The following is a 143,439-nucleotide window of genomic DNA, read 5'->3' as shown; positions in this document are numbered from 1 at the left end:
CTGATTGGCCGTGTCGGGTGGTGGAGGGTTACGACACATTTATAAATAACGCCATCTAAACCCAAAAACGTTGATTATGAATAATATTGGTCGCGAAAGCCTGCTACGTGTTAAACAGGGGAGAAGTGTCTGTTTTCACAGGGGGTGGAGGTGGAGAAGGCAGGGATTCGGTGGGGGTGGTCACGCAGAAGCCACGTGGTTTACTGGAGGTGTGAGCTGGTTTAGACGGAGAGAGGTCGAGATCTATAGATGAGAGGGGATGGGTTCAGAGTGGAGGTGGCCATACGGAACCCACGTGGTTTACTGGAGGCTTGAGCTGGTTTAGACGGAGAGATCTATAGATGAGAGGGGGTGGGTTCAGAATGGGGGTGGTCACATACAAATCACGTAATCTACAGGAGGCTTACGTTGATTCAATCAGACTGATGTCAACAATCCACAAATCTGAAAAAACTAATCCGAATTTTTTTTTGTTTAATCCGCAACCCATTCCGAGTGCATGGATTTGTGTTCCTTCCACTGTTGCCACGTTAAAGAACATCGTGAAATTTCTCTGAAAAAGTTAACGACATTCAAATTATTTTCCCCCGGTGGCATTTGTTGTTGGTTTTCGGAAATCTGCCACTTGTAAATACAAAGTAAATAGGAAGTAAATTCACCACTCAATTAAATCGAATAGCTTCTCGCCCAGCCCATCGCAGGTAGCATCATAATTACGGGTAAAGTGGTTGTCTGCACACAGTGATGCGTTTAAGAGTATTTGGCCACGATAAATGTCCACATGATAACCCACTTTCGTTGAGCTATCATTTGTGGCCAGGTCGCTTCTGATAAAAGAGCTGCATAGCTCAGTGGGGCCTTACCTGGTTAAATAAAATAATAGTAAATCGTTTAGTAGTTATCCAGTCGACTGATTGCGCCCATTAAAATATACAACGTGTCACGTTCAAACGTTGATGAACAATGACAAACGCCACGGTTCGAAGAAATTAACCTGCTTGACCTCTTGTCCCAGCTTGTGTGCATACCCCCTTTATACCTACAGATGCAGTGGGTAATTAAGAAAAGTAATTGCTGAAAATTATATTAATCTATAGTGACCATTACCGTATTCTCCGAATTGTAAGACGCTTCGGAAAGTAAGACGCACCCCGCAAAAACAAACCTGTGTCCGGTGTCAATAAATTAACTCAGATCCGGTTACACATACACAAGGTAAATATCCCCCGTATAGCCTTCACAGACTTCTGGGGCAAGTGCTGTTAGCGAGTAACACCTATGAAGGTGGGCGTGGCACACGAGGGGGTGGGTGGTCAGCATCACGCCCGGCCGCCTTTGTCTCCCCAGTGGCAATGTTTAAACACCGCACCAGGTACTCATTTGAGGCTGAGTCCACCTAGGTGAGACCCAGGACCGGTTCAGGAAATCGATCTCGAGTCGCTTGGTTCGTGGCACACACACACGTGCAACCTCCTAACTTTTGCTTCAACATTCCTGGGGAGGTGGGAGGGTGCGGAGGTAGGATGGGGGGTGGGACGAAGCGCCTCATCATGCTGAGAATACGGTAATAATTAAAGAGATCATGCCCTTCGTGCTACCAAAGAATAAACCCAAGGACCAAAAGTTTTGACGTGAGAAAAACCACTATGTATAATTACAATCGGTGCAGACGGAATACAATTGCGCTGCACTGTGCCCCCGCGTGAAAGGCCATAAACGTTCGCAATTATCCCAAAAATTACATTGGTGCTGATGAACGTTTGGCCAGGGCTCATGGGGCCTATCTTCCTCAAACCCCTTCAAAGGCCTGGCCTCCTCAAACATCTTCACCAGCCCTGGCGTTATCCTCACGCGGTGCTTGCCCAGTGAAACCTCGGCCCGGTAACTCGCCCGAGACAGCTCGAGGTGACCGCTTTAGTAAGTAGCCAGAGCACGTGGCAAGTCCCGACGCCACAGGTGAACGCCCGTGTACGATTTAATTTATTGAGACGAGTCAGTATCCAAAAACTATAGAGTTGAGTGCGTGTGTGTGTTTAAGGTCACAAGGCGCTCGCTAAGGGCACTTGCCCCAACAGTCTGTTAAGGCCATACGGGGGATCTTTGTCTTTTTGCAAGCAGAGCCTGAACCCGTGGTCTAAACAAAAGTCTATTTGTTTAGACCAGGGATCGGCAACCAAAATAACAAGAAGAGCCATTTTTTTTAAATTCGAATTCTGTAAAAGAACAGACAACAACAAAAAAAACCTAAACATTTCAAGAGCTGCTCAGTGCACGCGGTGACAACGAGACGGCGTGGTCCTTAATAAATAAACGTCTCGAAGCAGTCCTTTAAAGAGCCGCATGATGCGTTTTCGGTGCCGCATGTGCCGTCTCCTGGTTTTAGACCAGGGGTGGGGAACATTTTTTTCTATTTTTTAGGTTTTTTTCGGTAAAGTCACGTAGGTAAAAAAATTTAATTAATAAAAGTAAAATAAAAATAAAATAAAAATCACGACGTTTCGGAGGCAACACGAGCTTCCGTCTTCAGGTGGAACCATCACAGCACGATAGCTGTATCAAGTAAGTCATCTTACTCAAGTAAGTCCTCTTACTTGATGCAGCAACTCCATCTTATCGGCTGTGGTCGGGTGGTGGAGGGTTACAGGAAACAAACATTGACGTCTACCCACACGACTCGCCGATCCAACACAGGGGTCGTGCAACCTTCGACTCACGAACCGCGTGCGGATCTTTGGATGTCCCCTTGCAGCCATTTGGCTGCCTCCATTGCGGGAAGCCGTTGTTTTCCTTCTTCTTCATTTAAAACGTGAATCTTAAACGTAACTTAACGTAAAGATAATGTTGTTAAATGTGGCAGGGGAATGGGGTGACTAATGGAATGCCTTGGTGACGACAAAATGTACAGCAGTCAAACCCTAGTGTTGAAGATTAAGGAGGGGGAAATCTAAATAGACGCAGTTTATTCCATCGCCTATTTTTTTTTAACTTGAATCATAATGTGTCGCCTACTGAATATCTGCTTTGTGTGTGTGTGTACAAGTAGCTCCTCGCGTGGTTGGGCTCTGGAACTATTTGGGTAAAAAAAAAACAAATTTCTCTTCTTCTTTTCAAGGTCGCCGACCCCCTGATCTGACCCAACAGAAACCGAATCGGAATGACGCACACACACGCACGCACACACACGCACGCACAAATATCCCCCGTGTAGCCTGAACAGACTGTAGGGGCAAGTGCTGTTAGCGAGTACCTATGAAGGCCGGCACGGCACACGAGGGGGGTGGGTGGCCAACACCACGCCCCACCGCCTTTGTCTCCCCAGTGGCGATGTTTACACATCGTACCAGCTACTCATTTGAGGCTGAGTCGACCTAGGGGAGGCCCAGCACCGGTTCAGATGATCGTCACTGGGTGTTGGCCGTGAGCGGGAATCGAACTCGGGTCGCCAGGTTCATAGCGCAGCGCGCTAACCGCTACACTACCGCTCCCCACACACACGCACACACACACGCACACACACACGCACACGCACACACACACGCACACACACACGCACACGCACACACACACGCACACACACACCCGTGAGGGTCAGGTGTAAGGGTGGTGATGTTTCCCCAAGCGCTCGATGGGGCCCACTCCGCAGAGGTCGCAACCGGGTACCCGATACCCGTACCCTACCCGATACCCAGCTACCCGTACCCGGCCGGGTACGGGTACCCGTTTGCGACCCTGGTGCGGCCGGGTACGGGTACGGGTAGGCCGTGAGTCACTGGTGAGTAGCCGTTTGTCACTCATTTCGGGTAGGGTTACGGGTAGCGAACGGTTACCAGTACCCGACCGGGTACGGGTACCCATTTGCGACCCTGGTGCGGCCGGGTACGGGTACGGGTACGGAATCAAAACCCGTTTGCGACCTCTGCCACTCCGTGCGCCGCTCGACGATGTTGCATCTGCTCGTGCGTTGGTCCATCCCTGATGTCGGCATTCTCAATTGCCCAACATTCTCCAGGCACTCTTCCGTGCCGGACTGCAGTTTGTTTGTTTTTGGTTCGCTTTTAAGTGGCGCTGTTGCTGCTGCTGTTGCTGCCGGTGGCGATGTGGGTGAGTATGTTGAACTTCTTTCGCACCGTACGTAGCCAACCGTGCTAATTGGTGGCGGTGGTGGTGATGGCGGTAGGAGCCGACTGTGTTCTCGTTTGGCTCTGCCCCTTCTGTATTGCTTCCGTGGGTAAGCGGCGAACGCGTTGATCCGCGCGATGAACAGTCGGGCAAATCGGTGCCCGCGCTGACGCAAAAGCCAGACGCGTGATCCCTCGCCAGACGCGTGAATCTTAAACGCAAACACACGTGTGGTTAAATAATGGGCGTTCAGTTTGGAGATTGGCAGCAGATCGCGCTTTGCGGGAGTTAAAGAGAGTGCGAGCGTGTATGCGGAAGAGGGGAGGGAGCTCTCGATAAACCTCGCAGAAGAACCCTTCTGCTAGCAGCGGTGTCAGCGGAGCAATTGCAGGTGCTGCGCTTCGCACCTTACCCGGATGTGCTCCGGCAGAGTGGGTGAACACGCGTTCGTCTCGGTAGCAGTGTGACGTGCGGTCGTACCTCTGACGCCCGTGGCTGTAGGTGTTTCTGGAAGGTCCCGAGCACAGGAACGTATGCATGGGTTTGAAACTCCGAAACCCTGGGCCCCATGATGAAACCAGACCGTACTCTTAGTTCTTTCAGTAAAGTCACGTAGGTAAAAAATGAAATTAAAATTAATAAAAATTAAAAATTAAAAAATTAAAAATCACGACGATTCGGAGGCAACACAAGCTTCCGTCTTCAGGTGAAAAGATACAGATATTTTGCTGTGACAGTTTCACCTGAAGATGGAAGCTTGTGTTGTCTCCGAAACGTCGTGATTTATTTATTTTTTTATTAATTTTAATTTAATTTTTTACCTACGTGACTTTACCGAAAGAACTAAGAGTATGAATCCTTGCAGTCACGAAAGCTTCAAATCTAGAAGAAACCAGACCGCTTACCGAGATGTGTATATATATGATATATATTCCCACTGAAATATATATTGCCACCTCCACCTCCTCAAATATCACGAACGGCGTTTTCAAAAAAATAAGATGAAAACCAAAAAATAAATATGTGTGTACGTAAAAATGGAATACAATAGCAAAATGACTTTCAGAGACTACTTTAAACGAATACTTTTGAAAAGTATCCACAGGGGCAGTTGTTTTTTTCTTCGTTCAAAGATACGGCAAGAGAGACGTGATTTGGATGCTTTTGCTCTGCTGCCCGGGTAAAAATCGTATTTTTATTTTATTTACGCGTTATTCTTTGAACGTCCTCACTTTCTCTGCTTTAATAAACCAACAGACATGGACCTCGTTGAATAGAAATAATAATGATAAAAAAAACCAAACCATTTTTTAATAAAAAAAAAATATCAGAATACCAAAACAGCATTGCCTCCAAGGTATGGCTTTATACATAGCAAAGGTCTCTCACCAGCGAGCAGCAAAAACCGACTCGGCACTTCAAGCGGGGGTGGTAGGCTTTGAAGTTGAACGAGAATTCTAGCAATTCGTGGGAGACAAGAGCAGCATACATTTTGTTTTATTCGGTAATGTCGCGTAGGTAAAAAAATAAAATAAATTATTTATTCACTACAGCAATTTTGCTGTGACGGTTCCACCTGAAGACGGAGGCTTGTGTTGCTTCAGAAACGTTTTCATTTTTATTTATTTTATTTTATTTTTTACCCACGTGACTTTACCGAAAAAAACAAAAAGTATGGATCCTTGCAGTCGCGAAAACTTCAAATCTAGAAAGAGCAGCATAACCTCATCTTCACCCCCCCCCCCACACACACACAAATGGTACGTTCCACCAACTAGCATTGCCCCAGCAGTTGGTACAGCTCATAGCGGAACAAACCATTTTGCAAGAAATAGGGGGGTGGGAGGGGGGGGGGTGCCTCTTTGCTGTTTCTTAATTTCGGCCGGTCAATTTCCTTACTCATGACCTCTGCGCTGTTCGGGTTGAGCCGTTGGCTTGACCTTGGGTCGGACATGCGGCGCTGGGCACCACATCCATTGATACATTTCCTCAAATGATGGGAGGTTGAGATGAGCTCCCGGACTGGTGAGAGACCCCGCGTGTCAAACCTCCAACAGATCTAACCTCATTAATCCCTTTGCGATATCGTCCGATGCGAAGACTTAAGGCGAGCGACTTCACGTTCTCCCTCGATTTGATTTTTGTTTTTGTATTTTTCTTCGCGTGTGGTTTTTAACGCGGATATTACCCTCTCTCGTCTTGCAGTCGTTCGGTATCATCAGTACGGTGCTTGCGCGCGCGTGTGTGAATATTGAATATAAATTAGTGGTTAGATTTACCGTTTCAAACTGGTCTCGCTTTATTTAAATACAGTAATAATTGTTCAATAATGATAATAACGACGATGATTAATAAGTTACGTGGGGAATGAAATGTGTAATAGTGTACAATACCGCGTGATAACAGAACAAACAAAAACACAAAGACAAAACAACCCTTACACAAACCAAACTTTGAACGTTTTCGGGATTCGCGTTCTCGTCCATTGTGTTGTTGTCGTTATAAAGGGGGCAACGATTCTCGGATGCGATCCTCTTCCTAATCCATCACTGCAAAAAAGCTTCACAGCAGGGTGCTCCTCTTTCGGCCAGTGATGTTGAAGTGAGATTCCAGACCCGGAGGTCTACACACACTACAACAACAACAACACCAACAAACTAACGGATCAATCGATAGCATCGACCAGGATTCGCCAATGAAACTTGTGTACATAACCGTCGCGAGAGTGTCTCGCTGTCAATTCCACAACCTCCTGCTTCTTTCAGTGACCGCGTGATGATAATGATAATTACAAAGTGGTGGAAAACTGGTGGCACGTGCGCGCACGCACATGCACGCTCGTGCGTGCGTTGCGTGTGTGCGGGTAATGAATAACATTGATCAACAACAACAAAAACATTTTTTTCTGGCCTGGACTTTTGCAGCTGTTTTAGACTAATTTCAGGGTGCTGATTCCAAATCTGATCTCAGATTTGCTCTATCACATCTCATTTTTATGCTATCGGCATACCCCATTTTCATTGATTTTACCCGAAATTAACTCTGTCACTTATGATTGCAAGTTTTTGCGAGTCAGTGACTGCTTTAGTGTTAAAATATGGTGCTGTATTTTTAGGATAGTGTGTTTTTACAATATCATTTTATGTAGATATCCACATTTATTTGATATTTTTCTTCTGCAGTTTTTATTGAAAATGCAATATTTGATATCTCAAAACCCTGATGTGATAGACAAAAACTGATGCAAGATTTGGAATCAAAATTACCTTAAAACCGTTGGAATACCTTATGCCAGAAAAAGTGTGTTGACCAGTGTAATCTTAACGAATTAGCGACGTTCAGCCGAGTGCAGCTTCTATACACGGGCCCGTGTCATACTAAGAAGGACCCTCTCTCTCTTTCTCTTTCTCTCGGGGTTTAGGTCACGTGCGCAAGTTAAAAAAGTGTTTTTTTAAGTCAAGAGTCATTTTCCATGCTCATTGAGGCAATCGGTGCTCATGTGTTTTACAGCCGTGTTGAGCCATAGTGGTGGAAATTCCGCATTCCCATGACGGTGGCGAGTCTATACATCGGACAACGTAAGGCCTACTGAGCTATATAGCTGTTAAATTTCGATTTTAAGCTTTCGTGACTGCAGGGATTCATCTTCTTGGTTCTTTCGGTAAAGTCACGTAGAAGGGAAATAATAAAATAAAAAAATTAACCAATAAAATAATTCTCACGACGTTTCGGCCACAACGCAAGCAGCCGTCCTCAGGTGAAGAACATGTCTGTCGGGAAAACAGCGTGAGAATTATTTTATTATGTTTTATTTTTATTATTTTATTATTTCCCTTCTACGTGACTTTACCGAAAGAACCAAGAAGATATATAGCTGTTGTTTTTCAGAAGCGACCTAGCCACAAATGATAGTGCGAACAAAGTGGCTTACGTGAAAATGTATAGCAGCCAAATAATCTAATCATTGCCAAATAATCTAATCATTGCCAAATAATCTAACCATCACTGTCTCCATGGCGGTGTGTGCGTGTGCGAGAAGGACATTGACTGCCGGTGGATTGATATGTGGTCGTACCTAATAAAGACAAAGGTCCCCCGTATAGACATTAACAGACTGTTGGGGCAAGTGCTGTCAGCGAGCACCTTTGAATGCCGGCATGGGGATGGGTGACCAGCACCACGCCCGACCACCTTCGTCTCCCCAGTGGCGATGTTTACACCCCGCACCAGGTACTCATTTGAGGCTGAGTCGACATAGGAGAGGCCCAGAATCGGTTGTTTGTGACCGTAAGCAGGAATCGAACCGAAGTCGCCGGGTTTGTGTGTGGTGCACTCGCATGCACACGTTATAATCTCGCTCCATCGCTTCTCAAATAACACGGAAAGTGAGAGATGGAGTGGTCTAACCGCGACCTCTCCGATGGCTTCTCGTAAACTTGCGCGCCTGCCCTAGTGAAATCACAGAGAGAGAGAGAGACAAAGACGGCCATTGTTGCGTACAATTGTAAGAGCGAACGACCCCTGAATCGGGTGCGTAGTTGCAATGGAATTTTTGCTTTGCATTGGGGTGGGATGGGTTAGGTGGGTGGGGTAGGTGAGAGGAGGGGCTGTTTATTAGGGGTGGGAGGTGGATGTTGAAATCCTATGTACTGTAGTTCTTAAAGACTATGATCGTGCAATACTAAACCCAAATGAAATGATAATGAAAATAGTAAAAAAAAAATCACACTTAAAGCGAATATATTATTAACGAGGTCTAATAACTCGAAAATAGCAAAGCGACTCGTGCGTGTATAGTCGGGTGAACCACGTGGTCGGTTCGGTACATATAGTGAACGTGGTGACGTCACAGGCGTAGACGTGTCGTCATCACATAGACAATAGCGTGCGTCTGTGCATTGAGTCGTCTGTCGATTTTTGTTTCATTTCTTCTGCCCCTTACGTTTCACTGTGTTCATTTTTTTTCGTGGAGGGAGGTTGTATGTACAGAAAACCCTTCGGCTAAATATATATCTTCTTTACTTCTCAAATTTTTTTTTTGGGGGGGGGGTCTCACTGTATTCGTGGCAGTATCAATAAAATAATCACCAAAAATATAAAAAAAAAATTGCAGAGGCATCGTTGTTGGACTGTGCATTGTCTTCACCACCCGCACCTCCGTTCATCGTTTTCTACTTTATCAGGTGAGCACTCATACTTAATTTGGAGCTTTCGTGACTGCAGGAATTACTCTTTGGTTATTTCGGTAAAGTCACGTATAAAAATAAAATAATCAATTAAATACTAGCATACGACGTTTCGATTGCAACACAAGCAATCATCATCAGGTATAAATTTAATAGAAACACAAATCTATTATGCTTAGAAATGTAATGTAATACAACAGAGAGTCGGTTAACATAACAGTCAACACCCCTACCTGGTTGATTACGTTCTTCCTGAGAATGCTACATTTGAGAGAGATAAAACACAGAACCAGAGACATATAGACAGACATATAAGCAGACAGATATCACAGAGATACATAGAGAGACATACATAGGCACACAGAGAAACCACGTCTCTGTGTCGAGGCCTTAGCGTGCTTCAAAAATATGTTAACACTTACACGGGACTGTCGTTCATAATGGAAAGAGAAGGGATAATAACGCTGTAAGATGATAACAAATGTAACGTTCATAGCTTCAACAAGTTAATGAGTTTCGATTTAAAGCTTTCGTGACTGCAGGGATTCGTCTTCTTGGTTCTTTCGGTAAAGTCACGTAGAAGGGAAATAATAAAATAATAAAAACAAAACATAATAAAATAATTCTCACAACGCAAGCAGCCGTCCTCAGGTGAAGAACAGGCCTGTCGATAAGACAGAGTCTGAATGACACGTCCTGGGCTTGGAGCGTCTATTTAAGCTGGGAGGGAGGAGGAAGAGCGCCTTGACAAAATAATTTGCATATCAAGAGGAATTTTAGCAGGTGAATGACGTCAGCGAATCTTCAACGTCCACCGTGAGTGAAGCAAGCCCAACCCCGTGTCCAAGGGAAGAGGCGGGGCCTAAACATAAAGAGGCGGGGCCTAAAGCAGAAAGGGGCTGGTCCTAAAAAGGAAAGGCGCGGAAACCGGAAGTAGAAAATAAGACGCCTAATCGAGAACAGGTTTGGGGGCATACTGAGTAAGGGGAAGGAACATCAGGAGGAAGGGGGCGTGGTCCAAAGGAAAAGGAGGCGGGGCTTAAAGATGAAGAGGGTTTGGGAGGGGCTACAGAGGTTGAATTTCCACGTTGATTTAAGGTAATAAAGGCATAGAATCGAATACGAGCAGCACGCAGAAGCAGCACAGCTTTCTCGCCGCAGATGGGGCCACAGGTCGACTACTTAGCTGGGGCTCAAATTGAACGCTGCTCAGATTTACGGAGGAGATTTCAAGCCCCGTCACAACTTCACACGGGGGGAGCGGTGGTGCCGCGGTTGGAGCACTTACGCTGCAAAAATCCCCGGCGACTCGCGTTCGATTGGCCATCGAGGGCAAGGTTGGCGACGAACATCCGTACCGATCCTGAGGATCCCTTAAGTAGGCTAGGCCTTAAATATCAGTGCCTCGATGTGTAAACCATGAGCACTGGGGAGACAAAGGTGGCCGGTCGTGGTACTGGCCACCCCCCAACCCCCCCCACTCCCCCCCTATCGTGTGGTCGTGTCGGCCTTCATAGGTGCTACTCGCCAACAGCACTTGCCCCAACATCCTGTGTGGGCTACACAGGGCACCTTTGTCTTTGTGGTCTGCAAAACACGTGCGTGGATATTGGGTGTCTCAGGGTCACCAGATGCCCTTCAGGACAAGCGCTTCAAGGTAGTGCCTTGCCCCGATCATGATTCCTTACTGTAAAAAAACATGTTTTTTTTCCCATTAAACTATAAAACTGTTTTAAACTACTTTTACCAGGTAAGGCCCACTGAGCTACATAGCTCTTTTTCAGAAGCTGCCTGGCCACATGCGAATATGTATAGCAGCCAAATGTTCTAAACGCATGTTTCCACATGTGTAGGGAAAAACTGGAGGACCCCGGGTAAAAATCCACGCGATCACGTGCAGAGGGAACTCCAAATGTACAGCAGGCGTCATTGTCGGGATCGAACCCACGACCTCCTGTATATTAAGCGAGGTAGTTAACATCTCGCCACCATGGCCACCTAATAAAAGAAATGCTAAATATTTCATACACAACCCAACAGCCACACACATGGCCTTCTGTGAATTGTATAATTTCAGCAACATTGATTCAAAGTATGATCTGTGTTTTGATTTAGTGTGCTGATCTTAAAGGTGCATTGAAAAATGTTGAAACTCCGACTGATGCTCCTGCTGTTGTGGAGTGACTCATGCAGCCAGCTATGGCTGCAGAGTTTGGTAGTACATGTTGTTAACGTCATTTATTGTGAAAATTCGGTCACAGTTCCTATGACCACTGTTTCATTGCTTTAATGGCTTTATTTTGGTGATTTTCGATAAGATTTTTGGTTTGGCCATGTTTGTTTGTTGTAGTACAGAGTTAGACTGATGGCATTAATCTAAGTTGTCTTGTGGTTGTTGTTGTTGTTGTTTGACTTGCATCCCACTGGGATTTTTGCACATTTTTGTGTACGGTGCTTTTTCTGCAATATTTTACTGTCTTTTCTTGGATTTTCTGTTTGCACTCAGTCACATATTCACTTTAAGATATTTTTGTTCATGTTTTTGTTTTTTGTTTGTTGCGGTTGCACCCGATTCAAGAGCCGAATGGCTCACAGGGCTATACCTAATACATGAACTTGAACTTGAAGACAAGCGAGACCCAAATGGGACGGTTTCGTCAGCAGCCGAGTCTGGCAGTAACTTCCGGGAAATATCGATTATCGATTATCGATTGAGAAATGATCGATTGAGAAATTAAGCACACGTGCAGTTTCCTTTGCAGGTGTTATTAGCAAGAGCGCTCCGTCTATACAACGGTGTTATGCATAAAACGACGATGATGATGATGATGATTTCGATTTAAAGCTTTCGTGAGTGCAGGGATTCATCTTCTTGGTTCTTTCGGTAAAGTCACGTAGAAGGGAAATAATAAAATAATAAAAAGAAAACATAATACATTAATTCTCACGACGTTTCGGCCACAACGCAAGCAGCCGTCTTCAGGTGAAGAACAGGTCTGTCAAGGGGACAGGGTCCTATTCAAGGAGACAGAGTCCTATTCAAGGAGACAGGGTCCTATTCAAGGAGACAGAGTCCTATTCAAGGAGACAGAGTCCTATTCAGACGCTGACTCCTCGACAGACCTGTTCTTCACCTGAAGACGGCTGCTTGCGTTGTGGCCGAAACGTCGTGAGAATTATTTTATTATGTTTTATTTCTATTATTTTATTATTTTCCTTCGACGTGACATTACCGAAAGAACCAAGAAGATGATGATGATGATGATTATACATTTTCTGGGACCTCCTCTCGACGCAGGGAGAGTTACAGACTCTCATCGTCATCATCATGACACGCGGGCAGACAAACTTCCACTCACACGTGGTGACGAGATGTTCACAACCTCACCTGGTATACAGGAGGCCGTGGGTTCTATCCTGATACTGACGCCTGCTGTATATTTGGAGTGTGCGTGTTTTCCCTGTGGTCGCGTGGTTTTTTATCCGGGTCCCCCGGGTTTTCCCTCCACATATATGAACATTATTTAAAGAGTATTTGACTTCTACACATTTCGACGTGATAAGCCACTTCGTTGAGCTGTTATTTGTGGCCAGGTCGCATTTGAAAAAGAGCTATACAGCTCAGTGGGCCTTACCTGGTCAAATATTTACGTAGTTTGTATGATAAATGCACCAAAGATCCCCCGTATAGCCTTAACAGACTGTTGGGACAAGTGCTGTTAGCGAGCAGAACCTATGAAGGTCAACACGTCACACGAGGGGTGGGTGGCCAGCACCACGCCCGGCCGCCTTTGTCTCACCAGTGGCGATGATTTTACACACCGCACCAGGTACTCATTTGAGGCTGAGTCGACCTAGGGGATGCCCAGGACCGCCCACAATCACTCCCTCCTCGTGTTGTGTGCTGAAACGTGATTTGCGCGCGCGATGTTGCAAAAACAACAACAACAATAACCACGTTTCTATTTGCAAAAAAATATATATCTACAATAAAAAATAGCGTACATTTGTAGAATTTCACATGGACGTATTAAATTAGAACAGAAAAAAAATGAAATAAGGAATGCGTTCGTTCCGTGGTGAAAAGTCTGGGGCATAAACAGTAACACGTGTGTGGAGTTAATTCACGTCGTACCCCCCCCCCACCACTTCAGTCGCCCCCCCCCACCCTCCATCTCCTACCACTCCCCCAGCACCCACCCCACATTGGACACAATTGCTCCGAGCACATGTGGTTTTGCTTTGGGATTTGTTTGCAGGGCTCCACTCGCTCGCTCGCTCGCTCTTTTGCCCCCCCCCCCATCTCCTCCTCCTCCCCGCCCGTCTCTCCCGCCCGCCGTGGTATTAGCGGGGCCAGGGATCGTCGCAAAATTCATGATTGGGAACGAGGGTTTGGGGAACGCGTGCACGTTTGCCGTGCAAGGCGGACGACTACGGTATTGGCACCAGGGCAGCAGAGGCTACGTCAACCTCTGGGCCAGAGGTCGCAAACGGGTTTTGATTCCTTACCCGTACCCGTACCCGGCCGCACCAGGGTCGCAAACGGGTACCCGTACCCGTACCCGGCCGTACCCGTACCCTACCCGTACCCGGCCGGGTATCGGGTAGGGTACGGGTATCGGGTACCTGATTGCGACCTCTGGGATGAAGCCATGTTGCAGGCGCGGGTGGGTTGATTCTAGGAACTTGAATTGTGAGAAGAGACAAGACGTTGAGAAATGAGTGACAAACGGTGACTCACCAGTGACTCACGGTCTACCCGTACCCGGCCGCACCAGGGTCGCAAACGGGTACCGTTTGGTACCCGTACCCGTACCCGGCAGCGGTCGGTCAGGTGGGGGCCCCCCACATTATGATTTGTCTCGTACGGTCGCGCCGGCTCCGAACGTTGAACGTTGTGGGGGCGCTCATGGTGGTTGACAAGAGGGCCCCCCTCCCCAACTCGTAGCTTTGACCACCAGATAGGGGGCCAAGGCACCCCTGTCCCCCACGCTCGTTACGCGACTGGACCCAGGTGAATACCACGCATCCTGTTTTTGAAAGAAAAAAAACGATCCTCGTCTTTTTCAGTGGAGTTGCACGATCGTTTCTCGAGCAAACGAAATACAAATGTACAAATCGAAAGAAACTCGACGCGTGCGCCAACAACAACAACAACAACGACTGTTTCCTCGATGCTGGTTTAGCATCATACACTCGCTCGCTGTCCAAGAGAGCGAGAGAGAGAGAGAAGACGACTCAGAGACGCGAGGAGGGACCACAGACGGACGGTGATCCGCCCGCCCCTACCAAACAATTCCGCAAGCTCTGCGGTCCTCTGTATGTGAAGGTGTTATCGGCCACTTGATGAGAGTGTATACGTGTGGGATGGAACCGGAGCACGCGGAGTAAATTTTAGTCGTGCGTGCGAGGGGGCAACCCTCGATCCCATTCACATGGAAACAGGTGGAGAGTTGAGTCCTGCCACATTGTCCTGGCGAGCCGGGGAACGGCTCCGCCTCGACGTTCACGGGAAGGCAGATGGAACAAATGGAGATTGGTCCACAACTTTTCAGTTCCCACCTTCACCTGGCGACCCCGAGGTACGGCTCCTGCGGCGGCGTTGCCACCCACCGCCCGTGTTTGTGGACGTCTCAGAGACAGATTCTCGATCAGTAACGTTTCAGAACGTTACCGTTTACATAAATTAGTTCACTTAGTAGTAGTAGTCGTAGTAGTACGTTTTACTGGTTGGAACCTCCTGGTTACACCAGCCCACAGGGGATTATTGTGTCCGTCCGTCCGTCGTGGAGGGAAGGGCTGGGTGGGGAGGAGAGGGTGGAAAGGGGCTGGGTGGGGAGGGTGGGGAGGGGCTGGGTGGGGAGGGTGGGGAGGGGCTGGGCTGGGCTGGGTGGGGAGGGTGGGGCTGTGTGGGAGGTGGGAGGGGTGGGGCTGGGTGGGGAGGGGCTGGTCACCCCGTGGTGCCCTTATAAAACTCAACGTTTAACCTACGCACGCCGGCTTGTGCCTGCCCTCACAGTCGGCCATATTTGCGGAATACACCACGCCGCCGTTGACCCTGGCCATTGACCGAGCAACCCAACGTTCCTACCAGCTCCCTCCGCAGGAATGTGTTTGAATAGCTGTTCGAAGCGTAATTATGCAAATGGACATTTTAAAACTGGTCTATCATTCACTCTGTCTCTCTACTGGCCTCTCTTTATATGGGCCATGAAGAAGTGCCATCGCCCGAAACGTCGCCTATTATCTATTATTTGTGTTCCTTTTAAGGCCACACGCAGTGTTATTGTACGTACGGGTTTATGTTGAACTTCTTTCGCACCGTACGTAATCGGAGGCGCGGAGGAAAGGATACCAACATAAAGATAAACAGCAGTTCTAAAGAAATTAGTTTGTTCATCCAGAATGATTTTAAAGTGCGTAGCCCCAGTGGCTTCCTAATGTCAGAAAGAAGAGCGTTCCAGACGGCCGCAGAATTGGCGAGCGTGTTGAGTTGTTGTTGTTGTTTGTTGTTGTTTGTGCTCGTGCACGGATGCCAGCTTAGCATCATCACCACCAGAGACGACGTTCAAAATTGTTCTATGCACATCCACATTTTAACTTTTGAAAATGTCACCAAGGGACTTGCGTTCATGCAACGAGGCCGAAAACGCAATGTACCGACAATTTTAATTCGTGACGATTACCAAGGTTGGGCTGATCTGAATTCATTTAAAATTAATACCAAATAAACTCGTTTAATTTCTGCTGTCAGTCATGTTGCCTTGTTTTTATCCATTGCTCGCACGTGGCATCGAATCGTCTGCATTGTTGATGGACCATTGTACGAAATTTTCCAGCTATTGACAATCACCCTCATCATTATCAGCCGTGGTCTGTCCACTACTGGATGATGGAGTGTTTGCCAGTCCCCATTCAAACCACTGGATCGTGATTAGCCGTGGTCTGTCTACTGCTGGATGATGGAGTGTTTGCCAGTCCCCATTCAAACCACTGGATCGTGATTAGCCGTGGTCTGTCTACTGCTGGATGATGGAGTGTTTGCCAGTCCCCATTCAAACCACTGGTTCGTGATTAGCCGTGGTCTGTCTACTGCTGGATGATGGAGTGTTTGCCAGTCCCCATTCAAACCACTGGATCGTGATTAGCCGTGGTCTGTCTACTGCTGGATGATGGAGTGTTTGCCAGTCCCCATTCAAACCACTGGATCGTGATTAGCCGTGGTCTGTCTACTGCTGGATGATGGAGTGTTTGCCAGTCCCCATTCAAACCACTGGATCGTGATTAGCCGTGGTCTGTCTACTGCTGGATGATGGAGTGTTGCCAGTCCCCATTCAGTCACTGGTCGTGATCAGTGGGGACTACCAGCAGCGACATGAAAGTTCATATGGGGAGGGGGAAGGGTAGGTGGGGAAGACAACCAACATCTTGGGGGAAAGAAAAGGAGGGGGAGGGAGGGAACCTCGGAGGGGTGGAGGAGGAAGAATCGTGCTTGGTGTTATGATGACAATTATGATCATCATGACCATCATCATCATCACCATCATCACCACCACCATCATAGTCATCTCCATCACTACCATCATCATGACCATCATCATCACCATCATCACCACCACCATCATAGTCATCTCCATCACTACCATCATCATGACCATCATCATCACCATCATCACCACCACCATCATAGTCATCTCCATCACTACCATCATCATCACCATCATCATCATCACCACCACCATCATAGGCATCTCCATTACTACCATCATCATCACCATCATCACCACCACCACCATAATCATCTCCATCACTACCATCATCATCATCATGACCATCATCACCACCACCATCAACCACCATCATCATAATCATCTCCATCATCACCACCATCAACCACCATCATCATAATCATCTCCATCACTACCATCATCACCATCATCATCACCACCACCATCATAATCATCTCCATCACTACCATCATCATCACCATCATCATCATGACCATCATCACCACCACCATCAACCACCATCATCATAATCATCTCCATCATCACCACCATCATCCCCACCACCAACATCATCACCATCATCATCATGACCATCATCATCACTACCACCACCACCACCACCACGATCATCATCCTTTGGCTACGAAACTGACCATCGGTCATAGTCCCCTCTAGCCGCGAGTTCTGCCCAAGATAACAAACGTGGCCACAGGGTTCACACCCACAACTGATGGAGGGGTGGGGTGGGTGGGTGGGGAGTCTGTGGGATGTAAACTTAAACAGTGCACGCGCTCCGGATACAATTAGACATGAAACTTGGCCGTGGCCGTTTCCCAGACCGCGCGTCTGCTGAGCATCACCCTGAGACCGTGAGCTCCTCGGGTTGACGGTGCAGTGCATCAGAGGCCCCTCATCCTTGGTCGCTCCGGACGGGGTGACACGACTCTCGTTACGCGGCCGCTCGTGCCATCGCGCGAGGGAGAGAGGTAGCAAGAGAGAGAGAGAGAGTCATCTAGCGCTGACAAAAGAGAGGCAGGGGGAGAGAGGGAGAGGGGAGAGCGAGAGAGATAGAGGGGAGAGCGAGAGAGAGGGGGGAGAGCGAGAGAGAGGGGGGAGCAAAACAAGAGAGGGGGGTAGAGAGAGGGGGTAGAAAGAAGGAAGGGAGGAGAGCAGAGCGTTAAATCTTTCGTGAAATCTTTCATTTAAACAGGGGGGGGGGGCACATAAAGCAAAGCATTGAAAAATAACAACAACAAAAATCGAAATGATGAACGAAGCAAAGTGCCGACTACACCGAGCATCTTATGGTTTCCTCTGATCGTAAAAAAAAAGAGAGAGAGAGATGGGCAGAGAGAGAGAGAGACACACACACACAACCACCTAAAAAAAGGTCCAAAAATCTTGTACCAGCCCAGCCTGACTTGACAGCGCTCCAGCCGTTAGCGGTTACGAGTGTGGGAAAGCACGTGCGTTCAATTAAACCACGACAAGCCCGTACTCCTGAAGGGGCTCAGACTCCGTAATGAAATATCGGAGCAGGAAGACTGGTGGGGGACAGAGGGGGGGGGCGGGCGGGAGTGTGGGGAGAGAGAAAGAGAGAGAGGGGGTGGGTGGAGAGTTAAAAAAAATAGCTTTCTCCAGTCCAATGTAGCGAAATCTGGTTTCGATTTGCACACGGTATGCATTAGATAAACACGTGATGACTCTGAGCGATTCTGCCTGCCACATTTAATGCTCCGAGCCATGGGTGTTCTCATTCAGAGATGGGCGCATCTGGATCGTTTTGGTGCCGTGACACGGGATACTGCGCAGCGCGCAGTGTAAGTCCCGTGGCAGAAATAAGACTGTTAGTTCCTGCCATGAGATTCGAACGTCTGATCCGTGGGTTTGGCGGGGGGGGCAGGGTGAGAGGCACGAACAATGTCCCGTGGTTGACTGAACGGCGCCGCCTTGTAGGGAGGAATAAGATTGCTATCGCCGAGGAGAAACGGGAGGAATGATGGGAGGAAAAGTCATGTTAAAACTACAAATAAAAAAAATATTTTTTTAACTATAAAAAAAATTAACCCGTAAAAACAAAGTTTTTCACTATAAATCCTTTATATGCGTGGCGGCTAGAGTCCTCTCGTCTTATGGCTTGAGATCGCTGCCACCTATGGGTCAGATGATTGCCTGCCACCATTAAGCAATTGGTAATTAAATATAATTTATTTTTTCCTAAAAAGTGTAACATTTTGGAGAAAAAAATTCACGAAAATAAATTGTCACGCACAACGAGTCTGTGTGCAAAACGTCAGCTCGATTGGATCACGGGAAGTGGGTTAAAAACGACCGAAAGATTTGCACGGTCGTAAGCAAGCAAGCAAGCGAACTTAATATAAAGGATTTAAAAATTGCTTTAATCAGATAAGGCCCAACGAGCTATGTAGCTCTTGTTTTCAGAAGCGACCTCGTCACATGTGATAGCCAAACGAATTGGCGGTAATGTGGCCAGCATCCATATCCCGGCCATCTCTGTCTCTGTCTCTCTCCCCAGTGCTGATGTTCGCGCGCACACACAAGACAAAGATCCCCCGTGTAGCCTTAACAGACTGTTGGGGCAAGTGCTGATAGCGAGCACCTATGAAGGCGGACACGGCGGCACACGAGGGGGAGGGTGGCGAGCACCACGCCCGGCCGCCTTTATCTCCCTAATGGCGATGTGTAAGCACTGCCCCAGGTACTCATTTGAGGCTGAGTCCACCTAGGGTAGGCCCAATACCGATTCAGATCATCGTCACTGGTGTTGGCCGTGAGCGGGAATCGAACCCGGCTCGCCAGGTTCATAGCGCAGCGCGCTAACCGCTACACTACCGCTCCCCCTATACATACACATACACACACACATACACACATACAAAGACAAAGATCCCCATATAGCCTGGAACAGACTGTTGGGGCAAGTGCTACACACATACAACAACAACAACAACCGCCATTCGCCACTAAGTGGCGGTGACGTCACCACGACGCTTGTGCCAGGCCATGTGCACCCTGAGGCCACGTGAAGTGTCGAACGCCCGCTGGCAGGAGGTCACGGGGCAGACCCAGGTACCACAGGTCGACTGACTGAGATGACCGAGATGACTGGCTGATGCACCACCTGTGCCCCCTACTGTGCCAACTTGCTGTGCTTTAGCCACCCGGCGCTCCGCTCGTTGTTGTGAGCGTCGCTCCTCCGCCCTCCGTTGTTGTTGGAGGGCGACTGCCTCCAACTGCCCAGTAGCGTCCTTCACGAGCCTCCTCCACTGAGGCCGATCTTGACACCGCTGGTACCAGTCATCGGCAAGTCCACTCAGCTCCACGTCCTCCTGTACCACATCACTCCATCTCTTCTCTAGCCCGTGCCGCGCCCGTTTAGCCCCCTCGATCCGGCCGAACAAAACCTGTTTAGGCATGCGGTGGCTGGGCATGCGGGCTACATGACCCAGCCAACGCAGCCTTGCCTGCCGGAGGAGCTCACTGATGGGACTTTGCCCAGATCTTTCAAGGACTTGTGAGCTCCTCACACAATCCAGCCTGGTTAAACCTAGGATGGATCGTAGGCAGGCCAGCCTAAATGTTTCCAACCGGCGAAGATGCTCCACTAGGGGGGTCCACGTTTCGCAAGCGTAGAGAAGGGAGGGAATGACCGTGGCCGAGAAGACCTGAAGCTTCGTGCGGAGCGACAGACCAGGTAGCTTCCACACAGCGTTACGCAACCGATGAAAATATATTGCCGCTCGACTGATTCGGAGTGAGACCTCTGCTGATAAACTGGAGCCGGTCATAAGCACACTGCCCAGGTATGGGAAACTCTCCACTCTCTCCACAACTGCCCCATCACCGATTGGGAGTTGTGGGGGTGGAGTGCCCGATGGTACAAAATACCCAGGCAGGTGCTTAGTTTTGGTGGGGCTGATGGTAAGGCCCCACCTCTTAGTGGCACGCTCCAGTCTCAGCAGCAGCGTCTCCAACTCCTCTTCTGAATGAGCAGCTATTACCACACATACACACACACATACACACATACAAAGACAAAGATCCCCATATAGCCTGGAAACAGACTGTTGGGGCAAGTGCTGTTAGCGAGCACCTACACACATACACACACACATACACACATACACACACATACACACACACATACACGCGCGCGCGTTCGCACACCACACCAGGAACTCCTTTCAGGCCGCCGTGACCCACTGGGAGGACGAGAACGAGTTCAGACACCGCTCGCCACCGATGTTTTCCGCAATGCAATATAATTGGACCCAGGTTTGCTCATTGGGATCGTGACGCGCGCTGTGCTCCCCCCTCCCCCACCACCTCCTTTTGCTCCGCCCGTTTCCCATTCACACGTTCACAGTTCTGCACGCACACACACACGTGCACACACACACACGTGCACACACACACGTGCACGCACACACGCACGCATGCACACACACGTGCACACACACACACGTGCACACACACATGCACACACACACGTGCACGCACACACGCACGCATGCACACACGCGTGCACACACACACGTGCACGCGCACACACATACACGCACACACGTGCACACACACACACGTGCACACACACACGTGCACGCGCACACACATACACGCACACACGTGCACACACACACGCACACACACACGTGCACGCACACACACATACACGCTCACACGTGCACGCACACACACATACACGCACACACGTGCACACACACACGCAAACACACACGTGCACGCACACACGCACGCATGCACACACACGTGCACACACACACACGTGCACACACACATGCACACACACACGTGCACGCACACACGCACGCATGCACACACGCGTGCACACACACGTGCACGCGCACACACATACACGCACACACGTGCACACACACACACGTGCACACACACACGTGCACGCGCACACACATACACGCACACACGTGCACACACACACGCACACACACACGTGCACGCACACACACATACACGCTCACACGTGCACGCACACACACATACACGCACACACGTGCACACACACACGCAAACACACACGTGCACGCACACACGCACGCATGCACACACACGTGCACACACACACACGTGCACACACACATGCACACACACACGTGCACGCACACACGCACGCATGCACACACGCGTGCACACACACACGTGCACGCGCACACACATACACGCACACACGTGCACACACACACACGTGCACACACACACGTGCACGCGCACACACATACACGCACACACGTGCACACACACACGCACACACACACGTGCACGCACACACACATACACGCTCACACGTGCACGCACACACACATACACGCACACACGTGCACACACACACGCAAACACACACGTGCACGCACACACACACACACGTGCACACACACACACACACGCACACACACACGTGCACGCACACACACACGCACACACACACGCGCGCGCACGCATGACACGCACACGCACACACACGTGCACGTACACACACACACGTGCACGCACACACGCACACACGTGCACGCACACACACGTGCACACACACGTGCATGTACACACACACGCACACACACACGTGCATACACACACGTGCACACACACACACACGCGCACACACACACGTGCACACACAGAAGCAAAAAAAAGATCTCCCGTATAGCCTGAACAGACTGTAGGGGCAAGTGCTGTCAGCGAGCACCTATGAAGGCCGGCACAGCACACGAGGGGGTGGGTGGCCAGCACTACGCCCGGCCGCCTTTGTCTCCCCAGTGTTGATGTTTACTACACACCGCACCAGGTACTCATTTGAGGCTGTCTGTCTTTCCGACAGACCTGTTCTTCACCTGAGGACGGCTGCTTGCGTTGTGGCCGAAACGTCGTGAGAATTATTTTATTATGTTTTATTTTTATTATTTTATTATTTCCCTTCCACGTGACTTTACCGAAAGAACCAAGAAGAAGTTAATGAGTCTCCCCACTTGTTCACCATCATTGTCAACACGTGGCCTGGAATCTTCTCCCGGTGGTCTCCAGCGCCCGGAGGCACATTCCTCGTGGTTATTGTTGCAAAATTCTCTGAAGTGTTAACATTTTTTTGAAGCGGACTGTATATATGTTGTTTTAATTTTTCGATTTAAAGCTTTCGTGACTGCAGGGATTCATCTTCTTGGTTCTTTCGGTAAAGTCACGTTTATTGGAAATAATAAAATAATAAAAATAAAACATTATAAAATAATTCTCACGACGTTTCGGCCACAACGCAATCGGCCGTCCTCAGGTGGAGAACAGGTCTGTCGAGAAGATTATTATTTTATTATTTCCATTCTACGTGACTTTACCGAAAGAACCAAGAAGATGAATCCCTGCAGTCACGAAAGCTTTAAATCGAAATTTAATTTAAGGTTACACTACTCGCATTTAAGTTATAGTTTGTCTTGCTGTCAAGACGGCTCCATCGGGCTAGGAACGTGGCACTTAAACTTGACTCACAGCCTCTCACCCTCCCTTGGCTTCACAATCGTAACGCAATGTGCAATGTTAATAAACACATCGAGGGTTTGATGAATTAAAATAACGTTGTAACTGAATGTGCCCGTGCTTAATTTGTCTTTTCGATTATTTTCCTTCCAAAAAATAAATCTGGCCGTGTCTCACACCCCCCCCCCCCCCCCCAGTTTAAGAACCACTGGTTCCAGTCCCTTTTAAGGGTCCCTTAAAAAGGGGGTGGATCGCACTTAACTTCATGCTCTTGATCTGATTCCACAGACGCGTTAATCATCGGATATGGTCCATGGTAGACCGCAGGTAATTTTTGTGTGAATATTAAACAATTTGAATGATTTTTTTCCGTAACATGTTTTGGCCTAAGAATAGGTTAACCCTATAGTTATTTTCATTTTTATTTTATTTTTTATTATTATTTTTATTTTCACCTACGTGACTTTACCGAAAGAACCAAAGAGTAATAGGTTAACCCCTTTTTTCTGGCAACAAAACAGTTGTGTTAAGATGCTAAAACACCAAACTGAAACCTTTTTGCAAGGAATCATGTCCGCATTATCCACAGATACTCGTGGTGAAAATACGAACAAAAAACATGATCTGACAGTATGATGCATTGTCTTTGAAACTGATTGGTCCACACCCGAGACAACTTTCTTATATCGTGATACTGGCAAAGGAGGTCCAATGATGATAATTGTTTTTTTACCCCTCTATCTGGCAACAAAACTGACACCTTTTTTACAAGGAGTCATGTTTGCATAGACCACAATACCTGCAGTCATAATGCAAACAAAAAACATAACTCTGATAATGTATGCATACATTATCAGAATTATGTTTTTTGTTTGCATTATGTATGCATACATTATCAGAGTTATGTTTTTTGTTTGCATTATGACTGCAGGTATTGTGGTCTATGCAAACATGACTCCTTGTAAAACAGGTGTCAGTTTTGTTGCCAGATAGAAGGGTAAAAAAACAATTATCATATTTTTTACTGGCAAATGAGGTTCCAATAAGATCCAATAATGTGTTGTTCCTTCTCTCTCTGTTGATTCGGGGACCCTCGTACTTACGTGATATACAGTCTTCGAGAATATTTACAGCCACTTTTCAATCCACTTCTGCATGCAAAGCCTTCCAAGAGCGCGGCGTGTGTTTGTCATGGAAGAAGGATGGTTCGGGGAGGGGGGGAGGAGGTGTGGATTATACGACCATACTTCGCCACGTGGGTCCGTGTAGGTTTCTGTAGAGGGACGTGGATGACTTCCTCCACTAGCCTTGACGACGACGATGACGATTGTAACAATAGGCGCTCACTAAACAGCAGCACTTGCACCCCACCCAGCAGTCTTCGAAGCTACATGGGCATCGTTTTGTTTTAGTATCTCGCTATTTACACCATTGGAACCTCATTTGCCAGTAAAAAAGTATGATAATTGGTTCTTTACCCTTCTATCTGGCAACAAAACTGACACCTATTTTACAAGGAGTCATGTTTGCATTGACCACAATACCTGCAGTCATAATGCAAACAAAAAACACAACTCTTTTGTTTGCATTATGACTGCAGGTATTGTGGTCTATGCAAACATGACTCCTTGTAAAATAGATGTCAGTTTTGTTGCCAGATAGAAGGGTAAAAAAACAATTATCATATCTCGCTATTGTTAGTACAAGGACACTGGAGCATATGTACGTTGGACGTACAAAGTTACAATTTTTGGTTTAAAAAAATATGACTCTCTTGCATATTCTGAGTGCGGTGAGTGCCAGCTCCCCCGCCCCCCACCCCACCCCTTCTTAGGGAACAACCAGAAAATTCGCCTCTCCCTTTACAGGGTCTCCGTCGTTTCATCGCAGCGATCCGGCGTCTATCCACCGCTAGATGAATACGTCGCTGTCCAAACCCCGTCACGGCTGCTGCGATTCGCGCAAAAAAACCCGTGGGCAATTCGCAACGACCTCCCACCGCCTCCCGACCTGCCTTTAAACAAGCCGCCGTCTCGTTGAAAACTCGAAGTGAGTGGCCACGGGGCGACGATCGAATGGACCGTATCGGATCGAGCACGTGACTCGAGCACCGAGACGTAAATAGGGTTTACACGCAAACTCCAAAAATACAGCAGCAGGCGTCAGGGTCGAGATCAAACCCACGGACTTCCTGCATACCAGGCGAGGTAGTTGACATCTGCAAGCCACCGTGATGATGATGAGAGAGAGAGAGAGACACGCAAACTCCAAAAATGCAGCAGCAGGCGTCAGGGTCGAGATCAAACCCACGGACTTCCTGCATACCAGGCGAGGTAGTTGACATCTGCAAGCCACCGTGATGATGATGAGAGGCAGAGAGACACGCAAACTCCAAAAATACATCAGCAGGCGTCAGGGTCGAGATCAAACCCACGGACTTCCTGCATACCAGGCGAGGTAGTTGACATCTGCAAGCCACCGTGATGATGATGAGAGAGATAGAGAGACACGCAAACTCCAAATATACAGCAGCAGGCGTCAGGGTCGAGATCAAACCCACGGACTTCCTGCATACCAGGCGAGGTAGTTGACATCTGCAAGCCACCGTGATGATGATGAGAGAGATAGAGAGACACGCAAACTCCAAAAATACAGCAGCAGGCGTCAGGGTCGAGATCAAACCCACGGACTTCCTGCATACCAGGCGAGGTAGTTGACATCTGCAAGCCACCGTGATGATGATGAGAGGCAGAGAGACACGCAAACTCCAAATATACATCAGCAGGCGTCAGGGTCGAGATCAAACCCACGGACTTCCTGCATACCAGGCGAGGTAGTTGACATCTGCAAGCCACCGTGATGATGATGAGAGAGATAGAGAGACACGCAAACTCCAAAAATGCAGCAGCAGGCGTCAGGGTCGAGATCAAACCCACGGACTTCCTGCATACCAGGCGAGGGATTAAACATCTCGTCACCGCGGCGTGCCACATGTGCGCACCACATGTGCTAATCTAGAAGTGGTCGTAGCATAAATATATACACACACACGGGAAGAGGTAGAAACACTCTATATATATTTCGATGTAAAGCTTTCGTGACTGCAGGGATTCATCTTCTTGGTTCTTTCGGTAAAGTCACGTAGAAGGGAAATAATTATGATATTATTTTATTATGTTTTATTTTTATTATTTTATTATTTCCCTTCTACGTGACTTTACCGAAAGAACCAAGAAGACTGTATGTATATATATTTCTTCTGGCACATGCTGCACGTTCCTCTGGCTGCTATTTAAGTACTTAGCAAAGGAATGACTGCTCTTTCCCAACAGTGTTTTTCACTCACGATACAAAACACATGCAGGGTCTGGTGAATAATTAAATAAATATACAACGGTATTTAGATATATATATAAAACATGTGGATATATTATTACATATAGTACGCACTTGCTATTGAATTGTACGGACTGGCATTTGAATTGTACAGAGTGGCATTTGAATTGTACGGACTGGCATTTGAATTGTACAGAGTGGCATTTGAATTGTACGGATTGGCTATTGAATTGCGTGGAATGGCTATTGAATTGTACAGATTGGATATTGAATTGTGCGGATTGGCTATTGAATCGTACGGATTGGCTATTGAATTGTGCGGATTGGCTATTGAATTGTACAGGTTGGCTATTGAAATGTACAGGTTGGCTATTGAATTGTGCGGATTGGCTATTGAATTGTACAGGTTGGCTATTGAATTGTACAGGTTGGCTATTGAATTGTGCGGACTGGCTATTGAATTGTACGGATTGGCTATTTAAATGTACGGATTGGCTATTGAATTGTGCGGACTGGCTATTGAATTGTACGGATTGGCTATTTAAATGTACGGATTGGCTATTGAATTGTGCGGACTGGCTATTGAATTGTACGGATTGGCTATTTAAATGTACGGATTGGCTATTGAATTGTGCGGATTGGTTATTGAATTGTACGGATTAGCTTTTGAATTGTACGGATTGGCTATTGAATTGTGTGGATTGGCCATTGAAGTGTGCGGACTGCCTTTTGAATTGTACACACTGCCTATTGAATTGTACGGACTGGCTTTTGAATTGTACAGACTGCCTATTGAATTGTGCGGATTGGCTATTGAATTGTGAATTTTATTCGGGTTGAGCTCATCTCTCTGATGGATGTGTTGTGCGTGTTTGTGGAGAGCGATTTGGAACGAAACGCATCTCGACTTTTTTTTCTGCACTTTTTAATCGGCAGGGTTTAGGATGCAGCTTTGTCGCTCCCCATGGTATTTGTGGGTGCCCGCTGTATAATCCAGTGGTAGATGTGCCTGTTTGTGTTTGTGCGTGCCTTCCCAGATTCGTATAACTTTAATATCAATATTTGTTTGAATCCAGGAGAGCCACACTAAGTCGTGTTACTAGTTTTTTTTATAGTTTTTTTAAAGATGTTTTCAGCCGATGAATGGTAATGAGTTTCTATAACTGTATTATTCTTCTTCTTGGTTCTTTCGGTAAAGTCACGTAGAAGGGAAATAATAAAATAATAAAAAATAAAACATAATAAAATTATCCTCACGACGTTTCGGCCACAATGCAAGCAGCCGTCCTCAGGTGAAGAAGAGGTCTGTCGGAAAGGTGAAGAACAGACGCTGTCTTTCCGACAGACCTGTTCTTCACCTGAGGACGGCTGCTTGCGTTGTGGCCGAAACGTCGTGAGAATTATTTTATTATGTTTTATTTTTATTATTTTATTATTTCCCTTCTACGTGACTTTACCGAAAGAACCAAGAAGATGAATCCCTGCAGTCACGAAAGTTTTCCCATTCACACGTTCACAGTTCTGCACGCACACACACACGTGCACACACACACACGTGCACACACACACACGTGCACACACACACGTGCACGCACACACGCACGCATGCACACACACGTGCACACACACACACGTGCACACACACATGCACACACACACGCACAAACACACGCACGCATGCACACACGCGTGCACACACACGTACACGCACACACACACGCACACACACACGTGCACGCACACACACACGCACACACACACGCGCGCGCACGCATGGCACGCACACGCACACACACGTGCACGCACACACACGTGCACGCACACACACACACGTGCACGCACACACGCACACACGTGCACGCACACACACGTGCACACACACGTGCATGTACACACACATGCACACACACACGCGCACACACACACGTGCACACACAGAAGCAAAAAAAAGATCTCCCGTATAGCCTGAACAGACTGTAGGGGCAAGTGCTGTCAGCGAGCACCTATGAAGGCCGGCACAGCACACGAGGGGGTGGGTGGCCAGCACTACGCCCGGCCGCCTTTGTCTCCCCAGTGGTGATGTTTACTACACACCGCACCAGGTACTCATTTGAGGCTGTCTGTCTTTCCGACAGACCTGTTCTTCACCTGAGGACGGCTGCTTTTATTATTTCCCTTCTACGTGACTTTACCGAAAGAACCAAGAAGATGAATCCCTGCAGTCACGAAAGTTTTAAATCGAAATTTATTATTATTCACGTGCGGAGGAAGAAACCGGAGCACCCGGAGAAAACCCACGCCTTGCGCGAGGGTGCAACACTCTATCCCCGATTTTCGCGCACCTCCGATGAGCATGGTTGGCTACGTACGGTGCAAAAGAAGTTGAACACACACACACATACAGACAGATGTAAGCAGATTAGTCCCACTTGCTGTACCGCCTTCTCCTGGCGATCCAGGGGTATGACACCATCTCCTCGTTGACGGTAAGGGAGTATCACAACATCTCTGTGTGTGATCCACAAAGTGTAAGTGGTTAGCGCTACGCTGCGCTACGAACCCGGCGACCCGAGTTCGATTCCCGCTCACGGCCAACACCAGTGACGATTATCTGAACCGGTCCTGGGCCTCCCCTAGTTCGACTCAGCCTCAAATGAGTACCTGGTGCAGTGTGTAAAGATCGTCGCCACTGGGGAGACAAAGGCGGCCGGGCGTGGTTGCTGACCACCCACCCACTCGTGTGCCGTGCCGGCCTTCATAGGTGCTCGCGAACAGCACTTGCCCCAACAGTCTCACACAGGCGACACGGGAAGTGTCCTTTGTCTTTGTGATTCACCAATGCCCCGGTTGACGTATATTCCTTTATTGTACATCGGGCCACACATTTTGGGTCGCGACTTACGATTTTGCGGAGCGTTCCATAATCCGGATGAAAAGTGAAATATTTGAAGCGCGTTATTTACGCCTCGGGCAATAAACGAACTCTCACGTGTTTTCGTCCCGTTATTTATTCTCCGTTTTTTCTTTTGTTCAGAGCCAATGGCCGGCAAAGCCATTAGCGTCGCTCAGGCACGCTGCAACACATTCCTTAGCGTTCGCCTTCGTGGCATTAGCATTTCACACATTGCAGCTGTTTTTTTAATTCTTCTTCTTTTTCATAAATCCAGACGATATTGCAATTAACAGCAGGGATCTGAGCGTGGCTTTTCAAAACACGGGGACAGAGGATGAATAATAATTACTACTCGACTGTATTGTAATAATATGACCGCCGATGGACGATCCTCAGATTAATCTTCTTGGATCTTTCGGTAAAGTCACGTAGAATGGAAATAATAAAATAATAAAATTAAAACATAATAAAATTATTCTCACGACGTTTCGGCCACAACGCAAGCAACCGTCTTCAGGTGGAGAACAGGTCTGTCGAGAAGACAGAGTCTGAATGACACACCCCAGGCTTGGAGCGACTATTTATGCTGGGATGAAGGGGGGCAGAGCGCCTTGACAAAATAATTTGCATATCAAGATGAATTTAGCATATTTATGGGAAATGCAGATATGCGATTAGTACTACTTGTGAAATGCGTAGGAGGTTTGGCGGGGGGTTTAAAGTCATTATGCCCGTGCATTATGCAGGATTAGCAGCATCCTCAGATTAGTACCTGGTGCGGTGGTGTGTAGTAAACATCGCCACTGGGGAGACAAAGGCGGCCGGGCGTGTTGCTGGCCACCCGCTCACTCGTGTGCCGTGCCGCCTTTCATAGGCGCTACTACTCGCTAACAGCACTTGCCCCGACAGTCTGTTACAGGCTACACGGGGCATCTTTGTCTTTGTCGACGAGAGAGGGAGAGAGACCGAGAAAAACCAAACTTGTACTCAACAACATAACGCAGCGTTTCCCAAACAACTCCAGTCCTCAAGCCCTCCCCACTCAAATACAAATTGACTCATTCCACGCTGCACGCTGCACGATGATTGTTTAAACGCGCCGATGGCCGTGTGAAGATGCCATCGCACGCACGCGCACGCGCGCGCACGCGCGCGCACGCGCGCGCACCGTCCCTTGTTTACATTTTAACACCCCCCCCCAACCCCATTCCCCCTTGCCCTCCATAGCCATTATCGGTAGCGTGTTTTTTGGTTCGAGCTCAGCGTCCGGCCTGGTTAATATTGCGGGTGCTATTACCGTGTTCTATAGATTATGAGACGGTCATCACCCCCCCCCTCCCTCCCCTCTTCTCCCCCGGGACGAGTGGCAACTCTAGCCGGGCAACTGGGGCGAACCGCTGCTAGGGATCAAAGGTCTTGAGCTCCCTCCGTCTCCGGATCTTCCGCAGTCGATTCCTCGATCCCGCAGTTGACGATGAGCACCTCCTTGACCGGGACGTCGTTCTCATCTGCGGGGCAGCACAACGATTTAGAATCATTGACCCCTCCCCTATCACCCACACCACCTTTTGGGTCCACCCAGCGCACGTTCACCCACCGTCCACTACACGGGAGTTTGCGGACGTCTCTGTACTCAACAATAACATGGGGACACGTAGAGAGGGTGGCCCAAATGTCAGGACACATAGGGTTGTTATACTTGTAGGAACGAAGTGAACCAGCCTACAATAAATTATATCGTCCGTCCGTCCGTGTAGCAACATCGCCCCCTACTGCAAACACTTGGCAGGACCCTACAAAAACCTTTAGACTCAGCGACGCTTTCCCGGCTAAACAAGTGTAACATTCTCTTATAATCCCCTGAGATAGCTTTTAATTAAAACATTTAAATTAAAAATTAACTCACAGCGGCCTAAAGCCTACAGCTAGGCCTAAAGCCTAGAACTAGGCCTCAAACTCTCCCTTCGTATCGTCCGATTAGGTGTAGCAGCATCGCCCCCTACTGCAAACACTTGGCAGGACCCTACAAAAACCTTTAGACTCAGTGGGGCTTTCCTGGCTAAACAAGTGTAATAATACATTATGTTTATATTCTTTGGTTATTCGTTCCTACCAGCCCACCCCGCAGGGACCTGTTTATTGTAGTGACATAGGACGTCACTACTGTGTCGGCCCGTACGAGGGCTGGGGGCCCCAAGGGGGTGCCTGGGGGATCACGTGGTGGAGGGACCCAGACCTTCCCAGAGGTGGGGAAAGGGAGGCGTGGCCTGGGAAGGGAGGCGTGGCCTGGGAATGGAGGCGTGGCCTGGGAAAGGGAGGCGTGGCCTGGGAAGGGGATATAAGCGGGGTGCGGATGCAGAGCGGGGTTGTTGAACTCCGAAGTGAAGACGACATCATCGGTCCTCAAGTCTCGGGTCGTCGTCCTGGACCAGACAGCCCGTCGCCTGCCTGGTCCACTCTGTGTCGTGTTCCAGAGTGTTAGTGAGGTGAGGAAGGTGGTCACCACCTCATGTACAGTGTTATATTACTTATTGTTTAATAAATAGTGTTGCCTCCAAGCTGTGTGTGTGTGTGCACCTAATTGGAAGCCACTACATTATTGTAGAGGGTGGCACAAATGTCAGGAGGCATTGGGTTGTATGATTTACTTTAACACTGGCATAAAGAAGTGTACGCTTGAAGTTAATATTGTATCTATTATCGGTATGATTATCTATTTGTTTTATTCTTCTTCCTTTTCAGATGACATTGACAAAACTCGACCACGAAGAACCCTAAATGAATTGTGATAACGAAACATAATTGATGAATGTTCAAAGAATACAGCTGTGATCTTCTTTTTCTTTAAGTACAAAATTCATTTAAAACCACGATTCATGTGTCATGCACTAAAATTAATTATAATCTCTGTTTGAGTCTATGGGTCTCTGTGTGAATCTATGGTTCTATGTGTGAATCTATGGTTCTATGTGCGAGTCTTATGAATTTTGTGTGAGTCTATGGGTCTCTGTGTGAGTCTATGGTTCTGTGTGTGAGTCTATGGGTCTCTGTGTCAGTATATGGGTCTCTGTGTGAGTCTATAGTTTTGTGTGTGAGTCTATGGATCTCTGTGTGAGTCTATGGGTCGCTGTGTGAATCTATGGTTCTGTGTGTGAGTCTATGAATATCTGTGTGAGTCTATGGGTCTCTGTGCGAGTCTATGGATCTCTGTGTGAGTCTATTGTTCTCTGCGTGAGTCTATGAGTCTCTGTGTGAGTTTATTCTCTGCGTGAGTCTATGGGTCTCTGTGTGAGTCTATGATTCTGTGTGTGAGTCTATGTGTCTCTGTGTGAATCTATTGTTCTCTGTGTGAGTCTATGGGTCTCTGTGTGAGTCTATGGGTCTATGTGTGAATCTATGGGTATCTGTGTGAGTCTGTGGATCTGTGTGAGTCTATGGTTCTCTGTGTGAGTCTATGTGTCTCTGTTTGAATCTATGGCTCCCTTTCCAATCGCCGACCACGCCCCAACTTCCCCCTCCCCCACCTCCCGCCCCAACATTACCCGTGGGGACTGCCTCGATGACGCGCACCACGTGTCTGCCCGTGAGCACGCGGCCGAACACCACGTGACGGTAGTTGAGCCACGCGGTGGGTGCCGTCGTGATGTAGAACTGGCTGCCATTGCTGTTCTCTCCTGCAGATGGCGAGGGTGGGGGTAGGAAGGGGGAGATATACGCCCTGTGGGTTACTACAAACTTTGACTTTTTTTTTTGTCATTTTTTTACGATCAGTGGAAACAAGAAGATGATCGGTTTATTCGGCACTTTGCTTCGTTCATTTTTTTTTTACATTTTTAAACTTTGCTTTATGTAAACCCCCACCTCTCGCTCGCTCTCTCGCTCTCTCTCTCTCGCTTTCCTCTCGTTCTCGCGCGCGCATTTGCTTATTCGTGGGGGGCTGGGGGGGGGTGAGCGTCGTCAACCCGTGGGCTAGGTACCGCTGTTGGCCATGCCGATGCAGAACGGCGAATGCTTCACTCGGAAGTTCTCGTCGTCGAAGTGTTTCCCGTAGATGCTGAAACCCGCCGAGCCGTCGCCTTTTTCGAAGTCGCCGCCTGGGCATCCCGTCGGAGGGGTGGGGTGGGGGGTGGAGTGTGGGGAGAGACGAGCGGAGCGGGGGGGCAAAAAGGTGACACCACCACCATCATCATCACCGTACCGTCGTCGTCATCGTCGCCATCATCAGTGACGAACTGGGGACGAGAAATCGGCCTCAAGGAATTTTGTGGACGCACAGCGGGGCCCAAACTGCTGTGCGATCTCATTGGGGGCCCATTCGTAGCTGCATCCAAACAAACTCAAACAAATGTATAGGGGCTTAAAGCCCGACTGAGAGCGTAAACAATGACGCGTACACATTAGATGTAATATCATTTTAACATTTTTCAATTTTTTCTTTTTATACGGATATATTTTTACTCTGATCACATTTGCTATTTCGCCAAACAGATCCGGCCCACCGGCCCTCGGAACGGACCGGCCCCACCAGGGCATTTCTCCTACCGACTGCTGCCCTTGTGGTCAAGTCTGGGCCTGATCATCATCATCATCATCAATTCTAGATTTGAAGCTTTCGTGACTGCAAGGATTCATACTCTTAGTTCTTTCGGTAAAGTCACGTAGGTAAAAAATGAAATAAAAATTCATAAAAAATAAAAACAATAAAATCACGACGTTTCGGAGGCAACACAAGCTTCCGTCTTCAGGTGAAACTGTCACAGTAAAAAAAAAAGATACAGATTTTTTACTGTGACAGTTTCACCTGAAGACGGAAGCTTGTGTTGCCTCCGAAACGTCATCAATAGCTGGGCAGTATTGGAAGCTACGCTGTTGCACGTGGCTGCCTGTGATCCAGCCACTGTGGAGGCAGCAGCGAGGGTTGTGGATCGCAGACACGGAGACGCTGTCGTGAACCTCCCCCTTTCCCGTGAGTGGGCGTTGCGAAGGACCCGTGCCCCTGGCTCTGCCAGGAGAACGCGGCACAGCGAACAAATGCACACTCGTTGCGTCCCGTCGGCATGGGATAGAGTGTTTCCCCCTCGCACGCGTGCTCCGGTCTCCTCCCACATGTTTGCACACTCATCCATTGGCGGGTAACACTTTAATATATCGAGGACCGCAGAGCTTGGGACGCGGGGTGGGGGTGCGTATACAGGACAGGCTCACTGATCACCTGCTGTCTCCACCGACCTGTGGTTCCTCCTCCTGGCCCGCCTGTGTCCCCCCCCCCCCCCCCCTCTCTCTCTACGGCAGCGAGCGAACACCGTCGAACACAGACGGCGGTCACCGCATCGCGCGGCGCTTTCAGATGCCGTTGCTGCTTCTGCGGCCGTCTGGAACGCTCTTCCCTTGCGATATTAGGAAGCGATGCGCTTCAAAGTCATCGAGGTTGACGAACTCGTTTATCTAGAGCCGCGTGTTGTGTTTAGTTTGCTGTCCTTCCTCCGCACTTCCGATTCGCGCGGTTGGCTACGTACGGTGCGATAGAAATTCCACGTCCATAACACAATAAACAACACGATTACCACATGCATCCAGCAGTGGATTGATCGTTGCTGATGATAATGACGATGATAACGATAATGATGATTGATGATGACGGTGATGGTAGTGGATGATTGATCATTGATGATGACGATAATGATCAGTGATGATGACGATGATTAAGATGGTGATGACGACGACGACAACGACTGTGATGATGACGACGACGATGATGACGACGATCGATCGATGATGATGAAAATTACGACGACGACGATGATGACGACGACAACGACGATGATCCTGATGGAGGAAGAGGAGGAGCATGCGTGTCTCACCCTGGATGGCAAAGCCCTTGATGATGCGGTGGAGGCGCGAGCCTTTGTAGCCGCTCTTGGGCCCACGAGTCGGATCGGCGAGCGCCACGAAATTTTCGACCGTACGTGGCACGGTGTGGCCGTAGAGGCCCAGCACCACGCGGCCCGCCAGCTCCCCGCCCACGGACACGTCCAGGAAGACCCGCGCAGTCACGGTGCGCAGGCCGCCCTGAGGTGTGGCGTGGGTTCGGCACGGGGTATGGCACGGGGTACATCACGTGGTATGGCACGGGGTACATCACGTGGTATGGCACGGGGTACATCACGTGGTATGGCACGGGATACATCACGTGGTATGGCACGGGGTACATCACGAGGTATGGCACGGAGTATGACACGGCAAATGTGTAATCGGAGGTGCGGGGGAAGGACAACAAACTTAACGCAAAAAAGCAGTAGTAAAGAAATTATTTTTTCAATCTTTTTTGATGATTTTCAAAATGCAAAGCCCCAGTGGGTTTCCTCATATCGGAAGGAAGAGCGTTCCAGACGGCCGCAGAGGGAGCGCATCTGAAAGAAGCGCCGCGCGATCCGGTGTTCGATGGCCAGCGGTCAAAGCACCCGCTGCCAGCGAGGACAACCGGAGTTTGCGTGGTGATGCGTTCTACTCCTTGGTCAGAAGAGCGAGATATTGTCGCGGGTGTGTGCGCGTGACGAGTGCGACCCTTTTTTGCGACGCGTTCGCTCGGCCAAGCGTAAGCCAATCGCAGCTCGGCGATCACTGTGACGTCAGAGACCACGTGGTAGCTGTCACGTCACGGCACGTGGCCAGAGGAATGGTTGCGCCTCGGACTTGCTCGTGTGTTTATTTTTGCCATGTGCGCGGCGAGGGGATTGGAACTAAAAAAAGATTAACAAGTAAAATTAAAATAGAAGAAAATCGGCCCAGGCATTTTGTAAACGCAGCCGGGTCCAAATTGTCGTGCGATCTCATTGGGTTGGCGCATTCGGTGAGGAAGAATCTTTTGAGGACGTCGAATGTGGCGGGACTTTTAATGCCAACTGAGAGCGTAAATACGCAATGAAGCGTACACATTCGAAGTATTAAAAATATTTTAATTAAAATGTCTTTTGATTTGTTTTACTCTTTACTCTGATCACATTGAAAATATCTCCCCACACACATCGTCCTATCGGAGCATTTTCCCTACGGACTGCTGCCCCTATGGTCAGTCCAGGCCTGATCATCATCATCATCATTAATAATCATCATCAATAATCATCATCGTCGTCGTCAATAGCTGCGCAGTGGTGGAAGCTACGCTTTCTGCACGTGACTCCCTGTGGTAATAAAATATATTTTAATTAAACATTTTAATTCATAATGAACGTTTTTGGGTTAGATCGCGCAAGTATAAATATTGTGTCGTCAGCCTCCACCACCCTACACAGCCAATTAGTAAGAGATTTGCCACTTTAACAAAACTAAATTGGCTGTGCGTGTCGGGTGGTGGAGGGTTACGACACATTTATGCTTACGCGATCTAACGGAACAACCTTCATTACGAATAATATTGTTAAACTGCAAGTGTTAATATAGTTTTTTTTATCACACTTTACAATATCCTCACACCCACCGCCGCCACCGGGTTATTTGCCCTATGGACTCGCTGCCCTGCGGCTTTCCCCTCTGAAGGTTGAAGGCGTGTGACTTGGGCCGCAAATTCAAGTTCAAGTTCATTGATTAGGTATAGCCCTGTGAGCCATTTGGCTCTTGAATCGGGTGCAAACGCAACAAACAAAAAACTAAAATTTCGATTTAAAGCTTTCGTGACTGCAGGGATTCATCTTCTTGGTTCTTTCGGTAAAGTCACGTAGAATGGAAATAATAAAATAATACAAATTATATAAATAAAACATAATAAAATAAATGTTTTACTTTTTTTATTTTTTTATTTCCATTCTACGTGACTTTACCGAAAGAACCAAGAAGAAAAAAACAAAAACATGAACAAAAAAAAATCTTAAAGTGAATATGTGACTGAGTGCAAACAGAAAATCCAAGAAAAGACAGCAAAATATAGCAGAAAAAAGCACCGTACACCAACGCTGTGTGCAAAAATCCCAGTGGGATGCAAGTCAAACAACCAACAACAACCACAAGACAACTTAGATTAAGGCCATCAGTCTAACTCTGTACTACAACAAACAAACATGGCCAAACCTATACACTTTTCGAAATCACCAAAATAAAGCCATGAAACCAATGGAACAGTGATCATAGGAACTGTGACGGAATTTTCACAATAAATGACATAAACAACATGTACTACCAAAAACCCTGCAGCCATAGCTGGCTGCATGAGTCACTCCACAACAGCAGCAGGAGCATCAATCGGAGTATTATATTCTAGATTTGAAGCTTTCGTGACTGCAAGGATTCATATTCTTAGGTTTTTTCGGTAAAGTCACGTAGGTAAAAAAAAATAATAAAAGTAGAATAAAAATAAAATAAAAAATAAAATAAAAATCACGACGTTTCGGAGGCAACACAAGCTTCCGTCTTTAGGTGGAAGCTTGTGTTGCCTCCGAAACGTCGTGATTTTTATTTTATTTTGTATTAATTCTTTTTTTACCTACGTGACTTTACCGAAAAAACCTAAGAATACGGGGTATTATCATTTTTCAAGTCAAACTCACCTGCGCCTCCGCCGTCTTGTGTGCGAGAAGCACGCACATCAGCGCGATCTGGAAGGCGTTCATCGAGCCCATTCTTGTCCCAGCGCACCGCTGGTTGCCTCGTCCGTTCGCGGTGGGTAGATGGGAGAGAGGTGGGGGGTGGTGGGATCTACTGCGCGCCCGTGTGTGTGTGAGCGTCTTTGTCTCTGTTAATGATCGCAGCACTTGCACCAACAGTCAGTTAAGGCTCGACAAGGTGGGGGGGGATGTGTAACGATGTCTCTATTAATGTTTAAAAGGTGCTCACGAACAGCCCTTGCCCCAAAGGTCTACCGAGGCTATGAGGGGGATCTTTGTCTTTGCCTTTGTTAATGCACGCACAGCCTTGATTTGAAAACTCGCCTCTCTAGCCCCATGCCCAAAAGCCAGAAACAGGAAGAAACATTAAATACTAAGTGTATTTCAATTTACATAAACGTTTTGCAAAACAATTATGATAATAACACTTAAAATACTTTTTTTTTTTCAAAAAAACGAGTCTTAAAAACAAACTATTTGAACGCTTGTGTTCATCCAGACCACGGCGAATGCGTCTTCCCACGTTGTTGGCGGCTCTGAAGCTGCCGTTTGCCAGGGAGGCGATGGTGAGTGAAGCGACACTTCAAGTGCTCCTACGTGGCACCTCCACATGGCCACGCGCATCATCCACTCAGTGGCGACAAGCACCAGGATACACACATACTAAGAGCCCCCGTATAGCCTTAACATGAATTTCGGGGCAAGTGCTATTAGCGAATAGCACCTATGGCGATGTTTACACAATCGCATCAGGTACTCGTTTTGAGGCCGAGCCTACCTAGGGGAGGCCCCGGATCGTTGCAGATAATCTCCACCGGTGTTGGTGGCCGTGAGCGGGAATCGAACTCGGGTCGCCGGGTTCGTGGCGCAGGGCGCTAACCGCTGCACCACCGCTCCCCATTACCAGAATACACAGGCAGCCTAACCGCTCCCCCCAAACCCCCGCACCCCTCCCCTCACTACCCACCCCCCTTCACCCCCCAGCTCTGAGTGAAGGACCCTCAGCTCTGCCTCTTCACGCACTCACAGTCGAGGGAGTCCGGGTGGTGCAGATGACTCGAGATTAAATCCTGCACGGGCTCGAATCCGGGTTTGCGTGCAGTTAACATGTCTAGATGAGGCACCGCGGTGGCTAGGAGATGTTAACTACCTCGCCTGGTGTGCAGGAGGTCGTGGGTTTAATATCGACCCTGACGCCTGCTGCTGTATATTTGGAGTTTGCGTCTCTCTCTCTCTCACCATCATCACGGTGGCAAAGGAGATGTTAACTACCTCGCCTGGTGTGCAGGAGGTCGTAGGTTAGATCCCGACGCCTGTTGCATATTTATAGTCTGCGTGTCCCCCCCTGTCTCTCTCTCTCCCCGTGATGGTCGCGTGGATTTTTCTCCGGGTCCTCCGGTTTTTGTCGACCTCCACATTTTTCGAATCAACAATAACGCGTTTGGAGAATGTGGCTCCTGTAAATGTCCACGTGATGATGATGATGAGCCACTTCGTTGAGCTATAATTTGTGGACAGGTCGCTTCAGTGGGCTAGGCCTCGCCCTCAGAGGTCGATAAAATAGGCACCAATTTGTGGCAGGAATTCAACAGGCACTCGCCTTCTTGCTCTGTTCCATAGACCCTATACCGATGGCATACTAATGTGCTAATAAACTACTTTTTTAACGAGGTAAGGCCCACTGAGCGACGTAGCTCTTTTTCAGAAGCGACTTGGCCACAAATGATAGCTCAACCAAGTGGCTTATCACGTGGAAATAAAAAGCTGCCCATATAATATGAACGCGCGATGTTCATTCGAAATGTGGAACGAAAACCCGGAGGACCCGGAGAAAAATCCGCGCGACCATCACGGGGAGAGAGAGAGACACGCAAACTCCAAATAAACAGCAGCAGGCGTCAGGGTCGGGATCGAACCCACGACCTCCTGCGTACCAGGCGAGGTAGTTAACATCTCCTAGCCACCGCGTCACCGCCGCAGGAAATGAGCACCGTCAATAACTTTTATTTGTTGAAGTGACAGAGCATCGTCACTTAGAGAGGGAGGGCTCTTACAAATAACGCCGGGTAATCATCTTCTTGGTTCTTTCGGTAAAGTCACGTAGAATGGAAATAATAAAATAATAAAAATAAACATAATAAAATAATTCTCACGACGTTTAGGCCACAACGCAAGCAGCCGTCCTCAGGTGGAGAACAGTGTCTGTCGAGAAGACAGAATGGAAATAATAAAATAATCATTATGTTTTATTTTTATTATTTTATTATTTCCATTCTACGTGACTTTACCGAAAGAACCAAGAAGATGAATCCGTGCAGTCACGAAAGCTTTAAATCGAATCGCCGGGTAAGACGACAACTATTTGCCCAAATAGTGAAGGGTTTTTTTTCTTTTTAAACACCCCCCCCCCCTCCGCTCGTGATTGATTTCCCTGCTGGCATCTCTTCCTCGCTGTCTCCTAATCCTCCTCCATGTGCCCTTTGGCTACAACTGTCTCTGGATGATAAGTCTGTGCATGCCCATGTACCGCGCCAATGTCTAATCCAGCAGCAGCAACAACAACAACAAAGACAAAGATCCCCCTGTAACATTCTTTTTTGTGGCAAGTGCTGTCAGCGAGCACTTATGAAGGCCGGAACAGCACACGAGGGTGTGGGTGGGCAACACCACGCCCGGCCGCCTTTGTCTCCCCAATGGTGATGTTTACACACCGCGCCAGATACTCATTTGAGGCTGAGTCGACCTAGGGGAGGCCCAGAACCTGGTGTTGGTGGCCGTGAGCGGGAATCGAACTCGGGTGGCCGGGTTTGTAGCAAAGCGCGCTAAGGGGCCGTCCATAAATGACGTCACGCACCTGGGGGGGGGGGTCAGACATTTGTGACGGGGTGGGGGGGGTTGAGAAATGTGACGTCACATCAAAATGCGCAACTTTAAATAAATATAGACAACACGTTCTACTTAATTAAATAGACTTTTTAATAAATGTTTTCTCCTACAACATCAGAGTGCAGCGCCACATTAAATACGCACTCCAATGACAATAGTTTAAAGCGATTTGAAGCATGTTTTATTTTTTTGGGGGGGGGGGGTGCAGAGCTTTGTGACGTCATATTTGAGGGGGGGTCTGACTTTTTGTGACGCCGTGTGACGAAGGGGGGGGGTGGTCAAAAATTGTCCAAAATCGCGTGACGTCATTTATGGACGGCCCCTAACCACTGCACTGCCGCTACCCAGCAGACATACAAATACATCAACAACAACAACCGTCATTCGCTACTAAGTGGCGGTGACGTCACCACGACGCTTGTGCCAGGCCATGTGCACCTTGAGGCCACGTGAAGTGTCGAACGCCCGCTGGCAGGAGGTCACGGGGCAGACCCAGCAGGTGCCACGGGTCGACTGACCGAGATGACTGGCTTATGCACTACCTGTGCCCCCTACTGTACCAACTTGCTGTGCTTTAGCCACCCGGCGCTCCGCTCGTTGTTGTGAGCGTCGCTCCTCCGCCCTCCGTTGTTGTTGGAGGGCGACTGCCTCCAACTGCCCAGTAGCGTCCTTCACGAGCCTCCTCCACAGAGGCCGATCTTGTCACCGCTGGTACCAGTCATCGGCAAGTCCACTCAGCTCCACATCCTCCTGTACCACATCACTCCATCTCTTCTCTAGCCCGTGCCGCGCCCGTTTAGCCCCCTCGATCCGGCCGAACAAAAGCTGTTTAGGCATGCGGTGGCTGGACATGCGGGCTACATGACCCAGCCAACGCAGCCTTGCCTGTCGGAGGAGCTCATAGACACACACGCACACGTGCTTTAGATGTTTTAAGGGTGAACAGGTCGGGTCCATCAACTCGAGAGCTTGGCTGAAAGCCCGAATTTCAAACCCGGGTGGCTGTGCAGCGACCCGGCCACCTTCTCGGTGGAGGGGGGGGGGGCATGTGGGGGGGGGCATGGGGGGAGGGCATGTGGGGGTCATGTGGTGGGAGGGACAGGCGAGGAGGTCACCCTTCGAACGGAGAGCGGCTGCCTCGACGGGACGCCCTGGCGCGTCACGTGGCACAACAATCATCGATCTTCTTGGTTCTTTCGGTAAAGTCACGTAGAAGGGAAGTAATTAAATAATAAAATTAAAATGTTTTATTTTATTTTTATTAATACAAATAAAATGTTTTATTTTATTTCGGTAAAGTCACGTAGAAGGGAAGTAATAAAATAATAATAATAAAATGTTTTATTTTATTTTTATTAATAAAAATAATTTTTTTTATTTTATTTCGGTAAAGTCACGTAGAAAGGAAGTAATAAAATAATAAAAATAAAATGTTTTATTTATTTTTATTAATAAAAATAAAATGTTTTATTTTATTTTTTATTATTTTATTACTTCCCTTCTACGTGACTTTACCGAAAGAACCAAGAAGATGAATCCCTGCAGTCACAAAACTTTAAATCGATACAATCATCGAGTGAATTTCAGCGTTGAATTGGGGAGGCGTAAATTGGAGAACGCGGATGAGGAGCCTGAGCGCCGTGGTGGTGGGCCGTGAGGACTGGCGTTGTTGTTGTTGTTGTTCTGGAAACCCCCTGCACTCCTGTGTATTGCACTCTGCGTTGCCATAGCAGATTACATGAGTGCAAGGGGCTTCTGTCTGCGTTGGGCATTGCAGCGTGGCTTTCCATGATTCAATCCATGAGTTTTACGTAAGAAGAAGAGTGAGAAAACAACCCACACTCCTGCCTCCTCGCTGACTCGCCCTCTCTCTCTCGCTCCCTAAAATTGACAATGTTTATCCTATGTGCATCGCGTGGCCGAGAGGAGCAGTATTTTGAGAATGAATGGCGCTGTTCACGAGGCGTGCGTGACAGTGGGATCCAATTAGCACCCCGCCCGGAAGCCCCCACCCACACCCCCCCACACCCCCCACACCCCCCACACCCCCACACCCCCCCCACACCCCCCACACCCCCCACACCCCCACACCCCCCCACCCCACCAACACCCCACCCACCCCCACACCTCCCCACACCCCCCACACCCCCCACACCCCCCACACCTCCCCACCCCACCAACACCCCACCCACCCACCACCGTGCCCTGGGGGTTCAATTTCGGAGCAGCTTCGCCGACGCGCTCCCTCGCACAGTTCCACGACCGTCTACAGATGTAGCCCCGTTATGTTGACCCAATTTGAGTTGACCTTTGTATGTGGACCCCTTCATTTGACCCCTTTTATTGCCCCCTTTATGTTGACACCTTTATGCTAACCCCTAAATGTTGACACCTTTTTGTTGACCTTTGAATGTTGACCCCTTAATGTTGACCCCTTTATGGTGACCCCTTTTTGTTGACCTTTGAATGTTGACCCCGATACGTTGACCCCTTATGTTGCCCCTTTATGTTGACCCATTAATGTTGAACCCTTTTTTGTTGATCCCTTTTTATTGACCCCTTTATGTTAACTGTTTCATGCTGACCTATAAATCTTTGACGCCTTAATGTTGACCCCTTCATGTTGCGTCACCTTCTCGAACCTAACCCGCTCCCTCTACCCACCAGCGTTGGTTTCTTCCTGCATGGCTATGGCCTTCGGTCACAAGCTCATCGCCTTCCTTGGCGTGAGTTTGCCCCCGCCTGCCCTGCATGCCCTGCCTGCCTGGCCATCCAGCAGCCTGGCTAGCTGACTGGTAGCCTGCCTTTCTTACTAGCCGGACAACTGCCCACTTGGCGACCTGTCTGCTCTATAGCTGGCTGTTTTGCTGCGTGGCTTGCTGACTGCCTTACTGGCTAACATAATGACTGACTGGCTAGCTAGCGAGCTACTAAGCCAGCTAGATTTTTTTGCCCAGCTGGCAAGCCATGCTATCTACACATTTCTGGCAGGCCTCGTTGGCTCTCTGACTACCTGTCTGTGTGCCTGTCTATATGTCCGCCCGTTGTGTCTATTTGCTTTGCAGACTGGCCCCTGGCTATCTGGTAGGCTGACTTGCTATTCAACAGACTGTCTGGCTGGATAGCTTCCTAGTTGCCAGTCTGGCCGGTTGTCTTGCTGGCTGCAATGCTAATTGTCTAACTCGTTGGTTGGCTGCATGGCTAATTGGCTGGCTGATTGGCTGGCTGCCTTTCTGGCTGTATGGGTAATTGCCTGGATGGCTGCATGGCTAATTGGCTGGCTAGCTGCATTGCTGACTGCATAGCCAATTTGCTAGCTGGTTGGCTGCATGGTTTATTCGCTGGCTGGCTATCTTGCTTGCTGCATTTCTAATTGGTTGGCCTGCTGCATGTCTAATTGGCTGACTGACTGCATGGCTAATTAGCTGGCTGGCTACCTTGCTGACTGCATGGCTAATTGGCTGGCTGGCTGCGTCGCTCATTGGCTGTCTGCCTTGCTTACTGCATGGCTAATTGGCTGGCTGCCTTGCTGGCTGCATTTCTAATTGGTTGGCTGGCTGCATGTCTAATTGGCTGACTGACTGCATGTCTAATTGGCTGGCTGGCTGCATGGCTAATTGGCTGGCTGCCTTGCTGACTGCATGGCTAATTGGCTGACTGACTGCATGGCTCATTGGCTGTCTGCCTGACTGACTGCATGGCTAATTGGCTGGCTGGTTGACTGCATGACTAATTGGCTGTCTGACTGCCCCAGTGGCGTGGGGAGGACACATGGATGCGCATTGAAGAAGCCTCGCTCTCTGCCGAGGGCCGCGTGGCAGCCAGAGACACGGATGTGCCGTGCAAACAATAAGCGGGTCTGTTTGGAGTGCGATAGAGCACAAGAAATGGCCATTTCATTATCTGTCGGCTGCATTAAACACTCTGCCGTGCTCCGGAAATCGCCAACTCAGGTTTCACGTATTACAGACAAAGATCCCCCGTATCGTCTTTAACAGATTTCCGGGGCAAGCTGCTGTTCGCGAGCACCTATTAAGGACGGAATTAAACACTTATGACGGGGTGGGGGGGGGTGGAGTGTGGCAAGAACTACCACCCGGCCGTCTTTGTCTCCCGCGATGTTTACACACCACCGCACGAGGTACTCATTTGAGTCGACCAATGACCGATTCAGATAATCCACCACTGTTTGTGGTCGTGAGCAGCAGTTGAGCTGGGGCTGCCGGGTGCGCAACCGCTGCGCCACCGCTCCCCTCCCGCCAACACACAAATACATAACGCACTTGCAGAATATGAGTTAAATGTGTGCGCTTTTATTTAAAAAAAATATATCACGCGTGGTGGAATAAAAAAAAATAATTTGCTCGTTTCAGCGTCTGCACATTGCGAGGGGTTTATATTTAGGGATGCATTTTTTTTTATTTTCTCTCCCCCCCCCTCTACATTTTATTTCAAACGCCTGCGCAGAGTCGTCTGTCAAAATGCGGTGCGATGTTTAACTCCGTCCGAGCGGCTAATTAATTCTCGCCCGGAGATAAAGGGGAGGAGGGGCGATGCTGAACTCTTATCAGGGCAGACGGGGGCCCAGACGAGAAATTAATTGTAATGAGTGTGCGCTTTGAATTGTGGTGGAGGGAGTGGTGGGGGAACGGGGGGTGTGGGCTGTTAATGTCAGGAGTTATTATCGTGCCGTGATCTGAATTTTAATTTACATTCACACCCACCAATCCCTCCACCCCAACACCACCCGCCGCCCACCCCCCTCGCCCCACATTCACCAGCCCTTGTAATAAGTAAGAAGAAAAATTCATATATACAACTCAGATATTCCTCTCGCTGCAGAGAAGAATTCTTTGCGCTGTTGATGAGTAGCATTATCCCGATTTTAAGACGCACTCACACCCTCCCCCACCTCTCCCCTTGCAGTTGAAAAGCAATAACATCGGGGGATGCGTCTTATAATCCGGTATCTGTGAGTGTGTGTGAGAGAGACCCAGTGGGGGAGCGGTGGCGCGGTGGTTAGCGTGCCGCGCTCCGAACCCGCCAGGCAAAGACCTCAGACTTCTCTTCTCGCTCACGGCCGGTCCTGTGCCTCCCCTAGGTCGACTCAGCATTGATTGGGTACCCGTTGTGCGGTGTGTAGGCATCAGCATCGTGTGTGTGTGTGCGCGCACGTTTGTGGGATCAGATTTGGGAAGTGCGTCTTACTTTCCGGAGCGCCTTATAAGCCGGAGGATACGGTAGTATTTTTCGATTTAAAGCTTTCGTGACTGCAGGGATTCATCTTCTTGGTTCTTTCGGTAAAGTCACGTAGAAGGGAAATAATAAAATAATAAAAAATAAAACATAATAAAATAATAAAAATAAAACGTAATCAAATAATAAAAAATAAAACATAATAAAATTTTATAGTAAAAATAAAACATAATAACAATTATTTTAATATTGTTTTATTTTTTATAATTTTGTTATTTCCCTTCTACGTGACTTTACCGAAAGAACCAAGAAGATGAATACGGTAGTAATATCGTACACTATACAATCTACACTATACAATATACACTATACAATCTACACTATACAATTTACACTATACAATCTATAACAAACAACAACAAACACCACCCAAGATGCATTGCGAACACGTCTCATTGCGCCCATCACGCCCGCGAGATGTAAGATTGTAACAACGTAAATTGGCGAGCAGTAATTATCTCTCGCGTTTAAATTGGTGATAAACGCTTCGATCTCACCCCACTCTTCCCTCGGTGTTGTTTCATCCCCCATCCTCACTCTCGCGTCTGCGGTGTGATGTGAGTGGCACGCATTTGGCACACGCGCCACGCCGCTGTCTCTCGCACACACCCCCCACTACCACCCCGCATCCATCTCTCAACAGTTTTATTTCCGTCGGCTTTTGCGGTAATCAGACCACTGAAGCATCGGGGTTTTTTTGTCGTTAATTTACATTTTTTGATGTGTGTGAAAGCGTAGATGCCGGCAAAACAACCCCCTACCTCTTCGTTGGTGCCGAACGGTGCCATAGGGGGGCAACTTTGATTGGCCAAAGTGGGGATGACCCTGCTGAGTCTGCGGTGCCACAAATATTGGAGGAAGAAATCACCCCCTGTGAGTGGCTGGCTGAGGTGCCATCTGTTGAGGAAGTACTGAAGGCGTGGTGATGTTGATTCTAAACGGCGAAGGGGAAAATCCCGCAGGACCCGGAGAAAAAGAGAGACACGCAAACAACAAATATACAGCAGCAGGCGTCAGGGTCGGGATCGGGATCGAACCCACGACCTCCTGTATACCAGGCGAGGTGGTTAACATCTCTTAGCCACTGCGCGGCGCACTAACCGCTACACTACCGCTCCCCACACACAACAACGCTCCTCTGTCCTCTGTTGTTGCTCGAGGGGGACTGCCTCCAACTGCCCAGCAGCGTCCTTCACTCATGTACACACACGCACACGTACACACACAACAACAGCCGCCGTTCGCCACTAAGTGGTGGTGACGTCACCACGGCGCTTGTGCCAGGCCATGTGCACGTTGAGGCCACGTGAAGTGTCGAACGCCCGCTGGCAGGAGGTCACAGGGCAGACCCAGCAGGCGCTACGGGTCGACTGACTGAGATGAGTGGCCGATGCACCACCTGTGCTTTATGCGCACGGCGCTCCGCTCGTTGTTTTGAGCGTCACGTGGCTCAGCACACGTGACTTGCAATCCAGAGGGTCACCGGGTTCGTTTTCCTGGGGCCCCACTCTGTCCACCCTGCGATATAAAATTTGGGTTTCACCATCAAGAACTGGCCTGGGGTGGACTAACGTGTGGATGACTGCCCACCTCTATCCAAGACGGTTGTGTCTTGGTCAGCGTGTAAGAGTGAGAGCTTGACAACAACAATAAAAAATTAACCCGTAAAAACAAAGCTTTTCACTATAAATCCTTTATATGCGTGGCGGCTAGAGTCCTCTCGTCCTCTGGCTTGAGATGGCTGCCACCAATGGGTCAGATGATTGCCTGCCACCATTAAACAATTGGTAATTAAATAAAAAAAACAATTCCTAAAAAGTGTAAAGTTATGGAAAAAAAATTTCACGAAAATAAATTGTCACGCACAACGAGTCTGTGTGCAAAATGTTAGCTCGATTGGATCACGGGAAGTGGGTTAAAAAACGACCGAAAGATTTGCACGGTCGTAAGCGCGCAAGCAAGCAAGCAAGTGAACTTAATATAAAGGATTTAAAAACCCTTTCTGCCGGCAGCAGTTTGCGTGAGCAAGAAATTGCAGGGTCGCGCCTCTATCCCCTGTACCGAGTGAAAAAATAATAAAACAAACATCCTCACGCACAATCAGCCAGTTTAAACAATTAACACACTTCACATTATTTTCGGTTTAAAGTTGTTTTCCTTCACCGTTGGTGCTGCTGCTACTTGCTGATGTTACACACACGCACCAAGAGAAGTTGTTAATTAATAATTTCTGTAATGTGTTTTTTTGTATTTTCCTCTGTCTGTAGTCAAGGAAGGCTTGAGCCGTGATCAGAGTTTGCACCCCTCCCTCTCATCCCCCCCACCTCCTATCCCCCCTCCTACCCCCTTCCTATCCGCTCCACCTATCCCCCCACGATCCCCCCCTTCTACCCCCCCCCCCACTATCTCCCCTTTTACCCCTCACCCTCCTCCCCCCTCCTATCCCCCCCTCCTACCCCCCCCCACCTATTACCCCCCTTCTACCCCCCCCCCCCACTATCTCCCCTTTTACCCCTCACCCTCCTCCCCCCTCCTATCCCCCCCCCTCCTACCCCCCCCCACCTATTACCCCTTTTCTATCCCCCCTCCAATCAGCCCCTCCAATCCCTCCCCTCCAACTCGCCCTCCTACCCCGCCCCTCTCCTATCCCCCGCCACGTATTGGCAAGTGCTGATAAGTCTGTGAAGGCGAAACGACACTTAATAGATTTTGTGTGTGTGTGTGTTTCGAGAAAAAATCCAATTCTCACTTCTTAAGATGGGCGCCGTGACAACACTTAGCAGGCTATCACCTCCGGATGTCGCTCGCCTGCCACCAACAAATACCCCCGTGACTAATTCCGCCGCTGTCAGTGTTCACGATTTATAAACTGCCAATTAAGCGTTGAAGACTTACGTTTGCAACCGCTCATCACACAGTTGTTATTATTATTATAAATATATCTATGCACACACATTGCTCTGTGAACGTTGGCGAACGTGATGTGCCGTTCGCTGCCCGTTAATTCCCCGGCGGTTTAAAAAAAAAAATATTCATCAACAACCCAAAGCTCCGTTGTTGCCAGAGGTCGCAACCGGGTACCCGATACCCGTACCTTACCTGATACCCGGCTACCCGTACCCGGCCGGGTAGCCGGGTACGGGTACCCGTTTGCAACCCTGGTGCGGCCGGGTACGGGTACGGGTAGACCGTGAGTCACTGGTGAGTCACCGTTTGTCACTCATTTCCCAACGTCTTGTCTCTTCTCACAATTCAAGTTCCTAGAATCAACCCACCCGCGCCTGCAACATGGCTTCATCCCAGAGGTCGCAATCGGGTACCCGATACCCGTACCCGGCCGGGTACGGGTAGGGTACGGGTATGGCCGAGTACGGGTACCCGTTTGCGACCCTGGTGTGGCCGGGTACGGGTAAGGAATCAAAACCCGTTTGCGACCTCTGGTTGTTACTCACAAACAGCGGAAGGGAATTCGCAACTCTGTCTCTCTCTCTCTCGCGGCAACCGTTTCGCTCTCCGTCGCTAGCCCCTTGACCACCACGCGAACTGCGAACTGTGGGGCGCATTCTCTCAACCACGCTGGGCCCTGTTTTGGCATCCAACCACAACGGGCTCGAGAAGAGTTGAAACGCCTGGCCGATCGCAACAGGCCGCCGCATGCTACCTGGTAAAGGGCCGTCCATAAATGACGTCACGCACCTAAGGGGGGGTCAGACATTGATGACGATGTGTGACGAGGGGGGGGCGGAGTTTGAGAAATGCGCAACTTTAAATCGTTATAGAATTGTTATAACAACACTCATTGTTATAACAACACTCCTACAACATCAGAGTGCAGCGCCACATTAAATACGCACTACAATGAAAATAGTTTAAAGCGATTTGAAGCATGTTTTATTTTCAAAATGGAAATGTGTTTTTTTTGGGGGGGGAGGGGGCAAAGCTTTGTGACGTCATATTTGAGGGGGGTCTGACTTTTTGTGACGCCGTGTGACGAGGGGGGGGGGGTCAAAAATCGTCCAAAATCGCGTGACGTCATTTATGGACGGCCCCTAAGGCCCACTGAGCTCTACAGCTCTTTTTTCAGAAGCGATCTGGCTATCACAAATTTTATCTCAACAAAGTGGCTTATCAGGTTAACATCTAAAGCAGGCAAGTACTTTAAACGCGTCATGTTGATTCTTAATGTGGATGAGAAAACCCCGCAGGACCCAGAGGAAAATCTACGCGCCCACGGTGAGAGAGAGACACGCAAACTCCAAATATACAGCAGCAGGCGTTAGGGTCGGGATCGAACCCACGACCTCCTGCACACCAGGCGAGGTGGTTAACATCTCCTAGCCACCGTGATGATGGTGAGAGACAGAGAGACGCAAACTCCAAATATACAGCAGGCGTCAGGATCGGGATCGAACCCACGACCTTCTGCATACCAGGCGAGGTAGTTGACATCTCGCCACCGTGGCGCCCCAAATAGGGGGGGGGGGGGGGTAGCGGGGGGCACGGGGGGGGGGGGGCGGTAAAATGAGACGAACAAAAATGCATTTCTTGGATCGGGTTTCAGCCATGAAATGGCACCGACAACGACAACAACAACAAAAAAAACAAAAACATTAAAATTAAAATTCCCACTATAGCGTGGAGAAGATGCGGGAGACATTCGGGACATGCAGGGCACACCGCCACATAAAAATGGGTCTGCCAGTTTCTTGCCACACAAATGTGGGCGCGTTAATATCCGGTGGTGGTGGTGGTGCTTGCTAATGGTGAGAGCGGTAGTGTAGTGGTTACCACTCACGGCCACCCAACACCGGTGACGATTAGCTGAACAGGTCCTGGGCCTCCCCCTAGGTCGACTCAGCCTTAGATGAGCACTTTTGTGCTGTGTGAGTATACATCGCCACTGGGGAGACAAAGGCGGTCAGATGTGGTGCTAGCCACCCCACCCCCCTCGTGTGCCGTGCGGCCTTCATATGTGCTGCTGCTGCTGCTACACGCTAACAGCACTTGCCCCAAAAAGTCGGTGAAGGCTATACGGGGGATGTTTGGGTTTTTTTGGGTGCTGCTGGTGGTGGTGGTGGGGGGGGTGATGATGATGATGTAGAGAGCAGAAATAGAATAGAAGGAATTGCTCGGAGAGCGTTAATGGAAATTAATTTCAGAGCAGATGTTCCATGCCAAACCTTCAGATACACCCGGCCATCAGCAGTGATTCATTCTAATTACTTTTTGATGCGCCTCCGAGTTTTAATTATTGCTCGAGACCTCGATGAGTGAACGCATCAGAACCGAATTCATGCCGCGCGCACAAAAGTGCTCTTAGCCATAAATCGCCGCCATTAATTGGCGGAACATTTTTTTTTCTCTTATTCTCAATTTGTATATTTCATGTTTTAGCGTTTTGGCCAATAGTGGAATGGGGATGAAGGGGGGGGGGGGTTATTCGGTGGGGAGGGGGGGGGACGTTAGCGATTCTGAAAAAAGATTGCGAATGCCAAACTGTGCAAATAAACACGTACGCGCGCGTGTGTGTGTGTGTGAATGTAGGTGGGGAGCGGTGGTGCAGCGGTTAGCGCGCTGCGCTATGAACCCGGCGACCCGAGTTAGATTCCGCTCACGGCCAACACCAGTGATGATTATCTGAACCGGTCCTGGTCCTCCCCTAGGTCGACTCAGCCTCAAAACGCGTACCAAGCGCAATGTGTTAACATCGCCACTCGGGAGACAAAGGCGGTCATGCGTGGTTCTGGCCAGCCACTCCCTCGTTTGCTGTTCCGGCCTTCATAGGTGGTGCTCGCTAGCAGCACTTGCTCCAACAGTCTGTTAAGGCTACACGGGGGATCTTTGTCTGTCTTTCGATTTAAAGCTTTCGTGACTGCAGGGATTCATCTTCTTGGTTCTTTCGGTAAAGTCACGTAGAAGGGAAGTGATAAAATAATAAAAATAAAACATGATAAAATAATTCTCACGACGTTTCGGCCACAACGCAAGCAGCCGTCCTCAGGTGAAGAACAGGGCTGTCGGAAAGACAGCGTCTGAATGAACACCACCACGCTTGGCTGATGACGACCGCTCGTGTTGCGATCGAAACGTCGGCTGCTTGCGTTGTGGCCGAAACGTCGTGAGAATTATTTTATTATGTTTTATTTTTATCATTTTATTACTTCCCTTCTACGTGACTTTACCGAAAGAACCAAGAAGAGGTTTGTCTGCCTTTTTTATAACAAAGACCCTCGCCCCCCCCCCCTCCGTATAAATACAAAAACACACATTACACGTGCACGCGCGCGCTATGGTGAGCGGTAGTGCAGTGGTTAGCACGCACTGTGCTGCAAACCCAGCGATCTTCGAGTTCGACTATAATCGGCCAAGGCAAACATCAGTAGCAAGTGACATCTAGACCGGTCTCGGGTCTTTGCCCCTTCGTCAACCCTTCACCGACCCGCGCGCGGTGAAGTTAGGTTCAAGCGAGCACCACGACGGCCACACACACACATCGCGACGAGTCTTTCATTCGACGGCAGAGTGACAAATTGTTGTAATCGAGCGGTGTTCAAACATCAGCAGTGGAGGAGACAAAGGCGGCCTGGCGTGGTGTAAATCCCGGCCACGATGGGCCCATCCCCTGCGTGAGCTACAGCACATTCACGGTGGACCTTTGCATATTTGTTCCGGTGCGTGTGAAATTGAAAGTTGTTGTTGTTCGGGGAAAAAAACAATGGAAGGAATCGGATTAGAGAGGAAGGACCAACGGAGAATGGCTTAGGGACGACATCACAAGAGGCTTGGTGCTAGAAAGATGTTGCCACCATTTGAGCACATTGGTGCTGCAAGACAGCAGGGAAGTGGAAACAACCAAATGACGAAACGCGCAGTGGGCACGCCTGCTACTGCAACATGGATCGTGATGATGATGTGGTTGTGTGAGTGAGCTCCACGTGCCTTTGCTAAAACGTGGAGCCATGGTTTTGATTTTGAACAACACGACTCAGTTTACAGACCCCCCCCCCCAGCACGCCCCCCCCCAACCCCCCCCCTCCTTCGCTTCCCCCAAGCATCGGTGAGCAGAGAGGAAGGCGACTTAATTATATGGGTTTTTCCGTAAAATCACGTAGATATAAAAAATGATAATCAAGAAAAATAAAGTGATTTAAAATATCACGACGTATCGATCGCAACACATCGAAACGTGATATTTTTAATCACTTTATTTTAAATTTTGTATTATTTTTTTTTCTTTTAATTACGTGACTTTACCGAAACAACCATATAATGCGAATTCCTGCAGTCACGAAAGTTTTAAGTCAGGAAGTCGACGCTTGACTCGTTAATGCGTGGAAGCGTTGAGCTTCCCACCTAATCTCCCGAGTGCAGAGACATCCATTATATATTTATTTATTTTAAACACACCACACACATAAAAAACGAACTGTCTCACCAAATGTGCCGCCTTGTGTTTCATTTTTTTCCATCAACTTTAAAAACACGATCAAGTTGGGCTGCATTTGTACATTTTAAAAGGGTAGAGGTGGACAAGGAGTAAGGGGGGGGACTTTGTCTAACACAATGCCTTGGGTTCGCGTTGTTATTCTTTACGCGTATTAATAGTTTCTGACAAAGCCGACTCCGCGTGTCAAATGCATGGGGCCGTGGCACCGTGCACGCTCGTTAGAGATCTGACAAACTCCGGCCTTGATCTTGACGTGGCCACGGTTTAAACACATTCGCACGCTCTCTCTCGCTCGCTCTCACTCTGTGTGTGTGTGTGTCACTCGCAATCCACCCCTCGACCCAGCGAAGGTGAGATTACGTTGAGTGGCTGGTGGGTGCTCGTGGAATGAGTGCTCAAGTTGTAGTTGAACAGTCTTAGAAAGGCGACAGCTCCTCTTCTACCACCTCCACCACCTCCTCCTCCACCTCCACCACCCCCTCCAACTCCACCACCTCCTCCACCTCCAACACCTCCACCATCACCTCCACCTGCAACACCATCTCCAACACCTCCTCCACCTCCTCCACCTCCTCCACCTCCCAATACCTCCACCACCACCTCCTCCACCTCCACCACCTCCTCCTCCACCTCCACCACCAACTCCACCTGCAGCACCATCTCCACCACCTCCACCACCTCCTCCACCTCCAACACCTCCACCACCACCATCTCCACCATCTCCACCTCTTCCACCTCCACCACCTCCTCCACCTCCTCCACCACCTTCTCCACCTCCCAATACCTCCTCCACCACTACCTCAACCTACAGCACCATCTCCACCACCTCCTCCACCTCCCCCACCTTCTCCACCACCACCTCAACGTGCAGTACCATCTCCACCATCTCCTCCACCTCTTCCACCTCCACCACCTCCTCCACCTCCAACACCTCCACCACCAACTCCACCTGCAGCACCATCTCCACCACCTCCACTACCTCCACCACGTCCTCCATCTCCAACACCTCCACCGCGACCACCTCCACCTGTAGCACTATCTCCACCATCTCCTCCACCTCTTCCACCTCCACCACCTCCTCCACTTCCTCCACCACTTTCTCCACCTCCAATACCTCCTCCACCACTTCCTCAACCTACAGCACCACCTCCACCACCTCCAACACCTCCAACACCTCCACCGCCACCACCATCTCTACCATCTCTTCCACCTCTTCCACCTCCACCACCTCCTCCACCACCTTCTCCACCTCCCAATACCTCCTCCACCACTACCTCAACCTACAGCACCATCTCCACCACCTCATCCACCTCCTCCACCACCTTCTCCACAACCACCTCAACGTGCAGTACCATCTCCACAACCTCCCCCACCGTCTCCGCCACATTCTTCACCTCCAACACATCCTCGTCCTCCGTGCCCCTTGCTCCTCGGAGAACTCCGTCAGGAACGGCACACTTTTTATTATTATGGTAAGGTGCGTCTTGAGACTATGAATAGACTGCATAACAAATGACTGAGCCTTTATTATGGAGAGGTGCGGTTTGTGACTACGCCTAGCCTACATAACAAAAAGCTGCAAATGAGACCGAGCCTCTGCCATGTGGACTACAGTTACGCACTCAAAGTTCAAAGTTCATTTATTAGGTATTTGTTATGTAGTCTATTACCATCTACATGGCAGAGGCTCGGTCTCATTCGCAGCTTTTTGTTATGTACGTCGTGATTTTTTTTTTACTTTTATTAATTTTAATTTTTTACCTACGTGACTTTACCGAAAAAACCTAAGAATATGAGTTCTTGTCGATGTTGGTGAGTGAGCTGTGTTCACGGTTAGCCTCGTGGTGAACATCTGTAACGTTGCACGTGAACGGTGCTTGGAAGCAGATGGTGGTGGTGGTGTTATCATGTGGTCCGTGGTTTGAGATATACAGAGTGGCCCAAAAGTCAGGAAACATTAGGTTATTATATTTGTCTTTACAAATAACATCAGGTTATTTCACGTATATTTACGAATATTCAAACTGACTTCGATTAACATTAATGTACGCCTTAATTTTCTTTGGAAATGAAGTTAGGACTTTTTTTTTCAAATATTGCAGGTGTACACGTATAATATTTGAACATTCATCAATTATCTTCAGTCAATGTTGTTGTCTTTTCATTTTTTAATTCGTAATAATGATAAATTACACTAAATTTGAGTTAAATAATAAACAAATAACATGTTTTCATGGCAGTGTTAAGATAAATTAAATAACCCTGTGTCCTCACCTTTGGGCCGCCCTGTAGACTCATACTCACAAAGAGATTCATAGAATGACACAATGATTCATAAACTCACATAGAGATCCATAGACTCACATAGAGATTAATAGACTCACACATAGATCCATAAACTCACATATATTCAGACTCACACAGATATTCATAGACTAACAGAGATTCATAGACTCACACAGATTCACAGACTCACATAAAGATCCATGGACTTAAATAAAAACTGCGTCACAATTAAATTAAGGGTATACAATTTAGGTTTCTATTCGCATGAGTTATGTTTATTGGATTTAAAGTTAAGTGTTAATCCAGTGGGAAAGGTGCCACGTGCCCCTGCACATGCTTTCGATCAACCCGCGCGCGAGTACGATGCCCATTCGTACGTCATTTATGGTTTGTCCAATAGAAGCGTTTAAGGGGTCCAGTGAATTCATTGAGTCTAGAAATCGAAAAAAATTAAAACAAATATCGTAAGTGACGTTTCGAGCAATGGCATTTCTTCGTTTTTTTACATACTATACAGAAGGGCCATTGCTTGAAACGTCGCCTATTATACATTTTTCATGGTAAGCTTACATTGTTATTGAACAATCGTCTTGAGTTGTTGTTGTTTGTTTGTTCACCGTGCTTGTTCAACAAAACGATCACAACACCGCATGGGAATGGAGTGAAAATCACCCCTTTAAAAGTGGACTACAATTACGCACTCAAAGTTCAAAGTTCATTTATTAGGTATAGCCCTGTGAGCCATTCGGCTCTTGAATCGGGTGCAACCGCAACAAACAAAAAACAAAAACATGAACAAGAAAACATCTTAAAGTGACTATGTGCAAACAGAAAATCCAAGAAAAGACAGCAAAATATTGTCCGTCCATGTCATATTCTTTCAAACGTCGATAATTCGGCGATATATCGATGTAGCGTATATACATCATTCGAATGCGGCTTAATGCCATTAAAATGGATCGATCGTCACGCAACTGCAATCAATGTTCTCTTTTCACGACCTCCTGGCAGACCAAACAGCATGCCAACCGAACGTGTGTCAGGACTGCCACCTTGTGACTAGATTTGTTGATACAGACATCTGGCCCCGAATAAATTTTCTTCCGTATGAGAGAGAGAGAAAGAAATTTAAAACAAGTAAACCCGTAAAAACAAAGTTTTTCACTATAAATCCTTTATATGCGTGGCGGCTAGAGTCCTCTCGTCCTCTGCCTTGAGATGGCTGCCACCTATGCGTCAGATGATTGTCTGCCACCATTAAGCAATTGGTAATTAAATATTTAATTTGTTTTCCCTAAACAGTGTAAAATTTTGGATTTGTTTTTTTCACGAAAATTAATTGTCACACACAACGAGTCTGTGTAGAAAATGTCAGCTCGATTGGATCACGGGAAGTGGGTTAAAAAACGAGCGAAAGATTTGCACGGTCCTAAGCAAGCAAGCACGCAAGCAAGCAAGCAAGCACGCGAACTTAATATAAAGGATTTAAAAACGTTCCTTTATCTTTCAATTGGAAACGCATGCTCACACAATCCAATCACAATCACCTTGAGTGTCCCTTTGGATTTGGAGACCGTCACAGAGCGTGCCAAATTGTATGTCAGCTTTATATAATTATCAATGCACCCACCGCCCATGATAGCTCAACTGGTTCCTACTGAAGCTCAGCGTTGTGAATGTGTGGACATTTTTCACCGTGGCGTAATATTGCGTCGGATTTGCCCGGACCACACTTTGGCTACATTATTTACAAATTACGCGGCATTCTGTTAAGTCAACGTGCCGATTAAATAATGTCATAAAACAAATTAACTCGACATTTTTTACATGTTTAGTGCACATTTAAATAATACATAGAGAGACCAAAAAAAAGCCACGAACCCGTTAAAAAAATAAAATAACTCCGATTTGATGGCAAGACAAGTTTGAGGCAGCCGGAGAATTACGTAATTTTGATGCATTAAGTCCCACTGTATATGCTGCTTTAAATCCTCCATGGAATTGTCGTTAAGTTAATGTCAAGTAGGAATAAAGAAGGCAGTTCTAAGGCTATGGGTGGAAGTCGGAGGAACGAAGTGCTACTTTACGAAACTGGTGGATTTGTTTGCGAGGACATTTAAGATGAAGACTGCCCAGTGATGGTCTCTCTGGATATTAAGGGAGGACAGATTTGAGTTAATGTACAGAGTTCTATGGTAGGCGGTAGATTACGTCACAAAAATGAAATGTGGGCAGGATTGTTGTGCCAACTCTATGTTAGGGCGATGTCGAGGTGGAATACAGACGAGATATATAAAGTTGTCAACCTGCTCAAATCGTTGTCAGTCCAGAAGAACAATATGCATCGGTGGCGAGACAAGTTTTGGGCAGCCGGAGAATTACGTTATTTTTTGCATTAATTCCTGCTGTAGATGCTGCTTTAACTCCTCCATGGAATTGTCGGGGGCCTTCAAGGGATGTAGAGTATTTAGCCAATTCCAGTAACATGTGGTGGACACATGGGAAAGAACTTTCGTTCTCTGAGAAAACCCAATAAACGAGAGGACATTGATGAGGGATCCACAAATCTAGATTCAACGCAAAGGCAGTCCAAATAAAGGAAAAACTGTTGATAAGAGCTGAGTCCATTGCTAGACCCAACGCAGAAGATCCTCTGGATTTGATCTTCCACGCAGCTCATAGTCCACCCAAAACTGCATCCGCACAAACCATGGCAGATGCGTATTCCTGATGCACAAATGGAAAATGAAAAACTCTCCCAAGTGCGACTGTGGTCTTCCAGAACAAACCGTACAACATATATCGACGTAATACCCGATCCACAAATACGATGAAGACATCACAGCGTTACAATCCGCTATTCCTGACGCCGTTAACTGGCTTGATCACCTGAATGTGAAATTTATAGTTGTTGCTCTGCATCTACATCAGCCACACGGAAGAAGAAGATTGCTGTTCTACTATCTCCCAGCTGCTCTTTAATCTGTAGCCTGATGCACTGGTGGTCAGTAATTCAAAGACAAACCAAGTTCAGCCCTGCTGAGCTTGCAAGATGCGTCGAGATTGGACGCAAAAAATAAAGTTTTATTAGCTGCTTGACCGAGTATAATCATTCACGCAAACAATTTCAAAACATTGATTAAAAGTAATCAAAGTGATTCTACAGCTCATAATATTGTAATCTAACCAAATAGCCTAATTACTATGAGCTTGCAGGCTGTTTTCGTTCACCTGCATACAAGGGACTGTACGCTCCTTCATTGACGGAAAATGCGTGCATACCACACTCGTGTAAGTGCACTGCAGTCGAAACACAAAGGCATCAATAAGTGGCCCGAGAGTTAATTGAACAGCGTGTGACTGCGACCAATCAGAGGAAACGCTGAGCGACTATAAATGGCCGAACAAGACACCCATTGCGGTGTATCTCGTGCGCGCAGCAAGATGGAGTCTCAACTTCGCTGGGTCGTGGTGCTCTGTGCCGTGGGTGTTTTGTTTGCGGATTCTGACTTCGTGGGTGAGTGTTTCGCACGGTGCACACTGCATATTACCTCTCTTAAAAATATATATTGTTGAAAGTTCGAAGTAGACTCGTTGAAAAACTCGTATGCAGCAACGGATTGAATTGGTTTTGCTTTAAAACTGGTTAATACGTTTTGTAACGAACGCATCGTTGAGAAACGAGTCTCCTTTTCCTGCATTGACTGGCAAGCTTCGCACAAGGAGGGTGGATGTGTGATATCCCATTTTTAATAAATTAAAAGTCTCCCGTCGCAGATTTGACCATTTGCGAGTTTGCCGACTAACCCGCCTGCTGTGGGCAAGATTTTGGTGTACTTTGGCATTAGAATGTTTGACCAATACCGATTGCCATGTACTTTAAGCTCTGCTTGCTACCCCTTCCTACACTAATTGCATCTATTTCGACTTTCATCTGGATTTCATGTGAACTTGCATTTCAATTGTTTTAAATTGACTCGGTTAGCATGATGGAAACGGTTTGGTCTTGACCTAGTGTGCTGGACCATGGTCGAACAAGCTTCGTGACTAAATGGCAGATGTGGTGTTACACGAGTGTACGAGATGTTTCTACTCGGATTTTGATGCAACATTAACTCTACATTTGTGCTGTCGATCTTCTCTTGAAGGACATCGCGCTGCCAATCGTGGCTTGAAGGCTATCGATGATGAGGAATTGCCTCCCTCTACGATCCCAGCAGGTATAAGCAATACTTTGCACGTGGCACGAGACTAATCTCTTGCGATTCCTTGTGCCCCGTCTGATTTTGTAACCATGTAAACTCGCCGTGATTTTGTGTTTTGTTAAGGCAATAAATGATAACGGTAACGCTTCAGGAAGTGGCTCTGCTATTGAAATGGCTGTTCAAGGGACTCTACCCAAAACATAACCTCTTGGCTCAAGAGTAATTTATCTTTAAGAGCCCCAGTGTTGACGGGAGTATTTTAGAAATTGTAAACATTGGCTTTGGTTCTGATTTTGAGACTGCAAGATTTAGAGACTCTACAAATGACTGCAGAATTGTTACATCCTAATGTAGTGTCGCTTTCTTTCCTGTACCCCAGAACCGAGGCGTACATTTGCATTATGGTTTTGCTCTCAGCTGGCGTTGCCAAATTGAGGGGTGAGGACGTTAAAATGCTGGGCTTGATGGCTCTGACCTTGGGAATGCAGGGACTAATATGATTGATACCCCTTTTGTACAGGCGTAATAAGATGGAAAAGTGTCAAGTTTTCGTTTTTTACTGAAATTTCTAATCTGCTGGTTTGGCTTGTGCGTGACCCAAGGTGTCACCTACGAGGTGGAGTGCTTCAAAGAGAGGATGTCTGCGAAGATCGCGAAAAGCGTTCTGCTGGGCTATGGCGCTTCTGATCTCGTCATGAACTCTGCAACTCCTGCATGCAGCTTGACAGACTCTGGGCCGTACATCACGTTCAACATCTCGCTCGGAGAATGTGGCACCGTCTTTGAGGTCTCCAGTATTAACTTTTTTTTGATAAAAAGTACTTTACTTTTACGTAACTGCCTGCTTTTTTTAAATCCTTTATATTAAGTGCGCTTACGACTGTAACTCTTTCGGTCGTTTTTTAACCAACTTCCCGTGATCCAATCGAGCTGACATTTTGCACAGACTCGTTGTGCGTGACAATTTATTTTCGTGACAAAAAAATTTCCAAAATTGTACACTTTTTTAGGACAAAATTAATTATATTTAATTACCAATTGCTTAATGGTGGCAGGCAATCATCTGACCCATAGGTGGCAGCCATCTCAAGCAAGAGGACGAGAGGACTCTAGCTGCCACGCATATAAAGGAATTATAGTTAATATTTTTCAAACGACTCTAATCTGCCTTGTCCCCCCCCCCCCCCCCTCCAGGAAACGAGCACAGACCTCGTCTTCTCTCAAACGATTTCTCTGCCCAGTACCACGTTCGGCATCATCACCTACGACTTCGTGTACATCATGGTTAATGCAATGTATGTGACCCAAACCCATGCTAGACACGGAGATTATACTAGTAGGAACGAAGTGAACCAGCCTACAATAGATTATATCGTCCGTCCGATTAGGTGTAGCAACACTTGGCAGGACCCTACAAAACCTTTAGACTCGGTCAGGCTTTCCTGGCTAAACAAGTGTAACATTCCCTGAAATAGGTTTTTAATTAAAACATTTAAATTAAAAATTAACTCTCAGCGGCCTACAGCTAGGCTTAAAGCCTAGAACTAGGCCTCAAACTCTCCCTTCGTATCGTACCCCCGTGTGTGTGTGTAAAAGAGTTAATGTTTAACAATGTTGCATTTCCTTATGTTTCTAAATAGAAACATTTAAATTTAAAGCTTTTACATTCATAATTAAAACATTTAAATTAACTCACAGCGGCCTACAGCTAGGCCTAAAGCCTAGAACTAGGCCTCAAACTCTCCCTTCGTACCGTCCGATTAGGTGTAGCAACATTGCCCCCTACTGCAAACACTTGGCAGGACCCTACAAAAACCTTTACACTCAGTGACGCTTTCCTGGCTAAACAAGTGTAATAATACATTATGTTTATATTCTTTGGTTATTCGTTCCTACCAGCCCACCCCGCAGGGTCCAGTTCGGAGTCTCCTAAACCATTCTTGCTATTCCACGTAATGGCGTGACCAAGACTGTCGTAACGACCGTTCCATTAACTTCCTGGATATTGTCCTGATTGGCATGCCTTCAAATGAAAGGTCTTATCCCAAAGCTAAATTTGTCGTTCGTTTCACAACTTTCTGCCGGACTCAAACCCATGAATGATGGTACTTGTTCACGTGACCCGTTTGGTTGAGGTAGAGGAGCTTGATGCACCGTAGTTTGTACTAAACTCTGCTATTGTAATAGGATTTCCTTTGTTCACACCTAGACACTGATGCTGTTTTCTTTGTATTATCCCCTTCATGTTTATAATAGCTGCAAGATTCCGAGGACAGAGCTCTTGTCGTCTTTAGCACTCCAGCCCAACAGCACAAAGGTTGTGCTCAACCAGACCGTCTATGCTGAACTGGAACTGAAGATGGATTTCTACCAGAGCTTTACGTTCCCGCTGCCTTACCTGCCCACCGACTACCCGCTAGTGGTGCAGCTGCGTCAAACCCTCTATCTCCAGTTGTCCCTCAAGACCGGCCTCGACCTTTCCCTGTTCACCGTCGACCTCTACGCGACTCCCACCGATGACCATCTTGATCCGCGAAAATACTATCTCGTGAAAGAAGGGTACGTAGTTTCTTTTCTCTCGCTTGACACTGGCTGAAGTGTACTTGAGCCTCTCTTTCTTGCTTGATCTGTGGCCTTTCTCTTTCTGTAGGTGTCTACGTGACAGCACTGTGAACGTCACCATCACCGCCACTGCCCGCCGCTTCACCTTCCCAGCCTTTGCCTTCACTGCTCAAGATACCAAATACGTGAGCTTCATGCTAAATGCGATCATGAGCGTTCTGTGGCAGGGTCTAGCCTTGGCTCCATTTTGCCTTGCAGCAATGGCCTTGGGAAAATTTGCTATTTGTGTAATTTAAGACTTTCTTCTGGAATGGGATTGTCGTGATTTAATTCACAATTGTATTAACTTCCACTGGCCCAACGGGTCCTTTTTGTGAAACATTGCTTGCTAGTGATTCGATTGGACTTGCACATGCTCAAACCTGGCAATACTCTTGGGTGTCAGGGGTGTTCCCCATCCCCTTAAATTGCAAATGTCTTGATTTTTAAAAACCTCCCTTATGCTTTTGCAGGTGTACGTCCATGCTGCATTGATAGCTTGCAAGGCTTCTTTGGCTGCCTCTCGCTGCCAGCAAGGATGTCTGGCCAGGAAAAGGAGGAGCAGCTTGAAAACCGTGGATACCCCGGTTTATATCTTCACCAGAGGACCCTTTGTCTACAGCGAGGATGCTGCCCTATCCCGCTGTGCGTTTGTGTTTTTCATTTCGCGTGGTGTTGGCTTCCAAAGCAACATGATTTGGATGAGGCCCGGTCTCTATTTTAAAATTCTAGGCCCTCCTAGCAGGAGTCAATCCAGCAAGCTAAAAATGTATCCTTTTACATCTTTATTTGTTAATTTCCGACTTGTAAACACATTCTGATGCGTTCAAATTTAATTGCGAAATGTATATCTATGACCTCGCCTTACCCACTGCCCCGTATATTGCCTCCTTTACAGCGGATATCCTGAACTACCCTGGTGTGGTGGCCATTGCAGCAGTTGCTTCCATCATCCTCGTGGGCTTGGGCTTTGCTTCCAAGAGGATGCTGGCTAAGAAGTGATGCAGATGTTTAACATGTATGCACATCATGGAATAAAGCAATTGATTCAAACGTGTTTTGGCTTGAATGCTGCTTTTTGCACAACGTCTGGACCTGGTTGCCTTGCATGCTTTTACCCCTTTGTGTCAAAAGCTAAAATGAGCATTGCCTTGAAAGGTCCGCATAGGTTGAAGCTCTTAATGTTAGCAGTTATATGGTTTGTGGGCCCATCAGCCTTACATCTTCAATGGGGGTATTATAATAGCAGGATTTTAACGAAGCTTGTGGAATACAATGACAACCCTTTTATTTGGGTGTTCATGTTGTACAGGTGTGGACATGCACACGGATGGAGATGCTGTTTACACGATAGATGCTCTTCCCTAATGCTTCCAAATTAATAGTGTCAGTTCTGTGCACTGACGGCCCGTGTGGGAACTTTAGTTTACCATGTAAGGCTTCACGGAACGTTTGGTCTGTTTCACAAATCCCTGGGGTCCTTAACACCTTACCAACAGCGCCACTGCCATGGTAAGTGTGTTTTGTTACGTTGACAACTTTCATTTTCCTGGTAAAAGGGTTGGCAATGTTTTCCCACCGTTTGGTAGCAGTGAGGTGAAGCTATCACGCGAGTCTGAATGAGGCCATGCTTTGTGGCTGTTCGTGCTTTTCATTAAACAAACAGGTCCCTGCGGGGTGGGCTGGTAGGAACGAATAACCAAAGAATATAAACCTCATGTATTATTACACTTGTTTAGCCAGGAAAGCCTCACTGAGTCAAGGTTTTTGTAGGGTCCTGCCAAGTGTTTGCAGTAGGGGGCGATGTTGCTACACCAAATCGGACGATACAAAGGGAGTTTGAGGCCTAGTTCTAGGCTTTAGACCTAGCTGTAGGCTTTAGGCTGCTGTGAGTTAATTTTTAAATTAAATGTTTTAATTAAAAGCTATCAGGGAATTATAAGGGAATGTCCCATAGTGTAGATGCTTGCCCCGAGCTCTCATACTCTGATGGTGCATTGTCTTTGAGTTGTGCGCCTTTTGGCGTCAACTGGTCCAACCCATATGAGACTAGGCTCTAAGGAAAGCTGTCTCGGGTGTGGATCAATCAACTTTAAGGACAGTGCACATTATCAGAGTTATGTTCTTTTGTTTGTATTATGACTGCAGGTATTGCGGTCTATGCAAACATGACTCCTTGTAAAAAGGTGTCAGTTTTGTTGCCAGATAGAAGGGTAAAGAACCAATTATCATATTTTTACTGGCAAATGAGGTTCCCATAGTGAATGTTACACTTGTTTAGCCAAGAAAGTGTCACTGAGTCTATAGGTTTTTGTAGGGTCCTGCCAAGTGTTTGCAGTAGGGGGCGATATTGCTACACCTAATCGGACATCGGACGGACAATATAATCTATTGTAGGCTGGTTCACTTCGTTACTACCAGTATAAATTGAAACTCAAAGACCACCGTGAGTGTGAGCATCTTTCACTACACTAGTTAAGAAGGATTCGCATAAAGCCTTAAGAAAATTAAACTACAAAACACGTTCCTTCGAAGTGGGCAGGTAGGAACTTGGTTGGACGGCGCATTTGTGCACAACAGACAGACAAATAATCCCTGGTGGCAGGGGCGGTTTCTTCATTAGGGCGATTGGGCGACGCACCACCAATGTCATTCAACCACAGAGTCACGCTAGCCGTCACTGTGCCTCTGGATATAGTCCAATCAGCGTCATGTCACGTTCTGTGGAGTACCGCCTCTTTTTGGGCGATTTCACTCCGGCTGAGAATCGCCCCGAGTGGCCCCATAGACTTACATTCAAAGATGTTTTTTTTCGAACGGGGGGCGCTGCAATGCATTCTCTATGGCTTCCGGGAGGGCTCGCACTAACGTGCTTACGTCATCATACGTAAGCACGTTTCATCCAACAATATAATTTGTCGCCACCTAGTGGAATCTTTAATAAAAGAAACTTGAGTGGATTGTATTAATAGTGAGTATAGAAACAAACAAGATGTATTGTAAGAGTCACTTTATTTTTCATTAATATTAAAGAAGTGAAGTTGCCTTTACATGCTTAAGCTGTTAATTTATCCATTGCATGGGTGGACCTTATCCTTATCAATCATCCAGACATTTGCCCCCCCTGAGAGATTTTGCAGGAGCCGCCACTGCCTGGTGGGCAGTGTGGAACCTGTTGTTCCTACCTGTATAAAAGATAAATTGATTTGAGGTAGCCAGGCAGCCAGCCAGGTAGCCAGCCCCCTTATCTATCGGCCCCTCCCCCTCCCTTAGGCCCTTCCCCTGACCCCCCTTACCTTAGACCCTCCCCTGACCCTCCTCCCTTAGGCACCTCCCCTCTCCGTACCCGACAGGAGGTCTCCACCAATCAGAGCGCTGTTTATATTATATATATATGCACGACAGACAGTCAGACAGACAAAAAATCCCTGGTGGGCAGTGTGAAACCTGTTGTTCCTACCTGTAAAAACGCATTGTGCCTGTGTTCTGCTGACTGCCAGCACTCCGACCCGTTTCGTCCACTAAGCGGCGCCTGTAAGAGCACCGACTTCGTTCTTCGTCTGGTGGCTACAACACAGCCTCGTGCTTCAGCCGCCGTTGTGCCTCGCAAACAAACCTATAAAAGCGCCGACTTTGCTATTACGGAGGCTACAACATCGCATGCGGTGATGGATCCAGAGGACAACCGCAACCTGAGCCCTGATTCTATCAGTGCTCCAGACTGAAGTAATATGGCATCTGTTGCTAGTGGACTGTAGCCAATTACAAGGTCGGCCTTCAGTTTCTCGAGACTCACTGCTGCCCTATGCCGTCGGGAAAAAGGATTGAATGATGGATGCATTGGTATTTGGCTTCGGCAACATAGGATCAGCTGCAACCGCCGTACTTGGTAAGGTTGAAATCTAAATTGATAAAGGGAACAAAGGTAATCGTCCTTGTCGTGCCAGACATTGTGGAACCAGTGGTAATGCTGGTTGGACGTACATGGACCGAGCAGACCCACATTGCCTATGCCCACATTGTCGACCAACTTAAGATCAGGTACCGAAACGAGTCGCCTTTCAATCGGTAGGAAATTGATGATAATCCAAAGTGCCTCACCCGTACTGTGGAGAAGAGTGTCACTGACAAGCAACGCAATGAACTGGATCACCGTACGTGCTCCGATTACAGGGATATTCTATGATATTTATACAGGTAGGAACAATATGTTCCACACTGCCCACCAGGGAATTTTTGTCTGTCTGACTGTCTGTCGTGCATAAATAAATATATAATACAAACAGCTCTTTGATTGGTGGAGACCTACTGCCGGGTACGGAGAGGTGCCGAAGGGAGGAGGGTCAAGGGAGGGTCTAAGGGAAGGGGGGTCAGGGGAGGGGCCTAAGGATAGGGAGGGGGTGGTCAGGGGAGGGGCCTAAGGGAAGGGGGCTCAGGGGAGGGGCCTAAGGATAGGGAGGGGGTGGTCAAGGGAGGGTCTAAGGGAAGGGGGGTCAGGGGAGGGGCCTAAGGATATGGAGGGGGTGGTCAGGGGAGGGGCCTAAGGGAAGGGGGGTCAGGGGAGGGGCCTAAGGATATGGAGGGGGTGGTCAGGGGAGGGTCTAAGGGAAGGGGGGTCAGGGGAGGGGCCTAAGGATATGGAGGGGGTGGTCAGGGGAGGGGCCTAAGGGAAGGGGGGTCAGGGGAGGGGCCTAAGAATATGGAGGGGGTGGTCAGGGGAGGGTCTAAGGGAAGGGGGGTCAGGGGAGGGGCCTAAGGATATGGAGGGGGTGGTCAGGGGAGGGGCCTAAGGGAAGGGGGGTCAGGGGAGGGGCCTAAGAATATAGAGGGGGTGGTCAGGGGAGGGTCTAAGGGAAGGGGGGTCAGGGGAGGGGCCTAAGGATATGGAGGGGGTGGTCAAGGGAGGGTCTAAGGCAGGGGTCTGCAACCTTTAAGACATAAAGAGCCACTTGGACCCGTTTCCGAAGGAAAAAATAAACTGGGAGCCGCAAAACCATTGCAACATTTAAAACAAATATAACACTGCATATATTGTTTCTTACCTTATTGCTATATACAGGATCGTGCAGTCAGCTGTCAATCTGAATAAAAAAAGGACTTTTTCACTTAACAATGTAAAATATATTTTTGCAAATTAATAGCTAAATTACCTGGTTAATGGGATTTTTGCTCCTGAACCTCAGTGCACAGTGTCTGCACATCAGGGCTGTAAGACGTCACCTTCATTTTCACACAGGCTTGCAAGCTGTCATCTGTGAGGCGTGATCGATGTTTGTTTTTAATATAGTTCATGTTGGAGAAGACCTGCTCACATACATATGTGGAGCCGAAGATCGACAGGACTCCAAATGCATACTTTTTCATGTTTATATAAGTGTTGGGGATGGCATTCCATGTTTCGAATACAAGTTTGTCCTGTTTGGGAAGGTTTTCAATATCACTCCATTTATGATTCTGAGCCAGAATGGCCTTCTGACGGGCAACATCCTCAAGAGTAGCGGTCAAGCATTTGAACTTGGACACCCATATATCTTTGTCGGCTATATCGGCCAGTTCCATCTCAAGATCAGGTTGACTTACACCTGCAAATGCAGTCATATTCAATAGGGATGGATCGATCGCCAGGGGAGTGACAGGGAAGGATAATGTCGTTTTTTCCTCTCTGAACTCACAGAATCGTTTCCCAAACGAACTTTGCATTGTGGTGATTGCAGACTTGAAATATTCCAAATTTATCGTATCATGACTTTGTTTGAACTCTCTCAAAGAGGGAAAGTGAGACAGTGTACCTCTCTGTAAATCTTTGACAAACACTGTCAACTTGCGCTCGAATGCCAAAACCTCCTCCAGCATGTGCAGGGCTGTGCCTCCTTTCCCCTGAAGGGTTGTATTTAGCGTGTTTAGATGTGCTGTCATGTCTACCATAAAATGTAATTTTTCCAGCCACTCTGGCTGTTCCAGCTCAGCAAAGGTGAGCTCTTTGCTGCCCAGGAAGGTTTTTACTTCTTCCAAACATGTGACAAAGCAACGGCAACGTTATTGCCTGTCACCGGGCGGGCAGTGTGGAGCGGAGCGGCGACCTGTCAGCAGCGGCAACGCCAGAGCAGGTGTCACAGTGCGCCTCCTCCCCTCGCTAGCATCCGCCCCGGAGCCGCGGTCAAGGTTCAAAAGAGCCGCATGCGGCTCCGGAGCCGCAGGTTGCCGACCCCTGGTCTAAGGGAAGGGGGGTCAGGGGAGGGGCCTAAGGATATGGAGGGGGTGGTCAGGGGAGGGGCCTAAGGGAGGGGGGGGGGGTCAGCGGAGGGGCCCGAGGGAGGGGGAGTCAGGGAAGGGGTCTAAGGGAGGGGGGGTCAAGGGGAGGTGCCTAAGCAAGGGGGAGGGGCCGATAGTTTAGGGGGCTGGCTACCTGGCTGGCTGCCTGGCTACCTCAAGTCAAGTGATCTTTATACAGGTAGGAACAACAGGTTCCACACTGCCCACCAGGGATTATTTGTCTGTCTGTCGTGCACGAATGCGCTGTCCAACCAAGTTCCAACCTGCCCACTCCGTAGGAACGTGTTCTAGGGGAGAACAGTACGTCAGGCTCCTGTCAAATGTCACTCCAAGGAACACCGGCTGTCACAGGTACGACAGCCGTGGCAGAAACCAGCTTGAGTTAAAATTTTCTAAGCTATGTAATGACAGAGAAACAAATGTTTCAATTTCAAATCAGAAACTGGATATTGTACCTAAATTGCTTAATAGTTTTTCAATATAATTTTGTAAGAAAAGATCACATTCTTCTTGAATTTTTGTTCCGTTTAACTCACTTTTCTGAAGTCAAACGTAATTTATATCTATGTAATGACAATAGAGGCTACATGCGCTCCGAGTGCACTAGTGGCCACAGGAGGTAATGCCAGGGGTATCAGTTGTGAGTGAATGGACTTGTGGCTATGGGAATGATAGAGGGAGTGGTCAGGTGACTAGTCAGCCAGTGGAGCAAGCGTCTCCAGTCAGCAAGAAGGATCGAGAAGGGGTGTGGGCCTCAGTTGGTATACTTGGGCCCGTTGCAGTCAGGTCAAGTGAACGGGTCTTCAATAAAGTGTCATCAAGAGAATCGTGTCAAATCGTCATTAAACATCTGTAGTGACATATGACGTCACTACTGTGTCGGCCCGTACGAGGGCTGGGGGGCCCAAGGGGGTGCCTGGGGGGGTCACGTGGTGGAGGGACCCAGACCTTCCCGTGAGGTGGGGAAAGGGAGGCATGGCCTGGGAAAGGGAGGCGTGGCCTGGGAATGGAGGCGTGGCCTGGGAAAGGGAGGCATGGCCTGGGAAGGGGATATAAGCGGGGTGTGGATGCAGAGCGGGGCTGTTGAACTCCGAAGTGAAGACATCATTGGTCCTCAAGTCCCGGGTCGTCGTCCTGGACCAGGCAGCCCGTTGCCTGCCTGGTCCACTCTGTGTCGTGTTCCAGAGTGATTAGTGAGTTGAGGAAGGTGGTCACCACCTCATGTAGTGTCATATTACTTACTGTTTAATAAATAGTGTTGCCTCCAAGCTGCGTGTGTGTGCGCCTAATTGGAACCCACTAAAACCTGTATTAGTTTTTGGAATAGATGCATGAAATCCAAAAAAAAATTGGTTAACAGTCATTAACGCAGATAGGGAGTTTGATTCTAGAAAGATGCATTGTAGTGGTGCACTTTAGAGATTTTCTCCTACACTTACTCATCACCTTAAGGTGCGTTATGGTTTAAGATTGGTAAGCAAGAAACAAGAGCAGATGAGAATGTAAAATGTGGTTCCGGAAAACACGATGGAAATTCAATTAGTAGATTGATGGGTGACCATGTGAAGTTAGAGACCGAAGACAATATAAGTGGCGAGGATAAGGTTCAGCAATGAGAACGTGGGGTTTGAGAAAACGCGGATGTCAGACGGCGTTTGTTTTAACACCCCCTACCTCTACCACGCACCATTTCATTTGTTTCCAGTGTTCTTTAAAATGATTTTCAGGGGTTCAATCTAGTCCAATCAACTTTTCCGGTCCTAATGGTGCATTATTGTTAAAGTCTTATACCAAGATATGCTGGATCCATTAGTGCTATTAGAAGCAAATTGCTGTCAATTGCATTGCCTTTTATTCTCCAGGGAGACCCTCGTTGTGGGCCATGGAAGCGAGGCGGTTGAGCTTTTCCATCAGAGCAACATATGACGTCCTTCCAACACCAGTTAATTTTCACCAATGGTATGGTGAAGATCCGGACTGTGCCCTCTGTTCCATGCCAGCCAACCTCAGGCACATTCTCACAGGGTGTAAAACAAGCCTCACCCAAGGACACTACACTTGGTATCACAACCAAGTCCTTAAAAACCTTGCGTCCGCCCTGGAGGACAAGCGAGCTGCCACCAACTCCCTACCACCCCCAGCAGCATCACACCCCTTACGGACGACCTTTGTCCGCGAAGGGGCCAAACCACCGAAGAGCGGCTCTACACCAATAAAGCGAGACCAGCTGCGCTTGGTCCGTGACTGGAAAATGCTAGCAGACATTAGCCGGCAACTTGTGTTTCCTCCGGAGATCGCAACCACCACCCTAAGACCTGACATAGTGCTCTGGTCCCATTCGCTGAAGGTCTTCATCATTGAGCTCACAGTACCCTGGGAGGACTCAGTAGACGAGGCTTATGAGCGAAAACATCTGCGCTATGCCGATCTAGCTGCCGAAGCACGGCATCATGGCTGGAACACAGAAGTCCGACCAGTGGAGGTGGGCTGCAGAGGTTTTGTGGCAACATCTACAACCAGACTGCTTAGAGACCTGGGAATTAAGGGCCAGAGCCAGCGTTCGGCAATCAGAGCTGTATCAGAGGCAGCAGAAGGCAGCGGCTCTGGATGAAGAGGAAAGACCCCAGCTGGGCCCCAAAGTGAGAGGGCCAGGAGGTATGCAGTCAATGTTTGACTCAGGGAGGACACCCCTGCCATGCATAGTCCAAAGGGAATGTTGGCTAAGAACAACAAGGCAACTCCTATGACTAATTAGGAATGGGACGCAAGCATAGGCTTGATCACCCTGTCGCTGGCCACCTTTGGGGAGGGTGTATAGTACGAAAGACCGAAATACCCTAGGAACCAAAGGTTCACTACTGACGATGCGCTCCCCAAATTTCACCAGGCTCACTGTTGATGAACTCTTGGAAGTGCTTGCACAAAGGATAGTAACATCTCATGCTGTGTCCTTTGGAATCTAAGATCAACCCAAAGTGGACATTTCAAGGCAATGTGTTTTTTATTTTTTAACCAGGAGACAAGCATGCAAGGCGACCAGGTGGAGCCGATGTGCAATAAGCACCATTCAAGCCAAAATATTCGTTTGAATCCTTGCTTTATTCCATGACGTGTATACATATTAAACATCTGCATCACTTCTTAGCCAGCATCCTCTTCGAAGCAAAGCCCAAGCCCACGAGGATGATGGAAGCAACTGCTGCAATGGCCACCACACCAGGGTAGTTCAGGATCTCCGCTGTAAAGAAGGCAATCGATGGGGCAGCAGGTAAGGCGAAGTCATGGAAATACATTTTGCAATTAGAATACCAGGATGCGTTTAAAATTGCAAAATCATTGAAGAAATAAGCAAGACGAATTCTAGCTTGCTGGATTGACACTTCTGTTAGGAGGGCCTAGAGTTTTAAAATCGAGACCTGGCCTAAATAGAGTGGAAATTATTATCATGTTGCTTTAGAAACCAGCACCACGCGAAATGAAAAACAAACGCACAGCGGGATAGGGCGGCATCCTCGCTGTAGACAAAGGGTCCTCTGGTGAAGATGTAGACCGGGGTATCCACGGTTTCCAAGCTGCTCCTCCTTTTCCTGGCCAGACATCCTTGCTGGCAGCGAGAGGCAGTCAAAGAAGCCTTGCAAGCTATCAATGCAGCGTGGATGTACACCTGCAGGAGTGAAAGGGAAGGTTTTAAAAAAGCATGTGTAATTTATGGGGATGTGAACGCCCCAGAGACACCCAATCGAATCATTAACAAGCAATGTTTAACCATTGGGACTGTTGGGCCAGTCCAAGTGTTGATAAAAGAGGAAAACCCATTGCAGAACAGAAGTCCTAAATTAGACAAATGAGCGCAAGCTGTAAATTTTCCCCAGGCCATTCTTGATGCAAGGCAAAGCATAACTAAGGCTCGTCGACCCTACCACTCGAAGTTCATGATAGCTTTTACCATGGTGGAACATTGAGCTCACGTATTTTTTATCTTGAGCAGTGAATGCGAAGGCTGGGAAGGTGAAGCGGCGGGCAGTGGCGGTGACGGTGACATTCACAGTGCTGTCACGCAGACACCTACAGAAAGAGAAAGTCCACAGATTAAGCTAGAAATAGGCTCAAGTACACTTCAGCCAGTGTCAAGCGCAAGAATAGAAAAACGACGCACCCTTCTTTCACGAGATAATATTTCAGCGGATCAAGGGGGCTATTGGTGGGAGTTGCGTAGAGGTCGACAGTGAACAGGGAAAGGTCGAGGCCGGTCTTGAGGGACAACTGGAGATAGAGGGTTTGACGCAGCTGCACCACTAGGGGGTAGTCGGTGGGCAGGTATGGCGCCAGGAACGTTGAGCTTTTGTAGAAATCCATCTTCAGTTCCAGTTCAGCATAGACGGTCTGGTTGAGCACAACCTTTGTGCTGTTGGGCTGGAGTGCTAAAGACGACAAGAGCTCAGTCCTCGGAATCTTGCAGCTAATAAAAATGAAGGGGACAATGCGAAAAGAGCATCAGTGTGTAGGTCTGAATGAAATCCTATCATTACAATAGCAGAGTTTAGTTCAAACCGAGGTGTATAAAGACCCTCTACCTCAACCAAATGGGTCACGAACAAATCCCAACCATGTTTTTCAGTTCGGCAGCAAGTTGTGAACCGAATGACAAATTTAGCTTTGTTGGACAAGACCTTTCAATTGAAGGCATGCCAATCACGACAATATCCAGGAAGTTACTGGAAGGGTCGTTACGACAGGCTTGGTCACGCCTTTACGTGGAATAGCAAGAATGCTTTAGCAGACTGCGATAATCTACGTGTCAAGCATGGGTTTGGGTCACATACATTGCATTGACCATGATGTACACGAAGTCGTAGGTGATGATGCCGAACGTGGTACTGGGCAGAGAAATCGTTTGAGAGAAGACGAGGTCTGTGCTCGTTTCCTGGGGGCGGGGGGGGGAGAGATGAGGCAGAATAGAGTAGTTTGAAAAAGAATTAACCCGTAAAAACAAAGTTTTCCACTATAAATCCTTTATATGCGTGGCATCGGTTTTATTTTATTATTCATTTCTGTTTTTCTTGAGTAAGAGTTTCATTTTTAAATCATTGGGATTTTAAATTAAATGTGAAAAAAAATGTTTCCTAAAAAGTGGAAATTGTCACGCACAACGAGTTTGTGCGCAAAATGTCAGCTCGATTGGATCACGGGAAATGGGTTAAAAAACGACCGAAAGAGTTGCACGGTCCTAAGCAAGCAAGCGAAGTTAATATAAAGGATTTAAAAAGCAGGCAGTTAAGTAAAAGTAAAGTACTTTCATTAAAAAAGAAAGGTTAATATTGAGACCTCAAAGACGGTGCCACATTCTCCGAGCGAAATGTTGAACGTGATGTACGGCCCAGAGTCTGTCAATCTGCATGCAGGAGTTGCAGAGTTCATGACGAGATCAGAAGCGCCATAGCCCAGCAGGACGCTTTTCGCGACCTTCGCAGACATCCTCTCTTTGAAGCACTCCACCTCGTAGGTGACACCTTGGTCATGCACAAGCCAAACCAGCAAATTCGAAATTTCAGTAAAAAACAAAAACATGACACTCTTCCATCTTATTACGTCTGTACAAAAGGGGTATCACTCATATTAGTCCCTGCATTCCCAAGGAGGAGCCATGCATCCCAGCATTTTAACGTCCCCATCCCTCAATTAGGCAAAGCCAGCTTCCAGCACAACCATAATGCAAATGTTCTCATCCGTTCTGGAGTACAGGAAAGAAAACGACACTGCATTAGGATGTAACAATTCTGCAGTCATTTGTAGAATACTTTTTTATAATCAGTCTCCAAATCAGCACCAAGCCAATGTTTACAATCTCTAAAATAATCCAGTCAACACTGGGGCTCTTAAAGGAGAAATTACTCTTGAGACAAGAGGCTATGCTTTGGGTAGTGTCCCTTGAACAGTTGTTGCTATAGCCGAGACAGTTCCTGAAGCGTTCCCTTTAAAAATGTCTTGCCTTAACAAAAAACAAATCACGGAGAGTTTACATGGTTACAAATCAGACGGGGCACAAGGAAACGCAAGAGATTAATCTAGTGGCAGTCTCGTGTCACGTGCAAAGTATTACTTATACCTGCTGGGATCGTAGAGGGAGGCAATTCCTCATCATCGATAGCCCTCAAGCCACGATTGGCAGCGCGATGTCCTTCAAGAGAAGATCGACAGCACAAATGTGGCGTTAATATTGCATCAAAATACGAGTAGAAACATCACGTACACTCGTGCAACAGCACATCTGCCATTTAGTCATGAAGCTTGTTTGATCATGGTCCAGCACACTAGGTCAAGACCAAACCTTTTCATAATGGAAACCAAGAAATGTAATTGAAGTCAATTTAAAACAGAATTGAAATACAAGTAAACGAAATAGATGAAAGTCGAAAGAAATATGCAATTTGAGTGTAGGAAAAGGTAGTAAGCAGAAAAGCACAAAATTAATAATTTGGTTACGCTTAACGTACATGGAAATCGGTATTCGTCAAACATTCTAATGCTAACGTACACCAAAATCTTGCCCACAGCAGGGGGGTTAGTCTGCAAACTCGCAAATGGTCAAATCCGTGACGGGCGACTTTTAATATTACTCAAAATGGGATATCATACCACATCCACCCTCCTAGTGTGAAGCTTGCCAGTCAATGCAGGAAAAGGAGGTTCGATTCTCAACGATGCTTTCGTTTCAAAACGTAATAACCAGTTTTAAGTCAAACCATTCCGTTACTGCATACGAGTCTCTTTCGAACCTTCAACGCTTGATCTTTTTAAGGGAGGGAATATGCAGTGTGCACCTTGCGAAACTCTCACCCACGAAGTCAGAATCCGCAGACAAAACACCCACGGCACAGAGCACCACGACCCAGCGAAGTTGAGACTCCATCTTGCTGCGAGCACGAGATACACCGCAATGGGTGTCTTGTTCGGCCATTTATAGTCGCTCAGCGTTTCCTCTGATTGGTCGCAGTCACACGCTGTTCAATTAACTCTCGGGCCACTTATTGATGCCTTTGTGTTTCGATTGCAGTGCACTTACACGAGTGTGGTATGCACGCATTTTCCGTCAATGAAGCAGCGTACAGTCCCTTGTATTCAGGTGAATGAGAACAGCCTGCAAGCTCATAGTAATTAGGTTCATCTTCTTGGTTCTTTCGGTAAAGTCACGTAGAATGGAAACATAGTCTGTCTACTCGACAGACCTGCTCTTCACCTGTGGCCGAAACGTCGTGAGAATTATTTATTTATGTTTTATTTTTATTATTTTATTATTTCCATTCTACGTGCCTTTACCGAAAGAACCAAGAAGATGGATCCCTGCAGTCACTAAAGCTTTAAATCGAAGTAATTAGGTTATTTGATTAGATTACAATAATATGAGCTGTGGAATCACTTTCATTACTTTTAATTAATGTGTTGAAATTGTATGCGTGAATGATTATACTCGATAAAGCAGCTAATTAAACGTATTTTTTGTATCCAATCTCGACGCATCTTGCAAGCTCAGCAGGGCTGAACTTGGTTTGTGTTTGGACGATTGACCAGCAGTGCATCAGGCCGCAGATTGCAGAGCAGCTGGGAGATAGTAGAACAGCAATCTTCTTCTTTCATTTGGCTGATGTACATACAGAGCAACAACTACAATTTCACATTCAGGTGATCAAGCCAGTTAACGGCGTCAGGAATAGCGGAGTGTAACGCTGTGACGTCTCCATCGTATTTGTGAATCGGGCATTACGTCGATAAATGTTGTACGGTTTGTTCTGGAAGACCACAGTCGCACTTGGGAGAGTTTTTCATTTTCCATTTGTGCATCAGGAATCAGCGTCTGCCATGGTTTGTGCGGATGCAGTTTTGGGTGGATCATGAGCTGCGTGGAAGATCAAACCCAGGGATCTTCTGCTTTGGGTTGAGCAATGGACTCAGCTCTTATCAACAGTTTTTATGAGACCTCCTTTACCAGTGGCAAAATATAGTAATAGGTGTTTACCCTTTCAACTGGTACAAAAACTGACACCTTTATACAAGGCATCATGTTTGCAATAACCACAACACAAGCAGTCAAAATGCAAACAAAAAGAAACAACTCTGATAATGATAATGTATGCACTGTCCTTGAAGTTGATTGGTCCACACCCGAGACAGCTTTTCTTAGAGCCTAGTCTCCATTGGTGTTGGACCAGATGACGCCAAAAGGCGTACAACTCAACTTTTGTACCAGTTGAAAGGGTAAAAACCTATCACTATATTTTGCCACTGGTAAAGGAGATGTCTCATAGTGTAAATGCTTAGCCCGAGCTCTCAATACTCTGATAGTGCGCTGTTTTTGAGTTGTACGCATTTTGGCGTCATCTGGTCCAACACCAATGGAGGCTAGGCTCTAAGAAAAGCTGTCTCGGGTGTGTACCAATCAACTTCAAGGACAGTGCATATCATTATCATTTTCTTGGTTCTTTCGGTAAAGTCACGTAGAAGGGAAGTAATAAAATAATAAAAATAAAACATAATAAAACAATTCTCACGACGTTTCGGCCACAACGCAAGCAGCCATCCTCAGGCGAAGAATGAAACACCCCAAGCTTGGAGCGTATATTTAAGCTGGGTTAGAGGGGGGGGAGGTGGGAAGAAGAGCGTATGCTGAATTCCTCTTGATATGCAAATTATTTTGTTTAGGCGCTCTTCTTCCCACCTCCCCCCCCTCTAACCCAGCTTAAATATACGCTCCAAGCTTGGGGTGTTTCATTCTTCGCCTGAGGATGGCTGCTTGCGTTGTGGCCGAAACGTCGTGAGAATTGTTTTATTATGTTTTATTTTTATTATTTTATTACTTCCCTTCTACGTGACTTTACCGAAAGAACCAAGAAGATGAATCCCTGCAGTCACGAAAGCTTTAAATCGAAATTTAAATCATTATCATTATCAAAGTTGTTTCTTTTTGTTTGCATTTTGACTGCTTGTGTTGTGGTTATTGCAAACATGATGCCTTGTATAAAGGTGTCAGTTTTTGTACCAGTTGAAAGGGTAAAAACCTATTACTATTTACCGAAAGAACCAAAGTTTAATTCTTGCAGTCAGGAAAGCTTCAAATCAAGTTTAAACGAAGTTGCTAATAAAACCGCTAATTTAAAAAAAACTTTTTTACAATCGAAACGTCGTATTCTATTATTTAATTTATTTTTTAAACATGTTTATTCTCTCGCAAATCGCCGCGGTCCCCCAGCCCCCACTGCCCCCCGCGGCCCCTCCCCTCTGGCCTACACCCCACCCCACCCCCCTTGGCCTTTGCCGCCACCGCCATTACCGCCAAACGTCATTTCCGCCCGTTAACCCGGAAGTGGAAACGGCGTGGAACACAAAGTGCTGTTTCATCGCTGTCACTTGCGCTCGTCTCGCTCGCTCGCTCGCACCAAACACGGGAGAGGGAGATACAAAGACGCGCGCGCGAGCCACCGAGGGTAGCCAGTGAACGTGTATAGAGTAGAGGGAACGCAAGGCAGGTGGAGGCTGAACCAGCAGCAGAGGGGTGGAGGAGCAACGCACGTGTCTGCCCGTCGTGTCTCCGTGCGTCTGCCCTGCTCGTATCCACGTCTCTCTTTCTCTCCCCGTGTCCTCTCGCTCTACCGCGTGTCGCGCGATGTCGTCTTCCTCGGGCGCGCTCTTCCCGAGCGCCGTCGCCTCGAGTCGCGGCGCCGCCTCCAAGTACCTGGTGGAGTTCCGCGCGGGCAAGATGAGCTTGCGTGGCGGTACGGTGACTCCCGACTCGCGCAAGGGCCTCGTGTTCGTTCACCAGAGCGAGGACGCGCTGCTGCACCTGTGCTGGCGCGACCGCACCACGGGCCAGCTCGAGGAGGCAAGGCCGAACTCTTCTCACACGGCACAGACGCGCGCACCTATGGGACGCGCGTAGACACAGCACAAATAGCCAGTCGCAGACACGGCATTGTAGCGACACGACATCTCCGTAGCCACACAAAGACACCGCTGCATAGCCACACAGACACCTGTAGAGACAGCGACGTAGCCAGATACACCTGTAGCCATGCACAGACACCGCGCCGTAGCTACGTACAGACAGCACCGTAGCCACACAGACACGACTCCATAGCCACACAGACAGCTCCATCGCCACACACAAACTCCTGTAGACACAGCACCATATCCACAAACAGACGCCTATTGACACGTAGACACACCACCATAGCCAGTCACACATATAGACACGTAGATACAGCACCGTAGCCACACACAGACACCTGTAGACACAGCACCATATCCACAAACAGGCGCCTATTGACACGTAGACACAGCACCATAGCCAGTCACACCTATAGACACGTAGATACAGCACCGTAGCCACACACAGACACCTGTAGACACAGCACCATATCCACAAACAGACACCTATTGACCTGTAGACAGCACCATAGCCAGTCACACCGATAGACACGTAGATACAGCATCGTACCCACGCACAGACACTGCTCCATAGCCACAGACACACCTATAGACACAAAACCATGGCCACACACACAGAACCATAGCCACACACCTATAGACACACGTAGACGCACCACCATAACCACACAGCATCATAGACACGCGGCCATGAAGAGCAACCATAGCGTCACATAACTTAATTTGCCTTTAGGGGCGGTATTTGCTACGTAATAATTATGATGTACATTTTTTTGGAAACACGAACGATTAAGTTACAGGAAATTCACAGTTTATGTGGCTTAATAATTGTTACATTGTTATCACAGTTACATTCACGAGACATCGCTTACAAGATATACTCCTCAACGATGCAGTTGGTATTCACTCTGTCATGCTCACAAGCTCAAGGTTGTTATGAAGGAAGGCGCTACTGTCTTTCACAGATGTAGTCTGCAGTAATTGTACAGTCTAAACTAAAACTATACTCTATTATCTTTTACCAGGTAAGGCCCACTGAGCTATATAGCTCTTTTTCAGAAGCGACCTGGCCACAAACGATAACTCAATGACGTGGCTTACCACGTGGGAATTAATAGTATCCAAATGCTCAAAACGCATGTTGAACTTAAATGTGGAGGGGGAAAACCAGAGGATCCGGAGAAAAATCCACGCAACCATGGGGAGAACATGCAAACTCCAAGCAAATATACAGGCGTCATGGTTTGGAATCGAATCCACGACCTCCTTCATACCAGGCGGGGTAGTTAACATCTCGCCACCTGGTGTCTATTCGGGGGGGGAGGGGGAGGCGCGATGACTGCTGCTATGTGTAGTTCCTTTTGAGTAATTTACAGGGCAATTTTATAATTTGGCACATTTTGGACCATGACACTCACAAAATGGCTCGCTCGTTTCGAGCGTCGTCGGGAGATCTTTAACGTCCATTGCCAGCAAAGCAGACGGCGCGTAGTATTTAACGGTTAATACGCACACAGCAGTAATTCCCAGGGCGGCCTGTTCGTTTGAATATGAAGACAATCTGCAACGGGCGTTGCGACCACATGCCAGAGGTCGCATTCGGGTACCCGATACCCGTACCCTACCCGATACCCGGCTACCCGTACCCGGCCGGGTACGGGTACCCGTTTGCGACCCTGGTGCGGCTGGGTACGGGTAGACCGTGAGTCACTGGTGAGTCACCGTTTGTCACTAATTTCCCAACGTCTTGTCTCTTCTCACAATTCAAGTTCCTAGAATCAACCCACCCGCGCCTGCAACATGGCTTCATCCCAGAGGTCGCAATCGGGTACCCGATACCCGTACCCTACCCGATACCCGGCCGGGTACGGGTAGCCGGGTATCGGGTAGGGTACGGGTACCCGTTTGCGACCCTGGTGCGGCTGGGTACGGGTAAGGAATCAAAATCCGTTTGCGACCTCTGCCACACGCCAGCTCCGTGCCACGTGACCACCCGGCCTCCCTCTGCCGCCGCCGTTGGGCCTTTTGCTTTTTTTGCTTGTGATCTAAGAAGCCCACGCCGTGTCCGCGCAGGATCTGATCATCTTCCCGGACGACTGCGAGTTCAAGCGCGTGCCGCAGTGCACCACAGGCCGCGTGTTCGTGCTCAAGTTCAAAGCCGGGTCCCGGCGACTCTTCTTCTGGATGCAGGTGAGAGACTTGCTCAGCTTGCTCAGGCCCTCCCCTCCCCGCCACCTCGTCGCCAACACCACGACACGCGGCAGCAGTCGCTCACACTGCCACTGTAGCTCGCCACCACGCACCCGCCCGCCATCGACACCACGCACCGCTCGTCCTCGCCACCCCTCACAACTCACCATCACCTCGTCACCATGTACCCTCGCCACGCCTCACAACTCGCCGTCGTTCATCCTCAAGACACCCCTCACCAGTCCCTCCAGAAAAACGCGATTATGCGATCGCAAGATTTCACGCAAAATCAGCCAAAGTCCGCATATTTATGCGGGGGGCGCGTTTTTTCAAATACGCCGCACTTTCGCCGCATAAATTGCAGATTTCCACGCGCAAAATATGCGGGCTTGCATGATTTCATAATCCCTGCATTTTCGTTGCAAAAAGTCATATATATCTTAGCAGAAAGTTGAAAAATGTTGCGTTTACTTCACACAAGCGCAGCCATTTCCCCTGTTGCCATGGGAACGTTATGAAGTGACGTCACTCATTACGCGACATCATTGAAAAGCTGCAAACCCCGCGATGCCAATGAAACCATGATGAAGCCCGCAAATCTTTCTCATTTGCCAACAAACATAAGCGCAAAAGACCGCGCAAAGCAGTTCCCCAGTGTGTTACATGACAGTGGGGGCAAATTATTTTGCATAGCTACCTCTGTAAAACAGGAAGCACACATTTTATTTTTTAATATTTTATTTATTCATTTTTACAGAAGTTGTAGCATATTCATTTTGTAAAGCTACAGAACTTGTTCGACTCAATGTTTTGTAAGTTTGAGCCATCTGTTTGTTAAGGTCTGAAATAAAACAAGATGAGAACTTAAATATTCCCAGCACTTTCTGTGATGTAGTATGCTTGCTTATCATAGGAAGTAATAAGAAATGACTCTTTACATTAAAGTAGTAGCCTAGTGAATAGGGTGTTGGGGGAATCACTTTTTTTAATCTTTTTCATCAAACCGCAGTTTTTGCAAGTTCCCGCAATTTTTGCAAGTTCCCACAATTTAATCGCATAAAATTGCACAAATATCCCGCATATTCCATCGCATTTTTAAAGAAAACGTGCCGCATAATCAACGATTTTTGCCCGCAACAATCACCAAAAAACTCCGCGTTTTTCTGGAGGGACTGCCTCACATCTCGCCCTCACCTCACCACTACTCTCTCCATCACCACCACACCCTCACCACCCCTCACAAGTTACCTCCCCCTCGCTACCTATCACCTTCACCTTTCTGCACAACTGGCCAAAACTCGCCCTCATCAGAACTCATCACTACTCACCACAACTCGGATAACTCACCACTCATATAGAATTGAAGCTTTCGTGACTGCAGAAATTACTATACTCATTGGTATGTAGAAATAAAATAAAACTAAATAAAATAAAAAAAAATCGAACGCAACAAAAGCGATCATCATCAGGTGAAAATGGGGTAAAACATAGCGAGGCAACACATAGGGGGACATCACGCTCATAGCACATAGAGAACGGTAAACTGCACGGAGGAAAATTCAACAAAAAGATGAGAGGCAAGCACTCAACAACCCTAGAAACAAAATGAACATAATTCATTATGTTTCTAGGGTTGTTCAAGTTAATTTATTAGGTATAGCCCTGTGAGCCATTCGGCTCTTGAATCGGGTGCAACCGCAACAAACAAAAAACTAAAACATGAACAAGAATACATCTTATAGTGACTATGTGCAAACAGAAAATCCAAGAAAATGTTTCAGTTTACCGTTCTCTATGTGCGTGATGTCCACCCTATGTGTTCCCTCGCTATGTTGTACCCCATTTCCACTTGATGACGAACGCTTGTGTTGCGTTCGAAACGTCGTGATTTATTTTAATTTTATCTTATTTAACTCCCCACTCCTCACCCACATGTGACCTCCGTGGTCTGTGATCTCCCACCACTTGCCCCGATCTCCCCCCACGTGCCCTCATCTCCCCCCTTGTGCTCCTCTTGTCGCAGGAGCCCAAGACGGACAAGGATGACGAGCTGTGCAAGAAGGTGAACGACCTGCTCAACAACCCTCCCGTGCCGGGCTCGGTCGGGAGCGGATCGTCCTCGCACGGACTCTCCAGCGACCTGGCGGCCCTGGGCGGTATGGCCGGGGCAGGGGTTGCTCACCGCATCGTGGGGAAGGCGGCAGGGGGGGGCGGTCACCCTGTCCCTAAATCACCATGCCACGTGGCAGTGGCACTGGGAAAACCACCACAGGGCACACTAAAGATCCCCCGTATAGTCTCAACAGACTGTTGGGGCAAGTGCTGTTAGCGAGCAGCACCTATGAAGGCCGGCACGGCACACGAGGGGGTGGGTGGCTACCACCACGCCCGATCACCTTTTTCTCCCGAGTGGCGATGTTTACACACCGCACCAGGTTCATTTGAGGTAGAGTCGACCTAGCGGAGGCCCAGGACCAGTTCAGATAATCGTCACTGGTAATGGCTGTGACCGGGAATTGAACTCGGGTCGCCGGGCATGTAGCGTGGCGCCGCTAACCACTGCGCCTCCATTCCCCACAGGGCTCACCACACGGGGGTGGGGGGGGGTTCTGTCACTCGTACTGCACACCGCACCAGGGGATCACCCACTCACACCGGGCCCGGCTAGGGAGCCTGCTTGCCTGCCGAGCCGATATCGATTCGCTCTTCCCCCGAGATGCATTTATTTAGCGAATGCTTTTACACACAGCACCAGATACACTAGAAAAATTAATAATTAAATTGCTACTTTTTACGTCATTTTCATATGTGAGTGGACGTCGGCCTACGTAACCACAGAGCCATGTGACAGCCTCCTCCTCTAGCACGTGCATGGCGACCGGTCTGCCCGGCACACTCTGATGCACGTCACAGCTGGAGACGCAATTCATTTTTTCACTTCAAACTGCAAACCTCTGCAATAGGCGACAAACACACTACCGCTGGGCCACGTCACCGCCCCTACGAATGCGAAGAGCTGTGCGTGAAATTTCGATTTAAAGCTTTCGTGACTGCAGGGATTCATCTTCTTGGTTCTTTCGGTAAAGTCACGTAGAAGGGAAATAATACAAATAAAACATAATAAAATAATTCGATGTGGCCGAAACGTCGTGATAATTATTTTATTATGTTTTATTTTTATGGCCGAAACGTCGTGAGAATTATTTTATTATGTTTTATTTTTATTATTTTATTACTTCCCTTCTACGTGACTTTACCGAAAGAACCAAGAAGATGAACCTAATTACTATGAGCTTGCCTCCGTGTCGCTGCGCGTGGTGGGACAGTGTCCCCAGGGCTCCTCCACAATGCTTCTCAGATTCCTCCACACTATTCCTCCTCTCCTCCACACCACTGCACCTCTACTCCGCACTGCTCCTCCACGCTACTCTTCCTTGCAAGGCGCCGCTGTGTCGCACATTGTGCAGTTGTGCCCGCTTCTTGGCAGGTGAAGGAGGCCTGCAGAGCCTCCTGGGCAACATGGACCAGCAGCAGCTGATGCAGCTCATGGGCGCCAGCGGTCTTGGCGGGCTTGGTGAGACCTTCCACCTTCTGCTCACTCGCTCTCCCCTCTCACTGCCGCCCCCTCGCTCCTCCCTCTCAACCTCCCCCCCCTCTCGCTCCCTTGTCTCCCCCCTCGTGTGGGTTTTCTCCGGGCTCCCTAGTGTACTCTGTCATGCGTCCTCTCTAAGGGTGCCGCAGTGGCGAGATGCAGGAGGTCATGGGTTCAATCCCGACCCAAATGTCTCTCACCGTGATCGCATGGATTTTTCTCCAGGTCCTCCGGTTTTTCCCTCCACATTTATAATCAACATACGTTCAGAGTATTTGGCCGCTATAAATGTCCACGTGATAAGCCACTTCGTTAAGCTATCACTTGTGGCCAAGTCGCTTCATAGCTCAGTGGGCCTTACATGGTAAAATAAAAATGAATTGATTGATGTAGCTTACCAAGGGATTGGCCGAGCACTCGAATGTGGAGCTCTCCAGAGCCTCGGAGTTCTCGGCCAAGGGATGCCCGTAACTCCGGCCTTAAGAGCGGGTGACCATTAGTGACCGCCTAGGCCAGGGGTCGGCAACCAAAATAACAAGAAGAGCCATTTCTTTCCAATTCGGTACAAAATTCAGTATTTCGAGAGCCGCAATGCATCTATGTACATACGTACATATCGTCAAGAAGCAGCCCGTAAAGAGCCGCATGCGGCTCCGGAGCCGTAGGTTGCCGACCCCTGGCCTAGGCTAAGCTGTTGGGCACGTTTCGAAAGGAGCATATGACTAGAGGTTTAGTGGGCTAGCCATGCCCAGCTGGAGATGTCAGAGAGAGAGAGGGCCTGGAGTGAAAGGGCAAGGAGTGTCGCGTAACCCACTAAGCGAGCGTGTGCGTTTTGTTTGTCGTCATGAGGAGGACTCGGGGCCCTGGCCGGACTGCTGGGATCTGGTCACTCGTCGGGGTGAGTTCCTTCCCTCGCACCCTCCCTCCCTCCCCCCTGCATCTCCACAGCAAGTGCAGGAACTCCCCCGTTTAACGCGCGTTCGCACGTAACATTTTTTGCTGAACAACGCATCGCTGTCCTCGTGGGATGTACTGATATTCTGAGAGGCGCGTGGGTGTTGGCAGCATTGTTCGTGGGTGTTGGCAGCATTGTTCGGTGATGCTGGAAGCTGGTGCTGTAGTACTGGCACTGTAGTAGTGATGCGCGCGCTGTGATACATGGCTTGCCTTCCTCTTTCTCAGTCACCACACCAGTTCGGGATCGAACCCGCGACCTCCTGCGTACCAGGCGAGAGGTAGTTAATATCTCGCCGCCGTTGCGTGACCGCGCTTGTCCTCTTCGCAGCTCGCGGGGCCAGGTGGGTTCCCTGGCACGCTCCGTCTCCTCGGCCCGCCCTGCCGCCGCCTCGGCCTCCTCGGCCTCAGCCTCTTCCTCCTCCTCCACCGCCACCACCACCACCACCACGACCACTGCCGTGCCGACCGCCGAGACCCCCCCGTCGGTCACGCCGGTCCCACCAGTTACGCCAGTCCCCACCGCCGCCACCGCCACGCCCGTCCCCGCCACTGCCCCCACCATGCTGCCCACCGTGCCAACCGCGGTGCCCACACAACCCATCCAGCTGTCGGACCTGCAGAGCATCCTCACCAGCATGAACGTGCCCACGTCACCGGGGGCCACGGCCACGCAGCCCGGTAAGTGTGGCTCGTAACGGCCGTGTCCGGGTCACTAAGCCGGCACGTCCTGAGGACCTGGGGATCGAGCCCCATAGTAGAGCCGGGTGTCTTGAGGCAGGCTTACAATGACCGCATCAGAACCTCAGCCAGCAGCAACTCTTTGAGGGGACCTGGGTTTGAGCCCTGTTCGCGTGGTGGCCAAGGTGTCCAATGGTGATGAAATGTTTCGGAGCGCTTAACCAGCGCTGCTGTGCATCTGGGTTTTTTTTATTTGAACACGCGAGCTTCACGGCACGGGTTTCCCTCCAGGTTTTCTAGTTTCTGCGACATGGCTAACAACAACAAACATACAATGTGACTGGCATTGTCCATAATATTCCAATGCAGGACTCTTTGAATAAGAGCCTTAGTACCGGGAATGGCCTTCCTGGGTAGGTTAGTGATTATCACCGTTGAAACTAAACGATGAAACTGTTTTTGTTTAAACAGGTAAGGCCCACTGAGCTGTATTGCCGTTTCTCTCGGAAGCGACCTGGCCTCACATGATAGCTCAACAAAGTGGCTTATCACGTGGAAATGTATAGCAACCAAAATACTCTCGACGCATGTTTATAAATGTGGAGAGAAAAATCAGACGACTCGGAGAAAAATACACGCAACCAAACTCCAAATATGCAACAGGCATCGTCGTGGTTGGAATCGAACCCAAGACCTCCTGTATACCATGCGAGGTAGTTAACATCTTGCCAGCCGCCATCAAGAACGCTCCTCCACCGCTGACGTGTGTTGCCTCTCTCGTTGCCAAGTCACACGGGGAATGGTTCGCTCTCCCGAGTCGATGTTGAGCCGCCGTTTCCACGCAGTGATCGCGCGGCTTGGGTAACGAGCGACGCTGCGCACATCAGCGGCGGTTGGAGCAGCGCTCTTGAGGATGACTGCTCGGTTGTTGCTCTGCGGGCGGTTAAATTCCGTCGTTGTTTAGCGTGTAACCTATAACATTCTGGCGAATTGCCCAATGATGCTGGATGCAATTACCAGCGAAACGTCGTACTTAAATTGTAAATGTTGTGGTTTCACGCTTCAACACACAGGTGGGCTAAAGCAGTGAACTATTTGTCTTTTGTCAACGTGACACTTTTTTACTGATTGGCCGTGTCGGGTGGTCGAGGGTTACGACACATTTATAAATAACGCGATCTAAACCCAAAAACGTTGATTATGAATAATATTGGTCGCGAAAGCCTACGTATTAAACTAACCTGTAACCTCTTTAACTGAGAGAACCAAGAGACGGCTCTCTGCCCCGGTTCTCAGCTCGACTGGACCTGCAATCCAAAGGTCGCCGGTTCAATTCCAGGGGAGGGGGGGGCTAACCGGTGTACTTGTGACTGTCATTCCACTGGATTTGCTCCCCGGTTCCTGACTTTTGGAACCCCCTCCACCCCCCGATACCCCGATTCCCCCCTGGGACTTCAGCCCTGGACCTGGCTGCGGTGCTCACGCCCGACATCATGGCACCCATCCTGGCCAACCCCGAGGTGCAACAGCGGCTGCTGCCGTTTCTGCCGGCCGGAGAGGCCCTGCCCCTGTCGCCCGACGAGATCCAGAGCACGATGAGCTCCCCGCAGTTTCAGCAGGTGAGGGGCAGTACCCAGCCACCCTAAACCACACCCCTCCACCCGCCCTCCCCTGCCGTGTGTGAGGAGTGTGTGTGTAATAAAGGTCGTGGAAGCGACTTCTGGAATCCGGTCTTTATTTGTCTTTCTTTACAACACTCCTTCACGCTGCTGACAGACAGCGTGAGAGGGATAGAGAGAGGGAGAGACACGCGCAGCCACGTGGCAGCCTGGACCCCCGCTCTCGCGTGGCCTCTCCCTCCGTTCGTTCCAGTTCTGACCACGTGTTGTTCGTCTCCACCCCTATTTACTACCCGGGTCACGTGGTACCTTTCCACCAATCCTGGTTAGCCTCTATGGAATCTTCCAGACTCCATCGTAGGCTCCCGGGACCACGCCCCTGACTCGTCTCCCCATTGGCTGTGGCTAAAGCCAGCAGAACCAATCCTCTATTTACAGATGTCACCTTCCGGTTACGTCAGAGCCACGCCCCTAGGCTTCCCCCCATTGGCTATGGACCTGGACCGGCAGAGCCAATCATCGTGACAAGTTGTGATCCGTCAGCGGCCCGGATATATCCTCACATTACATGTGTATAAGCTTGTGTGCCCATTTGCATGAGTGTATCCGTGGCTCTCATGCCCCCTCTCTATGCCCAGCTGTGTAAGTTTAACCGTGGCTCCCTCGCCGCTCTTTGTGCCCAGCAGGCCATGAGCATGTTCAGTGCCGCGCTGGGGTCGGGGCAGCTGGGTCCGCTCATGTCCCAGTTTGGGCTCCCGGATGAGGCCGTCCAAGCAGCCGGCCATGGAGGTGATTACACTGCTCATCACCAGCACCACCATCATAATCTCCAGCACCAGAACCACCATTCTCGCCCACCACCACAAGCAATACCATCTCTAGCACCGGCACCACCATCATCTCTTGCACCATCACCAGCACCACCGTCATCTCCAGTAGCACCACCACCATCATCAGCAGCACTGCCGTGTTGTGTGAAGTATTTGCCTTGTGCAGTATGAGTGTTTATGTTTTGTATAGGTAGTAGTGTGTAGTGCAGTATTAGTGTGTGTAGTGCGGAATTTGTGTATCGGTGCAACGTTATACGCTTACACAGGAGGTACTAAGGCGTTACGAGACACGACGCATACTCGCGTAATGTAATTTGCTTTTCGCATGCCCTCGAGAAGGAGAGGCGCTCCTAGTTGGACGGTGCCACCACCGAACTGGGCGGCATTGAAGCTCCGCCTTCTTCCAATCACCTCTGTGGTCTGCGCGTCGTGAGTGCTGTTTGTATTTATCCTCCTGCCCTCCCGTGTTCCACCTCTTCCCCCCTCTCAAACCCCCCCCCCACCACCCTCGCCCACCTTCCTTCCCCCGTAGACGTTGAAGGATTTGCTCGCGCCATGCAGGGCCGGCCCGGTGGCGCCGGCCCCACGGAGGGAGCGCCGAGCGGCGACGTGGAGCCATCCGGAGACAAGAAGGACGAGGAGGAGGACATGAGTTTAGATTAACGGGACCGCGCCGGGCCCGGTGCTTGGCCCCAGGCCGCACCCGAGTGACGCTCCGTGCCGGGTCTCTCTCTGCCGCCATTCCCGTGCTCCCGTGTTGTCACTCGGCTGCCGCCCGTTCTGATTCGAAACGAACGCTCTCCCATTTTTATCGGGTCGATTCTCCACACCTCTGTTTTTGTTGATGTTGTTGCTGCTGCTGCTGCGTCTTCGCCGCATGTCTGGGTAAAGTGGGGCGGCCGTGAGTGTGACCTTGACCTGATTCCGTGTGTGGCGTGAGTCTTCACAGAGCACCACAAAGAATCGCACTGGCTCGATGCGGTGATGCCATCGCTCACGATCGTTCCGTACCCCCCCCTCACGGCCTTTTCTTCTACAACCACTTTTTTTTTTACAAGTCGGGACAACAATAAAGGTAGAGACATGATTGCAAGCTCCTTGGTAAACATTGGCGGCCGTGCGACGAACATACTCTTGACGACATCGGAGCATTCTTTGCCGTCGTCCATCTGGGGCAAGCCTCCCAGCAAAGTTGGCCTGGTTCAAGCCCGGCACTGGGACGGCATTATTATATCGATTTGGCATTGACACAACCCAAGCGAAATAGCTTTGTGATTACTCGTCTTTAATTGTTTTGCAACGGAGACCTACCAAACGGTAGTCGAGGTGGCAGCAATTGTTTGATGCGTGTGTCTAGTTGCAGGTGTTTATCTCGGCGCAGCACAGCCGGCTTGCATAGCGAGCGGTGACGGTGCCGTTGTGAACGCATGCTCCACGTTACACGGCTGCTCATTGGTCCGGCTGCACCACTTCATACCGTACCGTGCACCGTACTCACCACACACCCCCCACCTTGCACCACTCACCGCACCGTGCACCACACTGGCTACATACCTCACCATGCACACCACACGCACCGCACCGTACACCACTCCACGCACACATTCCACTATGCACAACACTAGCCACACCGCATTGTGCCCCAATCCACACACCTTGCAGTGCACCACACTGCACACCACACCGTGCACCACGCTCGCGGCACATAACCCACCATGCACCAATCCTCACAGGACGTGTGTGCTGGTTGTCGGGACATCTTGACCATGATTTCCAGGCTATGGACATAGAGAGACAAAATCTTTGCCCTCTTTCGTGCTTAATGACTGTTACCTTGGTTCACCCTGCAGCGTGCATGGTGCCAAAATCTGGACTGTGACGTGACCTGGCAATAGAACGCTTCCACAAAATATAAAAAGGACGTGTGTTATTTTGTCATTGCAATCAGATAAACTTTTGATACCAAATTGCTCCAACGCTTAAACCAACAAAATTTACACACTCTAACTGGTGTTTGCCGAACATCTCGTTGCGGGGAAAATTACCGGCAGATCACTCGATTGGGATCGCACGCAGCAGCAGTAGCATTATCATCATAGTCCCTCCTGTTAAAATCACAACCACGCACACAGGACCCTCCCGAAAAAGAGTTGTGTGGCTCTCCTGGGTAAAACAAAACGCGTCTTAAAATAATAACTTGCATTTAAAAGGACGTATTGGAGCTGTGTGTGGGTGGCTCATGGGGAAGGTGATGCCCATGCTTAAATCAACCGAGCCCACAATTCTGAACACCTGGGTTTGTATCAAAGATTTGGCTTCCTCCCCTAATAAAACCAGGTTCTCAAGTACAGCCCCCCCCCCCCCCCCGTGACTGCACCGAAACGAAATCGCAGCAATGGTTTGTTTGATTTTGCGCCCTTCAAACGCAAAAAGCGACTGGCGTCACACCTCGGCGCATTTGAAATGGGCACCCCCAGCAGCAGCTGTCCCTGTGTGACGAGGTGAATCGGCATCTGGCCTGCATTCGTGCATTACCCTGCCAGCAGGGAGCTATGTATTTGCTATGTGTAATCCCAATTGAGTAATCGGTAACAATACTGAACGTTGTCTTTTCATTTGGCCGATTCCACTCCTGAAGGGTGTACAGGCGGCTTGCTATCTTCCACACTCTCTCTGAAGGCGTGCTGTTTGGCGGTCGTGTTGAGAACCCCGTATTGGAGAGGAGACATGTATCGATGTGGTTCTGCGACTTCATCGCTTGACCGGACGACGCGAGACCTCTTGCAGTCGGAGTCTCAAAAGGGGGGTGGGGGGAGTGGGGGAGGGACGAATCGTGTGCACGTAGTGACACTGAAGGAAACAACCAAACGCTGGCTTGGCCTTATCGAGACCCCTGGCACAAGGATAATTGAGTGATAATTTGTCATACAGATCCACAAACGCAAGAGTTTTGAGGGGTTGGGGAGGGGGAATGTCACCATCCCATCAAGAAACTAACAAAACTGTTGACCGACCAGATTAAATTGTCCTTGGGACTCATTGGTGCCGTACAACTTTCACTGCAGACGTCTGTGTGTGTGTCCTGTATACGGAGAGAGGACATTGGGAGGGGCCACATTTTCTCAACAATTTGGGTTGGTAGGCCGAAATGACAAAATGGCCACGTTCAGTTATTTTGAGCTGGTGGTCTGGATAAGGCTGAGACGGTTTAATACAACTATGCTGCACACGTGCCTGTGTGTTTAATTTGTGTTTTTTTTCGAGCCCGCATTAATTTGTCTTGTGATGACTTCTCAGAATTTACAGGTTTGAACGATAAAAAAATATATACTTGTACTGAAGAAAGCGCCTTGTTGCTGGCAGTCCCAACTCCACGGAGGCTACGATCACGGGCGCCGTTTTGGGAACCATAGCAAAATCCCACCACCGGCTGTGTTTCTCTCTTTGACATTGCGTCTCAATTACTCTTATTAAAGATATCGGTAGGCTTGTGCTAAACGTTTCACATTCAAGTGTACGTCCCTCGCATTTTTTTGAGTTATAATTCTCAATAAAATTAACACAATATCATTGCGTGTGTTTTCTATCCTTTACTTAAGGCACTTTGATTAGTCGCAGGGGTCGGCAACCTGCGGCTCTGACCATGGAAGTCCAGTTCACCATGGAAATCCAGTTCACCATGGAATTTCAGTTCACCATGGAAATCCAGTTCACCATGGAAATCCAGTTCACCATAGAAGTCCAGTTTATCATAGTTCAGTTCACCATGGAAATCCAGTTCACCATGGAAATCCAATTCACCATGGAAATCCAGTTCACCATGGAAATCCAGTTCATCATGGAAATCCAGTTCATGTAAATCCAGTTAACTATGGAAATCCAGTTCATGTTAGTCCAGTTTACCATGGAAGTCCAGTTCACCATGGAAGTCCAGTTTACCATGGAAATCCAGTTCAACATGGAAGTCCAGTTTTCCATAGAAGTCCTGTTCACCATGGGAGAACAATTTACCATAGAAGTACAGTTCATCTGCAGGGGTTCAGCAACCTGTGGCTCATTAATGACCGCCGTCTTGTATTCACATGCATATTGCGGCTCTTGAAATATTTAGGGTTTTTTGACCGAATTTAATCTGAGGCTTATATCCCACCCCCCAAGTAAAGCCCATTGAACTAAGGATATATATTTTAAGTGGACCACTCGCCCAGTACACAACATCAAAGCATTCCACCTCTTCTTGGTTCTTTCGGTAAAGTCACGTAGAAGGGAAATAATAAAAATAAAACAATAAAATACAATTATCACGACGTTTCGGCCACAACACAAGCAGCCGTCCTCAGGAAGCAGCCGTCCTCGGCAGAGGTCGCAACTGGGTACCCGATACCCGGCTACCCGTACCCGGCCGGGTACGGGTAGCCGTTTGCGAGCCTGGTGCGGCCGGGTACGGGTAGGCCGTGAGTCACTTGTGAGTCACCGTTTGTCACTAATTTCGGGTAGGGTACGGGTAGGGAACGGGTACCCGTACCCGGCCGGGTACGGTTACAGTTACCCATTTGCGACCCTGGTGCGGAATCAAAACCCGTTTGCGACCTCAGGTCCTGAGAAGGACGGCGAGTCAGAGGAGTTCCAGGGCCTATCTGCCAGTCTTCTTCACTGGTTCTTCACTCCTTAGCTCCCCAACACTGAACCACGAGCCCTCTCGTTCCCCGCCTTTTATACCAATTTGCCACCGAGGGGTGGGGCTGTGTGGGATCCCAGCATCCCCCCACAGCCCCCCCAGGGTGGTAACCGTTTGCGGACGTGGATGTGGACACCCCTGTGAGCTTGTCCGTTGCCCTCCCGTAACACCCCTACACTGGCTAGACAAATTGTATATTTGTTTGTGATTCTCCCTTGTGATGGGACTTTGTAGGGCGAACTTTGAGATTTATAAGGCCACGGGGTGACCAACAAGGTCCGTATTGGTCTGTAAAAAGGTTGCCACTGAAAAGGGGGTTGACAGGGATGCTTCTGCAACGCTCATGCTTATTTTGACCAACGTTACGGGAAGGGGAGAGAGCTGGGGATTGCGTCTTATACTCGGGTGTAATACGGCAAATGATTCACGTGGTCACAGCATGTGGGGGGAGGGGCCTCAATCCACTCGCTCGACTCTCGGCTGCTCACGCCGCTCTCGACCTCTCTTCCTGCCCCCCCCCCACCCTCTGGGGTGTGCGGAGCGCGAGGCAATCGACCAATCACATCGCGCGCTCGACTCGCTCGGCTTCGATTGCTTCGCTCTGGCGACGCCGCCATTTTGCTTGGCCCCGCGGTGATGGTGACGACTCGGCCGCGCCAGAGCGGGTGACGAATCCAGCACTCGCCCAACCACTCACCCACCACTCACTCGCGCCCACCACTCACCCACTACTCACTCGCCCCACCACTCACCCACCACTCACTCTCCCCACCACTCACCCACCACTCGCTCACCCCACGACTCACCCACTACTCACCCCACTACTCACTCACCACTCACCCCACTACTCAGCCACTACTCACCCACTACTCACTCGCCCCACCACTCACCCACCACTCACTCGCCCCACCACTCACCCACCACTCACTCACCCCACTACTCACCCACCCCACTACTCACCCACCACTATCTCGCCCCACCACTCACCGACCACTCACTCGTCCCACCACTCACCCACCATTCACTCGCCCCACCACTCACCCACCACTCGCTCACCCCACTACTCAGCCACTGCTCACTCACCCCACTACTCAGCCACTACTCACTCAGCCACTATTCACCCACCACTCACCCACTACTCACTCGCCCCACCACTCACCCACCATTCACCCCACTATTCACTCACCACTCACCCCACTACTCAGCCACTACTCACTCGCCCCACCACTCACCCACCACCCACTCACCCCACTACTCACCCACTACTCATCATCATTACGGGGGCTAGGAGATGTTAACTACCTCGCCTGGTATACAGGAGGTCGTGGGTTCGATCCTGACCCTGACAGCTGCTGTGTATTTGGAGTTTGCGTGTCTCTATCTCACCATCATCACGGTGGCTAGGAGATGTTAACTACCTCGCCTGGTATACAGGAGGTCGTGGGTTCGATCCTGACCCTGACACCTGCTGTGTATTTGGAGTTTGCGTGTCTCTATCTCACCATCATCATCATCACGGTGGCTAGGAGATGTTAACTACCTCGCCTGGTATACAGGAGGACGTGGGTTCGATCCTGACCCTGACACCTGCTGTGTATATGGAGTTTGCGTGTCTCTATCTCACCATCATCATCATCACGGTGGCGAGGAGATGTTAACTACCTCGCCTGGTATACAGGAGGTCGTGGGTTCGATCCTGACCCTGACACCTGCTGTGTATTTGGAGTTTGCGTGTCTCTATATCACCATCATCACGGTGGCTAGGAGATGTTAACTACCTCGCCTGGTATACAGGAGGACGTGGGTTCGATCCTGACCCTGACACCTGCTGTGTATTTGGAGTTTGCGTGTCTATCTCACCATCATCATCACGGTGGCGAGGAGATGTTAACTACCTCGCCTGGTATACAGGAGGTCGTGGGTTCGATCCTGACCCTGACACCTGCTGTGTATTTGGAGTTTGCGTGTCTCTATATCACCATCATCACGGTGGCTAGGAGATGTTAACTACCTCGCCTGGTATACAGGAGGACGTGGGTTCGATCCTGACCCTGACACCTGCTGTGTATTTGGAGTTTGCGTGTCTCTATCTCACCATCATCATCATCACGGTGGCGAGGAGATGTTAACTACCTCGCCTGGTATACAGGAGGTCGTGGGTTCGATCCTGACCCTGACACCTGCTGTGTATTTGGAGTTTGCGTGTCTCTATATCACCATCATCACGGTGGCTAGGAGATGTTAACTACCTCGCCTGGTATACAGGAGGACGTGGGTTCGATCCTGACCCTGACACCTGCTGTGTATTTGGAGTTTGCGTGTCTCTCACACTCCCCGTGGAGGTCGCATGGATTTGTCTCCGGATCCTCCGGGTTTCCCTCCACATTAAAATCAACACGCGTCCAGGGTCATGGGACCTCCTTTGCCAGTACCAAAATATGAGAAGAGGTTTTCCCCTTTTTCTGGCAACAAAACAGGTGTTAAGATGTTAAAACACCAAACTGAAACATTTTACAAGGAATCATGTCTGCATTAACCACAATACTTGTGGTCAGAATGCAAACAAAAAACATACTCTGATAATATATGCATTGTCTTTGAAACTGATTGGTCCACACCACAGACAGCAAAAGGCGTCCGCTGGTCTACCACCATATAATAAGCTGTATTGTACCGTGCGTGGAGACGCTGTCACGGGAGGTTGTGTGTTTATATATATCTCAGTAGGCCTGACCTGGTAAAATTTTACAACGTGTTCAGTATGGTGGGCTGAATGACAATCAGAATATTTACACTGGAGAAATCCGATGAGCTATGAAGCTCTTCTTTTCTCACATATGTCCAGTAGGAGCGTGTTAGAACATTACAACAACAAACAACACATAAACACACGTACTTGTGGCAAAACATGCAAACAAACGTGCTCTGATCGTAATGTATGCATTGGCTTTGTAACGAATTGGCATGCAGCAGCCTACTTTGTGGCCTTCTCTCACCGGTGTCAGACCAGAGTTCCAACAACAAAAATACATTACAAAACACGATACTGTGTGAGTTGAGACGTCGAGAATAGGGTTGGGAGGTGACAACGTCAGAGTGGCATAGCTCGGGTGTGGATCAATCAACTTTAAAGGACAGTGCACATTATCAGAGTTATGTTATTTTGTTTGTATTATGACTGCAGGTATTGCGGTCTATGCAAACATGACTCCTTGTAAAAAGGTGTCAGTTTTGTTGCCAGATAGAAGGGTAAAGAACCAATTATCAGTGGCATAGCTGTCAACCCATACGATGTACCCTCGTACAGGGAAATTGAGTTTTCAAGTCCATATGGCCTCACACAGAGACCCACTTCTTTAGAACTGTTTTATGTGTTTAGTTTGTTGTCCTTCCCCCGCACCTCTGATTAGCGCGGTTGGCTACGTGCGGTCCATACGGCGCACAGCCATTTCAATGCGGGCAGAATAATAGTAGCAATTATTTTGTCTGTTTCTTTGAGTTTCTCCCTTGCGATGGGACGTTGTAGGATGAACGTTGAGATGCATAAGGGCACGGGTGCGGTCCATACGGCGCACAGCCATTTCAATACGGGCAGAATAATAGTAGCAATTATTTTGTCTGTTTCTTTGAGTTTCTCCCTTGTGATGGGACGTTGTAGGATGAACGTTGAGATGCATAAGGGCACGGGGTGACCAATGAGGTCTGAATTGATCAGTAATAAGGTAGTCACTGATAAGGGGTTGACAGGTATGGAGTGAACACTTTTGCTGTAAAAGGGTTCATTAAGGAAGGTACTGCCCTGGAATTCGATTGATCAACGCCACTCCCGGCGGATCGTCCTGCACGAGAGGGAGACACTCTTTAAGAGAAGGGCCTCACTTCTCCACGTTTTCGCTGGCGATTTGTAAATGCTGCTGATTTGCTCTCCAACACACCGGGCGTGCTGAAGTAACTAATTGGCGCGTTTTTGTTTTACGTGACAGACCCTGACTATTTGACTGTGTCTGGGTGGTGACGGGTTTAACGACACATTTATATTCATGCGATCTAACCCCCAAAAAAACCTTTAACCCCTAACTTGTCACTAATTTCAGCTATATCCCTAACCCTAAAATTGTCTTCTAAGGCTTTCCCCTATCCCCTAATTCTAACTCTGTCCCTATCCCAGAACTTTGTCCCCTATCGCTGTCCCAATCCCCTAACCTTATCCCCTTATGATTTTTTTCCCTAACCCCTATTGCTGTCCCAATCCCATAACCGTGTCCACAAATCTGGTCCCTATCCCTTAACACTGTCCTCTATCCCCCACTTTTTCCCCTAATCCTGCCACTAACCCCATCTCCTAATACACCCCTTGAGTGTTAACTTCCTCGCGAAGAGTTGGTTTTCTCTAGTTTTCTCACACATTTATAAATACACTCAATGGAGTTGGCCAAACATGCAAATATAGGACCACAGAGCTTGGGCAATTGTTGGCTGCCTTCCGGCTCGTCCGTGGTCTTCCGTGTCTCCGTGTGAAAACTGTGCACCTTGAGACATTTCCGTGTTCGGAGAAGCTTTTATTTGCATGAGCGATGCAATGATCTTTTCAATCGCAGCACACACCTGTTGTCTCGTGCTTCAAAGGTGAGCTTTGGCAGCATAGCAAATAGGTTACAGCATTGCTGTACGTATTTTTTTTAATTATTAACATCTCATATGGAAGGAGTTTCTCCAATTTGTGCAATTTGCCTCCCAAGTGCAAAACTCATAATGGAATTGCTCGAACATTACAAAGCAGGGCCCTCTGGGAAATGAGTCCTGAGACTCGCCAAGGCTTTGTTGAGCAATGTGCAGTATTTTATTTGTATTTTATTATACTTCAGCCAGGAATGCCTCACTGAGGCTGAAGATTCAGGAGGGTTCTGCAAAGTTTTTTGCAGTAAGAGGTGATATTGCTGCTACGTGTGACATCCCAATTTAGTAATGTGCAGGTAATCTTTCAGAATTGGGGATGTTTGACCAACACCATTTACAATGTACGGTTGTTTTAGCAGTGGGAGTAAAGCGGAGAACCCAGAGGAAATCCATGCAGAACAGGGGGGGAGAGAATGCACAAACTCCACACAGAAATTCTAGATTTGAAGCTTTCGTGACTGCAAAGATTCATATTCTTAGGTTTTTTCGGTAAAGTCACGTAGGTAAAAAATTACAATTAATAAAAGTAAAATAAAAATCACGACGTTTCGGAGGCAACACAAGCTTCCGTCTTCAGGTGGAACCGTCACAGCCCGACAGCTGCATCAAGTAAATGAGGGATTACAGGAGATACCACTCCATTATATATACGGAGTGGTATCTCCTGTAATCCCTCATTTACTTGATACAGCTGTCGGGCTGTGACGGTTCCACCTGAAGACGGAAGCTTGTGTTGCCTCCGAAACGTCGTGATTTTTATTTTACTTTTATTAATTTTAATTTTTTACCTACGTGACTTTACCGAAAAAACCTAAGAATATGAATCCACACAGAAAGGCACTCGAGCTGGGGATTGAACCTAGGAGCTCCTTGTTGCGAGGTGCAAACATTGCCACTTTGCCGCATTGCCGCATTGCCGCATTAATTGTTGTTTTCTGATGCAGGTGACGGCTGTGACCCGGAGCTGTGTTGAGTGATGGCGGATCAGGGTGAGCTGCTCACCACACATCAGAATCTCTATTTTTACCGGAGGAATCCGATGAGCTATTAAGCTCTTTTTCACAGATGTCCAGTAAGGGGCAGGTCGGAACGTTTCAACAATAAACGATGCTAAAAACACAAACGGAGTGCAAAGTATAGGAGAGGTAAACAAAGCATTTAAAAATATACAGACTAAACGTTTGTTTATCTCACCAGGTAAAGCCCACTGAGCTATTAGTTTCATTTTCAAAAGCGACCTAGCTCAACAAAGTGGCTTGTCATTTAGAAATGTATAGCAGCAAAATAATCTAAATAATATCGACGCATGTTTCTAAATGCAGGAGGGAAAAACCAGAGGACCCGGAGAAGAAATCCATGCGACCACGGGGAGAGAGACACGCAAACTCCAATTATACAGACGTCAGGGTCGGGATAGATCCCCCGACCTTCTGTATACTAGGCGAGCAGTGGGGCTCCTGGGTGAGCGGTGGCGCTCTTGGATGAGCGGTGGGGCTACTGGGTGAACGGCGGAGATCTGACCACGTTACTGCTGCCGCCGCCGTCACGGTGGAGCCGTAAGCCTCGTGCTGCTGCTGTGTGCATCGCAGGTGACAGGAAGCGCAAGCACAGCTGGGGGGAGAGCAGGGAGCGGAGGGAAAGCAGGGACAGCCGGGAGAGCCGGGGAAGCCGGGAGAGCAGGGAGAGCGCCAGCACCTCCAGGAGAGAGCGCGATGAGCGAGGTGAGCGTTCACGAGGGTTGCAAATGGGTTAAACAACACACAAAGGTGTTTTTTTGTGATGGCCACTCCAAGCATCTGCCAGTTTTGTCGTTTAGACCAACAACTCGAAAAGAGTTTGGGGGTCTTAACGACAACGTGTCTAAACACGAAAAAGAACGTTCAGTTCTTTAGAGCTGGTGGTCTGGATAAGGCTGAGAGAGTTTTGCACATGCAATGCTGCACACCTTTGTGTGTTGTTCCATCTGTTTCGAGCCTGCATGAATGTTTCTGCTGTGATGAGTTTTCGCATCATTTACGTATTTGAATAACCGATTGTAAAAACATGACCAAAATCCACACATGTGGAAACGTCCAGCAATGAACATGGTGTATCTATCTTTTTTTAATTGAAAAATTAGATACTGCTGTGGTCGAATGCCCAGCACATTGCACCTGAAATCCAGAGGTCGTTGGTTCCATTCTATCTCCTGGGGCAGCAGTTAAAAGCTTGAGAGGTTCCCAAGTATCAATATTCCTCTGGAATCGATTTCTGGTCCTGGATTCTCAGGACCAGTAATCTATTTTGAAAACGTTTACAGCTTTATCGGTTGTCATTTAACAACCCCACAATGTTCTTTTGGTCGTTGACCCGAACGTGAGAGCGTGCCGCGTGTGGTTCTGTTAGCGGGGAGTGTTGATGGTGGTGAGGTGGGTGAGATCTCTTCCCCTGTGACTGATTTCCCAGTACTGGGGGACCGTGCTTGTGTTTCAGAGAAGGAAAAACGCAAGCGAAAGAGGAGTCGGAGCAGGAGCCGTTCCTCGTCCGTGTCGTCCTCATCATCATCTGCGTCCTCCTCCTCCGCCTCCTCCGCCTCATCCGCATCCTCATCGTCCTCCTCCTCGTGCTCACAGAGCAGCTCTTCCAGTGCTGGTGAGGGCACGGCCACACAGAAACTCGCTTACGGACTCCTACACACTCTCACAGATAGATAACAACAAAAAAGACAAAGATCTCCGGATAGCTTTTCGATGTAAAGCTTTCGTGACTGCAGGGATTCATCTTCTTGGTTCTTTCGGTAAAGTCACGTAGAATGGAAATAATAAAATAATAAAAATAAAACATAATAAAATAATTCTCACGACGTTTCGGCCACAACGCAAGCTGCTTGCGTTGTGGCCGAAACGTCGTGAGAATTATTTTATTATGTTTTATTTTTATTATTTCCATTCTACGTGACTTTACCGAAAGAACCAAGAAGATGAATCTCCGTATAGCGTTAACAGACTATTGGAGCAAGTGCTTTTAGCGAGCACATATGAAGGCCGGCACGGCACACAAGGGGGTGGGTGGCCAACACCATGCCCGGCCGCCTTTGTCTCCCCGGTAACGATGTTTACACATCGCACCAGGTACTCATTTGAGGCTTCGTCGACCTAGGGGAGGCCTAGGACCGGTTCAGATAATCGTCACTGCTGGTGACCGTGAGCAGAAATTGAACCCGGGTCACCGGGTTTGTAGCGCAACGTAGCGCTAACAGCTTCACTAACGTTCCTCACAGATAGATACACATTCACACACGTAGAAATGCTCACACGCCCGGCAGTCTTTGTGTTTGGGCACAGGTAGAGGGACTTGGGAACCCGTTCAGATAGCAGACCCATATTTGGGGCTGTTATGTGGTCCAGCAGTAGCGCTTCGCTGCTTTGTTTCAGAGGTTCGCCGTTGGAATCTGGCAGGCCACCCTGGTTATTACTGCAACGTGTATTAGTCACATGTGTGGAGTAAGGTTCCCTTACTCCATTCAAAACGAGTAGGCTATTGTGTACTGCCCGTGTCGCGGTCCGTAATTTTCTCCTTTCAAAAAATTACACCGCAAAGTACTCGGTTGCGATAACATATACCAGAACATCACCCGCGATTCTGAAACTCCCGGTGCCTTGCGCGAAACGTTAGCGCCTTTGTGCGCTCCAAGAATAGTGCGATTAACAAATATGCCAAGTCATCATCATCTTGCAACAGCCCTGGAAAGTGATGCCAACTGCCTTTGCCCGACGACAAAACCTGCACACACTAATGCCCCTCGTTTGGGTGACAGGGTGGTAGCAGCGTCATGGTTAACACTTGTGCCTGACTTGCTGGTGGGGGGGGGGGGCGGCTTCATGCATGGGTTTCATCCGGGGTTGCCCGGTTACCTCCCGGAAAAACAAAAAACAAACACCATGAGAGGACTTGGCAGGACCCTCCTGAAAGAGATTCTTGGGAGTCACTGAGGTTTCCCTTGGCAAACAAGCGGAACAATGAGAATCACGGTGATGAAAGTTACGCCTGCAAGTGACGTTGACTGCTGAAGGCGCGCACTCGTTGGCTGGGGGAACGCCAAATGCAATGTTCCCCGTGGCTGACCTAACACTGGTCAACTTTTAACAATGCAGAATCCGACAAGAAAAAAAGAAAGAAAATAAAGAAAGAGAAAAACAGCAAAAAGGTAACGACCCGGTCTCTGAGCAGATATTTTTACCACTTGATAATATGAACATTGGTGTATAGAAAAATTATTTGAGTTGTTAGTAAGTAAGGACTTGTCCCTTGCTTTTTATTTGACGCGTGTGCAGCGATGGCGCAGCCATCGATCGAGGGTCGAATTCGAACCGCGTTGTGTGATTGGCATCGCGCTCGCTGAAGGTGAATGCCTTCAGGGAAGTCACGTGCTGTATACGCAACTGCGCACAATTCTGAGTCACTTATAACTGCGTTGCCGTTACTCATTGGCAATTATGGACTCAGAATATTGTCCTATCTCATAAGAGTCCCTGGCACGTAATAATATGCTACACAGTGGCAGTGGGGGTCGCAAAATGCCGATGTATTACTAATAAACACCAATGATCCAATCGAAATTAGGGATTTCGATCGGATCATTGGGGGGGCACGTGTCACCCCCCCCCCCCTACTGGCTCTGCCTGTGGGTGTATACAATTTTGGGTGCCACGGTGGCGAGATGTTAACTATCTCGCCTGGTATATAGGAAGTCGTGGGTTCGATCCTGACGCTTGTATGTTTGGAGTTTGCGTGTCTCTCTCTCTCTCCCCGTGGTCGTGTGGATTGTCTCTGGGTCCTCTAGTTTTTTCCCTCATTTAGAATCAACGTCATGCATTTCGAGTATTTGTCCACTATATATTTCCACGTGATAAGCCACTTCGTTGAGCTATCATTTGTGATAGCCAGGTCGCTTCTGATAAAGAGCTATATAACTTAGTAGGCCTTACCTGGTAAAATAAAAAATAGTTTATTTTTATCTCAACACAGCAGCCATTCCATATGAAGGAATTCAAATATATTTGCATATAATGTAAACCAGCCGGGCGTGACTGCGAAAGAGCGAGCGACTTGCAACCGGAAGATTGTGAATTCAATGCCTGATAGGGGGAAGTGGGGGTTAACTCGCCCCATCATCCCTCTGTGGTCGATAAAATATCTATCAATTGGTGGGGAAGGTAACCGTGGTTGTCCTATGGAGAGACTTGTGCCCCTTGCCATATGATTGTGGAATTTCGATCACTTGTGCAGGTGAGCAGGGAAATCACTTTGACCCGTGACTTCATAATTTGCACGTTAATTGTAGATGTGCTAAAAATTTGTTTTGCGTTCTTACGCACGTAGAGCATGTATCGTGAGAATAGAGAGTTTTATTAATAGACAAATTGATGGATTCATCTTCTTGGTTCTTTCGGTAAAGTCACGTAGAAGGGAAGTAATAAAATAATAAAAATAAAACATAATAAAATAATTCTCACGACGTTTCGGCCACAACGCAAGCAGCCATCCTCAGGTGAAGACCAGGTCTATCGGGGAGACAGCGTCTGAGAATTATTTTATTATGTTTTATTTTAATTATTTTATTACTTCCCTTCTACGTGACTTTACCGAAAGAACCAAGAAGATGAATCCCTGCAGTCACGAAAGCTTTAAATCGAAATTTAAATTGCTGGATCTCTACACGTGGAATACCACTAATGATGTCATAATTCAACCTCATGTAGACTTGAGACATTTCAGGATGGTCATGCATTTGATGTTTGGCCAATTGCTGTTTGATTAACTTGGCTCGTGTCGAGCAGAGTGGTGGTGGCGCAGTGGTAACTCTTGAGCCTCACAGCAAGAAGAGTGCCTGGGTTCGATACCCAACTCTGGGAAATTTCTATGTGTGGAGTTTGTACTTTCCCCTGCTCTGCATGGGTTTCCTCCGGGGTTCTCCGGTATTGACCACAACATCCCAGTGCTGAAACATTATCTATGGGACCCCTCCTTACTGGTATCTAGATGATGTAAAAAGAATAGACTTTAACCTTTTCCCGAAATTATACAAGAGGTGTTACGGTGTTCAAACACCTGACTGGGTGTCAAAGAGACATCTAGCCACGCACGCCTGTGGTTAATGCAGACTTGACAACAGTGGTTGTGAATTGCATGTGACCGTTAATTTAGACCATTGCCCACGGAAGAAGCTACTGCCCGCGAACGACTGAAACAGGCCAGCTGGGGGCTGGTGACAGGGCCCCAGTTAATAAGGAGCATTGTGTGTGTCTCTGATGTGCGCCTGTGCTACGAACCAGATGACCCGAGTTAAATTCCTTCTCGAAGTTCTGACAGTTATCCGAACTGATCCTGGGTCTACCACTAGGTCGACTCCGCCATAAATGAATACCTGGTACGATGTGTAAACATCAACATTGGGGAGACAAAGCCAATCGAGCGTGGTGTTGGCCACCTACCTACCCCCGTTATCGCTAACGGCCGTGCCGGCCTTCGTTGGCGCTGCTCGCTTTTAACGGCGATTTTTGCCCAACCGTCCGTGAAGGCCGAATGGGGGTGATCCTTTGTCTTTGGTGGGTGCAGAAAGATAAGAAGGACAAGAAGAAGAAGAAAAAGAAGAAGACTAAGAAGCCACACAAGAGCAAGACCGAGGGTGATGGCGAGGGCCCCGTCCAGCTGTCCAAGGTCTGCCTGAGCCACGGCAGAAAGGGGGGGGAGGGTGGGGGGGGCTGCTTGTGGAGCCTTTGACACCGCAGACACCTCACTTCTGATTGGACAGGATTTGACACAGTGGTAACATCTTGTGCCTCACAGCAAGAAGGGGCCTTGGGTTTGATCCCCGACCCGGGCTGCTTTCTGCGTGTGGAGTTTGTATGTTTTCTTTCTCTCCCTGTTCTGCACCTCCCGATTAGCACGGTTGGTTATGTACGGTGTGAAAGAAGTTCAACACAGACACTTGCTTTTCCAACGGGTTCTACGGTTTCCTCCCCATGGCTAAAAAAACACAAACGATGTAACGGGTATTGGCCAAACATCTCAAAGATGAAAATTAACTTGCACATTTCTCCATTGGGATCACACACATCAGCTAACATCGCCCCCTTTTGCAAAAAACAATTGGCATGACCCTCCTGAATAAGGGGTAATGTGACTCAGTCACCTTGTGCCGAAGAGGGACAGCTGCCACTGGGCGTGCCCAAGTCTAGAACACCAAATCTATCATTGCCAGACTCATGCCCACTTGTGGGACAGGTGCTAAATCACCTTGTGCTACGCAGGTATAGCTGCCACTGGCGATATGACCCTTCAAATGTGTTGAGATGAGATTCGATACAAGTTTATTTATTGCATGTCCAGTGCTTTGAGATGGCCCAACTTATCCATCGTAAATCATGATGATCATAAAGAGCCCTAAAAGGCTCAGTGAGACGTATGTGGGTAATGATTAAAAACAACTGCCATTTGTGAGTTACTTGTTTGATGGAAGTTCTTCTCTCTGTGCAGTTCTTGAAGCGTAAGAATAAGAAGTACAGCATGGTCACGGGGAGGAAGATCAAGATGAAGGTGAAGAAGTCAAAAGCTGACAAAGAGGTATGATTCCATCATCATCATTAAACCTCCGTTGCCAGTACCAAAGTATAATAATAGGGTTTTTTCCCCTTTAAAAAAAAAGGGGGGAAACCCCTATTACAGTAAGACCTTGGATTGCGAGTAACTTGGTCTGCGAGTCTTTTGCAAGACGAGCAAAATTTTTAAATAAATATTCATTTGATAAACGAGCGAGGTCTTGCAATACGAGTAGTAGGTGTATACGCTTTGGCTGCCGAGCGTCACGTGATCACAACTGATATATGAGTGCATTGGATTGCAAACACGTTTCCGGAACGAATTATGCTCGCAATCCAAGGTTTTACTTTATTATACCTTGGTACTGGCAAAGGAGGTCTAATGATGTAGATGCTTAACCCGAGCCCTCATTACTTTGATAGTGCATTGTCTTTGAGCTGTACGCCTTTTGGCATCATCTGGTCGAGCACCAATTGAGACGAGGCTCAAAAGAAAGCAGTCTCTGGAGTGGACCAATCAGTTTCAAGGACAATGCATATATTATCGGTGTGTTTTTTGTTTGCATTTTGACCACAAGTATTGTGGTTAATGCACACATGATTCCTTGTAAAAAGGTTTCAGTTTTGTTGCCAGAAAAAAAAGGGCAAAAACCCTATTAGGTATTATTCCAGTTGAACACGTAGGCTTTTGCGACCAATATCCATAAATTATTTTGGGTTGGATTGCGTGAATATAAATATGTCGTTTAAACCGCCGCCACCCGACACAGCCAATTGGTAAGGTTTGTCACAAAAATGTGCCAATTACTCGTTCAGCACACTGGTGTGTTGGAGAGTAAACCCACAACATTTACAATTTGAGTACGATGTTTTTCCTACAGGAATTATTCCTCTTGTATTACCAAAGAAAGCCTCACCGAGTTTCGAGACTCCCTTTCAGGATGGTCCTGCAAGTTCAGTTTTCAGTTTCATTTATTTGGTATAGCCCTGTGAGCCATTCGGCTCTTGAATCGGGTGCAACTGCAACAAACAAAAACATGAACAAGAAAACATCTTAAAGTGACTACGTGCAAACAGAAAAATCCAGGAAAAAACAGCAAAAAGTGTGCAGTTAGGGGGAAGGGGGGGGTGGTCAATAAATTGCTCTGTGTTCCCAATCGATTAATTTTCAGTGCTATCTTTTTCCAGCATTGGGATATTGATTCGCCAATAGCACAGTTGGCTATGTACAGTGGGAAAGAAGTTCAACGTACATACACATGTATTGGGGGGGTTATATGGGAGAAACCTGAAAATCTGCAGTAAACCCATGCAGAAAGGTGTCCGATTTGGGAATTTAAACCAGTGCCCTTCTTGCTGTGAGGCACAAGCATATCCGCAGCAGCCGTATTTTAATTCAATTTCTATTGCAGTGGGCCCGTTACATGCAGAACGCTTGACTCATCCAATGTAAAATACCCATTAATTCTAGATTTGAAGCTTTCGTGACTGCAAGGATTCATATTCTTAGGTTTTTTCGGTAAAGTCACGTAGGTAAAAAATTAATAAAAATAAAAATCACGACGTTTCGGAGGCAACACAAGCTTCCGTCTTCAGGTGGAACCGTCACAGCACGATAGCTGTATCAAGTAAGAGGATACTTAAGTAAGAGGATACTTGATACAGCTATCGTTCTGTGACGGTTCCACCTGAAGACGGAAGCTTGTGTTGCCCCCGAAACGTCGTAATTTTTATCTTATTTTACTTTTATTATTTTTAAATTTTTTACCTACGTGACTTTACCGAAAAAATCTAAGAATATAAAACACCCATCTCATGCAATACAGCACCCTCACATCTTTAACTGCAGAACTCACCCATAGTTAACACACACAAACGGTGTTGTGCTTCACTGACAGTGGTGTGAACGAGAGCGTGAACTGCCGCATACGCGCGTGTTCTGTTTTACTCTTTGGTTCTTTCGGTAAAGTGACGTATAAAGAGAAAATAATAAATTAAATACTAGCATACGACGTTTCGATTGCAACACAAGCAATCATCATCAAGTATAAATGAAATAGAAACACAAATCTAGTCAACTTAGAAATGTAATGTAATACAACAGAGAGTCAGATAACATAACAGTCAACACCCTACCTGGTTGATTACGTTCTTCCTGAGAATGATAAATTTGAGAGAGAGATAAAACACAGAACCAGAGACATAGACAGACATATAAGTAGAGACAGATATCACAGAGATACATAGAGAGTGACACATACATAGGCACACAGAGAAACCACGCCTCTGTGTCGAGGCCTTAAATAGAGAGAGGGGGCGGAGAGAGAGGGAGGAAACGTATGCTAGTATTTAATTTATTATTTTCTCTTTATACATGACTTTACAGAAAGAACCAAAGAGTAATTCCTGCAGTCACGAAAGCTCCAAATTAAGTATGTGTTCTGTTTTGACATTAATCCGCGTACTGTCTTACGTTCACAGCGAGACAGAAATCGGGCAGAGCTGCTCAAATTCCTGAACCAATCCATTTGAAGGCGGGAAAGTGTCTCTCACGCTCAAGGAGGTTGGATCAGGTCATCTTACAGTCGGGCGCCGCGTCCCTCGTGTGGAGATGGAGTCACCTCTACGCAGACGGAGCCGCCGCCCGCAAAGGGTGGAACCACTCGTGGAGAGTCTCGAGTTCTGTTCCTGCCGATCCACGTTCCGTCTGGTGAAAAAGTAAAAATCCCCATGATTGGGGAGCACATGCCCGCCCGTGCGGAGAGAAGAGAGCTCATTTCACTCTTCCCATGGTGTGGTGGCGTTTGTTTGGTTGGGACCGCGGGAAATAATGTTTATGTATTAAAGTTTTTTTAAAGCAACCGGTTCCTCCTTGGCATCAGTGTCGCATAAGTCATCGAGCTCGCTCGACGCGGTGTAAAGCGTTATCTCCCCCCCCCTCCCCCCAACCGCACACGCACAAGTGCGGACTGTCGCCAGTTGTAAATATTAACTCGCTGTAGTCGAACGCATCTCACTGATCAAGAAGGCCGCTTCCAGTTGTAGGCGGCAATGGGAATGTGACGATTAAAAGCAAAGAAAAACGCTGTGTGATGAAGGTCTCTTCCATTCTACTGCAGACCGTGTGGATGCCCATTCAAACTTAACGCCTTGCTCTTGGTGTTTCCATGTGTCTATGTGTGCATTTAGCGGGAGCGTAGCGGTTCGTGAACTGTACTAACAACCTGGCTACCCGAGTTCGATACTCTATCGCAGCCAACATCAGTGCCGAATATCTGAACCGATCCTAGGCCTCCGCTTGATCGACTCCACCTAAAACGCGTACCTGGTGCAGTTTGTAAACATGAGAACTGGGAAGGCAAAAGGCGTGGTGCTTAACACGGCTGGTGTTGGGTTTGTAATTGTTTTGATTTTGAGAGATTTTGCATCGGTTTACACAACGATAACATTGAGCTTGCGTGCAAAGTGTTCAAGGGTTTTTCTACCTTGGTAAATACTGTGTTTTGATAGTCATTACTGGCATCCAGAGGAGCATTACATCTAAGGTTTACGGAGCCTTGCTTAAAATTATTTTTAATATGTACTTGGGTATTACTTTGTGTGACTTATGTTGTTTCTTAAGTTGCCCTTCCACCCGATCTCCGTAGGCCACACAGGCAAACAAGTTACAGTGGTAATTTGGTATACGTCGTTAATTCGTTCCAGAAGGGGTCGGACTTATACCGAAAATGACGTATACCAAATAATTTTTCCCATAAGAAATAAAGGGAAAGGAAATAATCCGTTCCAGAGTATAAGAAATTATATTTTATGTGACATACATTAAAGGGGTTGTATGAAATTTTGACACCACTTATTACTAAAATGCATACATAAATGAAAATAAATGCATAAATAAATTTAAATAAAAACATTTAACATCACTTCACCTTTCTGAGGAGTTGATAGCCTACGAAGATGGTGGTGAGGAAGGGGAGGAGATGTTATTTTTGGGAAGGAGAGTCCCCTTCCATTAAAACTTCAGGAAGCTGAAATTCTGGGGTTTTTAAATCCTTTATATTAAGTTCGCGTGCTTGCGTGCTTGCGTGCTTGCTTGCTTACGACCGTGCAAATCTTTTGGTCGTTTTTAATTTCCGTGAAAAACATTTTCCAAAATTTTACACTGTTTAGGGAATTTTTTTTAAATATTTAATTACCAAATGCTTAATGCTGGCAGACAATTATCTGACCCATAGGTGGCAGCCATCTCAAGCCAGAGGACGAGAGGACTCTAGCCGCCACGCATATAAAGGATTTATAGTGAAAACTTTGTTTTTACGGGTTAATTTTTTTTTCTCTTTTCTGTCTTTTTTCTTGACTTGGACCTGGTTGAGGCTCACCGGGTTTGAGTTTTACTAAAAACCTGTCCGTTGAAGTTTGTTTTTGCCTTCTTCTAAGAATGTTCCTGAAGTGTGACATTGTCTGGTCATTCCACACAATACTGTTACGGCTTGTTGACTGAGGAGTGGCGCTTGTTTCAGTCGTGAACGGGGTATACGCGGATACGCGGTGACTCATCCCGACCCATACAAGTTGTAGCAAGCGCGTCGTATCCCAAGCAAGACGTCGTATCCCAAGACATTTGTTTTCTGGTCAAAACACGATGTATACCAAATTCGACGTATTCCAAAGTGGTCGTATACCGAGGTACCACTGTACGAGTGGGAATGTAGCACGGCGCTGAATGTTTACCAGTGGAGTACAGCTGTGATTTAAAGACTCTACTCGACAGACCTGCTCTCCACCTGAGGACGGCTGCTTGCGTTTTGGCCGAAACGTGAGAATTAATTTATTATGTTTACATTTTATAATTTCCATTCTACGTGACTTTACCGATGGAAACCAAGAAGATACAGCTGTGATGGTGAACGATTGTGTGACTGCACCAGCCGGCTTGCTGTGTAGGACAGGTTTGGGTAATAAGCAGGCAGATTGTCCTGTGGGGAGCTCCCAGGTGCTGAGCCCACACCTCTTCGATGGAATCTGCTGCCGAATGTTGTTGGGACGATCCTCAGCCTCATTTTTAAATCATTTATATTAAGTTCGCGTGCTTGCTTGCTTGCGTGCTTGCTTGCTTAGGACCGTGCAAATCTTTCGGTCGTTTTTTAACCCACTTCCCGTGATCCAATCGAGCTGACATTTTCCACACAGACTCGTTGTGCGTGACAATGAATGTTCGTTAAAAAAAATTCCAAAATTTTACACTTTTTAGGACAAAAATATTATATTTAATTACTAATTGCTTAATGCTGCCATGCAATCATCTGACCCATAGGTTGCAGCCATCTCAAGCCAGAGGACAAGAGGACTCTAGCCGCCACGCATTTAAAGGATTTATAGTGAAAAACTTTGTTTTTACGGGTTATACTTTTTTTACTACACCAGGTTCCTTGGCCCATACCTGTCAACCCATACGCTTTACCTGTATTCTTGTACAGGGGAATTGTGTGTTCAGATCCATACGGCGGACAGCTGTTTCAATAAGGGCAAAACATGTCTTGTGATGGGACATTGTAGGATAAACGTTGAGATTTATAAGGGCACAGGGTGATTAATAAGCTCTGAATTGGTCTGTAATAAGGGGCCGTCCATAAATGACGTCACGCACCTAAGGGGGGGTCAGACATTTGTGATGGGGGGGGGGTGTGTGAGAAATGTGACGTCACACCAAAATGCGCATTTTTAAATAAATATAGACAACACGTTCAACTTAATTAAATAGACTTTTTAATAAATGTGTCCTACAACAGTGCAGCGCCACATTAAATACGCACTACAATGACAATAGTTTTAAAGCGATTTGAAGCATGTTTTATTTGGGGGGGTGGGGCAGAGCTTTGTGACGTCATATTTGAGGGGGGGGTCTGACTTTTTGTGACGCCGTGTGACGAAGGGGGGGGGGGGTCAAAAATCGCGTGACGTCATTTATGGACGGCCCCTTGTAACTTTATGACCCGTCCCGACTAGACGTTTGTGAAAAAGAGCTTTATAGCTCAGATCTGATTCCTCCAGTATAAAGATTCTGATTCTCAGGAGGTTAGAGGCCGTATCATAGAAATCAGCCATGCCCAATCTACTGCTGGATGACTTACGCTGATCCGTTGGGATTGGTGGCAAGGACTGGTCAATATAATTCGCTGCTGATGTTAGCCGTGGCCGGGAATCAAACTTAGGTGGCCGAGTAGCGATTACGTCAATGCCATGGTGGAGTAGATTTATGAGGTGACGTCACCTCCAACTGGGGGAGTGCTTTGTCGCACGATGACGTCACACAGACGAGGGTGTGATGTTGCGCGATGACGTCATCCCCAAATGGGGAAGTGTGATGTCACGCTATGACGTCACCTCCACGGGAGTGTGATATCGAACCGATTGATGTTTCCACCAACCGGGGAGTGTGATGTCGCGCTATGACGTCAGCCCCAAATGGGGGAGTGTGATGTCGCGCCATGACGTCACCCCCAAATGGAGGAGTGTGATGTCACGCGATGACGTCACCCCAACGGGTGAGTGTTATGTCGCACCGAGTGACGTTACCACCAACCGGGGAGTGTGATGTCACGCGATGACGTCACCCCAACGGGGGAGTGTGATATCGTACCGATTGATGTTATCCCCAAACGGGGAGTGTGATGTCGCGCCATGACGTCACCCACAAATGGAGGAGTGTGATGTCACGATGACGTCACCCCCAACCGGGGAGTGTGATGTCTCGCCATGACGTCACCCCAAAATGGGAGAGTGTGATGTCACGCGATGACGTCACCCCAACGGGGGAGTGTGATATCGAACCGATTGATGTTACCACCAACCGGGGAGTGTGATGTCACGCGATGACGTCACCCCTAAACGGGGGGAGGGGAGTGTCATGTCGCTCGATGACGGCACCGCCTCGAGGGAAGTGACGTCACTCACAATACCGGAAGTGTGCGTGTTGACAAGGAGCTTGCAATGGCCGGGCCGAGACGTTGACGCCGACACCGCCGCCGCTGCCGCCACTCGCGACCGAGACTCCCGGAGAAGCTGGGACACCCCGAGACCCCGAGAGAGAGAGACGCCGCGAGCCCAGGGCCAATGTTAGAGTTGGAGGTGGTGCCCGAGCGCTCCGTGGGGAACGAGAGATGGGAGTTCACGTTGGGTGAGCTTCGCATGGGGAGACGGGGGGGGTTGAACAATGCCTTGCGCAAGAACGTTTCATATTATATACACAACAAAGACACAACGGATACATACACTATCACACGTAACTATACATAGCGCAGCAACAATAGCCGTGCAGTTACGCGTAACTACACGGCGACTACAATCACACAGACCACAAAGATATTTCCCGTGTAGCCTTAACAGACTGTTGGGGCAAGTGTTGTTAGCGAGCACCTATGAAGGCCGGCACGGCACACGAGGGGGTGGGTGGCCAGCACCACGCCCGGCCGCCTTTGTCTCTCTAGTAGCGATGTTTACACACCGCACCAGGTACTCATTTGAGGCCGAGTCGATCTAGGGGAAGCCCAGGACGGGTTCAGATAAATCGTCACTGGTGTTGGTCGTGAGCGGGAATCGAACTCTCGCTAAGTTACACACAAACATGTAACTACACAACGACATCCACACAGTTACACACGAACATGTAACTAGACAACGACAACCACACAGTTACACACAAACATGTGACTACACAACGATAACCACGCAGTTACACACAAACATGTAACTACACAACGACAACCACACAGTTACACACAAACATGTAACTCCACAACGACAACCACACAGTTACACACAAACATGTAACTACACAACGACATCCACACAGTTACACACGAACATGTAACTAGACAACGACAACCACACAGTTACACACAAACATGTAACTACACAACGATAACCACGCAGTTACACACAAACATGTAACTACACAACGACAACCACACAGTTACACACAAACATGTAACTCCACAACGACAACCACACAGTTACACACAAACATGTAACTACACAACGACAACCACACAGTTACACACAAACATGTAACTACACAACGACAACCACACAGTTACACACGAACATGTAACTACACAACGACAACCACACAGTTACACACAAACATGTAACTCCACAACGACAACCACACAGTTACACACAAACATGTAACTACACAACGACAACCACACAGTTACACACAAACATGTAACTCCACAACGACAACCACACAGTTACACACAAACATGTAACTACACAACGACAACCACACAGTTACACACAAACATGTAACTACACAACGACAACCACACAGTTACACACGAACATGTAACTACACAACGACAACCACACAGTTACACACAAACATGTAACTACACATAACACAACGACAACCACACAGTTACACGTAGAAACGCACGTACAGCAACGCAGTTCTACACAACACGAAGTTATACACGAGACGATTATACTTAACAACACAGTTATTGACAACACAGTTACCGATATACACAACACCGTGATACACAGCACAACTTTACACACCAACACGGTTATACACAACATTTAGTAATGCATAGCGACATAATTCTGCCCTCGGACACGATTATACACAACACACGAATACATCACACTACGTGAGTCACAACAGAAACGCGATTATACACAACAACAACACAGTTATAAATTTCGATTTAAAGCTTTCGTGACTGCAGGGATTCATCTTCTTGGTTCTTTCGGTAAAGTCACGTAGAAGGGAAATAATAAAATAATACAAATAAAACATAATAAAATTCTATTTTAAAATACAACATAATAACATTGTATTTTATTTTGTTTTATTTTTATTATGTTATTATTTCCCTTCTACGTGACTTTACCGAAAGAACCAAGAAGATGAACACAGTTATATACAACAATACACGCAGTACACCGTTATTCACAACGCATACGTAATTATACACAGCACGCGTATACACAGGGTACAATAAGCCCTAAGAGCACTCACACCATTGTTGCTACACAACACGCATAAATGCACAACGCATACGCAGTGGCATACAACGGCAAAGCAATTCTGTAGGTTTTCTTTAAAACCCCACTTGCTAAGCGAAGGCCCATATGGCCAAAACCCCAAGCGGCCAGCAATAATCATCGACTGTCAAAATTGTAATCGATACGTTCCTTGAATTGAGCGATGTTATTAAGAGCTCTAGGGAAAAATAGACGATGGGAGGGAATTCCAAATTGGGAGCAGTATGCAGACCTGCACTGGGCGAACGAATGTTTGGTGAGTTGTTAAATGGGTGGGTGGTTGGTGAGTTGTTAAATGGGTGGGTGATTGGTGAGTTGTTAAATGGGTGGGCGGGCGAGTGAGTTGTTAAATGGGTGGTTGGTGAGTTGTTAAATGGGTGGTTGATTTGTGAGTTGTTAAATGGGTGGGTGGTTGGTGAGTTGTTAAATGGGTGGGCGAGTGAGTTGTTAAATGGGTGGGTGGTTGGTGAGTTGTTAAATGGGTGGGTGGTTGGTGAGTTGTTTAATGGGTGGTTGGTGAGTTGTTAAATGGGTGGTTGGTTGGTGAGTTGTTAAATGGGTGGTTGGTTGGTGAGTTGTTAAATGGGTGGGCGAGTGAGTTGTTAAATGGGTGGGTGGTTGGTGAGTTGTTAAATGGGTGGTTGGTTGGTGAGTTGTTAAATGGGTGGTTGGTTGGTGAGTTGTTAAATGGGTGGGCGAGTGAGTTGTTAAATGGGTGGGTGGTTGGTGAGTTGTTAAATGGGTGGGTGGTTGGTGAGTTGTTAAATGGGTGGGTGGTTGGTGAGTTGTTAAATGGGTGGGCGAGTGAGTTTGTGGTGGTTGAGCAACACAGTATGGCGGAGATGACTTGAGTTCTTTAAACGGGTGGAGGAATCGATTAAGTTAACGGGAACGGTGACGATGCTCGTAGCGATAGAAGAGTGATAAGGAGACGACTGGCCGACATTGAGCGAGTGATTGGAGATTATTGAAGAGGTCTGGATCAGTCTAACCATGACCCCAGTGAAATTTAATTCTGTCAAGCGCAGTGGGCTCGTTAATTGAGTACTCCACAACAGGAATTCCAGCTGTGGACAAATGTTTGCTTTGTATATCAGCCACGAGTTAAGGGTGCGTTGGCACAGATAGGAAAACAAAGCTTCAATGCTTCATAAACCGGGTTAGCAATACAATGCAGTACTACACTATATTAACCATTCCATGACAAGTCATATGAGATCGTTGTACCCAGCAGGTTAATGGTTTTACTATGACGAATACATCCCTGTCAACCCCTTACCAGTGCCCTACCTTATTACAGACCAATTCGGACTTTAGTGGTCACCCCGTGCCCTTAGAAATCTCAACGTTCATCCTACAAAGTCCCATCACCAGGGATGAACACAGACACAATTATTTTGCCCGTATTGAAACGACCGTACGCCGTATGGGACCTGAACACTCAATTTCTCTGTACAAGAATACGGGGTAAAGCGTATGGGTTGACAGGTATACGAATAACAACCTTGTTAAATATGACAACACCTACAATGTACCGTATAGGCATGCCGAAAGTACACACCTTCAGATAATTAGATCATCTTCGCCCACTGTGTAACGTAAACAATTATATCCCATCACACAGACATGGGGTTATATTTATGGCCTGCACTTAGTCTAAATTAACCCTCAATTAAACACACATTGCAACGCTACGCATGAGGCCTCGACAGTGAGTTCTGCAGCACAGCCGTGACCCTCTTATGGGGGCAACCCAATCGCTAATAGCGCTTGCCCCAACAGTCTGTTAGGGCTACACGGGGGATATTTGTCTTTAGATTTGAAGCTTTCGTGACTGCAAGGATTCATATTCTTAGGTTTTTTCGGTAAAGTCACATAGGTAAAAAATTAATAAAAGTAAAATAAAAATAAAATAAAAATCACGACGTTTCGGAGGCAACACCAGCCTCCGTCTTCAGGTGGAACCGTCACAGCACAATAACTGTATCAAGTACTCCGAAACGTCGTGATTTTTATTTTTATTTAACTTTTATTAATTAAAAATTTTTACCTATGTGACTTTACCGAAAAAACCTAAGAATATTTGTCTTTGTTGTGTGTGTGTAGGAATGCCATTTGCCCAGGCCGTGGCCATCCTCCAGAAGCAGTGCCACCTCATCAAGAACGTGCAGGTCTGGTACAGTGACCAGGTAAGCCCCATTCTTGCACCGTTCACAGATTTAAAGATGTTATACAATACATTTTTCGTAGCAGTGACGCGGTGGTTACATTTGTGCTTCGGCGCCCTCACTCGAGTGCCTTTTCTGCTTGGAGTTTCTTCTCCCCCTGTTCACGGTGGCCTACCACTGTATCCATCACTGTGAGCATTTAATCCGCACTCATGGGGTACTGGAGTGGAATACTTTAGGCCTCGGCGACTTTGTATTTCTATTCTTAGGTTTTTTCGGTAAAGTCACGTAGGTCAAAAATTTAAATTAATAAAAGTAAAATAAAATAAAAATTAAAAATCACGGCGTGTTGCCTCCGAAACGTCGTGGTTTTTTCTTTTATTTTTATTTTTTCTTTTATTAATTTTTATTTTTTGCCTACGTGACTTTACTAAAAAAACCTAAGAATATGAATCCTTGCAGTCACGAAAGCTTCAAATCAAGAATTTGTATTTCTAATTGATGCACCGTGCTCGATCACATCTGTTACTGCAGGGGCCTCTTGCCATGAGGTGTAGTACGTTAATGTGCATTTGCCCGGCAAAGGCCGTCGGTAAAACAACGGTTCCCAAATCCTTGCGTTTAACCCTTTCCCATTCCAAGACGTCTACAAGTTGCAGGCCGGGTGTCCCGTTCACCGCTGAATTTCGGAACGCGCAAGTGGTACAGCATTCATTTTGTTTAGAGAGGCGTAGCACCGCTGTTTTTAAAGACGTTTTACTCACCACAAAGAACCGTAGCGATATATTCTAGATTTGAAGTTTTCGTGACTGCAAGGATTAAAACTCTTAGTTTTTTCGGTAAAGTGACGTAGGTAGAAAATGATTTATTATTATTTTATTTTTATTAATTTTAATTTCATTTTTTACCTACGTGACTTTACCGAAAAAACTAAGAGTACGTAGCGATATAATCACTATCTGTGATAGTAGGCGTAAAACTGTGCCACACGCTCTCCCGCATGGTGTTTTTCCTTGCGTTTCCGTTCCAACGACGTACATGTGTACATTTAACGTGGTAGATGCGTTCCTAAAATAATTGGGAAAGGATTAAACAGCTTCTTCTTGGGTTTTTTTGGTAAATTCTAGATTTGAAGATTTCGTGACTGCAAGGATTCATACTCTTAGTTCTTTCGGTAAAGTCACGTAGGTAAAAAATTAAATTAAAATAAAAAAAATAAAATCACGACGTTTCGGAGGCAACACAAGTCTCCGTCATCAGGTGGGACCGTCACAGCCAGATTTGCTGCTTGATGCAGTCGTGATTTTTTTTTATTAATTTTAATTTCATTTTTTACCTACGTGACTTTACCGAAAGAACTAAGAGTATATTTTTCGGTAAAGTCACGTAGGTAAAAAATTAAAACTAAAATTAATAAAAGTAAAATAAAAATCACGACGTTTCGGAGGCAACACAAGCTTCCGTCTTCAGGTGGAACCGTCACAGCACGATAGCCGTATTTTTATTTTACTTTTATTAATTTTAGTTTAAATTTTTTAATCCTTGCAGTCACGAAAGCTTCAAATCTAGGATTAAACAGCTGTGTACGTGTGGCCATGTTCCTTTGCGTTCCAGAGTCCTGTGAGTAGTGACCTGGTGCTGACCCTCACTCAGGATGGGATCAAGCTGCTGTTTGACCCATACAGTCAACGACTGAAGGTGAGTGTCTGGGGCTTAGGGGCAGCCCAGTGTCCGCTGGCAGAATGCGGCTCTCACGGCACTGTGGTCGCACCTCTGACATCGCAAGACTGGAGCTGTGCGTGACCTTGTTCAAGTACGGCGAGTCCCCGTTTAACACGGTGGTAGTAGATGCGTTCTTGAAAAGTTGTGCGTTAAAGCGAAAAACGCGTGAAGCGAAAACGATTTGCCCAGAAATAATGTAACGATAATATGTGGCGAGATACGATGTTATAGATTTGACGCTTTCGTGACTGCAAGGATTCATACTCTTACTTTTTTCGGTAAAGTCACGTAGGTAAAAAAATTTAATTAAAATTAATAAGCCAGATTTGCTGTATTTGCTGGCTGTGACGGTCCCACCTGATGACGGAGACTTGTGTTGCCTCCGAAACGTCGTGATTTTTATTATTTTATTTTTATAAATTTTAATTTCATTTTTTTACCTACGTGACTTTACCGAAAAAACTAAGAATATGAATCCTTGCAGTCACGAAAGCTTCAAATCTAGAACTGTGCTAAACAACTGTTTATATAAAATAATAATTGCAAGTCGTAAATCCCATGTTTACTGGCTTTTTATTGTTCATCTTATTTGTTGGGTTGGTGTCTCCTGGTTCTGATTAAGGAAAGTGATTGAATGAACCATTGTATGACGGGAGCATTGAAATAAGTCTTCTCAGTCTATAAACATGTTTTCACACGCTGGTCTCTGAAGTCACTATGACCGGTATGATGTCAAAATAGATTTGAAATTGTGAGGATTGTGTGTTGGCGGAATGGTTATGCAACCAGTGTTATTGAGCCTTGGTCCACTGGTCGTGTTGAACACTCCAGTATTTGTCTTGCCTGGTTTTTGTACATTTTGTCTTTCATGATCGTAGAACAGGACATATTTTTGAAACTCTATAATAGAGTTTTTTTTTGGGTTAGATCGCGTAAATATATAAATGTGTCGTTAAAACCCGCCACCACACGACACGGCCAACTAGTAAGGGTTGTCACGTAAACAGAACGTGCTAATTCGTCACTAGTACAGGCATGTTCTCTTTACATGTTGGTTGTTGGTTGTTTGACTTGCATCCCACTGGGATTTTTGCACACAGCGTTGGTGTACGGTGATTTTTTTCTGCAATATTTTGCTGTCTTTTCTTGGATTTTCTGTTTGCACTTAGTTACATATTCACTTTAAGATGTTTTTTGTTCATGTTTTTTGTTTGTTGCGGTTGCACCCGATTCAAGAGCCGAATGGCTCACAGGGCTATACCTAATAAATGAACTTGAACATGACAACCCTTACTAGTTGGCTGTGTCGGGTGGTGGCGGGTTTTAACGACACATTTATACATTTACGTGATCTAACCCAAAAAAAAAACTTATGGATGATATTGGTCGCGAAAGCCTACGTGTTAAATTTTAGAAACTAACAAAATAATTAGGTTTACTATTTTGAACCAGCTGGGTGGTGGTGCCGTGCTAACACGTGTGCCTCGTAGCAAGAAGGCCCTGGGTTCAATTCCGGACTCTGGCATCATTGTGTGTGCGGAGTTTGTCTGTTCTCCGCCTGTTCTGCATGTGTTTCAGTAACAGTAGTACCTCACTTAAAAGTTTTTTGCTTAACGCTACACTTTTTAGGAATGCACCGACAGTGTTAAACCAGGAATTAATGTAATGTGTTCCTATTTAGAGCCACAACTCTCCAATTGTGCGATTGTGGTCATCCAGAACAGACCATCTAACTTCTAGATTTGATTCTAGATTTGAAGTTTTCGTGACTGCAAGGGTCCATACTCTTTGGTTTTTTCGGTAAAAGTCACGTAGGTAAAAAAATAAAATTAAAATAAATTAAATAACGACGTTTCGGAGGCAACACAAGCTTCCGTCACACTTGATACAGTAATTTTGCTGTGACGGTGCCACCTGAAGACGGAAGCTTGTGTTGCCTCCGAAACGTCGGGATTTAATTTATTTTAATTGTATTTCTTTTACCTACGTGTCTTTACCGTGAAAACCAAAGAGTATAGACCATCCAACGTATAACACCGCAATACCCCGATCACCAAATACAAAGGACACAGCGATACATTCCGCTGCTCCTGACATGGTTGTCTGGCTTGACCACCTGAATGTGAAATTGTAGTTGTTGCTCTGCATCTACATCAGCAGCCGTACGAAAGAAGCAGAATTCATAGCCACGGGTTGTTCCTGCCCGGTCTTGTATGGGAAAATGTTAATTACCTCGCCTGGTCGTTAGCCCCCTTACCACTGTCTCCCCCGTGTGTTACAGATAATTGAAGTTTACAATTTAAGCAAGGTGAAGCTTAAATACTGGTAAGTCGTGTTTTCTTCATCGATCTTTCTTAACAGGGCTGTTGTGTTAATGTCGTGGTGATTGCCACGTTTACATATTAGCGGGGTCAGGTGACACAGCGACTCTGATTTCCTGGATTGTTACTCTGGCTTCCTCGATCTTGTCCCGATGATGCTTGACGTGGTCTCAAGTGAAATTGCTAGATTTGGCTTTGCAGTGGGACGAACGGGAATGCAACACTGCTTGAGTATGTGTCTGCCTTCTTAAAACTCGCACACGTTAAATGTATCCCCTCTGTGACTCCTGTTCTTCTTGGTTATATGTATGTATGGGTGCTTCGGTGGCGAGATGTTAACTCCCTCACCTGGTATGCAGGAGGTCGTGCGTCAATCGCGACCCTGACACCTGTGTATTTGGAGTACCATCCGTTTTTTCCCTCCATATTTAGAAACATGCATTTAGAGTATTTGGCTGCGATAAATTTCCACGTGATGAGCCATTCCGTTGAGCTATCATTTGTGGCCAGGTCGCTTCTGAAAAAAGCTATATAGCTCAGCTTAGCCTTAGTTTAGTTTGGAGTTTAGTATGTTGAACATCTTTCGCACCGTACATAGCCAACCATGCTAACCAGAGGTGCGGAGGGAAGGACAACAATCTAATAAGTATAACCCGTAAAAACAAAGTTTTTCACTATAAATCCTTTATATGCGTGGCAGCTAGAGTCCTCTCATCCTCTGGCTTGAGATGGCTGCCACCTATGGGTCAGATGATTGTCTGCCAGTATTAAGCAATTGGTAATTAAATATTTAATTTGTTTTCCCTAAACAGTGTAAAATTTTTGAAAAAAATTTTCACGAACATTAATTGTCTTGCACAACGAGTCTGTGTGCAAAATGTCAGCTCGATTGGATCACGGGAAGTGGGTTAAAAAACGACCGAAAGATTTGCACGGTCGTAAGCAAGCAAGCAAGCACGCAAGCACGCAAGCAAGCAAGCGAACTTAATATAAAGGATTTTAAAACACAAAGCATTCTAAAAAGAAACAGACAAGACTCTCCTTCTGAACCCATTATGCCATTTTGATAAATGCTGTTCGCGAATATCAACTTAGGCGGGCATGGCACATGATTGGGTGTGCACAACAAACTGCCTTGTATTGATTTTCAATTCCGGTTAACCCACTTGAGACTGGGTCAACCATCCAAACTTTAGTTGGCAGTTGATATTTTACCTTATAGTTTTAAAACCTTAGATATCTCAATCCTTGTGAGTCACTCCTGTTGGATTCTGCTCGTAAACACTACATTTATTTCTCTCGTATTAAATACTGTAAGTGACCTCTGTTTCCACATATGTCATACAAATAACTGTCATCCATTAACCTATTGGCTCATACTCTTAGTGCTTTCGGTAAAGTCACGTAGGTAAAAAATGAAATTAAAATTAATAAAAATAAAATAAAAATCACGACGTTTCGGAGGCAACACAAGTCTCCGTCATCAGGTGGGACCGTCACAGCCAGATTTGCTGCATCAAGGTTCAAATCTAGAACCTATTGGCTTTCCAGACAAAGGATCCTCATGGCGGTACCCGGGGGTACCAAATGATACAAACTGGCCGAGGCAATTAAATATTTTATTTCTGGGACACTTTTTTTGTCCAGGGGTGTACTCAACTCCACGACTGGGGTACCAATCAATCCGAAATCGTTGCCACTCCGCGATGTCTGAACGCAGCGAGGACGATAGCGCCGAAACCCTGAACGCTCGTACGCACCGTAGTAGTGCATCGTGTCCAGCTCGTTGAGATGAGTCGATTGCCGCATCGCCGACCATGAACAGACTAAAAATGACTGCATCACGGACATTGTGCGGGAGCCGGGGTACCGCCATAAGGTTCAAATATCAAGCAGCATTTTTCTTCTTGGTTCTTTCGGTAAAGTCACGTAGAAGGGAAGTAATAAAATAATAAAAATAAAACATAATAAAATAATTCTCACGACGTTTCGGCTACAACGCAAGCAGCCGAAACGTGGTGAGAATTATTGTATTATGTTTTATTTTTATTATTTTATTACTTCCCTTCTACGTGACTTTACCGAAAGAACCAAGAAGATGAATCTCTGCAGTCACGAAAGCTTTAAATCGAAATTTAAGCAGCATTTTGTTAAGCAGGCGAACTGGACCGGTTTCAACCTTCTGTGTCTCATCAGCAGAATAACTTGCTGACCCGCCCCGACTGGACATCTGTGAAAAAGAGCTTCATAGCTCATCAGATTCCTCCAGTCTCAATAACGATTCATATTCTGAGTCAGCCTTGTTAAACAACTGCTGCTGGATTACCAGATATTATTAGACGCTGAAACAATCACGCTGCATTTTCGATTTAAAGCTTTCGTGACTGCAGGGATTCATCTTCTTGGTTCTTTCGGTAAAGTCACGTAGAAGGAAAATAATTAAATAATACGAATAAAACATAAAATCATTCTCACGACGTTTCGGCCACAACGCAAGCAGCCGTCTTCAGGTGGAGAACAGGTCTGTCGAGAAGGCAGAGTCTGAAGACGGCTGCTTGCATTGTGGCCGAAACGTCGTGAGAATTATTTTATTATGTTTTATTTTTATTATTTTATTACTTTCCTTCTACGTGACTTTACCGAAAGAACCAAGAAGTTGAATCACGCTGCAATTTACTCAATTGGGATTATACATGTAGCAACATCACCCCTTGCTACTGCGAACAAAGACTTGGCAGGATCCTCCTGAAAATTATTCGTTGAGACTCATTGAGGCTTCCGCTGTGCTCCGTGTGTATTCTGCTGTGTGTACAATATTCTGCTGTGCTGTGTGTATTCTTCACAGTTGTGCTTGCATAGGTGTGTGTTTGTATATGCATGTGTGTGTAAATATATATCATTGCCATGGTGGTGGGAAGTGGTGGCGCAGTGGTTAGTGCATTACGCTACGAACCCGGCGACCTGAGTTCTATTGACGCTAATATTTGAACCAGTCCTGGGGCTCCCCTAGGTCGACTCAGCCTCAAATTAGTACCTGGTGTGATGTACAAACATCGTCTCTGGGGAGACAAAGGCGGCCGGGTATGGTTCTGGAAACCGATCCCCTTGTGTGCCGGTACTCGCTAACAGCACTTGCCCCAGATGTCTGTTGAGGCTATACAGGGGGACATTTGTCTTTGTGTGTGCGCTGTACTGCAGCGGAGTGCACTTTAATTCCCCGACCATCCCTCCGACCATCGAGCAAATCGACCAGTCGTTTGGAGCGACACACCCTGGCGGTACGTACACACGCACACACACACACACACCCCTACCTGCATCTCCATGCCGATGAACTCACCACGGTTTACTCATTTATTCTGCTAGTTTAATCGTACTTTAATTTTATATTGCATCATTCACACCAACAGCATCCCACAACCCTGTACATTAATTATATAGGAGGACCAAATAACATATACGCGATTGACTACATACGGCCCAAAAGAAGCTCTAAACACACAGAATAAGAATCTGAATATTTATTTATACTGGAGGAATCCGATGAGCTAGAAAGAACTTTTTCACAGGTGTCCAGTAGTGGCAGGTTTTGAACGTTACATCAACAAACAATACAAAAACATGAGAGTAGTGCAAAGTACGAGAAAGCTAAACAAATCGCCCAAACACATACCAATACAACTTCAACATCCTACCAGGCAAAGCCCGCTGATGTATTAACTTATTTTTCAGAAGCGACCTGGCCGCAAATGATAGCTCAATGAAGTTACCCATCATTTGGACGTTTATCGCACCATAATAATCTAATTAATCGCACACATACCAAGAAAATAAACACCCCTACTACCAAGCAAAATCAAAAAGCAAGTGTGTGCGCTTGCGTGTGTGTCCCCCCTGCAGTGTACAACTCGGCCGAGCAGCTGTTCCACCTCAACTTCCGCGGCCTCTCCTTCTCCTTCCAGCTCGACACGGGCTACGAGGCGCCCAAGTTTGCGGTAAGCGCTGCTGCCCGATGTCTCCCGTGGAAGAGTCGTCTCCCCCGGTGTCCGCCAGGCATCGGCCCGTGACACCTGCTGGATGCTAACGTTTTACTCCGCGCTGCTGTCACCACACAGCAGCTGTGCTCCTACTGTCTGGGGCAGCTTTTGAGGACACTAAGTCGTACTCATCAACAGTCATAAAAAAGAAGAATGTGATTGGAACCTCATTTGCCAGTAAAAAATATGATAATTGTTTTTTTACCCTTCTATCTGGCAACAAAACTGACACCTTTTTTTACAAGGAGTCATGTTTGCATAGACCACAATACCTGCAGTCATAATGCAAACAAAAAACATAATTCTGAGGACAGTGCATATATTATCAGAGTTATGTTTTTTGTTTGCATTATGGCTGCAGGTATTGTGGTCTATGCAAACATGACTCCTTGTAAAAAAAGGTGTCAGTTTTGTTGCCAGATAGAAGGGTAAAAAACCAATTATCAAGAAGAATGCGATTTGTAATACACGCGATATTTCACAGACATAATTGACCGTGACTCCTAAGGTGCGGAACCAAGTTCACTGTCGCGGGGGAACTGGTGGGACCTTTAAGTGTCTCCTTTAAATTTCGATTTAAAGCTTTCGTGACTGCAGGGATTCATCTTCTTGGTTCTTTCGGTAAAGTCACGTAGAAGGGAAATAATAAAATAATAAAAATAAAACATAATAAAATAATCCTCACGACGTTTAAATATACGCTGCCAAGCTTGGTGGTGTTCATTCAGACGCTGTCTTTCCAACAGCCCTGTTCTTCACCTGAGGACGGCTGCTTGCGTTGTGGCCGAAACGTCGTGAGAATTGTATTTTATTATGTTTTATTAATATTATTTTATTATTTCCCTTCTACATGACTTTACCAAAAGAACCAAGAAGATGTATCTCTTCAAAGTCGGTGTTGATTGAACACTTCTGCTGCTGCTGCTGTGAATGTGCAGTGGGATCATGGCATTCCAGACAGTGGGGGCTGCCACGGAGAAGTGACGACCCGTCAGCAGTGGCGTGAGCGAGCAGTTGCAGGGTTGCGCCTTGACTTTGTAGCTGAGAAACAAGGGGGCGAACGTAACCCACGCTGCCGTATTTTAATTTTACGTCCGCGCATGCCAATCCGTGCGTCCGAAAGGAAATCTCCGTTGGCTGCCGACTTCTGGAACCGCTGACAGATTCTGAAAGCAGTCAACGGGTTGCCACGGTGGCAAGATGTTTACGACCTCGCCTGTTATGCAGGGGTCGTGGGTTCCATCCCGACCTGTATATTTGGAGTTTGCGTGTTTTGCCCGTGGCCTCGCGGATTTTTCTCTGGGTCTTCCGTTTTTTTCCTTCCACATTCAGAAACATGCATTGTAGAGTATTTGGCTGCTATAAATTTACACATGATGAGAAGCCACTTCGTTGAGCTTTTCATTTATGATAGCGAGGTCGCTTCTGAAAAAGAGCTACATAATAAAATAATAAAAATAAAACATAATAAAATAATTCTCACGACGTTTCGGCCACAACGCAAGCAGCCGTCCTCCTTGCAATGTGGCCGAAACGTCATGAGAATTATTTTATGATGTTTTATTTTTTATTAATTTATTATTTTTCTTCTACGTGACTTTACCGAAAGAACCAAGAAGATGAATCCCTGCAGTCAGGAAAGCTTTAAATCGAAATTTAAGAGCTACATAGTTCAGTGGGCTTTACCTGGTAAAAGAAAAATAGTTTATACTTTTTATAGTTTAACGTGGCAGCGATCCCTGCGCTGTGGAGCATCGTGCCGCCTTTGCCTGCCGCCACGTGCCACACGTCACCGGTTGCTCTCCCGTTTCCTTTGCAGCCTCACTACGCGCATGGCCTCGCGTCCTTGCAGATCCCCAATGGGGCCACGGTGGAGAAGATGTACATTTACACAGGGAACTCGCTACAGGACACCAGGTGTGTGTGTGCGTGCGTGCATGTGTCTGTACGTGATAGGGAGCAGTAGTGTAGTGCTTAGCGCGCTGCGCTACGAAACCAGTGACCCGAGTTCTATTCCTGCTCAGTCAACACCAGTGACCATTATCCGAACCGGTCATGGGCCTCCCAGAGGTCGACTCAGCCTCAAATGAGTACCTGGTGCAGTGTGTAAACATCGCCACTGGGGAGACAAAGGCGGCCGCCTATCGGAACGGGATCGGAAGTAAAAGCCCATGCGGGAGGACTTGTGGCACAGTTTGGTGCTAGCTATCATAGAGTGCATTCGTGTCGTTACAGGTCTTTGCATTGAGTGCAGTGTCTTTAAAAAGAACGGCGCCTCTCTAAATAAAATTAACGCTCACTGCTTGCGTGTTCCCGAGATTTAGCAGTGAACGGGACACCCCACCCGGCAACTTGCAGGCATCTCGGAACAGTAAAGGTTTAACATATCTGCTCTGGTCAATGTCTCTTGCACCCTCACCAGAGGTCGCAACCGGGTACCCGATACCCGTACCCTACCCGATACCCGGCTACCTGTACCTGGCCGAGTACGGGTACGGGTAGCCGTTTGCGACCCTGGTGCGGCCGGGTACGGGTAAGGAATCAAAACCCGTTTGCGACCTCTGACCCTCACCCACCTCCGCCCAACCCCCCCCCTCACTCGCCGTCCCCCCCCCCAGGGCCCCCCTAATGCCGCTCAGTTGCTTCGGTGGAAACGTGTACGCGGAGAGTGTGGACGTGCTCAGGGACAGCTCAGGACCCACGGGTCTTCGCTTCAAACTGCAGACGACAGGCAAGGGCTCGACACCGCACGGAGCGTAAACCACCGTCACGCGAGCTCCGGCCATCCTCGCTAGCAGCAGCAGCGGCGGCGGCGGCTTCTGGCTGGCCGTTGAACAAAGACGGTTACCGCATCGCGCGCGTTCATTTGCATTTCGGCGGTTGTCTGAAATGCTCTTCCTTCTGATATTAGGAAGCCACTAGAGCCACGCACTTTAAATAATCTTGATTGAAAACGAATTTCTTTAGAAGTGCTTTTTTTGTGTTTTATTTGTTATCCTTCCCCCGCGCCTCCAATGAGCATAGTTAGCTACGTACGGTGCGAAAGAAGTTCAACATACACAGCTCACTGTACACCACCGCTACTCTAGCACCACTCTCCAGCTCACCGCGCTACCCATTCACCAATTCACTCACTGCATTACCCCGCCTCACTAACACCGCTTTCCAGGTGACTCGGGACACTACTCACTCTCCAGCTCACAACACCGCTACCCACTCACCAGGCCTCTTGAAGTGACACAATTGACGGAGATATGGCGCTACAATTTAGGAACACAGCCTTGTTGCCCGGGTCAAATATATTCCCCTCCAGTATCCGAGTTGTCTGGCTCTGATTCTCTTGGGCAAGTTCTGTTAGCGAGCACCGGCACACAAGGAGATCGGTTTCCAGAACCATACCCGGCCGCCTTTGTCTCCCCAGAGACGATGTTTGTACATCACATCAGGTACTCATTTGAGGCTAAGTCGACCTAGGGGAGCCCCAGGACTGGTTCAAATATTAGCGTTAATAGAACTCAGGTCGCCGGGTTCGTAGCGTAATGCGCTAACCACTGCGCCACCACTTCCCACCACCATGGCAATTATATATTTAAACACACACATGCAAATACAAACCCACACCTATGCAAGCACAACTGATACATCTCGTTTGTTCACCGATAGGCCACGGTAGTTTACTGTCTTGCCTGGCATGTAGGAGGTCGTGGGTTCGATCCCGACCCTGACGTCTGTGTATTTGGAGTTTGCGTGTTTTTCTCCCCCGTGGTGGCATGGATTTTTCTCCAGGTCCTCCGGTTTTTCCCTCCAAATTTGAAATACACATGACGCTTTTAGAGAATTTGGCTGCTATAAATTTCCACGTGATGAGCCAACTTCCCATGAGCTATCATTTGTGGCCAGGTCACTTCTGAAAAAGAGCTGCATAGCTCAGTGGGCCTTACCTGGTAAAAAGAAAAGTGTAGTTTTAATGTGTTTAACACATAGCAGGCTTTCGCGACCAATATTATTCATAATCAACGTTTTTGGGTTTAGATCGCGTTATTTATAAATGTGTCGTAACCCTCGACCACCCGACACGGCCAATCAGTAAAAAAGTGTCACGTTGACAAAAGACAAATAGTTCACTGCTTTAGCCCACCGGTGTGTTGAAGCGTGAAACCACAACATTTACAATTTGAGTACGACGTTTCGCTGGTAATTGCATCCAGCACCATCGGCGAATTGCCGACACACCGGTGGGCTAAAGCAGTGAACTATTTGTCTTTTGTCAACGTGACACTTTTTTAAATCCTTTATATTAAGTTTGCTTGCTTGCTTAGGACCGTGCAAATCTTTCGGTCGTTTTTTAACCCACTTCCCGTGATCCAATCGAGCTGACATTTTGCACACAGACTCGTTGTGCGTGACAATGCATTTTCGTGAAAATTTCCAAAATTTTACACTGTTTAGGGAAAATTTTTTAAATATTTAATTACCAATTGTTTAATGCTGCCAGACAATCATCTGACCCATAGGTGGCAGCCATCTCAAGCCAGAGGACGAGAGGACTCTAGCCGCCCCGATGCCACGCATATAAAGGATTTATAGTGAAAAACTTTGTTTTTACGGGTTAATTTTTTATTGATTGGCCGTGTCGGGTGGTGGAGGGTTACGACACATTTATAAATAACGCGATCTAAACCCAAAAACGTTGATTATGAGTTTTAGTGTGTGCCGTACGAAGCGAAGCGGCGGCCATAGGCTTGTCCGCCTCCCTTGCTGTCTCTGCGGAGCGATGAGCGGGGGGCAGGCAGCGGCGTCACGGCAGCATCGCGTGGCTCATGACGCGCGGTGCGTACCGTTCAGGATGCGGCCCGGTCATGCGAGCCGAGACCAAGCTGCAGGCGTTCGACCGCTGCGTGCGCTTCGGCGATCATTGCCAGGAAGTGTCCTCCGCCCTGGGCTGCCCCCACAAGGTCTTCTACAAATCGGAGGACAAGGTGAGCCCCCCCCGCCCCCCCCCCCCCCGTTGCCCCTACGTCTTCACGCGGCGGTGACGCATGCTGCCCAGAGGTCGCAAACGGGTTTTGATTCCGTACCCGTACCCGGCCGCACCAGGGTCGCAAACGGGTACCCATACCAGTACCCTACCCGATAACCGGCTACCCGTACCCGGCCGGGTATGGGTAGGGTACGGGTACCCGATTGCGACCTCTGGGATGAAGCCATGTTGCAGGTGCGGGTGGGTTGATTCTAGGAATTTGAATTGTGAGAAGAGACAAGACGTTGGGAAATGAGTGACAAACGGTTACTCACCAGTGACTCACGGCCTACCCGTACCTGTACCCGGCCGCACCAGGGTCGCAAACGGGTACCCGTACCCGGCTGGGTACGGGCAGCCGGGTATCGGGTAGGGTACTGGTATCGGGTACCCGTTTGCGACCTCTGATGCTGGCACTGCGTTGTCACGCCCAGGGAGACGGATGCACACCGATTTCCCCCTGTTACGGTGGCGAAATGTTAACAACCTCGCCTGCTATGCAGGAGGTTGTGGGTTCGATCTCGACCCTAACACCTGTTGTGTATTTGGAGTTTGCGTGTCTCTCTCCTCGTGGTCGTGTGGATTGCTCTCCTGGTGTCCGGTTTTCCCCTCCACATTTCAGAAACACGCACAGATGCTTTGTCTGCGACTATAGATTCCCACATGTGGTGATGTCAGCCACTGAGATGGTGAGCTATCATGTGTGGCCAGGTCATCTCTAAAGTAAGAGCTAACCGTTCAGTGGCCTTTTCCCGGTAATATAAACAATAGTTTTAATATTCTTGGTTCTTTCGGTAAAGTCACGTAGAAGGGAAATAATAAAATAATAAATATATTAAACTATATATTTTATTATTATTATTTTCCCTTCTACGTGACTTTACCGAAAGAACCAAGAATATGAATCCCTGCAGTCACGAAAGCTTTAAATCAAAATAGGTTTAATAGTTGAAATAGCATTAAAAGGTAGACTCGGAGGTGAATTACTCCAATGTGGCAGGTTTTGATTCGCGTTACAGCTCGTGGGATAATCAATTTCCGTGGAGAAATGACACCTGTCGGAGAGAAAGGGTGTTTTACGATGGTTTCTCTCCCCCGCTCTCTGTTCTCCTCATTAGATGAAAATTCATTCGGCGTCTCCACACAAGCAGGTGCCCTCCAAGTGCAACGACTACTTCTACAATTACTTCACTCTGGGAGTGGTGAGCTCTTGGCTGAGCACTCACCACGGGGGTGGGGGGGGGGCTCTCTAACTTCGCTGTCGAGCAGAAATTCACAAACTCAAGTCCATCACGGCCCACTGCCACCACCACCACTAGCCAGAAGGCCTCACTCCTCCGCACTCAAAGACAAATTGACTCGTTCCATGCTGCACACGCTGCACACACCCAATGATGATCATCTTAACCCTTTCCTATTCCGATGACGTGCATGCGCGTCATCAATTTGGCTTCCGATTCCCATTCCGGTGACGTACACATGTTCATGTTCGTGCAGGGAAAGGGCACGTGGCAGTTTTGGCGCCAGCGATCGTAAAGTGCAACGGTCGTGTAGCTACGGACCTCTGCGGCGAGCACAATGTCTTTATAAAAACAGCGGTGCAACGCCTCTCAAAGTAAAATTAATGCTGAGCCGCTTGTGCGTTCCCAAATTTGGCGATGAACGGGACACCCACCACCCTGCAACTTGCAGACGTCTCTGAAGGGGAAAGGATGAAACACGTCTCCCACGCGACGGGCAAAGCAGTTAACGCCATCTGCCATCTGTGTGCGTCCCCCCCTTCCCCCATCCGCCCCCCGCCTCCACCACAGGACATTCTATTTGACGCGGCATCTCATCAGGTGAAGAAGTTTGTGCTGCACACAAACTACCCGGGACATTACAACTTCAATATGTGAGTGCCGCGCCAAACGCCGGCGGCGCGTGGTGCGATCGCCTGCGGTCTCTTCATCGAGTCACATGCCCATCGTTTAGTCCTGGCCATCCCTCCATGATATACCGAACGGATACGTTCCTAATATCTTCTTGGTTCTTTCGGTAAAGTCACGTAGAATGGAAATAATAAAATAATAAAAATAAAACATAATAAAATAATTCTCACGACGTTTCGGCCACAACGCAAGCAGCCGTCCTCAGGTGGAGAACAGGTCTGTCGAGAAGACAGAGTCTGAATGACACACCCCAGGCTTGGAGCGTCTATTTAAGCTGGGATGGAGGGGGGAAGAGCGCCTTGACAAAATAATTTGCATATCAAGAGGAGTTTGTTGCTTGCGTTGTGGCCGAAACGTCGTGAGAATTATTTTATTATGTTTTTATTTTATTATTTCCCTTTTACGTGACTTTACCGAAAGAACCAAGAAGATGAATCCCTGCAGTCACGAAAGCTTTAAATCGAAACGTTCCTAATGCTTTTGTGCGTAAAGTGAAATTCCATTTGTCGAGCCCCTGTTTTTTTACCCATTGACTTACGATTTGCAATTGGGAGTACGCGTTCCTTGGGAAAACCGATTCAGCCCCAAGACGAAATAAAATTACACTTAAGAATGCGGAAAAGATAATTTCTGGTAAGAAATCAATAATAGTACTCAAGTCGCGAGTGGGGGGGGAAGGACAACAAACTAAATACAAAAAGCAGTTCTTGAGTTGCCGTATAATGATGACTGTACTACTGTTTTAAAGACTGGTTTTGGGAGCTGAGTTAAAGGCTTGAAAATGTTTAGCACGTGTCTTCATTACCAAACTAGCAGCCCTCATGCCCTGTGGACTTATCCAGCCGGCCAGCAACTGTTTTTCAATCTAGTAGGATGTTAGTACGATCGCCGTGGATCCACAGCCGGGGTGGAGGGTGGATAGGGGGCGGGCATAACGTCACGTACACGGCGCAGCGCCCTGCGATTCAGGTGACGATATCGCGTAGATGTGCCGGTGACGTCAACCTCGCACACACGCGTGCTTGCGCGGCAACAGCTAGCCAGGAGTCTAGGCTGGAAACCAGCCAGCAAAACTTTTGTTTTCTGAAATAGCACACGAAGCGTCTGATACACCCACAGCGATGACTAGGGCTAAGAATGTCGCTGGTGCTCCTCTATCCACAGATACCACCGATGCGACTTCCGGATCCCAATCTCTTCTCGATTCGGTGAGCACTCACTCTCATCTCCACCCCCTCAACATTCGTCGGCTTCGCCCAGGGCCCATTCAAAGCGCAAACACCAGCAGAGGGCAACCAGCGTCTCTGTCGTTCACTTCGACTTGAAAAGTGCACGTCGCTCTTGCACGGAGAAACGTGTTTCGTCAATTGGTTCGCACTTCACGTTTGTTTTATTTGCGGTTTACTTGCTTTTTATTCCAGGAGAGCCACATCGAGTCGTAGGGCTCATTTTCAGGGGGCTCCTGCCGCTACGTTGGGTTTTTATTTGAACCATTTTCCGTTCCAAGACGACCGCAAGTTGCAGGGTGTGGCTCCCGTTCACCGCTGAATCTCGGAACGTGTGAGCGGCTCAGCATTAGCTTTAGTTAGAGGGGCGTAGCAACGCTGTTTATAAAACACTACTCACCGCACAGAACTGTAGTGACACGACCGCACTCTATGATAGCTGATGCCAAACTGTGCCACACCTCCTCACCGTATGGCCTTGTGGGAGTCTCGGTGACGATAAAGTTATCTTTGTTTTCCTTCCGGTTCTGTTCTGATGATCTACACATACATCACCGGAAGAGAATCTGAAGAAAAACTGATGACGTACACGTACGTACATTGGAATGGGAAAGGGTTAAGTTGTTTTCAGCCAATTAATGAATGAGTGTGTATCCATGTGGGGGGGAAACCTGATCCACCCGGAGCATACCCACACGTGCGAGGGGACAACGCTCTATCCACCATACAGATACAAACAGATGGCGATTAGTCCTCTTGCTGTACTGCCTCCTCTTGGCAAACCAGGGCATGACACCTCAACGCCCACGGAAAGGCAGTTTCACAACATCTGTGCGGTGATCCATCAATCCTCGCTGCTGCCGCCTCCACGGTGCTGAATGACAGGCAGCCACGTGCATAGCCACCAACCGCCCGGCTAATTTACCCATGAAAACTGAATCTCAAAGACTCTTTGTCAGGATGTTCCTGTCAAGTTTTCGCAGGTGGGGGGGGACGATATTGCCCCTTTGCAGAATCCCATTTGAGAAATGTTTTCGCAGGGTAATTTTTTTCACAATCAAATGTTTTTTCCGGCGACAGTTGTATTAGCTTGAGACAGTCTTGGTTTCCGAGCGCAACTTCTTATTTGTGATAAAAGTTGAAAAGTGTGCACACGTTGTCGCCAGTAGGCACGATGATGACCGCCGGTCGAGACCGGAAAAGAAGTGGCAGTCAAAGGAGGAGAACACGCCCCGATAGGACGTTTTCCGTGGAGATGGAGCGATAGTTCAACAAACTATATTTTTTATCCACACGTGGAGAAATCTCTTCATAGCTTCAGAGGCCTTTCAATTTCCACGTCCTGGTAGCGCCGGTGGTGACTGACTGTGTGCGAGGTCCGCGACCTTCAGTCGGGCGACCGCAACTACGTTTAGTGGGACTGCATCGTGACGGGCCGCTTTGTGTTCGCAGACTCGAGCGACTTGCAGAAGGAGCCGTTCGTCATCACCGCTTACACCAAGGTGAGTGCCGTGCGTGACGAGAGAGAGAGCGGTGCGCGCGAAGAGACGGCCTAGCGGGGGTTTGTCCCCTTACGCGCGTAGCGCTCCGTGGCTCGGCACCACAGTGGCGAGTGGGGGGCGCCACAATGGCTAGGAGATGTTGACTACCTCGCTTGGTATTCATAATCAACGTTTTTGGGTTTAGATCGCGTTATTTATAAATGTGTCGTAACCCTCCACCACCCGACACGGCCAATCAGTAAAAAAGTGTCACGTTGACAAAAGACAAAATTGCTCACTGCTTTAGCCCACCGGTGTGTTGAAGCGTGAAACCACAACATTTACAATTTGAGTACGACGTTTCGCTGGTAATTGCATCCAGCATCATCGGGCAATTCGCCAGAATGGTGAGGCTCTGCTCTGTCTCCCATTATTATAGAGAGCAGCAGCAGGGTGACGTCATCATTAACTCATTAACTCGCTTGCTATGCAGGATGTCACGGGTTAGATCCCGAGCCTTGACGCCTGTTGTATATTTGGAGTTTGCATATCACTCTCTCCTCATGGTCGCGTGAATTTTTCTCCCGGTCCTCCGGTTTTTCCCTCCACGTTTCGAATCGACATCACGCTTTTAGAGTATTTAGGCTGTTATACATTTCTACGCGATAAGCCACTTCGTTGAGCTATCATTTGTGGCCAGGTCGCTTCTGAAAAATAGCTACATAGCTCAGTGGGCCTTACCTGGTAAGATAAAAATACTAGTTCGTTTTAGCACCGTCTGTACGGCGAGCTCTGCTGTTGATCCGATCGATGGTCGTTCGTTCTCTTCTGCGGCACCCACAGCCTGGGGCTGTCTTCCTCCACCCCTTCCATCCGTGCTGTCGGCTCCCTGTTCCCCCCTATTCAAGTCTAGGCGCAACACGTTTTTCTTTTCTTCTGCCTACGACTGACTGCCTCACACTCTCTTATATCATTGTTACCACCGTGTCTGTAATGCAACAGTCTAGTGTACATCCACATTGTATCGTCCTCTGTTTTTTCTCTTCTGAAGCCTCTGCATCGTTTTTTGGCGCTCCTATTTGGTTAATATACTGCACGGCATCGCAAGGCTCTGGTATCGAATCCTCGGCCTCGAGATAGATAACATCTTCTCGCCATGGTGGAAACCCCCCTATATTGCCAGCGCTGTTGTGTGCGTTTCCGGCATCGTGTGTGTGAGCTGATAGTTGTGTGTGTGCGTTGTGTGAGCTGATGATTGTTTGTGTGAGCTGATAGTTGTGGGAGTGTAGCAGTTAGCGTGCTGCGCTACGAACCCAGTAAACAGGGTTCGATTTCCGCTCACGGCCAACACCAGTGACGATTATCTGAACCGGTCCTGGGCCTCCCCTAGTTCGACTCAGCCTTAAATGTTTATCTGGTGCGGTGTGTTAACATCGCCACTGGAGAGACAAAGGCGGACAGGCGTATTTCTGGCCACCCACCCCCTCGTGTGCCTTGCCGGCCTTCATAGGTGCTACTCGCTAACAGCACTTGCCCCTACAGTCTGTTAAGGCTACACGGGGGATCTTTGTTGCGTGTGTGATGTTGCGCTGTGCAGTGGGACTCGGTGCAGGAGGTCCTCCCCCATCCCATGGAACATCCCGTGGTGCTCAACAGGTGAGGATTGGCATCTTACCTTCTTGTCCCGTATTTTGCATGTATTTATTTAGCGACACCTTATCCCACGACTGCTTTATAAAAATAATAACATTAAATTTCGATTTAAAGCTGCAGGGATTCATCTTCTTGGTTCTTTCGGTAAAACTCGTGTAGAAGGGAAATAATAAAATAATGAAAATAAAACATAATAAAATAATTCTCACGACGTTTCGGCCACAACGCAAGCAGCCGTCCTCAGGTGAAGAACAGGCTGTTGTAAAGACAGCGTCTGAATGAACACCACCCCAGCTTAAATATACGCTGCCATGCCTGGTGGTGTTCATTCAGACACTGTCTTTCCGACAGACCTGTTATTCACCTGAGGACGGCTGCTTGCGTTGTGGCCGAAACGTCGTGAGAATTATTTTATTATGTTTTATTTTTATTACTTTATTTCCCTTCTACGTGACTTTACCGAAAGAACCAAGAAGAATAATAGCATTGTACATAATATGTCAGTGGTTGAAATAAAGAAGTGGGGTTGTTATTAAAAGTGGTGGTGTCGTTATGATGACTGAAGAACAGGTGGGAGTGGTTAAGAAGAGGTTGAGGTTGTAATAGGGGTTGGGGTAGTGATAGGGGTAGTGATAGGGGTCATGATAGGGGGTAGGGGTGGTGATAAGGGGTAGTGATAGGGGTCATGATAGGGGGTAGGGGTGGTGATAAGGGGTAGTGATAGGGGTCATGATAGGGGGTAGGGGTGGTGATAAGGGGTAGTGATAGGGGTCATGATAGGGGGTAGGGGTGGTGATAAGGGGTAGTGATAGGGGTCATGATAGGGGGTAGGGGTGGTGATAAGGGGTAGTGATAGGGGTCATGATAGGGGGTAGGGGTGGTGATAAGGGGTAGTGATAGGGGTCATGATAGGGGGTAGGGGTGGTGATAAGGGGTAGTGATAGGGGTCATGATAGGGGGTAGGGGTGGTGATAAGGGGTAGTGATAGGGCTAGGCCTGGTCGTACCTGGGGGGGAGAGGCAGGGAGGAGCAGCAGTAGCAGGATGATGATGGGCTCGGGGAGAAGCGATGGGGGCTTGTTTTAAGGAACAGAAGCCGGTGATAGTGAATTCCAGATTTGAAGCTTTCGTGACTGCAAGGATTCATATTCTTAGGTTTTTTCCGGTAAAGTCACGTAGGTAAAACATTAAAATTAATAAAATAAAATAAAAATCACGACGTTTCGGAGGCAACACAAGCCTCTGTCTTCAGGTGGTAGCTCCTGCAATCTCTCATTTACTTGATACAGCTGTCGTGGCTGTGACGGTTCCACCTGAAGACAGAGGCTTGTGTTGCCTCCGAAACGTCGTGATTTTTATTTTATTTCATTAATTTTAATGTTTTACCTACGTGACTTTACCGAAAAAACCTAAGAAGGTGATAGTGAAGATGATTGCTCCGAGTCCTGCAGGGGGAGTTGGTTCCAGGGGAGTTGGTTCCGAGAAGGAGCGCGGGAGCGAGATTGGCCGCAGCAGGGCGAGGGCGGCGCAGAGAGGGACAGTGGAGATTGGTAGCATAGAGGACGGGACAGCAGCGAGAGATGATAGAAGCAAAATCAGCTGGGACGATGCCGTGGAGGGATCTACCGCGCCAGTTGTGCCACTAACGCTGTCTAAGCCCTATACGAGTAGCCCCTCAGCGCACAGCAAAACATTTGGCTGCGACCACAAGTGCAGGAGTTTACGTTTTGTTGCATAGACAATGCTTAACATATGAACAATAATGCTAGTAATGAATAATAATCTCTTTGCATTTATCTGGCGTTACTGAAATTCCTCGGCAACTGAAAGTGCCTTTTTGCATCACATCTCAGCTCAAACATTCAAAGGGGGACTTCCAGCAGTGGCTGTCCCTGTGGGCACGATGTGTATCGATATTGGCCTGCGAGCAGTCTTTAGTCTGTAAGTATGTGGAACTTCTTTTGCATCGTACGTAGCCTACCGTGCTAATCGGAGGTGTGGGGAAAGGACAACAAACAACACTAAAAGCAGTTTTAAAGAATTTCGATTTAAAGCTTTTGTGACTGCAGGGATTCATCTTCTTGGTTCTTTCGGTAAAGTCACGTAGAAGGGAAATAATAAAATAATAAAAATAAAACATAATAAAATACAATTCTCACGACGTTTCGGCCACAACGCAAGCAGCCATCCTCAGGTGAAGAACAGGTCTGTCTCATTCAGACGCTGTCTTTCCGACAGACCTGTTTTTCACCTGAGGACGGCTGCTTGCGTTGTGGTCGAAACGTCGTGAGAATTGTATTTTATTATGTTTTTATTTTATTATTTGCCTTCTACGTGACTTTACTAAAAGAACCAAGAAGACAGTTTTAAAGAAATTAGTCAGTCACTCTCGATGATTTAAAAGTCCATAGCTCCAGCGACTTCCTTATATTGGAAAGCAGAGTGTTTCAGATGGCCGCAGAAGCGCATCCGAAAGCGCCGTGCGATGCGGTAACCACCGTTTGTTTTTTTTAAATCCTTTATATTAAGTTCGCTTGCTTGCTTAGGACCGTGCAAATCTTTCGGTCGTTTTTTAACCCACTTCCCGTTATCCAATCGAGCTGACATTTTGCACACAGACTCGTTGTGCGTGACAATGCATTTTCGTGGGAAAAATGTTTTAATATTTAATTACCAATTGTTTAATGCTGCCAGACAATCATCTGACCCATAGGTGGCAGCCATCTCAAGCCAGAGGACGAGAGGACTCTAGCCGCCCCGATGCCACGCATATAAAGGATTTATAGTGAAAAACTTTGTTTTTACGGGTTAATTTTTGACGGCTAACCCAAAGCCTCCGTTGCTGCTGAGAGGATGACCGGGGTTCGCGCGATAAATAGTTTATGCTCCTTGACAAGGTCGCAGCAAGGTATTGCGGTTCATTTGGTGGCGTGCCCTTTGTGTGTGGTGTAATGAGCTCTCCGAGACGGCCCTGGCGTTTAAGGAGGGCGGGGGGGGGGCTCTTATCGGAAGCACAAAGTGGTCGGCATGATAGTTTGTAAAACTGTGGATTGCGCAATCTCACACGTGTGTATTCAGGTCGTCGTCTGCTAACAACACGAACCCATTTGGCTCCACCTTCTGCTATGGCTTCCAAAGGATGATATTTGAGGTGAGGATGCTGCTTGCCCCTTTGTTTTCAGTGCAAGTGAAGGCTGCTTCCCTGCTCATATATGTATATAAGTTGAAATTCTTTCGTACCGTACGTAGCCGACCTTGATAATTGGAATATTTTAAAAAGTGTAAAGCTCCAGTGGCTTCCTAATATCTGAAGGAAGAGCGTTCCAGACGGCCGCGGAAGCAGAACTGAATGCGCGGGATGTGGTGACCGTCTTTGTTCGACGGCCAGCCAGAAGCCGTCGCTGCTAGCGAGGATGACCGGAGCTCGCGTGACGGTGGTTTACGCTACGTACCAGCTGTGGCTCTCATCTCTATTGGCATTAGCGTGGTGAGGTGGGGGGGGGAGGTAGGGTGAAGCAGGATTTTTTTTGTAGGATGACCACAGTTGGCTTCTCACATTGTGGTACTTATTGAATCCGTCCTGGAAGGATGATGGGCCGAGTAAACCCATGAGCGGGATTTGAAGTCGTGTGCGTTTAGCGCTCACCGTAGTTGGAGAGGTGGGGGATGGGGGTGGGGGGGTTTCTCACCTACGGTTCGTGGCTTCAGTTCGCATGGCTGTGGCATTGAAGCGACTTGCCACGCTATTCGGGTGCTAGAGGGGAACATGAAAAATCCTCGCTTAACGCGCGGTGTTCACGCGATGCGTTTTCGATTTAACGCAGTTCTTCTGTCAGGGAACACTCTTCACACAACGCACCGTTGCCAGCAATCCGGCCAACACAAGTGATGATTATCTGAACCGATCCTGGGCCTCCCCTAGGTCAAACTTAGCCCACAAATGAGTGCCTGGTGTGGTGTGTAGTAAACATCACCACTGGGGAGAGAAAGGAGGCCGGGCGTGGTGCTGGCTACCCACCCCCTTGTGTGCCGTGCCGGCCTTCATAGGTGCTACTCACTAACAGCACCAGCCCCTACAGTTAATTAAAGGCTATACGGGGGAAATTTGTCTTTGTGGTGTGTGTGTGTGCGCGGTAGGTGATGGCGAACGGACACATTGCGTCGGTGACGCTCTACTGGCCCCGGGCGGTGGGCGGTGTCCGTCACAACGACGCATGAACCCACAGACTGACGCCAGCAGCAGCAGCAGCAGCTCCGCTCCAGATCCGATTCACACTACGAGCCACCCCGGGTTTTTGTTTCACAAGGGAACCCCTGCGTCAGAGTAATGTCAGGTTTGGGCCGCCAACAATTGGCGGCCGTTGGTTTAAAAACACCCCACAAATGCTGGCGACGCATGCGAGCAGCGCGCAGGCGTGTCTGCGGGAGGGCCTTTTTTTGCCGTCAGGTTCAGGGAGGCCCCGGGGGGGTGTCTGTGTCGGGAGACCGAGGTCTGTGCCGGGAAGCGCTGAAGCCAGCGCCTACGCAAGGTCCACATTTCAGGCTTCACCGACCTACCGGAGGTTTCACCGGACTCTCCGGCACGGAGAGGGCGCTGTAGAGTCGGCCAAGCAAGCAGCGAATGAACAATAAGAAAATATGAATTCGGTTTTGTACCTCCTTGTTTGGCTTTTTTCCAGATCCCTGAGGGTCTATTTTAGCGGACACAGGCACCGGTGAAACCCGCTCACTTTTGACTGCACAGCGCTCAGCCAGCACGGTGTAGAAGAATGGCGTAAGGGGTTACAGGAGGAAGATCCCTCGCCTCATTTTCGGGGTTATTCCCAAAAGTTGGCACGTGGCTCTGTGTGTGTGGACACAGAGATCCGGAACAGGTTCACAAAGCCCAGATTGTAAAAAGTAAAATAATAAAAAAGCTTTGAGCAGAACCTAAACGGTGGTTCTTCTGGAGCTGGGGAATGTGTTGGCTGAAGTGAGCCACGCATTTTACCACTGCGAATTCCCTAAGGTTCCCCATCCCCAGCTTCCACTCTAAAACTAAAAACCCGCCCAGGCTAGATGGAGCATTAGTCGTCCACAGGTTGTCGCTGGTTGAGCAGGCGACGCAGCTACCCGGCGCGCCCCACCGGGTTGTCCTCGTAGATCCTCGTGGTGCCGTCGACTGCGTTCGTTTTAAAGGCCAAACGAAATTCCACTTGACGATGCTGAATGAGCCAAGCCCCGGAGGAGACCGTTTTTTTTCCTTCCCGATTCCTTTTGTGGGGGGGAAATCATTGGAAGTTTGGGGAGTGAGGAGGGGAGAGGGGGGGGGCCCGTTCATTCCCTGCACTAAAGTGGAATTTGGTTTCCGGCCAAAATCGCACAATTGCAAGTGGCGTGTGTTCCCCAATCCATTCCCCCACCCCGCCCGCCCGCCCCACCCGACGACACGGCTCTCCGCTGGCCAAAGAAGAACCGAAGCATCATCCTCGCACTCTCCGTCGTGTCAAGTCCGTCAATGAAAAATCAACTCTTCGACCGCCGAACATTTCACCGGGGAGTGATGGCAGCTCGTTCCGTGCGAGGAGTTCGGCGGACAGTCCCCTCCTTCCCCCTCCTCCTCCCCCGCCCCCCCGACCAACACGCAAACGGAATCTCTAAACGAAGCCCGCACGCTGGTCCGTGACCCGCGCAGTCAAGTGTTGTCGTAACCTCGGGCCCTACCTCCTCAAGCGTCCACGAGAGTGGGCGGCTCAGGTGGCTCGCGTCGACGGCGGGTGTCGTCGGGGGAGCCACTGAACCAGCGTCGCTCGTGCCCAGGGCTCATACCCTGGGCTCACATTCACAAACCAGCTTTGCGAGCGGAGTACACTGCACAAAACACCCTCCATTTTTCTTTTTGCACTTAATTTGGTCTTGCCCACCTGTGCGGGGGCAGGGAGCGGGGGGGGACGTAGCGCGTTAAGTACAGGCACAGAGTAGTGACCACTTGTGTCCCACCACGCAGCTAAAGAGCACAGCTTAGAGCAGGAGGGGCCGGGTCGGCAAACCTGCAGCTCCAGAACCGCACGCGGCTCTTTATGGACTCATATTCTTAGGTTTTTTGGTAAAGTCACGTAGGTCAAACATAAAAATGAATAAAAATATAATAAAATAAAAATCATTTTCATCAAAATTAATATAAAATAAAAATCATTTTATTTTATTTTTATTAATTTTGATGTTTTACCTACGTGACTTTACCGAAAAAACCTAACAATATGAATCCTTGCAGTCACGAAAGCTTCAAATCTAGAATCTTTATGGACTGCTTCGCGACGTAACGCATGTATGTACGTCTTCTTCACAATGTGTTGCGGCCCGTGAAATATTGAGTTTGTTTTTTTTTTTTAACGGATTTGAAAAGAAATGACTCTTTTGTTATTTTGGTTGCCGGACCCCCCCCTGGTTTTAGAGGTGGTGGTTAAAGAGTCGTTCCGGGAACGTTGTTGCGCCAAGGCCTACGGACGCGTCTCTTGGGTCTCGTGTCCTTCGGGAGTTTCCGTGCCGGAAAAAAAAAACGCTTTGGCCTCTCGCTCGCGTCCAGATGCTCTGCCCGCGGTTCGGACGCGGTCGGCACGGAACGCAAAAACGTGCGCGCACTCAATTCATCGTTTCTTTACCCTGCGACGAGAAGATGAGAGAGAGAGAAACGATGATGTCACATCCCTGTCTGCCCCTACGATTTACCCCGCATTCTTGTACAGGGAAATTGAGTTTCCAAGTCCATACGGCGTACAGCCGTTTCAATACGGGCAAAGAAAAACATTTCTATTTGTTTGTGTTTCTCCCTTGCGATGGGACTTTGTAGGATGAACGTTGAGATTTATAAGGAGCACGGGGTGACCAATAAGGTCTGAATTGGTCTGTAATAAGGTAGGCACCGATAAGGGGTTGACAGGTTTGTATTACTAAGTTACTTTTCTCATTGGCGTTTGCAGTTTGAACCATTGGTGA

General features: G+C 47.8%; 6 protein-coding genes across 13 annotated transcripts; 4 read left to right on the top strand and 2 right to left on the bottom strand.

Moving 5' to 3' along the window:
- Window positions 1–28,898: 28,898 nt before the first annotated feature.
- LOC144736772 (peptidyl-prolyl cis-trans isomerase B-like) lies at window positions 28,899–38,312 on the bottom strand. 2 transcript variants are annotated; one of them, XM_078619390.1, is made up of 5 exons: window positions 38,105–38,312; window positions 35,426–35,633; window positions 33,542–33,658; window positions 33,107–33,238; window positions 28,899–29,032 (listed from the first exon to the last, which is right to left on the bottom strand). In XM_078619390.1, the coding sequence occupies exons 1-5, from the start codon at window positions 38,174–38,176 to the stop codon at window positions 28,923–28,925; spliced, it is 639 nt and encodes a 212-aa protein (XP_078475516.1). In that variant the 5' UTR covers window positions 38,177–38,312; the 3' UTR covers window positions 28,899–28,922. The 2 variants fall into 2 exon arrangements, with proteins under 2 accessions (XP_078475516.1, XP_078475515.1); XM_078619389.1 differs by lacking the exon at window positions 28,899–29,032 and adding an exon at window positions 30,862–31,072 and having other exon boundaries at window positions 38,105–38,274.
- Window positions 38,313–59,438: 21,126 nt separating this feature from the next.
- LOC144736824 (CUB and zona pellucida-like domain-containing protein 1) lies at window positions 59,439–63,899 on the top strand. Its single transcript, XM_078619468.1, has 8 exons — window positions 59,439–59,553; window positions 60,185–60,256; window positions 60,844–61,028; window positions 61,436–61,536; window positions 62,498–62,800; window positions 62,892–62,988; window positions 63,316–63,487; window positions 63,741–63,899. Exons 1-8 carry the CDS (start codon window positions 59,481–59,483, stop codon window positions 63,842–63,844), a joined length of 1,107 nt encoding a protein of 368 aa, XP_078475594.1. The 5' UTR covers window positions 59,439–59,480; the 3' UTR covers window positions 63,845–63,899.
- Window positions 63,900–72,195: 8,296 nt separating this feature from the next.
- LOC144736826 (CUB and zona pellucida-like domain-containing protein 1) lies at window positions 72,196–76,065 on the bottom strand. The gene is made up of 8 exons (XM_078619470.1): window positions 75,953–76,065; window positions 75,222–75,293; window positions 74,441–74,625; window positions 73,939–74,039; window positions 73,272–73,574; window positions 73,084–73,180; window positions 72,608–72,779; window positions 72,196–72,353 (listed from the first exon to the last, which is right to left on the bottom strand). Exons 1-8 carry the CDS (start codon window positions 76,023–76,025, stop codon window positions 72,250–72,252), a joined length of 1,107 nt encoding a protein of 368 aa, XP_078475596.1. The 5' UTR covers window positions 76,026–76,065; the 3' UTR covers window positions 72,196–72,249.
- A 2,382-nt stretch (window positions 76,066–78,447) lies between these two features.
- On the top strand, window positions 78,448–92,490 carry ADRM1 (ADRM1 26S proteasome ubiquitin receptor). 5 transcript variants are annotated; one of them, XM_078619644.1, is made up of 9 exons: window positions 78,448–78,989; window positions 81,128–81,244; window positions 83,268–83,400; window positions 84,738–84,818; window positions 85,686–85,734; window positions 86,122–86,471; window positions 87,930–88,090; window positions 88,777–88,879; window positions 89,453–92,490. In XM_078619644.1, the coding sequence occupies exons 1-9, from the start codon at window positions 78,774–78,776 to the stop codon at window positions 89,581–89,583; spliced, it is 1,341 nt and encodes a 446-aa protein (XP_078475770.1). In that variant the 5' UTR covers window positions 78,448–78,773; the 3' UTR covers window positions 89,584–92,490. The 5 variants fall into 5 exon arrangements, with proteins under 5 accessions (XP_078475770.1, XP_078475769.1, XP_078475768.1 ...); XM_078619643.1 differs by having other exon boundaries at window positions 88,774–88,879; XM_078619642.1 differs by having other exon boundaries at window positions 84,732–84,818; window positions 85,689–85,734; window positions 88,774–88,879.
- A 1,681-nt stretch (window positions 92,491–94,171) lies between these two features.
- LOC144736797 (uncharacterized) lies at window positions 94,172–108,939 on the top strand. 2 transcript variants are annotated; one of them, XM_078619437.1, is made up of 8 exons: window positions 94,172–94,263; window positions 99,220–99,264; window positions 99,865–99,996; window positions 100,748–100,906; window positions 102,409–102,461; window positions 104,873–104,974; window positions 105,794–105,880; window positions 108,337–108,939. In XM_078619437.1, exons 2-8 carry the CDS (start codon window positions 99,252–99,254, stop codon window positions 108,385–108,387), a joined length of 597 nt encoding a protein of 198 aa, XP_078475563.1. In that variant the 5' UTR covers window positions 94,172–94,263; window positions 99,220–99,251; the 3' UTR covers window positions 108,388–108,939. The 2 variants fall into 2 exon arrangements, with proteins under 2 accessions (XP_078475563.1, XP_078475564.1); XM_078619438.1 differs by lacking the exon at window positions 99,865–99,996.
- Window positions 108,940–112,812: 3,873 nt separating this feature from the next.
- On the top strand, window positions 112,813–141,488 carry LOC144736848 (phagosome assembly factor 1-like). 2 transcript variants are annotated; one of them, XM_078619496.1, is made up of 17 exons: window positions 112,828–113,032; window positions 117,013–117,095; window positions 117,717–117,776; window positions 118,689–118,772; window positions 121,078–121,121; window positions 124,316–124,395; window positions 125,018–125,112; window positions 126,974–127,071; window positions 127,773–127,885; window positions 130,000–130,133; window positions 131,293–131,376; window positions 131,986–132,068; window positions 133,270–133,313; window positions 134,784–134,833; window positions 136,410–136,468; window positions 139,543–139,615; window positions 140,602–141,380. In XM_078619496.1, exons 1-17 carry the CDS (start codon window positions 112,969–112,971, stop codon window positions 140,680–140,682), a joined length of 1,329 nt encoding a protein of 442 aa, XP_078475622.1. In that variant the 5' UTR covers window positions 112,828–112,968; the 3' UTR covers window positions 140,683–141,380. The 2 variants fall into 2 exon arrangements, with proteins under 2 accessions (XP_078475623.1, XP_078475622.1); XM_078619497.1 differs by lacking the exon at window positions 117,717–117,776 and having other exon boundaries at window positions 112,813–113,032; window positions 140,602–141,488.
- The last annotated feature ends 1,951 nt before the right edge of the window (window positions 141,489–143,439 follow it).

The sequence above is a fragment of the Lampetra planeri genome, chromosome 63 (assembly GCF_965212315.1).
Source record: "Lampetra planeri chromosome 63, kcLamPlan1.2.h2, whole genome shotgun sequence".
Lineage (NCBI taxonomy): Eukaryota > Metazoa > Chordata > Hyperoartia > Petromyzontiformes > Petromyzontidae > Lampetra > Lampetra planeri.
The sequence above is the reverse complement of the archived record's forward strand: the minus strand, read 5'-3'. Positions and strand labels throughout refer to the sequence as shown.

What these genes read in the sequence shown, in the direction of transcription:
- LOC144736772 (XM_078619390.1), bottom strand. Translation starts at nt 38,176, where the DNA reads ATGGGCTCGATGAACGCCTTCCAGATCGCGCTGATGTGCGTGCTTCTC. An exon ending in CATCGGCATGGCCAACAGCG is followed by an intron (nt 33,239 to 33,541) that starts GTACCTAGCCCA and finishes CGCCATCTGCAG; the next exon opens with GAGAGAACAGCAATGGCAGC. An exon ending in CATCGAGGCAGTCCCCACGG is followed by an intron (nt 29,033 to 33,106) that starts GTAATGTTGGGG and finishes CACCGTACGTAG; the next exon opens with CCAACCATGCTCATCGGAGG.
- LOC144736824 (XM_078619468.1), top strand. Translation starts at nt 59,481, where the DNA reads ATGGAGTCTCAACTTCGCTGGGTCGTGGTGCTCTGTGCCGTGGGTGTT. An exon ending in AATGTGGCACCGTCTTTGAG is followed by an intron (nt 61,029 to 61,435) that starts GTCTCCAGTATT and finishes CCCCCCCTCCAG; the next exon opens with GAAACGAGCACAGACCTCGT. An exon ending in TACTATCTCGTGAAAGAAGG is followed by an intron (nt 62,801 to 62,891) that starts GTACGTAGTTTC and finishes CTCTTTCTGTAG; the next exon opens with GTGTCTACGTGACAGCACTG.
- LOC144736826 (XM_078619470.1), bottom strand. Translation starts at nt 76,025, where the DNA reads ATGGAGTCTCAACTTCGCTGGGTCGTGGTGCTCTGTGCCGTGGGTGTT. An exon ending in TACATCATGGTCAATGCAAT is followed by an intron (nt 73,575 to 73,938) that starts GTATGTGACCCA and finishes CATTTTTATTAG; the next exon opens with CTGCAAGATTCCGAGGACTG. An exon ending in TATTATCTCGTGAAAGAAGG is followed by an intron (nt 73,181 to 73,271) that starts GTGCGTCGTTTT and finishes CTCTTTCTGTAG; the next exon opens with GTGTCTGCGTGACAGCACTG.
- ADRM1 (XM_078619640.1), top strand. Translation starts at nt 78,774, where the DNA reads ATGTCGTCTTCCTCGGGCGCGCTCTTCCCGAGCGCCGTCGCCTCGAGT. An exon ending in GACTCTTCTTCTGGATGCAG is followed by an intron (nt 81,245 to 83,267) that starts GTGAGAGACTTG and finishes CTCTTGTCGCAG; the next exon opens with GAGCCCAAGACGGACAAGGA. An exon ending in CCAAGCAGCCGGCCATGGAG is followed by an intron (nt 88,880 to 89,452) that starts GTGATTACACTG and finishes CTTCCCCCGTAG; the next exon opens with ACGTTGAAGGATTTGCTCGC.
- LOC144736797 (XM_078619437.1), top strand. An exon ending in GAGAGAGCGCGATGAGCGAG is followed by an intron (nt 99,997 to 100,747) that starts GTGAGCGTTCAC and finishes CTTGTGTTTCAG; the next exon opens with AGAAGGAAAAACGCAAGCGA. An exon ending in AAGAGAAAAACAGCAAAAAG is followed by an intron (nt 102,462 to 104,872) that starts GTAACGACCCGG and finishes TGGTGGGTGCAG; the next exon opens with AAAGATAAGAAGGACAAGAA.
- LOC144736848 (XM_078619496.1), top strand. Translation starts at nt 112,969, where the DNA reads ATGTTAGAGTTGGAGGTGGTGCCCGAGCGCTCCGTGGGGAACGAGAGA. An exon ending in AAGGTGAAGCTTAAATACTG is followed by an intron (nt 121,122 to 124,315) that starts GTAAGTCGTGTT and finishes GCTGTACTGCAG; the next exon opens with CGGAGTGCACTTTAATTCCC. An exon ending in TGGAGCGACACACCCTGGCG is followed by an intron (nt 124,396 to 125,017) that starts GTACGTACACAC and finishes TCCCCCCTGCAG; the next exon opens with TGTACAACTCGGCCGAGCAG.